Source organism: Labrus mixtus, chromosome 1, assembly GCF_963584025.1.
Source record: "Labrus mixtus chromosome 1, fLabMix1.1, whole genome shotgun sequence".
NCBI classification, from domain to species: domain Eukaryota; kingdom Metazoa; phylum Chordata; class Actinopteri; order Labriformes; family Labridae; genus Labrus; species Labrus mixtus.
In genome coordinates, this window is record NC_083612.1 from 14,752,145 (window position 1) to 14,859,997 (window position 107,853).

At 41.2% G+C, this 107,853-nt stretch overlaps 4 protein-coding genes across 8 annotated transcripts; 3 read left to right on the forward strand and 1 right to left on the reverse strand.

Annotated features, from left to right (window-relative positions):
- Window positions 1-18,175: 18,175 nt before the first annotated feature.
- dmxl2 (Dmx-like 2) lies at window positions 18,176-62,383 on the forward strand. Of its 5 annotated transcripts, none has more exons than XM_061034266.1 (55): window positions 18,176-18,531; window positions 25,943-26,068; window positions 26,332-26,403; window positions 26,514-26,592; window positions 26,866-27,010; window positions 27,943-28,009; window positions 28,133-28,305; window positions 29,424-29,604; window positions 29,723-29,903; window positions 30,314-30,532; window positions 30,628-30,899; window positions 32,435-32,704; window positions 32,991-33,220; window positions 33,431-33,636; window positions 33,914-34,035; window positions 34,575-34,664; window positions 34,791-34,899; window positions 34,989-35,108; window positions 35,264-35,491; window positions 35,779-36,065; window positions 38,424-38,596; window positions 38,680-39,331; window positions 39,457-39,786; window positions 39,887-40,006; window positions 40,838-40,973; window positions 41,960-42,070; window positions 42,237-42,406; window positions 43,590-43,687; window positions 43,814-43,979; window positions 44,466-44,730; window positions 44,856-45,058; window positions 45,221-45,619; window positions 45,938-46,120; window positions 46,232-46,528; window positions 46,629-46,820; window positions 46,937-47,013; window positions 47,255-47,385; window positions 47,897-48,142; window positions 49,587-49,769; window positions 51,386-51,576; window positions 51,711-51,844; window positions 51,931-52,016; window positions 52,189-52,390; window positions 53,227-53,344; window positions 54,505-54,570; window positions 55,384-55,470; window positions 55,745-55,866; window positions 56,402-56,540; window positions 57,305-57,365; window positions 57,554-57,681; window positions 57,795-57,872; window positions 58,005-58,096; window positions 58,417-58,469; window positions 58,577-58,794; window positions 60,474-62,383. In XM_061034266.1, exons 1-55 carry the CDS (start codon window positions 18,445-18,447, stop codon window positions 60,681-60,683), a joined length of 9,381 nt encoding a protein of 3,126 aa, XP_060890249.1. In that variant the 5' UTR covers window positions 18,176-18,444; the 3' UTR covers window positions 60,684-62,383. The 5 variants fall into 5 exon arrangements, with proteins under 5 accessions (XP_060890249.1, XP_060890257.1, XP_060890266.1 ...); XM_061034274.1 differs by having other exon boundaries at window positions 33,434-33,636; XM_061034283.1 differs by lacking the exon at window positions 54,505-54,570.
- On the reverse strand, window positions 62,383-67,474 carry gldn (gliomedin). The gene is made up of 10 exons (XM_061034317.1): window positions 66,740-67,474; window positions 65,762-65,813; window positions 65,663-65,680; window positions 65,426-65,524; window positions 64,844-64,927; window positions 64,561-64,677; window positions 64,108-64,191; window positions 63,887-64,012; window positions 63,463-63,613; window positions 62,383-63,376 (listed from the first exon to the last, which is right to left on the reverse strand). The coding sequence occupies exons 1-10, from the start codon at window positions 67,262-67,264 to the stop codon at window positions 62,911-62,913; spliced, it is 1,722 nt and encodes a 573-aa protein (XP_060890300.1). The 5' UTR covers window positions 67,265-67,474; the 3' UTR covers window positions 62,383-62,910.
- Window positions 67,475-71,735: 4,261 nt separating this feature from the next.
- Window positions 71,736-75,405, forward strand: LOC132969488 (aromatase). Its single transcript, XM_061034340.1, is given in 10 exon segments — window positions 71,736-71,948; window positions 72,039-72,189; window positions 72,293-72,447; window positions 72,564-72,728; window positions 72,832-72,950; window positions 73,048-73,110; window positions 73,112-73,156; window positions 73,329-73,491; window positions 73,788-74,029; window positions 74,484-75,405. Coding segments are annotated over 10 exon segments (1,557 nt in total). The 5' UTR covers window positions 71,736-71,752; the 3' UTR covers window positions 74,742-75,405.
- Window positions 75,406-82,536: 7,131 nt separating this feature from the next.
- On the forward strand, window positions 82,537-104,555 carry tnfaip8l3 (tumor necrosis factor, alpha-induced protein 8-like 3). Its single transcript, XM_061034329.1, has 2 exons — window positions 82,537-82,887; window positions 103,449-104,555. Exons 1-2 carry the CDS (start codon window positions 82,842-82,844, stop codon window positions 104,009-104,011), a joined length of 609 nt encoding a protein of 202 aa, XP_060890312.1. The 5' UTR covers window positions 82,537-82,841; the 3' UTR covers window positions 104,012-104,555.
- The last annotated feature ends 3,298 nt before the right edge of the window (window positions 104,556-107,853 follow it).

Here is a 107,853-nt window from a genome sequence, read left to right on the forward strand (position 1 = left end):
GATTATAAAGTAAGAGATAAACTACACTGAGGTACAATCAATCTGTGATAGAGAACCTCCTGTGGTATCTTTGTTAAGGTTTCCCCTCAAAGTATGATTTAAATCTGTGATTACTTTTTGGTCGAACTCAATTATCCTCTCAGAAAGACAAATAGAAATTTTCTGCAAAAGTTTTTCGATAAAGCGTTAGCATGAAACATGAGTCCAATAAAAAGCAATAACACCAGCACATCCTCATTAAAAAGTGCTTTGTCATATTTCAACTCCAAAGGCAGTGTGGGACCAGAAGACTTTTATTAACCCATTAGCATGCTAATTACTGCAGAAGAAAAGCGATACAAGGAGAGATGTATGTTGCTCAGGCCCGCCAGGTCACTTAAGCTGCAAGGAATGTGTTTAAAATTGTTTAGACATATTTTCATAGCACATTCTTCATTGAGACAAATGACAGGAAATGTGCACAACTCACGGCTGAAAAATGACATTGTCATCGTAATGAGGGAGACAATAAGCAATCCTGGCTTTACTGTTTGCAAACAAGCATCATTCATGATCAATATCCACAGCTATAAAAGGTGATCCTCTGAGCCTTTCTCAGAAGCTCGATTGATTTTTACTTTGTCTTATGTCTCAGTTTTATAAGTCGAGCTGAGTACCATGAAAGGTTTTTTCGTTTAAATGTTTCTGTGTGTTTTGCCCGGTCTCTGAAATAAAACATTGTCCGTTTTTTCTTAAACAAAAGGGGTATGTAACAATTTACAAATATGCTGTGTACCCATTCTCTCCCAATTTTTTGGCGACATTTCTCCCGAAGCGCCCTGTCTCTCACACACCCCTGAGACCGGGATCTCTCAGAGATCTTGAGAAACAAAAAGAAAAACAAAGACCGCTTAGTATGTTAAAACTTTTATCACATTCTTGAGTAGTTATTGAGCAGGCAAGGAAAGTAAAAACAAGATCTTCACAACAAGAAGCTCCCGTTTGAAGGATTTATTAAGTGACGTTTCGAGCCAACTGAGGAAGAGCATATTGGCACTATGGCGTCTTGGTGTGCGAAATCAGGACTTAAATGTTCAGAATTCTTTACATTTAATGCATGCAGGATCCGTTTACCATGTTTACTTTTGTCTGGACGAGACAGGAGACTGAAGACACATCCAGAGAGTAACAAACAGTCATCAAGGTCAGAAATCATTTTTGCAGTGAGTTGAGATTGAAAAATCATTAATCACTTTATGTTGAGTTCAGAACTGCCTCGTTAAAATCCATTAATGCATGTCCATAGATCCTGTTTGTGCATGTGTGTAGTTCGGTCCTATCTACACAGGGGGACTGATAGAGTATGTAAAAGTAAAAAAAAAACATTTGGGTGTAAGATTGTATTGTACTACAGTAGTACTTTTTTGAAACTCAGAGGGAAAAGATGCCCCATAAAGTCTCACTACAAGTCATGTAAATATTGACGTGCATTACCTCAGTGGAGATTTTGACCAGTGTGTGTCCACCTGGTACAAGCCGCTCCCATTCTCCTCCCTTGACACACCGTTGAGACAGACAGTGTTAGTATCCTCGTTGATGAGAAGCTCGACGTCGCCATTTCACGGAGCTAGATACATGGAAAGAATGTCTGTAAAGTAGTTAGCACAAGTGTCTAGGAAGGTGGTACAAAGGCAACTCAGCAGATGACATTTTTCCAAGAGGAGTATTTATTTACAGAGATTAAACCAACACGTGTTAACTTAACCAAACAACAAAAGTTCAATGTCAAAAAAGTAACTTCATTCGTAATGAAATCAGACTAAGAAACATGTTAAAGGCAGCACGTGCTCACCTCTCCTCATGCGAGAACAAATGTCTCCTGGCTTTATAGACGGTCCCATTAACAAAATGGCCGCCACTGGGAGCAGCACAACTCACAACTAAATAGTGGGTTTACACTTTTCTCTTAAAGCAAAAAAATCTAAATTAACCCTTAAATTCACCTCAGATCATTTACTCAACTAAATGAACATTAAATAATTAAATTACATTCTACCAGTAACTTAAACAGGAAATGAAACCCCTTTCAGATGGTCTGACCCGGTGATGTCGGCGATGACATCATCAATCTGTTAAATACACAGGAAGTGCTGTGCCAGCCCTTTTTACCTGCATGCAACCACATGGGAAACTGAACAAACAGAGTTAAGCATGGATAAGAGACAAACAATAATATTTAGCAATTCCAGAAACTAAATAAAAATGACTGAACGAAATCAAGACTGTGTGTTTGCTTTAAGTTAATTTATACTTTGATGTGAACCAAGTGTTTGTTCTGTCCTCTGAGTCTGCCTTCTCAACTGTACAATAGTGCATGGTGTGAGAAAGCCCGAGCCACACCAAGCCCTTCCAGAGAGGGGCTTGGTCAGACAGCTCATTTAACTTTAAAGCTAAAGACACAGGAACAGCCTGTTCCGATCAAATACAGGATCAGAGTGGATTTAAAACAAGAAACTTCCAGACATGTTTTTGGAGCTCTAAGACTTCTTTAAACTGGTTGAAAAGGAGGACAATGTGTGAACTTTAAAAAGAGAAAGTATTAAGACATCAGAATAAAGTTTTTTGGCCTTTATGTCCATATATTGTAATCATTTGTAGTAATTTACCAAAAAAAACTTAAAACACTGGAAATAAAGGGTTGGTGCTTTACCATTTGCAAGTATGTAGTCTATATGATATATACCCAATATAATAATAGGATTAACAATGTCTGAAATGTTAATATTCAATATGCCCATATGATAGACTATATCCTTATTAGAGAATGTAGGAATGTTATCAATCTTTAAAAGACAACCAGCTTTGGACATCAGACCAAAATATTATAACATATTAGCAATCAAAAAATAAATGTACCCAAACATTACATCAAGCGTTTTTGGGGCCGTTTTAACGTCCTCACACAGAGGGGTGTGGTAGAGGCTTGATGTGTTGCCAGGTTGGAAATCCTCTTTCTGTTATAATGTGGTTTAATGATATATTGCTGTAACGCTATATCTGTTGTGAGTAAAAGCACATTCCAAAATTATTTCGATGCCAGGTTCTCCTAAACTTAAAGAAATTTAAGCATTTAAAGATAATTCATATTCGCCATATTCGTATTCATATTTACCTAATAAAAGAATGCGTATTTTGTCTGCCTTAAAAAGCTGAAGGCTGTTTCTTACACAGTTGCATAATAAGAAATGTATTGAATAGATTGCTTCTTGTGAGGTGCATGTGAAGAGGTAAAGTGGCCAGAGGACAAACAATAGGGATGGAGCAATGCTGGTGAAGATTGTGCTTCCAACACAATTGTCCATGTGATGGGTTATCCTATAAAACGAGGTGGACTTCTGGTCATGTACGGGAAAACACCAGACACCCTTATGGAGTTGTAGGTGTGTGTGGTGTGTGTTCATGTAAGCCAGAGACAGAAAGACAAAGAGGGGGAGTTTAATGGAGTGTCCCAGGGCGAGGTTCCGTTGTTCCCCCTCATCAAGCACGCTGGCAGTGCTTTAGCCCTGTAATGGCTACCGTGTGCCCTGAGCCACTACATGCTCCACAGTTTCCTCTCACTCATTGCTCATTCTTATTGGCCAGGTGCAAACACATTGCATAGTGCGGGCGGGAAGGTGAGAGGATGCAACATTAACAGACAAGGGGCAAGTGGGTGGTGTGTTGGGGAAGAAAAGAGATGCAGGGGCTAAAAGGTGAAGAGGAGGAGGAGGGAGAGAGGAGATGGTTATGGAGGGAATCACTTAACAACACAGTGTAATCCCAGAAACAAATGGCTGCCAGTCTCTGATTACTCTTCTTAACATGCACATTAATAATGAAACACTTTCAAACACGAAGAACTCATATCACATATATTAGCACTTAAGACCAGCTCTGACAGCAGCCGTTTAGAGGAGTGATATTTGGCCGAGTGGAGAATAGTCCTGGGTAGCTGAATCCCTCCCTCATTTATCACTGGCAGAAACCATTACAGACAATCATAACAGTGTCATTCAATGCACAAGAGGAGGTCATAAACACAAAGCTGAAGGGGCTGCCAGCCTGTTCTCTCTGACACAGCCTGTCTGCCTCATTGTTTCTGTTTGTGGTCATTTTCTTTAACACATTCTTGGTTGCTTTTGTTATTAGTTGATGTCATGTGATTGAACGGTTAAAGAAATGTTTTTAAAATTGCAGAAACATGTCATATCTGTATTGATAGCATCAAATGTCTCATGAGATTTCAGGGAGGCCTATAGGAATAAATATTGACAATAAAATGACACTTTCAGGTATTCACAGCTGAGCTTTTTTCTTGGTCTCTACTGCCCCCTAGTGGTTGTTAATGGTAATACTCTGATAACAGTAATTGTAAACCAGAATGGAATATTGTCAACATAGCCTGCTCTCTACAAAAATCTGATAAATCAAATGTGATAAGTTATTTAGAAATATAAGTACAGTAGAAATACATAGTAAACAGTTTTTATAGAATACATGACTATAAAAGTGAATAAAATAGTGAGAGCTTACATGAAGCCTCTTTCTACCCATAAACTCCATGACATTTTAAAATAAAGCACTGTTAATAAGAAAAAGGGAAGTGCTTGTCCAAAGACATGTCGACAATGTGACAACCATTTCTCAGCGCTTCCATGTGACATGTATGAGTCAGCTGAATGGCAGGATGTGCAGCTATGTGCTGGCTGAGTGTCTTCATTGCATGTCACTCGTGCACCGTCAGGGGAAATGATCCGACTAAGCCGAGTGTTTTCAACTTATCAGCCATACCAATCCCAGAGTGTCATGCAAAGAGAATAAGGCGATAATAAAGGATGGTTGACACAGATGTTGTTTTTTTTTATCTACATGACAGTGACATTTAAAGCTCTTAACCTTCAGCCTTCCTGTTGTCTTCATTATACTCATCTTCTATAATGAAAATATGAATTGGTCTATTTTTGGGGAATTGAATCTTGTATGTCACTTACAAATTACTCCCCAAATATCATCTCACCGACCCTTAGCACGACTCTGTCAACATATTAATTGTTTAATTTGCTCTGACATTTACCTGTTAAAGGACTTTGATTACATTTCACAAAGTTTGATAGCTTCTTTTTTCTTCTTTTATTTCCTTTTATTAAGTAAATTTTCACATTTACATAGAGCACACAGACAAAACAAATAAACAAAGACAACAGAAACACTATGTGGGGGCAATTTAGTCTAAAGTCCATTATTTTCCAAAGAGTCACAAGAAGGTCCTCCTCCTCTGCAAAGAAGAAGGTCTAGCTCTCCCCCTTCTTTGCAAAGATTGCTCCATAAAGTCTGAGAGAGAAAATCATCTTTTACATTACAAAGATTTCTTCAACTACTTCCACCCATTCCCAGAGGACTGGGGGATACGATTTACACTTTTTCCTTGTAACTTTCTTTTTTTGCAAGCAGTGAACAGTATAGTACACGGACACCAGTCTTTTGTTTAGATTCATTTATAACTAGCCTCTTGTTAAACCAAGATACAGGACCTGAACATCATTAGGGATTCCATAACCCTAAATCTTCCTCATTGCTGATGTGAATGAGATTGCTGATTTTTAATGTGTGATGGGAAAAAAAAAAGAAAAAATATTCCAGCCAAATTCTCATCATTTTTTAATTTCTTTTCTTTTTTTCCTTCTTATTGGGTTTTGTCAGTCGTTTTCTGTCTGTGTAATGTTGTGAAATGTTTCATGATTACATGCCTTCTTTAGAGTAGTATGCAGAAGAAGATGTTTGTACTTTAGGATCTTACTGTAGGTCTACCTCTACCTCTGCACAGCTTTCCCATCTCTCTGCCTCGTCTTAACGGCTCTTGTTTGAACAGGTAAGGACTGGTGTTCTTTCCCATTTCTCCACCTCATAGACCTTTATTTGCTCCTCTCTCTTCACGGGCTTCATTGTCTCCTCTGCTCAGATAAGAAGTCTATTATGAGCTTCCTTTAAAATTTACAAGTGCTGCTGTATGACCATCATCAAACTCAAGGTCTTTTAAAGTGCTACGGCTTTACACGCTTTCTCTCTCTCTCTCTCTCTCTCTCTCTCTCTCTCTCTCTCTCTCTCTCTCTCACACATACCCATCAGTCAAAGAGTGATCTTTTAGTTTGTTCCCCCTCCCCCTTTAGAACCATCTTATCAGCTCTGATGGTTTAGATTAATGATCAGCCAGAACACGAAGACACAACAGACAGAACCATTTATAAGAGTCCACTTTTAAATCAGGCTCTATTCAAAAACAACATTTATTCTCCCAGTGCTTTTCGCCAACATCTAATCTCAATGGACAAATAACACCTTTTCAAAAAAGTCAATACAATTCAACCCCAAAGTAGTTTCTGTTAAATACTGTTGTCGACACAATGTGGACTATTGTATAACCATAGAGTGCGTATCCAAAAGACCAAATCTGTGCCATTTCTTCTCCTATTGTGGTTTAATTCTGGCAGGCGATGCTAATTTTTATTAAAACAACAAAAAAAAAAAAAAACGCAACTTTGAAATGTATTCTACTCTAAAGAAAGGCAGCATTGTTCATTCAAGGGTATTTATTTTCTTTTCTTAATCCTAAACCAATGAGCAAATATTTTCCTTTGTGGGTTTACTTTCCTAATCTTACACTCTGTTTGTCTTTTGTCTTTTTTTTCACCACATTGGCGTGAGTCCTGGTATAATCTTGATAATCGCACTGTAGGTTGTTGAACCAACAGATGTTAACGGGGGGGGGGGGGGGGGGGGGGGGGGCAGAGCTGACCAGCAGCAGCAGTGGCACCCTCTGGTATAATAATTTCCTTCTGCTCTATAGGCATCTACATTCCTGGGGTTTACCCATCTGCCTATGCCAGGTGCACGTATGTGAATCTATACTGCATGAATGAAAAAACATGCAAGCAGATGCACATCACATGCACACACACTCAGACAGATAGTAAAACCACACGCACATACACACACACACACACACACACACACACACACACACACACACACACACACACACACACACACACACATAGCTCTGCAGTTTATGTAGATTTGGAGCATGTCAGTAAGAATACATTTCACACTATTGCACACAGACATATTTCATTTTCTATGACTGCTACTCCTGATATGTCTCACAGCCAGTACCCACAAAGCAAGATAAGAAAAGAAACTCACAATCTTTGTATAGTTTGTTCATTAACCAAAAGTCACAGCGCAGACCCCAACCGGCTTTGTCTGCATCTCATTTACTGCTCTTTTCATTGCAGTCCCTGAGATAAGTTTTCCACCAGTCAACTGTGCCCTCTTCTGGCTGATTTATCACATTACGCCATCACCAGATTGTTTCTAGTACAAGCTGCAGCAACAAGCAAAAATATCTTCTATAAACATCACATTCCCTAAAACAAATTGGTATGATGTCCACAAATTTGAAATGTGATTGGAACAACAAGTATAAAACTAGTATTGGTTTTTGAATCGTCTAAAAGACTCACATTATTAGGTTGCTGGTGGTGCCCAGCAGTTAGGTCACACCTCATGTACAGAGACTGTAGTCCTCAAAGCGGGGAGCCCGGGTTTGAGTCCGTCTCCTTTCCCCACGTCATTCCACTCTCTTTCTCTCCCCGACAATACACTGTCCTTTCAAATAAAGACATAAAAGCCCCCCAATACATCTTTAAAAAATACTCATAAGTAATTAAATCTCGAACACATTAAGGACGTATGATGATGGTATACAGATTTCTGAGTAATACATGGCCATAGTAAAGGACATGATTTAAGCAAAAGAAAAGATTAAGACATGTTACAGACTGTGTGTCCCCGTGTTTTACATCACCAATCCTAAACTTCTACTGCATTAACAAAAGAAAACATAACTATTACTTGGATGTTAGATACAGAGCCCTCACATAGGGTTTGAATTCTGCTCCAAATTGTTTTAGTACAAGGGATTTACTTGCAAGATACATGAAAATGCAGTAAAAGTAATACATGGAACTTGATGACTAAACATGAAATGATGGAAACAAAATGAAGGGTCAATTCAGGGACATGTGAAATAGTCATCTACAAAAACAGCACAATGTGGTTTCTACTTGATAGAAGTACAACAGTTCAGTCATCAGACTGTATGGGATATAGCTTTTCTGTTTGAGAACATTAAAAAAACACATTATCCATTACAGTAACTTTTTTTATTTGAATAAAACGAATAAACTAAAAAGTTTCTAAAGCTTTTATTACTGTCATGTTCCCTCTTCTAGACAGCTGTCAGAGTAATAGGTTATATGGAGGGTAAAAAGAGGCTATTGACACTGGACAAAGGTCCTTTGTCACATTCAGTCTGAGACTTTGCTGCACCTTTGATCTCATTTTAGCGAGGGACCTCATGTGAGACATTTTTATTGACTCCCAGAAAAGAACAAGGAAACACAGTTGTTGGTGAAAGTGAGAAGAGAAGCCTTGTTTCTGTATGCTGCTTTCTACAACGTTGAAACAAAAGTGAAGATCCCTCTCCTGCCCTCTAGTGGATGACTGCAGAAGTAGTTGAAATGAAACGTATATTCTCTGCTTGAATACAGCCAACATTTGTTTTTTATTCCAGGTTAGAGTTGTACAGGTGAAGTGCCTGATGTTGTACTTCTGCAATGTCACAACATTGTTTCATAAGAGGGTAACTTTTTTATTAGCTTCGCAGAGAAATGTGTTTGCATAGTTCAATGACAGCAGCTCTTGTGAGAACACGCTGGCAGACAGGCAGCCAAACTTTTCTACATAGGCCTCAGTCTGACTCCAGCCTTTGACCCTGCAATGCAAACTCAGGGTGCATATCAATGTGGGATCTCACAGTCTCTTTGTTTTTATTATTGAGTCTATAAATGTCTGCCTATCCTTAAACAGTATGTTATTAACAACTCAAATATGGACTAACCATCTTGTAAACTACAATACTGGTCCAGTAAAATGACTTGAATTGTGTTTTGGAAAATACGGCCAATACGGTTTTGGTCCGAGTAGCTCATGTCTTCACTCGTACTCACTGTCCAGGGGGTGATTTTTTTTTTGCTTCTCACACGCTTCCATTATATTAAGGCTAAGACTTTTGTGTAATTTTGCATTATCAAGAGTGTGATTGATTTGACTGACAGGTGGGCGCAATCTAGCTGTTATCAGGCCTGCCGTAACTCCAACTCTTATTACCCTTATTAGATTGATTGAAAGTTAGGTGGACTTAACATTTCTTAAATGTCAACCACAATCTTTGGGCTTCAAAATGTTTCTTCAGAAACCAAAGGGTGACGTCAATGAGACTATGTCCATGTTTTATAGTCTAAGGTCAGGGCCCCAATTGTGCCTCCTCAGTCATAAAAAGTCTGGACACGCCACTGGTGCCAAAGATAACACAGTGAGGAAGTGCTGTCCATTGATGTTTCATGATGCATTATGACCTTCTCTCCATGCAAATGTTTGAGAATTTAGAGAAATAAATGAAATGCAAATTAGCACATTTGTCTGCTTCCGTGAATGCCAAAGTAGCGATGAGAGGTGTGCATGTATCTAAAGCCTTTCAATGTTATAAACAAAATGACCACACAACTCTTATTCTCTGTGTAACTGCCCTCTCTTCTCTTTTCCTTTTTTTCCCTCAAAAGCTCATCACTGTCTGTCACAGTGATTCAGTAACCTGTTGCATCTCAGCTGGGATTATAGGCTTTACCGGTGTGTTTGTAGGTTTGTGTGTGTTTGTGTGTGTCTGTGCTTGCATGTGTGTTTGTGTGCCAAGCCCTTGATCTTTTCTTCACACTTCAGAGCCGCTGCAGAAATCTGCTCCCGCCCCCCCATCTGCTCCTCTATCATACTCTGTAGTGTGCATAGAAGAACTCATATTTGGGTCTGACTAATTATACTGAACACAAGAATATATCACTCATATGCCCAGGTACAAAAAATAAAAAAAGATACATGCACACACACTGTCAGCACAGGCACCTGCCAGGAACAGAACAGCATGTGGCCCAAATATGAATGAGCCAGAGAAACGCAATAAAGCTCGATAATGTGGAGATGAAAAACAGATAATCCTGTTACAGCACAAAAGAGGCAGAGGAAACTTTGCAGCACAATTGCACTCATGTGAGAAAACCCACACACATGCACACAGAATATAATTATATTACTGCACACAGGGACAAAGCTGAAAAGGTCTCTGAACCCCTGAATAGGAAAAGAAATAACTCACACACACACATCAGCACTGGCAGTAAATAATCCCTGAAACAACTGACGGTGAGAGAGAGATTCATCAGCTTGCCCAAGGCTGGCTGGACAGGAAAGCCACAGAGACAGATGGACTGGTTAAAGCACGGTAAGCGAGCCTGACCTTCCTCAGAGCTGGGAGAAGCAGGGGAAAGTGACAGGAGTGTGCAGAGAGGGAAGGGGCGTTGTCAAAGACAACGACGGCACTCTGGAATAGCTGTCATCAATCTTTAGTATCTCTGCAGACAGAAATCTGTGAGAGTGCGAGCGGGATTGCAGCGTGTGCGAGACAGAGATAGAGGAGGAGAAGGAGAGAGAGAGAGAGAACTGATGAGACTGAGACTGTGTGAGAGCAGAGAAGGTGTATGAGGGGAATAACATCAACCTCAAAATCAAATACTGTAAAGTGAAGGAATAAATAACACAAAGAAGGAGGGGGATGAGGAGAGGTAATTACAGTGAAGCACTGCAAGAATACCTGCTGATAAAAGACCAAATAAACCTGTTATGAGAATCACAAATTGTTAGCGGCTGTAATTTTTCCTCGAGGAAAGATAAATGATTAACATCCATCCATTCACCGGGCCCTGCTGCCATCCAGAGCAGTTCTTCTCTTATTAGGTGATACCTTTTCCAAATACCAAAGCTAGAGAGGATGCAGAAAGGCATTTCAAGCTTTCTGAGATACTGTATGAGTTTTTTTTTGACAAAATATTATATATTACAGATGCTGTTTATTTATGCATTTTCTTGATTTAAACTTCGGATCTGCAGGAATGTTAACACTGAGATAAGAAAATCTCTTTCACAAGGGAGCCGTGGACAAAACAGTAGTTTCACGTAAGAGAAGGAAAAAAGGACTCAAGCAAAAATAAATCAAAAACGATGTATCTGTGTGTAATGTTAGGTAACATGAATTCATTGGTTAAATATTCCTTAATATAGAACATCATTTTCATCATATCATTTTAACAGTTCAAATATAGCACCCTTTATTAACACCAGGCTGATCAAAATTATGTTACTTTTTCTGTAGTTGCAAAAACACCCGATGTTTTGGTCTCTGCTTTGTGACATTTGTATTTCTACCTTCTTAAAAATGTGGTCTATATGTTTTCAAAGATTGTTTTGTTTAGCATCTTGCATGTATGTTACAGTCAGTGCAGCGAAGAAAAGGAAATATAGGTTAGGGTCAGATATGCTATAACAGTGCACTAGCCAGTCAGGAGTCGTACTATGGATAATAAGCCTATGGTATGCAGGATTAACCATAAGTCTAGTAGGGTTGTCCTGACCTAGTTGGTTTTAACTGGTAATGATGCAGGCGTGGGGATGTAATGGAGACTAGAATGGAAAACATAATGGCCTCTGTCTCACAGTTGGGATCTTACAGAAAGAATTGGATGGTTTTTTTGTACTCTGAGGTACATGCTGCCCCTGCTGTTTAAAGACAGTTTTTTTTCTTCAGTGAGTGAGCAATGAAAGGAGGCAAAAACTGTCTAGTGAAGAATAACATGACATCTTATGAAGAAGCTCAAACCTATCCATAGTTTGGATTTCCTTTCTGTTGGTTTTATTAGTATGAGTATAAGTATGATTTGACATTGTTTGCTCAAGGATCAGTATGTGTTAATCTAACAACAATAGGACTTAAAATGTGCCATCTAAGCATGAATGACTATCTTCTGTCCTATTGAAGTGGAGCTACTTATTTCATATTCTGTAAGAAAAAAAATGAATGCATGAATTTTCAAAGTTTAGAAAATGTCCAGAAAGTCTTCAAACACCTCAGAGGTAAACCGTACCCCTGACCACAGCCTTCATCCTGCATCTCCACTATACAAAGTGCTTAAGTGTCATTACAGGCTATAAAAAGGTCTGACCTTTCATTAAAGTTTAAGGGCAGTCTCTCCACATCAATAAAAGATTTATTGATGCTGCTATGAAATGTGTTACCGTCATGTAGCCTGCTCTATTTAACTAATGTTTTGAGGGCAAGTGATGTGTTTTACTGAATATAAGGGAGGCACATGATAATTCGATTTTTTCATCAACTGCTTCAATGAAAAATCAGATTATTTTTTTTAACCCTGTGTTGATGCATTTATACTGGTATAAACAAAACCTCTACCATCCACACTCTAACAACTTACACGTGATGGTGTAAGCCCATGATAGATGTGAATGTATTATCCGACATGTCAAAGAGTTTGATCAGGGTCAGCTGCTTTTAATTCCGTCTGTTCAATTCTTCTTAGTGCCTCTTTTTACATACGTCGTCATCAATCATTTCATTCATTGAGACTGATGAAAATGGCTCAGGTGTTCATCGTTTGTTTCAGTAATTCAGTTAACCACAGTCTGCTTTGTGAAACTTTACGGTAAGATGATAACTCAGGGGACATAGAGACTGCATGCAGCGTGATCTGAGGCTGGAGGCATGGAGCACACATCTGTTCATGAAAAGTGGGGGGATGGATGAACACTTGAGTGGCCTTTTCTAACCCTGCTTCCTCACATGAGTGGATGGATGAAAGTGGCCCACTCCTGCACAAGTGTCTTGCAGCTTTGCTTATCCGTATTCATACAATGACACATTCCATCTTCTTTCTGAGCAGATAATAAGAAATGATTAAACCACCAGTCAAATGGAAGTGCATGCAGTGGGTGGGAAAAAGTGCAGTCCTGGTGTACTAGTCATGCTAGTGGTACTCGGATTTCATTCCTGAGCTTTGAACTGTTCTAATTTGCAAATGTAACCTGATTTAATCACCTGGTTCCATACAAAGCAGTTGAAATATTTTGATGGTTTTTTTTCCCTCTAGTCATAGCTGCCATTAGGTTGTCTTTTTGCTGGGGCTGAGAGTTAATAACATGATTTAATAGCACTACTAAAAGCTACCTTGCTTTCTTCTCACATTCTCTCTCCATATTACATTTCAAAGCAACAATAATCAACATAATGGATATTCTGTGTTGCTCTTCTGGGCTCCATTAGCAGTGTGTGCAAACACCACAATGTGTACCTCTTCATTAACAAGACTCTATTGAAAACTACCACATTTCCAGAATGAATAATAATGTTTTTCTTTTTTTTTCTGAAACATTGACAATGGAATTGAGCATGCCAGTAATCACAAATAGCCAAAACGCACACACACAGAGCAGCATAAATGTTGTTTCTCTTGTAGGAACACGATTTTGTGTTGAATAATAGAAACCCTTTCTCCCATCTCAACTTAAGATACATTGTGTTCAAGCTGTTGCTTATGTCAGTATATATGCCCTCCTATGACGGGAAACTAAGGCCCTCACACAGTCAATAATGTTACTCTATGACAGCAGCATCTAAACAATATGCATTGATTTAATTATTTAGGATTGTGAAGAAACTCCATTACATTTTTTGTCCTAAGGCGCACAATGTCTCCTACCTCAGGGCCTGACCGGAGCTCCCTTCAGCCAGCAGCCATCCATGAAATGAGAAAATCTATAATGCATTTAATTCTGTTCTCTGTAGATCAGGACTGTGTCTCACAATGGCACCGTGGGGACCACAAACATTGCAGCAACCTTCCTCCAAAACCTGCAGCAAAATCCTCACATACAGTAACTACTACTCACAGTGTCCACCATCTCTTCTGTCTTTCTCTTACCCACACACCTGCTGTACGCACACTTGCAGGAGTCTCTAAATACTCTCTTCCTTAACAGCTTCTGTGGCACTATATTTCTCTGTTGGCTGTGTTCTTGCTGCAATGATCTCAGCACTCTTGGCCAGCACAATACCCAGAGTACTTAGAAGATAAATCCCCTGTGTCTTAATAATCTAAAGTGGATGCGGTCCATCCTATCAATAATAATCAGTATGGAAGGGCACACGTATATAAACTTTCAGCAAATCCAAATACACTTTTCTATACATTGTTTTTCCATTTGATGAAAAAGTGATACTGTTTGTAAAAATGAAACACATGAGCTATTTTTTTTCCAATCTGAGAGAAATGCTTCAAGGTAAAATCTTTAGAGCAGTCTGGTCGTAAAATCCAAATCCAAAGAAGCTGAATGAAGCAGATTTCTTGCACGATTTCTCTGACTTCTAATTTTGCGGATGGTTGTCTGTGTTACATAACACTACAGAGTCATGCAGGGATTTTGCTGCTGATTTACAATGGCTTAAAAGCATTGTATACACAACATGCACTGGTCTGATTTTCTTTGATAGCATTGACAAAGTCTAATGTGACCTTGAAGCTATCCATGTTAATATTGTTTAATCTCCATTACTAAGCTTTTAAGTCTGTTCTTGAAACACACTTGTATCAGAGGGCCATTCCTGTTTTTTCTTGATGTTTCTTTACTCTTTATTTTATCCTAATTCTTAAAATGTATTATTTCATATTTCATCCATCCATCCATTTTCTTCTGCTTATCCGAGGTCGGGTCGCGGTGGTAGCAGGCGCAGTAAGTCAACCCAGACTTCCCTCTCCTCAGCAATGTTTTCCAGCTAGCTCCTCCTGGGGGATTCCGAGGCGTTCCCAGGCAAAACGGGATATATAATCCCTCCAGCGCATTCTGGGTCTGCCCCGGGGTCTTTCTCCCAGTTGGTCGTGCCTGGAAAACCTCTAAAGGGAGGCATCCAGGAGGCATCCTTAACAAATGCCCAAACCACCTCAACTGGCTCCTTTCGATGCGGAGGAGCAGCGGCTCTACTCCGAGCTCCCCCCGAATGTCCGAGCTCCTTACCCTATCTCTAAGGCTGAGCCCAGCCACCCTCCGGAGGAAGCTCATTTCGGCCGCTTGTATCCGTGATCTCATTCTTTCGGTCGACCGGTAAATCGAGAGCTTTGCCTTTAGGCTCAGCTCCCTCTTCGCCACAACGGTCCAGCACAATGCCTGCATTACTGCTGACGCCAAGCCAATCCGTCTGTCAATCTCACGCTCCATCCTACCCTCACTCGTGAACAAGACCCTGAGATACTTGAACTCCTCGACTTGGGGCAAGGTCTCACTCCCCACCCAGAGAGAGCAATCCACCTTTTTCCGGCAGAGAACCATGGCCCCAATGCCTGCTGGAGGTCCCAGCTTGAGGAAGCCAAAAAAACCACGTCATCTGCAAAAAGCAGAGACGAGATTTTGAGGTCCCCAAACTGGAAACCCTCCTCCCCCCGGCTGCTCCTTGAGATCCTGTCCATGAAGATCACAAACAGGACCGGTGACAAGGGGCAGCCCTGGCGGAGGCCAACACGCACTGGGAACGTGTCTGACTTTGTGCCGAGGATGCGGACACAGCTCCTACTGTGGTCTAACAGGGACCGGATGGCTCGTACCAACGGCCCCGAGGCCCCATATTCCCGCAGTACCCCCCACATGATCCCCCGAAGGACACGGTCAAAAGCCTTCTCCAAATCCACAAAACACATGTAGACTGGATGAGCAAATTCCCATGCCCCCCCAAGAAGCCCTGCGAGGGTAAAGAGCTGGTCCACTGTCCCACGGCCGGGACGGAATCCACATTGTTCCTCCTGTATCAGAGGTTCGACAATTGGCCGGAACCTCCTTTCCAGCACCCCTAGAGTAAGCTTTCCCCGGAAGGCTGAGAAGTGTGATACCCCGATAATTGGAGCACACCCTCCAGTCCCCCTTTTTGAAAATGGGAACCACCACACCGGTCTGCCACGCCACAGGCACTGAAAAGCAACATTGAAAAGGCGTGTCAGCCAAGACAGCCCAACAATGTCCAGAGCCTTTAGCATCTCAGGGTGAATCTCATCCACACCTGGCGCCTTGCCACTGAGGAGCTTTCTAACTGTCTCAGTGACCTCTGCCAAGGTTAGTGGTAAGGCTTCCCCTGGATCTTCAGACTCTGCCTCCTCTTCAGAGGACGTGTTGTCTGGGTTCAGGAGTTCCTCAAAGTATTCCTTCCACCGCCCAACAATGTCCCCAGTTCGGGTCAGCAGTTCTCCACCCCTGCTAAGTTCATATTTTTTAACAAATTGTATCGATTGGTATTGATAGACCTGATATTTGTATGACTGGTGCATTTAATTTTTCTGCCTTTATGAAGTACTTTTGAATGAATTTTAAAAGCCATCTTTAAATGAAATACAGAATCAGAATCCAGTTTATCGCCAAGTAGGTTAACGCATATACACAAGGAATTTGTCCGAGCATTCTGGTGCACATAAAACGAACACAGAAGTGTAATCAGAGGTTATACGAAATGAGCTGCACAGTTGTGACAACAGGTAATCATCAGCCATTGTGTCCATATGATTACAGAAAAGTCTGATGCTCATGGCTTAAAAAAATGGGAGACACCAAATGCTAAATGGATGCACACAGGATTACACGTGCTACAAGATGAATGTTCCCCGCCATTGTTTTTGACACTGTTTATGTGTATGTGTCACATTCTCTCTGGGCTTCTGCCTCACAGTTTCTCTTCTGTTGTCCTATGTGCCATGGTGGCTGAAGGCAGGCCGGCCTTGACTGATGATGTCACTGTGGTTAAAATAAGTAGGTCAATACTATGATGGTTGGTTGTGTTGTTTGTGTATCCCCACCATGGATCCCTGCTGTCAGTCCTCTCATCATTTATGTAGAGACAATGAAGGACAGAGTGTGAGAGGGGGGACAAAAGGGAAGGGGATAAACAGTATAATGGTGATTTGCTCCATTAAATCTCATCAGTGAGATGAATGAGGGTAGATAGGAGGCTGAGGGACAGTTGCAGCTGCAGTCGACCTCAGCTTGGTGTAACGCATTCACTCTCTGTTCTCTGTAAAATGTCACACAGTAATGAACACCATTATAACAAGCATTTAATGTCATTAATGTCATAAGGTGTAGCTGAGACATTAGGGATGCATGTCATTATAATTTAATGTTAAATAAATTAACAAATTATTTTCAAAAATGTATTTGAACTATATGACAACTGGAAATAGAGGAAAATAGGAGCCATAGTTTTCCAGACGGCCAAGGAGACACCTTTAAATGTCTTGTCTGTTCTGGTATTTCATATCTGAAGAGATCTTTAATTTCTTCCAATGAAGAACAACAAAAACAGGACATCACAAAAAAACTGACTGATATTGATTGATTATAGCAGATAATTGAATTAATAAATGTTTATTTTCTTGGCCATATCTGATTTAAGTATTTAACTAATAGTTTAAGATTAGAGTTCCCTAATGTGGTATTTAATTCAGTTCAATTAGTAAAGTTGATGTATTAGGGAAACAGGTAGCCTAGTCTTTAGCTTATGTGCTTATTCAATATTAAGCAATGTGGCCTTATTAGTCTTGATTATTAAATGAGGATGGCAACTAGGCTACCAAAAACACATGCCTATCACAAAACTACACTTCTGCTAATTCAGGGAGATTTTCAAAGCTGCATTATAACACTGCTTTATGACTACAGTTTTTTTTTCTTATTTTCAGTCACTGGCAGAATTACTACCCCATCAGTTTTGACTATGGTTTATCCCAAAACCCTTACATTTATGATCAATGAACTGAAATCGTCGACAGAGGGCTGCTGGCTCTACAAACTGGAGCGCCGTAAACATAGATTTGCAATGCTAGATCGGCTCTACGGTGCCCCAGAAAGAAACACAGATAAACACTGAAATATATTTTCGAGTCCTTTGGAAGAATGGAAACGGCAGTGTAAAAAATGTGTCATTTAATTCAAGGAGTAACGTCAATAAAGAAATAAACGCTAGTTGCGAGTTGATGCATCCCTCTCTACATTACACTTATCTATGGTCATTCGGTCGTGCCTTGACAACGACGTGAACGCGCATGTCAGGTTCGCTGCAGAGATCCCACTGCCTTGGCTCTCTCTCTCACGATTAAACGTAGAGGGATGGTGCTGACAGCGAGGGGAGACAGACGGCCAATATTATACGTTTGAATGGATCACCGGGCCAGGTGAACTCCCAATCTTACACGGGGTGGAACACCAATTCTCCGTTCTTCTTTTTTTGGAGGAAGACGACGCTGCCAGGGCCGAGGACGACGTGAACATTACTGATGGAATTCCCAGTCGCTGCTCGATGGAGAAACCGAAAGGGTGGACTCGTTATTAATAATTAAAAACCCTCCCCTCATCTGCTGCTAAAAGAGAAGGAAAATGCATCTGCACCAGGTGCTGACGGGAGCAGTAAACCCTGGCGATTGCTGCTATTCAGTCGGGAGCGTGAATGACATTCCCTTCACGGTGAGCTTTTATTTTGATATTAGGTGCTCCTGATGACACCCATTGAAGCTAACCACTGACTAGCTAGTTGGATAGTGAGCTAGCTAGCATTGACTGAATTCTGGCTGGCTTGCGAGCTAAAGCATTGGCTAACCGGGTAGTAAGCTAGCCAAGCTGCCGCACTGACAAGCCGCACAAACAGTGAGTACCCGGGGCGTCCTTATTACGAGCCCCCTCTATCGTTTACCGTAAAGCAGTCATCTTGACACGTAAAGTTTGCTCCTCATTGGTTACGTTAATGTCCTGCTTCTTATTTCCACATGTTATATTATTTATTGCCCGCAAAGACATTTAACGCTAGCCACTCAAATGACCTTTAGCAGCATCTGGTAACGAGAGAATTACTGCAAGGGAATCCCTATTGCGCACCCATTACAAGTATTTGCAATGGGACACACTCGGGTAATAAATTGCAGTGCATGTGCTACTACAGGTAACTACGACAACATTTCCCAGGGTATAAAAAGCTGTGTTTTATATCTGTGCAGTTGCAGAACTAGTTAAGCTTGCTACCATTTGGCGTTAAATCCTCCTCACGGATCATTAGCTCGCTGTCATCCTCGCATCAGCTGCGCCAGTCATGACGTAGAGAGCCTTATATGGACACATGAGCTGGAGGGCTCGATGGCTGAGTGTTTTTTTTTTTTTTATTGTTGGTTGAAAATAATGTTAAAAAAAAAACGTGGTGCCATCTGTCTTCTTTTGAGCTACGTGAAATAGACTATACTTAGATTTATTTAACTGATGTGCACTGACCCAGCTCATTTGGGAGTTGATGTGTGGCCAGTCAAATATATTTGATGTATTTGTACGCCTGCTGATCAAATTCTGTTGAACTAAACCCTGTGTCTGTTATGTATTGACCTCTTTGGGCTATATACATGCATTGTCTGTCTTGAGGTCTGGCCCAAGTCCCAACATTTCTCTTTTGTGACTCAAGTTGACAGCACCAAGAAGCCCAGTCAATATTCCATTTAGTGCAGTGAAGCATGGGAAGAGCACTATTATATTACAGCCTCTTTTGTAATAGCGAATTGAAAAATTGTGCACAACAGTTCATAACGCCAAACAAATGTCGCAACATTTTTCTCTACAATGGATCGCTTGAGGTAGATGGTAGGATGTAGTAGAGAGCAAAACTGTTTCATCCTGCGTCAGCTCTTTTAGTGAGGCAGAAGATGAATGATAACTTTATTGGAAGCTGAATTAGCTGTCAATAGATTTAAAACAAGTAAAAGATAATAATGTGTTTTGTGTTGTCATCCTGAATTTTTTTTTTTATATATAAAGACAAATATAAAGTCTCCATGAGCATATAAGATCTTGCCACAAAGGTAATATAGGACTACTTTGTCATAGCCTTATACAAACAGATAGTCTTAATGATTGGGTAGGAGAAGATGGGTAATTATTTCATTGGTTTCTTCCTCCACAACGACTACATTGATTATCGCTGTTATAATAATAAACAGATGCAGCTTTCTTATCGCATGCAATATGACTGCATTAGTCCAATTCTGCCAATGCAGGCTCTCTTTCAATTCTTGAGCTGCTATGGTGCACGCTACCACTCCCTCAAGCTGAGAACACTGCCTAATGGCTGCCAAATGTGGACTTGTGTTCCTGCTGTCTATTAGTGAGGTGGTGCTTTGTTGTTATATTTATATATTTTGGACTTCTTTGAAGCACACACACACCCTCGCCTACATCCTTTTTGATTCCTCTTTGAATACAGCCAACTATATCTCGTTCCCTCTTCCCTCTGTTCCCCCTTTCACCTTTCCCCTTTCACTGACCCCAGTTCAAGGCTGTTTGAATGTAAAACAGGCAGGCTTCACACCCAGGGTCATATCGGCTCAACAACATAGGACAGAGCGGGTTTTGGGGCTAAAGCCTTCCACTTTGCCACAGGGCCTGAGTTTCTGATGCCTAGTGTTCTCTTTGTGTGTCTGAGAGGATATTTGAAGAACACTAGACATCATGTCCAAAGCAGTTACACTCACATTGACCCCTAGGGCTCCTAGGCCAGACCCTCACCCACACACACGACTAACCTACAGCTATACTATGAGTATAACAGCTCAAATTAGCTGGCATGAGCTTCATTGGATCTGGAATCTTTCCATCTCTCTGCTATTTCTTTCTGTGCTCTATTGTGCTCGACAATGTGGATTGACATATTGACAGCAATTGAAAGACATGATGTTTGTTCAAATGAGTTGAAATGATGAACAATACATCTTAGGTTCCCTGTCATCAGCAGTCCAATGGGGGGGGGGGGGGGGGGGGGGGGGGATAGTTTTAAGCTGAAAGCCTACTGTCAGAATACTGAGAACTGAGTAGGAGTGTGAAGGAACTAAGTGGCAACAATAGAAGGCATCTTTTCATTATTTAGGGAGAAGAAAATGGTGCTCCTTCTCACCATGAAAAAATAATGATGGTTGAAAACTCAGTACTGCAATGGTCATTACATAAACTGCTATTTTAAATAATTGAAAGAAGTACAAATGGTTAAATTCTGCTGTTAGTGAAGTGATAAAAATGTTGTGTATCTTTTTCAGCTCTTTAGTGTGATTTGTGTGTGTTGATTACATTTAAAAAACACTGATAATTTGATGACATTGTTCTGTCGAGAGCTTGTGTAAGTCTCAGTTTGAGATTCTGTTGGTGAACTCTTTTTTTCACCTGTGGTTGATGTACGATGAAGATAAAAAAGAGCCTGGTGGGTTTGATATGCAGAGCTGCAGATGTGTGATCCACTAAAAATAGAATACACGTGTAATCTACAAAGCACACAGAGAGAGTACATACGCCCACCAGGGTTGCATATTCCTCTCAATTTTGTTCTTATTCTGCATCTTGATCCTGATCTGTGTTACTGCCAAGATACTGTCACATATTAGACAGGTACAGATGGGATCTTTTTTGAGATAACTTAATTTCTGATTGTCAATAATAACCTTTTGATGTTGTACAAGTATACATTTAGCTTATTTTAAATGACCCCAGGTTCATAACAAGGGGCCCTTTTAATAAAACACATTGTTATTAATGCACCTTGAGACAGAGTGCCGTCTAATAGAGTGAAACTGCTGTTAGTAGGTGTTGCAATGTTCTTCAAAGGTTGGTTGCAATTGAATCAGGAATGACCTAGATTCTCTGATTTAATCAATTCACTACCAACCATCAAACTAACAGGAAACTAAGATGTTACGGCAAAATGGTTCTATGCTACAGTTTATGCATTTCAAGCAACAGCTAATATGTTTTATACCAATGATAAGGTTTGATTGTTGTGTTCCAAATCAGAGTGAGAAATGGTTCACTTGACCCATTGTGGAAATGTCAACCTAAACTAAAGATCCCCAAAGTTGCAGCAAAATAGTCGGACAGAAATCAGTCCTAATATCTGGATTTTGTTTTTAATGTTCCTTCTCAAAGTCAAATTATTTCAAATGACTAAAAAATATCAGTATATAAATACCAACCTTGTAGCCGATTAGTAAAGTGATAAATGAGACTAAAGAGTTAAAGGTCATTGGGGACATTAGTCATCATCCAGCCAAACACAGAGAAGTTGAAACCCAGTTGGGAAGTCATGGGACTGGGGCTAAGGTCATCGATCGCCTGACGGTAGTGTTTTACTTCTGGCTATTGCATTTACACTTAACACATTATAAAGGTGATTTTCAGTTGTGAAGATTTTCTTGCTGAATCATAGGGATGTAAAGATTAATCGATCGTGAGGCAGTTGAAAATTGATTCAAAGGAGTCACGGTTGACATCGGTACTCTGAAACAAAAATCGCAATAATATCGTGAGTGTAAGAAGCTGTAGAGCAGAAATTGGGGACGCACCACCGTCTTTTAAACCGGAGGTGTGGAGGACTTTTGGCTTCCCCAAGACAGAAAATGAAAGAGGTGAGAAGATAACAAGACAAGACAAAAACTGTGTGAAAATATTGTAAGAAGACATGGAACTACACAAACAGCACAACCAACATGATGCTGCATTTAATCGACACCAAGGCCAAATCCCACTGACGAGCGGGTTCTCAGCCCCACGCCCAAACGATTGCAAGAGCCAAGGAGATTACGAGGTGCATTGGTGTTTTCATGAAAAAATTAAAGGAATCTCTTTCAGTCATCTTATAATTTTGTAAAATAAATCGTGTGAGAATCGTATCGTCAACGCAGTATCGTGAATCGTATCGTGAGTTGAGTGAATCATTACATCCCTACTGAATCAACTTAACTGTCTTTTGTGTGTCATAAAGCTCCTGCAGTTAGTGCTGGGCAATTAATCAAGTTTCAATTTCAATTACAATGTCGTCTCCCCACAATCATGAAAACAAGATCATCGAGATGAAAGGATTACTGCGCTGCATGCCGTGTTGGTTTTGTCATGTTTTTGTTGTTCTGTTTTGGCCTCAAGAGTTCATCACCAATACCTCAAAAACATAGTTCATGTATTTATATTTATTATCATACATTATAATCATGTGTATAATCATGTACTGCTTTTTTGTGTGTTCAGAGTGTTTAAGTTCAAGAAGTACATGTGATCCAGATGTTGTAAATCAATTAGAGTAATGGTGTTTAATAAATGGATTACGATTTTTGCCATAACTGAGCAGCCCTACCAGCGGTTATTAGAAGGCAATAGAAGAATCCCACTGGCTCTTTTTTCGAGGTAACCAGGGTGATGCTCCCCTCTGTGTTGACATAATGAATACATCATCCCTTCAGCCCTTTATTGCAGCCGGTCCAAATTAAAAACATTGATCAGGTTCGTGTCTTCTTTTATGTCATTAACAAAAAACTATTGGAGATGGATTGAAGCGGGTCTTGGTGATATTTGGTTGTTAATGCCTGACGCTTCACTGCAGTCATGCTGAAAAAAACCACAGGGCCAATATGATCTAACTATAGACAGTGGGCTGGGTTCACATTACAGGTCTGAGCTGTAGTCTTTGCCAGGCATAACGTCTTAATACAGACTGACAGAGAGACATCAAGCTACTACAGGCCAGAGTTGATCCATTCATGCTTTTCAGTGCAGCTAAGGCTTTAGACTGCAACTCAAAAGTCATCTAGCTAACTAACATAACATTGGTACACATGGTAGCAGCTGTGGCTCATGCCCACGGGATTAGAAGAAGAAAAGGCAGAAGCAATCCCTCACTCGCTTCTTCATATCTACTTTCATTTCCGCAAAACATGATTATATTACTCTTTTCTTCTAAAACAAACATTATTAACCCTGAAAAGCAGTTTTCTACCTGCCTCACTGTGTATGTGCAGTATACTGACTTACTTAATGTAGTTCACTCTCCATGCCACCCAGTTAAATTGCAATTGTTACTGTGGCCACTGTGTAAGTGTAACTGCCTTGTCAATGTTAATGTGTTACAGAGAGGTGAAATGTATCCACAGGCAGCAACAGTCTAGATGTAAGCAGCTTTCATGACTGACGGGGAGGAAGTCTTGCTGCTTCAGGGCTGCGCTCATTAAGTCAGCAGCTTTATAAGCTTCAGATACTTGGAAGTTTAGCCGAGTACGTTCATAGACAGAATCAGTGGCTCCTTAATGCTGTGTTTTGCTGAGTCAAATATATATTATATATATATATATATCCCTCTCTCTGACTGCTAACTTAACATCATATTGATTAAAATGAGCATCCAGCAGACCTTCATGCTTTCATCTTACTTGCTTGAGGGGCTTTTTTTTTTTTTTTGCTGACAAATAGACGTAGATTTCTCATCTCTTATTTAACTTTCTTTTTAAAAACCTCGGCCTGTATCTGCAATATTATTGCCCCTTAGTAGATGAAAGTAGCCATGCAAGCAGAACTCTTAAAATCCGGTGCTTAGACCGAAGTGTACTTTTTTTTGTCAACATGATTAAAACACTGGTGATGGGAGATTTAATATTCTAGTAATGACTTTGAATACCCAATTCTATATTAAGAGACCCCCAAAACAAACATAAGAACAGTCCATCTCTAAATGGACCCAGAGTGTCCTGTCAATGAAGAAACATAGTGATATTTAAGTCCTAACTGTTTGCTTGTGCTGTGAAATCGCCCATTCTTGTTTTAAAAGTTGTCAATATTTACCACTATGCCATGTGTTATTGTTTATGCTGCTACTAATGGATCATCCTATTGGCCATCACTCTGTACTTAGTTGTTCTGTCCGCTCTGTGTGCATGTGGATCAAGAAGAACAAAGAAGAAGCAATAATGATGTTTGTCCTGTTTAAGGCAGATACTCTCCTGCTTACCAGCCTGAAACAAGGTCCTGTCAGGGTTCAAATTATTACCTTGCTGTCACTTAATGGACTGACACGTTTTCTTTAGTGTGTGTATGTGTGCGAAAGAGAGAGAGGGAGGTGCAGAGCAGTCCTAGACAGTGCGTGACGGTGACCGCTTTTTAATTCCAGCTGTAATGTGCAGGAAGGAGCGAGTGCCGCAGTAATAGTATAGCAAACGCAGCACCTCGTCTACTTCCCTTTCTCTTACATACAATGTTGTAATACGCCGAGTATAATCTTATCACAATCTTCACTGTACCTCTATCCCTGACTGTCACTTCAGATTATACCACTGGTTGTAATGTGTTCCTGTTTACTGACCCAGTGGTTCCCAGCCTCTCCTCCTGTTCTCCTGAATAATAAAAGACACAAGCCGTCATCCTGACTGCACTGTTACTTTGAGGCCAGCTTGCCTGTCTCCCAGGTGCTGCTTGTGCTGCTGCTGTTCTGCACGTGGCTCCAAACTGGCAGAGGCAGCCACTGTATAATTTTACCTCGCTGTCCATAATCCAAATCTTAACATATTTCTGCTCATTGAGCATTTGCAAGTCTGCTTTATACTACTATACTACACTTTGCACGATTAGATGATGCTTTTTAACACAATGGTTCTGAAAAACAGCATCTTCTGGTGCTTTCTAGTTTTGTGTTACAAGGTTTGTGTGCTCGTCTTACCAACACAACCTGCCAGTACCATGGTGGTTTAAGATAACTTGCATGCTGTGCTAATCCTCTTGTAATATCTCACCCTGCTAATGCAATATTCATGTAAGTGCCTTTGAGTCCTATGATGGTCTGCTATTAGTCATTTATACGACATTATATTTTATTTAAACCTAGAAAATAGAAATTCAAAGCGGTGAATACTCAGTGGGCAGAGCCGTAAAGCAGTAGAATGCATGAAATATAGTTTCAATAAAGTTTGTGCAGATCTAGGAATTTCCCAGACTTGCTTAAAATATGGGAGTGTTTTGCAGTTATATTTTCCAATTTCAGGGGATTTGTCTTTGTTGCTTGATCTGATTTTCTACCTCCCTATCTGTCTGTCTTTTTCAGGCTTACGGCTCAGGGTGTGATGTGGTGATCTTGGCGAGCGATTTTGACAGTGTACAGATAATCCCTGGAGCTCAGAATGGGAACATACAGGTGGGCTGTGTGGAGTGTTCCCACCAGCTTGGCAGGGTAAGTGTTGACTGCACAGTCGGACACACTCCCACATGCAGTTTTCATTTTTCCATCCAGCCAGAAGACATTATGAATTAGCCTGAGCATTAAGAAGCACATTTAGCTCTGTGTTTGCTTCCGTTTTACTGCCCATCCTACACTCTCATTGCTATCCTCGCTCTCCTGTACCACTCCCCACCTACCCCTCTCCTTGGGGAAATGGCTGAAGCACTGATGGGGTGAGTAATGTTTTGATGATGAACACAGCTCTTTATTTTTAGATTGCTGCGTCCTATGGAAACACAGTCTGCATCTTTGAACCTCTTTCTACCAACCCAAACAAACGCCACAAGGTAAGCACAACTGTCTGACATGTTTCGTCTTTAAAATCAGTCTAAAGGTGTGATCCCACTTGTATGCCAATAACGTTGCATGGTGTGTGTTGATTTCCTGTCGCTAACAGAAGCTTAGCTATCAGTGGCAAAAGACAGGACAGTTCTTCCTTGATGCCATCACCTACAACCTGGCCTGGGACCCACAAGGTACACCAGTGCTTTCTGTATTTAACGGAGTAACTCACTGTGCAACAAAATGAATCCCCAATACTCACATATCCTTTTACAGCCCCCCCCCACACACACACACACACACACACACATACATACACACACACACACACATACATACACACACACACACTGTTTGTCTGGAACAAAGAGCCTTATGTAAGAGTCACAGTGTGCATGTGGTTCTGTGTTCTGTAGTAGTCAACGTGGGACGATAGGTGTGTAACATTGTGTTTTTTGTGTCCTCAGGGAACCGTATCCTAGCAGCAACCGAACGGCTCCAGCTGTGGGCTCCTCCGCTTACAGATGCCCTGATAGAAGAGGAGGATGGGCAGCTGACAGAGGACAAGCCCCACCCTGTCCTCAATGACTGGAACTGTGTCTGGCAGTGCAAGTACGTTTTTTTGCTTTTGTGCAAACTGTAAAAACATCCGGCATGATTAATCCGAAAAAACATTGCTGCTCCAAGGTTATGTACATTAGGTCAGCAGCAGAAATACAAACCAACTGCTTCCTTGATAAAGAGCCAAGAGATTTTATTCAAGGAAGCAGTGGGTAAGAAGTAAATTGCTTCATAGAGCAAATACGGAAATAGCCAGACAGCAAGCTAACCGGTAAATTGATTTGAAAGAGTGTCAAGCAGACCTGAGCGTTTTCCTCATTCTCTCCACGCTCAACCCTTGTTCTGTTGTCTTGTAAATGTCAATTGATTGGAAGTGAAAAAAAAAACTCTGCTTGTCTGTGAAAATACCAAAGTTTAAGGTCAATTTTCTCTTTAAAAATTTTGGTTGAATTGAACAGATGGGCACAGTTTTCCCTCTTTTTGTACATGGCCCTTAAAGAGTAACATGGAAGCAAAATGTTTCTGTCTCTTTCCATCAGCTGATGTTTACTTTTTCTCTTACACATTAAAGGGTCCTGAATTATTAACTTCAATTCGTTCCTTTGAAGGTTATATAATTACCCTCTCTTTGCTAATAAAAACCTATAGGCTGTTACTGATTTCCCAAACCCTGCACATCGTCTGTCTCCCATGAAAGGCTTTTATGCACTGTTGTAAGCCATTCTATTGAGTCTGTGGCATGTGCTGAAAGCTGTGTAAACAGACACAGAAATATAATACCATATTAGTAATTGCCATCTGATGACACATGTTGATGTCCAGGAAATTCACTATGAAGAGGAAGTGTAATCTCTGAAATGACTCTTGAACCTTGCGTACAAAGTAACCGCCCAAACACACTGACAGCTGACTTTCTGCAGGAGAATTTCCAGTGGAGAAGTGAATTTAGCTGATACCGTTGTTTATGCTTGTGTCTCTCTCAGGACTGCTGCGTCTGTTCACATTGCCAAGTGGTCTCCTGACGGGGAGTACTTTGCAACCGTTGGGAAGGTATACGACTCCTGTAAACACATAAAAATATAACAAATTGTAGAGTAGGTTTTTTTTAACTGAGAGATCAATAGTGATGATAGTGTATAATGTTTTTTTTTTTGCATTTGTTTGAATACACAGGATGACTGTTTACTCAAGGTGTGGTATCCCACCACGGGCTGGCGTTCTGCAGTGGTGGTCCAGGACCCTTATGATAAAAAGTCTCCCCTCGTCCACTTCTCCTTTGTTTATCTGGCTCACCCTCGCTCGGTCACTGGCATGTCCTGGAGGAAGACCAGCAAGTACATGCCAAAGTAAGAAACCACACACACAATGTGTCACAAAATCCGTTGCCAGAACGTGCTTGTCTTCTTCCCAGGTCTGACAGTTTTCTGTGACTGTAGCTTTAAATGTAAGTGAGCTGTGTCTGACCACGCCCCTCTAGAAGGGCCTGGGTGGCTTGGGGTTTGTCGCACCATGCCCAATTGTTTACAGTGAGAAGGCAGACATAAAAGGCAAAACCTAGCTGTGGGAGTGTCAGCCATCTGGGGGAGGGGTTACTGCCCTTTGTGATGTCACAAAGGGAAAATCTCCAAACGGACTGTTTGAGCACAAAATTTCTTCTTGTTTTTTTAAGTACCTTTCCTTGGAACCTGAACAACAGGAGTAGGCAATCTGCCAGATGTACATTATGTCTGTTGTTAAGTCCCTGTTTAGTGCTTGGTCACTGTGCATTGGTTTGACTTTTCTGTAGCTTTTCAGAAAGAAAACAATAATTTATAACCGTGTTGGAAGTAGCCACTGAGAAAGAGTGCTCTGTTGGCTGTTCCACAGACTGATTTCATTAATTTAATGCAGTCTCTCCTCATATTTCATTTTTGCCTTTCCTTTCTCCTCAAGAAAAAGATCTCAGGCTGAGCAAAGAGTATAATTCAGCTTCTGTTACAGTTGTGATCAAATCTATTCACTGTTCACATTCGAGCCTCCAACAAGACCCTATAAATATTTTTTGGTTTTGTTTATCAATGTGAAATGTTTTATGGATTTAGGCAGAAGGACCACTCTGCTTATTTCCTCTCATGCAGCCAAATCTTCAGATATGAAATTTGAGTCCTCCCACTTGCATGCCCACTATCGTATCTTTTTTTTCAATAGCATAATGAATCGTGTCCAAAGTGGGTGTTGTTAGATGCATTGGGTTTTTCAGAAAATACCTAAATGACTTTAGAGGTTATGAAGCTACATCCTCCTGCTGATTCCATCATGCGTTTATATGCAGAATTCTGTTTTGTCTGGACGCTGAACTGAACTCTTTATTTCCTAATATTCTGCATTGCATTTAGGTTTACCATTTAACAGTTATAAACCTTGGAAACACAGATCAACCGTAAAGTCATTACAGATTGTGTAACATTCTCCTGTTCTTATCTAGGGGTTCAGTGTGCAATGTCCTGCTGACATCCTGCGAGGATGGTGTGTGTAGGCTGTGGTCTGAGACCCTGCTACCAGAAGACAGCCAGCTTGGGGGACAGATATCTGAGAACACACACTCCTTCAGCTCCAGCCTGCCAGGCCTGGCAGGAAACAAGGACAAGATCCAGCATGCTTTGGAGGTACACTCACTTAAACTGTCAGATCTGCCAGGGAAGAATCATAAAAGAGTATAAAAGATGCTGTTTTTGATGAAGGAATAACATCAAACTGTCTTATTCCTGTGCTTTGTTTGATTAGTCAATCCACCACCTGAAGCATCTGCGTCGTGGTCGTCGACGGTCCTCTGCTCTGGTGGCTCACAGTGAGCTGCTGCCCTCCCAGCTTGGCACACAGGACGCACACACTCACCGCCACATCGCACACCATGCCAACGCCCTGTGTCACTTCCATATCTCGGCCAGTATTAACCCCAACACAGGTAGAGTGTCTTTGGTTGGACTGACTCACAAGCTTTCTATATTTCTTCACTGTTGAATTTGCTAAATTTCATTTCATTGAGTTGCTTGCAAACTGTGTCTGCAAGACACAGAGGCTGGGTAAAAGCTTTTACATTGTTATTGTGTCCTTGTTAAAAAAAAAACGAGTTAGTAAATAAATTATTAACTATTGCAATAACAGAATTTGTTATGGATAAGACACGAGTTATGCAATGGAGTGATACAGCAGAAATGTCTGGTGACTGGAAACAAGTGAATCACATCATCGAGCATGACATTTAATGCAGCTGTGAGCCTACTCTAAGCTTGAGTAATTTATTATTTAACCTTTTCCACAGTTTTTTCATCCATATATCCCTTTCTCTGTCTACTTCGTATTTTTCCTTTTCAGATATCCCATCAATTCTTGCTGATTCTGCAGTGTTCAACCCAGACGATGGCTCTGGTGGTGGAGGCTTTGTGGTCCACTGGCTTAACAACAAGGACCTCAGTTTCACTTCCTCCATGGACCTCTTCATGCTGCAGCTCCGTAAGTTCTCTGAACAGCAGCTGGACCAGACTACTGAGGACCCCCTGGACCCCGAGGGATCACAGATGAAGTTTGACTTTGGTATGACCCTCAACAGTTCAACACACATTCCTCACATCACATCAGCTTAAAAGCGGCTTCTTTTTGTAACAGCATGTTGTTTTCTGTCATTCTAGACCTGGACGAGATGTCTGACAAAGCGTCTTCAGAGCAGGGGGAAGAGGGGGAGCCAGGGGAGCAGGGAAGCACCAAGGCATCCTCCCCTGGATCCAGCTCCAGCATGCCTCTGCCCTCCATGCTGCTGGAGAGGAAGATGGAGACCCTGATCACAGAGTGGAACAAGAGCCCTGACATGATGTTCACAATCCACCCTGCTGATGGATCCTTCCTGGTGTGGCATGTGAAGTACCTGGACGAATTCAACCAGGGAATCTTTAGACAGGTCCAGGTGAGCAGAACAATAAGAACATTAAGAATTGATCCTGCTTATATTTTCCCCAAGCAATTGAGCAATAGTTTTCCAAACTTTTAATGTTACAATCTGATAGTGAAACATTTTCTCACGCAGGCACTCACACACACACACAGTAGCAGCTGGGTGGCTGTGGTTAAACTTTGGGGGAGTGATGAGTCACTTTACATTTGACACAGTGTTATGTAAGATTTTATTCTGTCGGAGGAGGCGCACTCCTCTGTGCATGTGGGCTTTTCAGTCTCTGTCGTGTCATGGTTCATGAAACTACTTTTTCTAAAGTTGGGATCTTTTCTTTTCTGAATTTTTGTTGGGAATGTGTGTGTGTGTTGTAATAAGATATGACTCTTTAAACTTTATTTAAAAGTAATCACACACATAAAAACGTTCTTGTGTGCAAATTGTCAAGTCCTTTATAATGTTATTGCAATTACAGAATCTGATCTAATCCCTAATCTATGATACTGTGTTTATAATTTGAAATTATTGATCAGATATAAACTCAAGTTTAACAGAGGTTTATGATTTCTGATAATGACGTAACACAATTTGCATGTTTAAACAACAGACACACTCAGTCCACTCATGGTTGTACTGTAAGTTATGTTTCAGTTAGTATTGTTCAGCACATCAGCCAGGCAGAACTCCAATGTAATTTCCCATATAATCACAGAATGAATGATGACTACTGACAGCTGTTATGACCTGTGGCCATTCCAATGTGTCATTTAAACCAGTGAAGGTGTTGACTGGCACCGGTTAAAAGTAGTTCACTTGATGTTTTAGAAGAAGACGAGATAAAAGATCCTTTAGGAGTCTGACTTTAGTGGATTAATCTATTTTTCCAGCCTCAGTCTGAAATTAGAGTCACTCTCTGGTGCACCCAAATTCAAATTTTCACGTTCACATAGTCTAATTCTCACCTTGATATGCAGCTAGATGCTCACACTGCACCCGGCTGTCTTAGAGGAGGGCAGCTCTGCAGCACAAGCAGGCGTGAGAAGAACAAAACACATTACCACAGCGCTGCTACTTGTCGCTGATGCTGATCCTTTAAAATATGCTCGGATTGGCCCAGATAAGATCTGCTGCGGGGAATTTAACCAAAAAAAGTTCACGCAGCGTTTCACATGTCTTTGCTCCGATGTGATGACTTTACATTTATTGCAGCTATACATAACCATGTTTGATTCCCATACCTGAAGATCTGTGATTTTATTACCAGATTACAATAAAATAACAAAGTTTTTGCAATGTGAACTGAGAACTTGAAGTGTTATGTAAACTATTAATGTGCATAATCCAATGTAGAAAGTGGAGGTGTGCGCATGAATTATGTATTAATATAATAAAGATAATGGCATTTAGCATTTTCTTCATTGTTGTTGTAACTGATGAACTATAAAGCACATTGTATACCTTGCTAATTAGGTCTCTACAGAGCTGAGGGACCACAGAGGATATTTACCTGTGATAATGTTTTTTACATTTTTAATTAATTCCCACTCCAGGTGTCCTTCTCCTCCCGTATTCCTGTTGCTTTTCCTACCGGCGATGCCAACTCTCTGAGTAAGAACATTCTGATGTACGCCTGCACTTTGACCGAGACTGACAGTTCGAGCTCAGGGGAGCAGGGGAGGATGGCCGCACGTGTGTCCCACTCTGCTTCGCTCTCAGTAGGCCTGGGTTCACCCGCCCTAGCATCGTCTCCCAGCCCTCACCCTGGCATCACTCCTGCTGTCATGATGGTCTCCAAGCATGTAGATGGATCTCTAAACCAGGTAAAAGATTGTTAGGAAGAGTCGTTTATGCATGCTTTCATAGATAGATAGATAGATAGATAGATAGATAGATAGATAGATAGATACTTTATTGATCCCGAGGGAAATTCAAATAATAGGAAATAATAGCCACTGCTGAAGGTGTTCCTTCTACCATCTAAAAAGAATCACACCAACACCTTGATATCTTTTCCTTCCTAAATAACTAAATTCAATTATATTTTAATTTCTTGGTGCAAATCAACTTTTTAAGTCCTCGCTATTATTTTGTCCCCTCTGTCTGCAGTGGGCGGTGACATTTGCTGAGCGTTCTGCCTTCTCCAATGTACTGACCGTGTCTCACAAGTTCCGGTACTGTGGCCACCGCTTCCATCTGAACGACCAAGCCTGTCACACAGTGCTGCCTCTGCTGCTAACGTCCTCTCACCATAATGCCCTGCTCACCCCGCCCTCAGCCCCAGGCAGCCTGGAAGGAGAGCAGCCTCAAACCTTTCCCCTCCCAAAAGGTCTACCAAGGTATGAAACACAGGAACAGTGGAGGAAGAGAAGGGAGACAGTAATTACTTATAACATGATCATACAACAAAAGACAGGGGTAAGGGCACATGGTTTGAAATGCCACAGATGCTGCTTAGTGTAACACATCGTGACACGCTTTCATAACTGATGGTCTCATTCTGCTCTGCATGAAACATGAGTGCTAACACAACATTCCTTTTTCATTAGCAGGAAGCAGCTCCGTAATGCAGCTACAAGGACCTTCCACGATCCCAATGCTATCTACAGTGAGCTCATCTTGTGGAGGGTGGACCACATCGGGCCCCTGTCCTGCACTGGAGGGGTCTCTGAACTGGCCCGTATCAATTCTCTGCACACCTCTGCCTTCAGCAATGTTGCTTGGCTGCCGACACTCATACCCAGCTCTGTGCTTGGTAAACACACCATACATTTTAAATATGGATGTGCAGTTTAACTTTAGGCGATAAATGACAGTGCAGAATCATCCTTGTGATGCGTGAATAATGATCAGGAACTTTAAGGTCAAAGTGCATAATCTGACCATCTGCCATTGCTCACAGAGCCGTTTAATGATGGGTTCACTTGTCAGGACAAAACTGTACTAAAGTAAAGCACGTTATATAATGTCATTGCATACCTCTGATGATGTTTGCAGTCCAGTCTTACAAACTTTTTGGTTTTGTCCATCAGGAACTTACTGTAACAGTGCCAGCGCCTGCTTCGTGGCATCAGATGGTAAAAACCTGCGTCTCTATCAAGCTGTGGTGGATGCCAGAAAGCTACTGGATGAGCTGTCAGATCCTGAAACGTCTGTGAGTGGACAAACACAATCATAACTGCACAAAAAATAAGGTTATTGCTCATTGGGGTTTGATAATCTCTGTTTAAAGACCCTGTTCCGGATCTCCTACTGTTAGTCTATGGAGTTTTTGTCACAGTGGACCAGGCACAAAGTCTTGCCTGGGCTTGTGGGCTGCAATATTCTGGGCCAAAAATGTGCATATAACTTGAAGGATTAATTATCTGATATCATAAACCACCACATCATTCACTCATTTTGAATTACTGTTGTAGACATGATTTTCAGCTATTTTTATTCTCAAATGTTACAAATACACAACAACAAAACCTCTTCTACGTCATGCATACAGATATCTTTTTAAAAAAATTTTATGTAGCTTCAGTTCCTTTATTGAAGCAAGTTTTTCTATCACTTGCTTCTTAACAACATCAAGGCAACATTTTCTGTAATTCAAATCCGTATTTCCGTTATTTCTTCAGCACACTGGTCATTCCAAATGCAGTACACTAAGTGGATGGTTTACCATTTTATGTGTGTGTCTGTGTTTAGAAACTAGTGGGCGAAGTGTTCAACATCGTCAGCCAGCAGTCCACTGCCAGACCTGGATGTATCATAGAGTTGGACGTCATTACAAACCAGGTTAGGAGCTCCTCTTTTCCGTTTTTCACACCCACTACAAGTCGGTGAGGTTCAGCGCCTGAAATTCTAAAAGGTTCTAATCAGTAGACATAGTAAGTGTTTGATGGTATCTCCATATGCATCCAGTGTGGCGCCACCACCCAGCTGCTGCACGTCTTCCAAGAGGACTTTATCCTTGGCTACAAGCCTCACAATGAACCAGAGGCATACACTCCGGCCTTCCCATGTGGTGAAGGTAAAGCACATTGTCTTTTTTTTTTTCATTTACTTTTACAAACCTATTTGTTTTGAAAGACAATAATGATGTGATTTCACTACATCCAGATATCCAGCCGGCCCCATTTTCTGAGAAGTTCTTCCTGGTGGTGATAGAAAAGGATCTGAACAGGAATTCTGTCTTGCAGATGTGGCATCTGCACCTAAAATCTGTGCAGGCTTGTGTTGGTAAGTGTAGAGTTCACATAACCTCATTTCCATAAATGGAAATTTTTCAGATATTTAAAGGCATGCAAGCATGAATTTTTAATGTGAAGCCTACCAGTTTATCTACATCAAAGTGCCTCCACCAAGCTAACATATTCCTGTATCTCTGTGCCCAGATGAGCCCAGCCCAGATTTTAGCTTCCAGAGCCAGCTCATGGTTCCAAATCAGGCTGTGAATCCTGACTCGTCTCCAGAGACGTCACCGGTGAGACCCCTGCCACGGTCATCCTCCACAGCCAACCTGCAATCAGCCAGCAAACTCATCCTCAGCTCCAAGCTGGTGTACAGCAAGCGTCTAGACCTGCCCCACGGGGTGGAGGTTACCAGGGCAACCCCCTCTGCAGGTTCGGATTGGTTCACAGTTTTCACACATATGACTCATGTAATCGTGTTCTTGTCAGTTTAGAAATAATATTTATAACCTCCATGTTTCTCCCTGAAGTTGATTATCTGACAATAAATTTACATTTTGAGGGTATATTTACACTTGGTTTAGAATTAGGAAATTTGCTTCTATTTGCATTGTTTTCATCTTTAAGTTAGGCCAAATAAAAACAATACAGGAAAGTGGGCACTACAAACATGTGTACATGCTCTGCTCAGTTTTCCTTCTGCCTTCTCTTCCTGTTAGGTCATCTGAGTTCCTCCTCTATCTACCCCGTGTGCCTGGCTCCATACCTGATTGTTACTACCTGCTCTGACTCTCGCGTGCGGTTCTGGCGCTGTGCTGTGGAGGGTGATGAAGGTTTTAGTGAGGATGACAGAGACAACCGTGCGTACCGCTGGGAGCCATGGGTCCTGATGAATGAGGAGGAGGACAACAACAGCGCTGTTAGCGTGTCAGGCCGGCCTGTAGCCGTTTCCTGCTCCTACATCGGCAGGCTAGCTGTGGCCTTTAAAAAGCCACGACAAGGACAGGTAGGAAGTTATATTTTGTATTCATAAGGTGTCTTAAGTGTTATGAATCAAATCTATAGCAATTTGAGAATTTGTTTCCACTGGTGCTATGACCTTGTGATGGAATATACAATGAAAATGTAAATGCAGTGAATACGTCTGTTTCGCTCTAGAGTCTCAATCCTCCAAGAATAGATAACGATACCAAACATCTGCACATGAATACATATTTATGGGAAGTGGAGAATGGTAAGGAAGGAGCTAGATGTGATAAACATAAACATTAAGCATTATATGATGCAGTGCGTGAAAATTTGTACTGACAATCACAAAGTATGAGTTTATGTTGTGTTTTTTAAATAATCATTTTTAGCTCTTTTGCCCTTAGTGAAGAGAGGACAGTGGATAGATTAGGAAACCAAGATGAGAGAGTGGGGGAATGATGTGCGGTTAATTACTGAGCGTTGGAGTCGAACCAGGACTAACCCGCTTCAAGGACTTTAGCCTCTGTACATAGGGCTTGCAATATATCTACTGGGAGGGGGTGCACAACCATGCTCTTTGAAATAGTTATTTAATAATATAAGTTACTCATCTGAAAATATTCTAATTGTTAAATATGTGTAAAATAAAACCTGAATGAAAAATGTAAACTTTACTAGCTAGGTTATCCACCTTTGAACATGTGACCCAAACGACTCAGAGATGACCGGGTTGATAACGACTCTTTAAGAAACTAAGTCAACAACTCAGCTAACAGCTCTCATGTGAGTCTTCCTTTGATCATTAACATGCTAATGATCCACAGAGGCTTTCTATTTCTAGCTCTGTGAAAAAAATCTTCAACTAAGTTCAGTTGTCTTTGGATCAAGTTTCAAATTACAAGCCAGGCTTCTTAGAGGCTTGATAATAACTAGAACAGGTGCTCAGATCTCTGAGATCAACAGCATTCTCTTAAGACAGGAGAGCAACTTTTACCACAATACACCAAAAGCTACCCAAACCATTAAGCATTTCTGCCTACTTATTTGTCATCCCACATCATAGAATATGTAATGCAGCCATTACAGTCCTTATTAAAAACAGGTGTACCTCAATACTGAGATGAGTGGAAGCAGGCATCCATTTATCACAATCTTTGTCGAATTTGATCTTTTTCCTCTTGATAAGGTGTTACGGTTGGAAATTTGACTCCCAGGTCTCTCTGTTCATAAAAAAAAAAGTCATCACTTTTTGTAAAAGGGATTTCAAAGTAGGAAAGTCGGCTTCAGATACCGAACTCCAGAAGTGGCCAACACCTGCTCTGAATTCAACTCTGAATTTGTCTGAAACTTAACTTATTTCACTGTCCAGAGCAGCATTACAGCATAAGGACTATATGGACAGCATTATCTGATAATGAAAGAAAGAGCAGATACATCCACTTAGAAGTGGTTTTCAGTGAAGTTGAAAACCTCCACATCTTTTGATTTTTAATTGGAAAACCTGCCGTTTGCTCCCCAGATTGTTCTTCAGTGTCTTTGTGTTGATTGTCCTTTGCTGCATGCTCTGAGTCTTTATTTACCTCATTCATCACACCAGTTGTGTCTGCCCATCTGGCTTGTGCCTTTGTCTGATTAGAAATCGATCCATTTTGATTGCCTGTGCACATCACACTAGCTAGCATTAGATGAAAGGCCAAGCTATGTTGTTGCTATGCTAGTATGCAGTGTTGCCAGGTTGTGCAGATTCCTCCCTTTTATTAGCATATATTTATTAGTAAAACAGCGATATGATGGAAACTTTTAAATGCTTATAATAAAGTATACTGTGTACATATATATAACACATTTAATTTAACGTATTGGCTGCATTATCATATGATTAGAATCTACCATGGCACCAACTAGGCGAGCCCCTCACTGAATAACACTGTCTTAAGACCACAGACTCAAAGTAAACCTTAATGTGCCACTTTTAACCCAAATGTGTGCAGAGGTGTTCATGAAACTCAGCATTTATGAACTCCAGATAGATTCTATTCATGACCTCTGCCAGCTGTCTCCTTTGGAGAAAAGCCAACAACGATCCTTCCTCATGCGTGTGATCATGTTTTGACTCAGAGTGTGCACAGAGAAAGGGCTGTTCACAGATGGGTCCGTGGTCTTTGTGTTTGTGAGAGAGAACAGGGCAAAGAGGGGCTGAGTGAATCAATGTGCTGTGTGCAGCTATACAATGAAACAAGATTGTACCTATTTTAAATCGCAAAAAAAAAGCATAAAATCAATATGTGGCGTCAATGCTGATATTGTGGCGGGCCGCCACAAACAAATCAATGAATGGGAAACACTGGGTTCAAAGTGCCTACAGTTTTTTTCAGATTTGTTCTCTTGTTCTCAGCTGCAGGGCTCTGGAGAGGATTTCTCCATGCATGTCTCCATCTATGAGTGTGAGTCGACTGGTGGATCTGAGTGGGTTTTAGAGCAGACTCTCCATCTAGATGACTTTACCAGACCCACTTCAACGCTGGATCCCAGAGTCAGTGTGGACTCCAACCTCTTTGTCTACAGCAGGTCAGGAGGGCTCGCCTTGTGTGTTTGTATCATGTTCTGTCAAAGTATGAATGTGTCATTAGTAATCATTTTCTCCTTGTCAGGTCTGACCTGTACATGACCAGAGACCACAGCTCCCCCAACATAAAGCACTACGTCCACCTAGACTGGCTGTCCAAGGAGGACGGCTCTCACATCCTCACTGTGGGAGTGGGATCCAACATTCTCATGTACGGCCGCATCTCGGGCATGGTCAATGAGCAGACGAGCAGCAAGGAGGGGGTGGCTGTCATCACCCTCCCTCTAGGGGGCAGCATCAAACAGGGCATCCGCTCACGCTGGATCCTGCTGCGGTCCGTGGACCTCCTGTCCTCTGTGGACGGCACACCATCTCTGCCGGTCTCCCTCTCCTGGGTGAGGGACGGCATCCTGGTGGTGGGCATGGACTGTGAGATGCACGTGTACGCTCAGTGGCATCAGGACAAGAAGCCTGGAGAGGGAGATGAGGGCAACCTATCATGTGGGGACATTGCTGGAGGACAAACCACAGGTTCCTCCTCAGTTTTTGAGGGGAGGGCAAGGTCCAAGAGTGTGTTTGAAGGGAATACTGCAGTGGATGAGGCCCTTCGAGCCCCGACAGGACTTCAGGAAGGGGGACTGTTTGAGGCAGCTCATTCCCTGTCCCCGACTCTTCCCCAGTACCATCCCACCCAGCTGCTGGAACTCATGGACCTGGGCAAGGTTCGCCGGGCCAAGGTGAGTCTCTACCTTATTTAGCTACTTCAAAATATGCAAATTTATAGTCAAATAGATTTACAGGTTTATGTCCACAGCATTAAAATGCCTTTAGCACTTTCACCCATTGCTTTTCTCTTTATCAGGCCATCCTAGCTCACCTGGTGAAGTGCATTGCTGGTGAAGTTGCAGTGGTGAGAGATGTGGAGGCAGGTGAGGGCGGTTCCAGGAGACATCTGTCCAGGACCATCAGTGTGACTGGAAGCACAGCAAAGGACACCATTGTAGCAGGCCGTGACGGAGGCAGAGACTACACAGAGATCAACTCTATCCCTCCCCTGCCCCTCTATTCTCTCATGTTGGCTGACCTGGACACCTCATATAAGGGAGCGGAGGAGGGGGGCAAGGGAGCAAAGGTGTCTGATGGTGATGGAGCCAAGAAGTCTGGAGAGGACCAGTATTCTGATCTTTTCCAGGTTGGTACAGTTAGAGAGCTGTGTCTTTGTAACTGAAGGTGTAATCCACTGACCCCGTTTACTCATCTGTTATCATCTGTTACCTCCTCATTTGTTAAAGGTGCCAACGGTTACCACCGATGACTTTGTGAACTTTGCCACTGACAAACCAGAGAAGAAGTCTCGAGTTATCAACCTCTCTCAGTATGGACCGACCTACTTCGGACCCGAGCATGCTCAGGTATGGCTGAAAATTTTAGAATGGGATCTAGCTTTTATAAACACATTTTCAATCTTTTAACTTAGAAACGTTATGATACAATCCAATATAGTTCTGTTTTGATTTCCCAATTGTAAAGAAGACAGTGGTTTTTGAAGAGGTAATATATAATTAATACGAGATTAATGGCGGCGTATATGGTTATAACAGCACAATAACAATGTCATATTCTTTCACAACCCCAAACTATGACGATGAGTTGACTTCTAAAATGGTAGTGAGGCTTAAGTTAAAAAAAGGCTGATGTAAACAAAAACAAATCCGGTTTTAAAAGACATATATTATCCCAGCAAATTTTGAGCATTGACATTTAAAGGTCACACTGTCAGTCAGAACATCTGAACATCAGCATGATTGCATTCTTTTAAAGATTTAAGTTTCAGACTATTTTAATTACATTTTAATTACACCAAAAGGGCAATTCAGTTTTACAGCATACCAATAAAAACACAACATGTCGTTCTGGTGTCCTTGTTGCTCTTGTTATTTTTTTTTTTACTTTTTAATTTAACCAGGTAATTAAACCATTGAGATCAAGATCTCTTTTACAAGGGTGACCTGGCCAAGAGGGCAGCAGCACATGTCATAATAAATATTACATGGTTAAGAAACACTTCCCAGTCGTGATCACAGATTACAATTCAATAACACAGGCACTGTCCAAAGGTCTCACGTTTTTTGTCTTTTAAGATCGAGTGAAAGGCTTCAAGTGAAATGAGATCTGCCAGTTTCAAGTCATTTTGCAGAAAGTAAAGTAAAACTAAATGGTTCCTTTTTTTTTTTTTTGCCCAGGTTTTGTCCAGTCACCTCATGCACTCCAGCCTGCCAGGACTGACCAGACTCGAGCAGATGTTCTTGGTGGCCTTGGCTGATACAGTAGCAACCACCAGTGCTGAGGTCGCCAGCTCCACTGATCAGAAGTACACAGGTCGGTATACATGCATGCTCAGATAGACTACTGTCATATCTGTGACATGTACAGTAAAATGTACCAAGGTATAGTTGGATCACAGCCTGTCATGTCTGTATATGGGTAAGTATTTCATTAGTTGGCCAAACAAAATACCTCTTTGATTCTTCCAAATTTTATTTAGCTACATTCTGCCCTGTGTGAGTATTGTTTTGTATGCTCAAATCCATGTGGCCGTCACCTGTGCAACCCAAGCTCTTCTGTCTGAAATAGTAACCTTGATTATTCAAGTTCTTCAAAGTGAAAGGCACGATCTGATTGAAGTGTCCTTGAGCAAGAGACTGACCAGCGCCATGGTCTTTATTTCTATTCTGTGCCTACACTCTGATCAGAGCAGGGAAGGACAAGTCAAAAGAGAAGAAGTAATGTCTTGTTTTGTTGCACTCACCTTGTATTTAAATTCATGATGCACATACATACATACATACCTGTTAATAGACTTGTTTAGTAATTTAGCGTTTCAGCTCGCCTCACCATCCAGCAGTCTGTTATCCTTGTTAAGAGATAGTCCTGTATTAAAGTCGACTAAAGGTTGTAGACATTAAAGCTAAGAATAATTTTTTCTTGATTGTGTGTTCCTGGATATGTATCTCCAGCCATCAAATCTTAACATAAACAGCAGTGCTTCAACTCTTATAACTCGACATAAACAAACACTGCACTTATTCCATTATCTTTATATTTTTTTCTCCAAAATGTCCATCATATTTATTTAGTCTTTTGAAAAGGAAGACATTAGCAGGTTGTTCCAGGGCAAAGTAAGCATGGGGACGGTAAGAAGGTTCAGGGACAGAGATATGCTCTCTGTCATCATTTGCATGAACTCAAGTGATACTTGAGTTTTAAAGGGCTTTGCTCTCTGTCAAAGGGCGGCCATATTAATAAAGTTGTCATTGGAATAACTGTGACAAAGCTGACAGCTCCCTGCTGTTGTGTTTGTGCAGGTGCTGAGGCTCTCGATGAGTGTGGATTGAGGTATCTGCTGGCCATGCGGCTTCACACCTGCCTGCTCACCTCTCTGCCCCCCCTCTACCGCATGCAGCTGCTCCATCAGGGTAAAACACACTGCACATTATACATTGTAAATTACATTATAAAACTACCACTATATTATCAGGCGTTGTGCTCATGAAATGTATTTCCCTGCCTTCCATCTTGGGAATGAATTCAGACATTTTGCTTACATCATTCCCCCTCTCCCTCGATCTCTCTCCATGGCAGGTCTATCAACATGCCATTTTGCGTGGGCCTTCCATTCGGAGGCAGAAGAAGAGCTGCTGAACATGATCCCTGCCATGCAGAGAGGCGACCCGCAGTGGTCTGAGCTCAGAGCGGTGGGAGTGGGATGGTGGATACGTAACATCAACACTTTGCGGAAAATTGTTGAAAAGGTACCAGGACAAATTCAGAGAACTAAATACATTAATTACAATAACTTTTTTGATAACTAACACCCACTTATGCAGGTATGATAATGAAATGAACAATGAAACATGAGGAAATAAAACAATAGCCAGGATTAAAAACCATAAACAGAATAATTATAACAGAGAAGCAGTACAATAAAAATAGGAAGTAAATAAATAAGAGAAGTCAGGGACAACTAATTAGAATCGAATATCATCGAGAAGAGATACATCTTCAGCAGTGATCTAACAATGCCGAATGACTGAGCAGTTCTTATGGGGATAGGACGACTGTTTCAAAGTTTCGATCCCCTCTGTTTTCTATGTTTTGATCTCTGGACTTCCAAGAGCAGTTGATTTGTTGACCTAAGTGGTCTAACTGTAATACGAAAGTGCAAGAGGTCGACAAGATGGAGGAGGGAGGCGCTAATCTATTTAAAACCTTAAAATCATCTCGGTAGCAGACAGGAAGCCAATGAAAAGAGAATAAAAATGAGTGTAATTCTGTCATATTTCTTTTTCTCAGTTAGCAGCAGTTTTGTGTGAGTTGGAGACGTCACAGGGATGATTATTCTAAACCCACATACAAAGAATTACTGTAATCCAGCCTAGATGTGTTGAAGGCGTGGATAACTCTCTCAGAGTCATTTTGACCGAGATAGGGTTTAACTGTATCCAACAGTCTCGGCTGGAAAAATCTGTTTTTGACAGCTGAGGTGATCTGCTGGAGTGGCTTTGTAAGAAGCTCTGCACATTACAAATAACTTATATAGCTACCTTCTAGGAATATCTTATCATTTTGAATCATTTTCAACAAAACGAAGACATTTATGATATTTGGAAATGGAGAATTCAAGTTCTATGTTCCATTAAAGCTATCAAACCTTTAATTTCTTCTGATTTTTACAGGCAGTGATGTTTTTTGTATCTGTAGTCCTGCATTCGTCTCTGTACTAACCAGCTGGAATGCATTTCCTTCAGGAATAATTCATAAAGACTAATGAGCACTCAGTATCAAAATGAAGGGTACATTTTTACAAGCATGTCTGACAATATTCAGTTCAAGTTTTGAAATGTGGATTATTGTGTTTTTGAAGTTTCCTTAATATAAACAAATAAACGGAAACTGTGATCCTGATTTGGTAACTTGAATATTTTGTGTCATCAGATCGGTAAAGCTGCGTTCCAGAGACACAACGACCCGTTAGATGCTGCTCTGTTCTTCTTGGCCATGAAGAAGAAAGCTGTCTTGTGGGGCTTGTTCAGGTAAGGCACGCTTTCTGAACACATAATTATTTTTGAAATGATCAACTGTTAAATTTTAATTCAGTTTCACATAAAAAAAAAAAAAAACTTTATGGGACACTGAGCTGTGTGTTATTCTCCTCTCAGGTCTCAGCACGATGATAAGATGACTCAGTTCTTTAAGAATAACTTCAGTGAGGACCGCTGGAGGAAGGCAGCTCTGAAAAATGCTTTCTCCCTGCTGGGGAAACAACGCTTTGAACAGTCGGCCGCTTTTTTCCTGCTGGCTGGATCGCTCAAAGACGCCATAGAGGTGTGGACGTCACACACTCAACAACACTGAGAATACACAGACGTGGCTTATTACTGTTTATTCTGTTCCAACACTCCATTTTCATTTTCCTAGCTGTGTAAACTTGGCATAGGCTTGTTTTATGGAAATACAACCTACTGTAGTGTGAAGGTGTCTCTGTACAAGAGTGAAATGACTACATCCTCAACAGTGTAACTGTGTGCAGATGAGAGGCCTGGATATTCTACAGCCTTTAAATCACATGAGAGAAGTCTAAATTACACTGATAAGATGCATAAAACGCCTGCTCAGTTTCCCTTGGCCTGTGTTTCCATACAACACAGTCATAATATGCAGATAGCCTTAAAAGGCATAGAAACATGAGCTTTATTACCTCAGCTCCACATACTGTGTTTTTTATAGTGGAAACTCCTACAATGTCCTCACATTACTGTATTTTAATTTGTATTGACTCTCACCTGTCCTCTGCTGTTCTGTGTTGTGTAGGTGTTGCTGGAGAAGATGGAGGATCTCCAGCTCGCCATGATAGTAGCCAGGCTGTATGAAGCTGACTTTGAGAACTCATCCACCTGCCAAGGCCTCCTTTACGAGAAGGTCCTCGGCTGTAACAAGGATGGAAGTGGTTACCACTGTTCGAGACTGCACCCTGACCCTTTCCTCCGCAGCATAGCTTACTGGATCATGAAGGATTACACCCAAGCCCTCGACACGCTGTTGGAGCGAATCCCCAAAGAGGATGATGAGAAACCTGGTCAGTTGTTTGCAGGAGGTTTCAGTCAGAATTACACAGCGAGATCCACTAAAGCATCTTTTACCTTGTTGTCTGTGATTAAAGACCTTTTTCCCTCTCCCCTTTTCTCCATCCTTCTGTGGTAGATATAATGGTGAAATCATGCAACCCTGTGGTATTTAGTTTCTATAACTACCTGAGGACACACCCACTGATCATCCGTCGCCACTTTGCAAATCCAGAGGGCACAGCCGCTACAGTGGGCCTCACTGCTGAGAAGAGCAGTGCAGATGAGATAAACCTTATAGAGCGCAAATTGTTTTTCACCACAGCGAATGCACATTTCAAGGTGTGTTCATGAGTAATAATATAATAACTCTCTCTAGTACAATACAAATCTTCTGATGTAACACCTGTTCTACTAGAGTTGTTTTAAAGTGTGTGTAAATGTAAATTTTAAAGGAAATGTGACGTTTGGACAATATGTTAAGAGTGTCTCAATCTTCTGTAGGTGGGCTGTCCTGTTCTAGCTCTTGAAGTACTCTCCAAAATTCCCAAAGTTACCAAGAAATCCAGCTCGTCACCTACCAGTAAAGCTTCATCAAAAGCAAACTTGACCTCCAGCCAACCTGTGGAAAATGGCACCCAGGGAAGTGTGGACTGGGGCTTCCCATCAGCCCCTGCCCCGGCATGGGGAGGGAATGACAGTGCAGGAGGGTTAGACTGGAGCCAGCCTTTGGTCAAGGTGGAAGATGATGGACTGAAGCTGGACTGGGAGGATGACAAAGATGAGGACTCAGAGGAGGAGGAGGATGATGATGGTGGTCTGACCATGAAGAAACCAGAGGCTGAGACCAAAGACGGAGGCACAGAGAGCGGGGGCGACAAACTGCAGAGAGAGAACTCACAGGTAGGATTAGATGATTTAGATGGCTTAAATGGCTTCCGTAGGACACACATTAAACCCTTAGATGAAAACCTGATGACCCTGTAATCCATGTTTGAGTATTTTTCTAAATGTCTTTTTGTTCCCTCACAAAAAAAATCACAATTTAATTTTGCAAGAAAAGAACTGAGCCTTTATTTTTTGTTATCTATAAATGTATCTTTTGGTGAAGTCTAAACCCAGAACAGACTCCGCTTGAGACCAATGAAGACATGCTGCTTAAAGGTCATGGAGACTGCAAAGCGTGGGCCTTTTCTTTTAACTCAATCTTCTGTATTTCAGTGCGAGTCAGAGGTGGATGTGATAGCGGAGCAGCTGAAGTTCCGTGCCTGTCTGAAGATCCTGATGACAGAGCTGCGTACGCTGGCTACAGGCTTTGAGGTGGATGGAGGGAAGCTCCGCTTTCAACTCTACAGTTGGCTGGAGAAGGAGATAGCAGCCATGCATACGATCTGCAACTATACGGTACACCCTAGTTATACTTGATCATTTGGTCTCTAATATTTTTTTCCACTTGTGAAATATTAGGTTTAAGTGAGTGAGGTGGAGTTATTTATCATATTTCTGAACCCAAAGGTGGAGGGGAAGGAGGAAGATTCAGAGATCGAGCGTTGGGGAGAGCGCGCAGCGTCAGTTGACATATCAGATGACGCCTTTGAGCGTACAGACGCCGGGGCCTACGAACGTCACCAGATGGAGCGACGCCGTCTTCAGGCCAAGCAGCAGCACTCTGAGAGGCGCAAGGCGTGGCTGAGGAAGAACCAGGCCCTGCTCAGGGTTTTTCTGTCCTACTGCAGCCTTCATGGAGCCAAGGGAGGAGGAGTCACGTCTGTCCGTATGGAGCTGCTGTTCCTTCTGCAGGAGAGCCAGCAGGTAACTGATAACATTCATGTATGATATATATTTCTACTTGATAAGTGCTGAACAATCTTTAGTAAAAAGCAAAGATAAATCTCTCTTTCTTGTCTTGTAGGAGACCACAGTGAAGCAGCTGCAGTCTCCTCTCCCTCTGCCCACTACACTGCCTCTGCTATCAGCTTGCATTGCCACCACCAAGACAGTCATAGCTAATCCTGTCCTCCACCTCAGCAACCACATTCACGACATCCTCCACACAGTCATGCTCATGGAGGTTCCACCACATCCCGAACTCATGGATGATCGGGTCAGAATCTTCACTTTGTTTGGACTATGTATAGAGTCTCCAGGCTGTCTCACCGTCATCTGCAGCCTTTCATTTTGCTGTTGAATAATTGAAAGGTTTCTGTCTTTCACTCTCAGGTCAATACTCTGCACACACTAGCAGCATCTCTATCTGCTTGTGTCTATCAAGCACTGTGTGACAGCCACAGCTACAGGTAACCCTGCCTTCCCAGTGCAGTGCTGAAGGTCCAAATATTCATCTGTTTGGAATTTGTGTTCATGTCACTATTCATTCCCAAAAGTACACTCCCACTGCTGTTTGTTTCCCCCCAACACTGCATCATTCTGAGTCAGAGCAGTAGTTAAACATGTTAGAGATGTTATATTTTTAAAAAGCAATTAAAATGTGTTGCATGGTTTGGACTCACAGTTTATTTTTATGCTAATGGCTTGCAGCAGCCAGACAGAGGCCAACCAGTTTACAGGGATGGTGTACCAGGGCCTATTGCTCAGTGAAAGAAAACGACTCCGTACAGAAAGCATCGAAGAACATATCACTCCCAACTCTGCTCCAGCACAGTGGCCAGGTAACAAAATAACTACTTTTTTGAACGCTGTCATTTTTTGTTTATGCTTGAGTTACTTTTTTTTAATTTAATCAGAGGCCAATTCTTCATAAACATCCCATCAGAGTACTCCTTAAATAGTTTAAAAAAATATTCAACCTGAGCTGGCTCATCCTCCAGAATCCTTACATAATGCATACAAAAGTTAAGTGGCATATGTGTGAGCATCAAAGACATGGTCGAGCGAGTACTTGAAGAGCAGAGGGGAGAGAAAGAGTGGAGCAAAGCAGGCAGTCTGTGTTTATACAGAGAAGCAGATGGTGTTCTATAATAGGAGCTTCATGGCCTCTGGGAAGGAAACAGAAAGACAGAGACTGATCACGCTATCATAAAAATGTTTCATAAATGTATTTTATCATGAAAATTTGTTTTTTTTTGTTCTGCAATAGAAGTTTTTGTATTGTTGTATATCAATCCTTAGACTTGTGCATACATATCATGTTGTTAATGCGTGGGTGTCCTCTCGCTGCAGGTGTGTCATCCCTGATTTCTCTGTTGACGTCTGCGAGAGAGGAGGACCAGCCAAGGCTCAACGTGTTGCTGTGTGAAGCAGTCGTTGCTGTTTACCTTGCACTCCTCATCCACGGCCTGGGCACTCACAGCTGCAATGAACTCTTCCGGCTGGCAGCACATCCCCTCAACAACCGCGTGTGGGCCGCTGTCTTTGGGGGAGGGGCCAAAGTCATTATCAAGCCAAAGAGGCCCGAGGCCCCACCAGGTAGAATGACGAGATTTTCTAGCATATTCCCTTTACCTTAATTTCCATGATCATCATCTTCATTATCAATGTCGTAAGTCTTCCTCACCTGTCCTCCTAATCTGTCCCGGTCTCTCTATGCTATTTTCATGTCATCCTTATCTCTCCATCTGTTGACTTTTTTCTCCCTGACCTTCCTGTGATCTCAGGCATCTGATAATATTTCGCACTGCAGCCAATTTCCACTGACATCACGGACAGGAAGCCTGTGCTTTAGGTTAAAGGACATATTGTCAGCATTTCACTGATTTTGCATTAATAAGCAGCTAAATGACAACAGATATTTAAAATCCAATAACAGCTTATGTTAGCATACCAACACTTTCTAGCATACATCACTGTTTGATGGTGCTACACCGAACTAGAGGACAGGTGTGAATTACAATAAGTGAACTTATATTTGCAGAGGTTGCTCACATTCCTAACTCAAATAGAAGAACAGACACAGACTCTGGTAAAAGAAGTACTAATTAAACTACTCTGCTGAAAGAGAACTGAAGCAAAAACAGGCTTTAAATTAACTCAGTATAATAGTAAAGTAAGTTCCTACCTGCTTTTTCCTTGCACAAACAATCTGAACCTTATTGATGTCGGCATTTTGTGCACAGTTGGATATTTTTTCTGGTGTAAATTTACAATTTGGCAGTCTTTACCATCTTTGCTGTGCTCCAGTTGTGTTTGAAAATAATGAAAGGCCCGTCTCTGGATTTGAATTGAAGTTTTACGGTATTTGTCTTCAAAGGTAGTAATAAAATTTAGACGTTGTCAACAAAGTAGAAGCTCAACTTAAGTAGAGATACCTTTTTTTTTTTTTTTTTTTTAACATATCTCTTTATTGTCTTTCATAAGAAAACAAATACAATATAGGACATTACAGTTAACACAATACATGTGAAAAGGAAAACACAGCAGCCCTACTAACATTCAGATCTGTTCATCAGTCCCTACCTCCTTTTGTGTCACAATGCTTCAAGAATTAAGAAGATAAAATCTGTGTTTGCCAAAACGTGTCTTTTCTTGTAATAGCTTGTCTGTTTTTAGGAGCAAGATAGAAATGAATTCCTTTCCACCACTGGGAAACTCCACCGATTGTTTGCCAACTCCACGAGCAGGCAATGCATCGTTTACAAAAATGACAAAATCATCAGGGTAGATATAAAGAATAAGATTTATGTAGCGATACCTGAAAACCCCATTAACCCTGTTGGAATGTGCCACGATCATGCCCGATCATGGAGATGATTTATGCCATGTGATGAAGTTAATGTTCTCTCTCATTAGGCCTGTCTACATAGCTGCATACACATTCACACATCTAGCCAAGTCCTGTCCTGTTATTGCTCCTAAGATGCTGCTGCTGCTGTGTGGTGTCTTGTGTGAGTGTACCCTCTGCCCTGTGTCTCAGTGCCAGCTGATTTTGAGGCAGCCAGGCCAGACGAGTCTCAGGACACAGGAAGACCTGAGCAGAGCAGCCTCACCCAAAACCCCACCCCCATCCCCACTGAAACCCAACGCCCCAAACGACCCCCTCCTCCCATTTCAAGGGGAGAGGGGTCTGGCACTGTGGCCCAAGCAACTCAGGCCAGCTGTGAGTAACTGGGCTGGTGGATTGCAGTGCTGGTTTGCAGGATTGCAGTGCATGGTAACTGTGCAGGTTTGCATTGTTGCAGATGCTTGACTTGACTTACTCCTCTTTCTCTATCGTGCAGCTACCACTGAATGCCCATAACAAAACAACAAAGCTAACTGGTGCTATCTGTGTACAGTGTTATGATAACCAAAGGCTGTATGAGCGTGTGTGTGTGTGTGTGTGTGTGTGTGTGGTCTGCATTGCATGTATCTGTTGTAACGTCCTCTCTGCTCATCTCATTGTATCATCCCTGTTGTGCTACTGAAGCAACAGCTGGGCCTACTAAGGAGGGTTCAGAAGCCAAGACTGAGACTGTATCTGAATCTGAGACCAAACCAGGTACACCGAGAGGTCATTAGGAGTAATGAAATACTTTCTGTATGTAGACCTGGAAGTGTATACCTAGTTCTGTTGTCCTATTTGTGAATGGTCCAGACTCCAGAGTTAGTTTTTGTAGTAGAAGTAGAGCTCCATCAGAGAACTGTATCAGCTCCCTTATGACAGGATTCAGTCGTTTGTTTGCATCCAAATTTCCGATTTGTAGAAATGAAACCATTTCCTGAGTAGCTGTGCGGTGTAAATCTGTTGACAGAACTCGACACGGTTCATCCATAATCATTAGACCAAAGTAATCTCTGCTCACATTGTATTTGTGGGGGAGGAAGATATGGGCTGGCATTTAGGCTCCACATCACTGTAGAGCCTGATAAAGCTCTCAGGAAAGTCAGGAGCCTTTCGAAGAGCTGGTTAGGAAGATCGTAAATGCCAGCCTTTTGATAGGAACCACTCTGTAAAATGTCAAAACCTTTTGCCCTTTTGTCAATGCTGCAAACTAACATGCGTGTCACAAACACACAGCCATATTCAAATGTTACACGCTGATTGATGCCTCCCCATCATGATGTAATAAGCACTTATTTAACCAAAGTGACAGTCACACATCTCATGGTTTGCCTCCCTATAGTGCCTTGAAAAAAAAGAAAAGAAAAAAGATAACCCACAAAACCCACCATCGTTGTCCGATGTGTTTTCTGTGTGTGTATTCTTTGCCCTGTACTACATCAAATATTGACTTAGCTAATTGGCCTGTGTAGTATCTGTGTGTCTAACCGCACTGTCTACTCTGGTTTGTGTCTTGTCTTGTTTTGTCTGGTGCGTTGCCAGAGCTAGTCGCCCAGGATAACGGGGCAGGTTTGTGCACATCCTAGTATGTCTTTCCCTTGTGCCTCCATCCTAAACGTCCGTATTTGTGTCTCCCTTTTCTATCGATTCCTTTTGTGTGCTATGACCCATCAAAGTGATTGAACTCAATTTATGCATAGAAGAGAAATACATTTTACAAAACATTCTGGTTTGATGTCAAAGGTTTGCTGTGCCCTGTGTAGGTGTGTGGATGCAGTTTGCTTCCTCCTGCTCTGTTTCTTGACCTTCTTCTTGCTTTGAAATGACGCTGAGTCCCTGCTCATCTTCATCACGTGAACAAAACTGAGGCACACTGCAGCCTGCTGCAAACTGGCCTTATCAGAGTCCATTGTGTTTGAAAGATACTGTCTCCCCTTTCCCCCCCCCAACAGTTACCCCCCCTCAGCCTGCAGCAGAGGATTCAGACCGATACAGACGGAGGTTTAACATGAGGATGTTGGTTCCGGGACGCCCTGTTAAGGAGACGCCAGTCACGCCGCCTCCTGTTCCAGTCGAGAGACCCGCATACAGAGAGAAATTCATCCCCCCAGAACTGAGCATGTGGGACTACTTTGTGGCCAAAGTAAGGCTTTGAATTACACATGAGGGGACTGGTCTAATGAGATCAGTGATTCATAGCCTTCAGGTTATTAAAAAGTTATCGCTCAATCTTTTTCATGCGCTTGTTTTCCTCTGCCATTATTTCCTCCCTCTCAGCCCTTCCTGCCACTGTCAGACAGCAGCGCTCTGTATGACTCAGACGAGAGCGGCACAGAGGAAGATGAAGATGATGATGACGCCTTCCTTTCTGATACACAGATAACGGAGCACCTTGATCCCAACTCCTACAGGTAGGGCTGACTCCTGCTGTGTTTGTGCATTTGGAACCTGATTCAGATTCTAAACATCTTTTGTGTCTGTTTATGCCGGTGTGCAGCTGGGCTCTGATCCGCCTGGTGATGGTGAAACTGGCTCATCACAACGTCAAGAACTTCCTCCCTCTCACTGGCCTTGACTTCACAGGTACACACACACACACGCACACACACCCATACGATCACTGATTCTTCACATTTTCTGAAATCTAGTGTTCAAGTGTTGAATTTATTCATCGTGGAGAAACACCAAAATGTTTCTGCATAATTTTAAATAAACCCAAAAATAAACTTTTTTATCTGTGTTTTTGTTGTCACAGACCTGCCAGTCACCTCCCCTCTCAGCAATGCCGTGTTGAAGACTTTAGAGAACTGGGAGCAGCTTCTGCTGGAGCGAATGAACAAGTTCGATGGCCCGCCTCCCAACTACATCAACACTTTCCCCACTGACCTCAGCGCAGGAGGCGGCCCTGCTATACTCCGACACAAAGCCATGCTGGAGCCAGACAACACGCCCTTCAAGTGAGTATCAAATCATCTACAGTTTACAAAAACACAATTTTTCTCTCTACACCTGGGGAATTAGAAGCACTTTATATTGAAAATATTGAAAATTAATTAATTAATTATAATTATTAAACTCAGAATAGATGATAGAAAAGTCTAAGGTATGACATTAGTGCCCACAGAGTCATTCAGATTGGTCTATGTTTGGTCGTATAAAACTGTTAGAGATGGTAAATGCAGTGAATGCATCCATTCAATCAATCAATCATTCAGTTACTTTTGCATAGTGCCAATTCATGACAAATGTTTTCTACAAAAAGAAACGGCTCTTATCTAATTAAAAGCATTTATTAAAGATGAGCAGAAAACTTGGCAAACTAGTAAACTAGTCTGTTACCTCACTAAGCAAAGAGTACTTTCTATTGGTGGAGGAGTCAGTGACATCATCAGTGTGCTTAGTACTTAGTGCTTACACGACTCCTATTCAAAATAGAAAGGAATTATTCTCAATTAACTACAGAAAGAGTCATAGTAGACAATTCACCTAAGAACAAAACATAACAAAGGATTTGAAACACTACCTTCAAAATGATGGATTACATCCAGAGATCAGAGAAAACGTGTCACAGTCAATTTAAATGTTGTTTTCTTGCTGTTCTAAAGAGCTCTATCCTTATTATATAAAAACATAAGCAGTATTTGATTTTAACTTTGGGACTCCTATCTTGACCATACTACATCTTGGTGCAGTAGGAGTGAGCACTAATGATGATGTACGTCGCTTTGGATAAAAGCGTCTGCTAAGTGAACTGTAGTAATGAGCTGTGTTTTTTTCTTCTTCTTTCTTTAAGGACAAAGAACCATCAGTCCTTCCCAGCCCGACGTCTCTGGCATTTCCTGGTCAAACAGGAAGTTCTTCAGGAGACTTTAATACGTTACATCTTTACTAAGAAGAGGAAGCAGAGTGAGGTCAGCAGGCGACTTCTAATATTTTACTGCATCTCTGTATTTCTACAGCTGAGTGTTCATAAGCTCCCTTGTTTTTTTAACAAGTCATTTTAATTCGTGTGAATTTTTCATTTTTTCTGTTGTTCACTTCCCCTACCTTATTGACTCTCTTAGCCACGATATACAAGAATTTGTCTTGGGTATAAATAGAGTGATCTCACATTGAATTTCCAGCATAAAAGACAAATGTTCAACAAAATAGTGACTGGCTAGAGTTACTGCCTCTACATTACATTATGACAGATGGAGAGACATTTTGGCTGTGTTGAAAAAGTAGCTTAAAGTAGGCCACGTGTCAGCCACAATGATGGAGATTGATGGGATTCGTTATAGTCATCAAACAACTGTCATGCAGCCAATGAACGCAGTGTCAAGATGTCATGTTAGGCGGCAGCAGAAGCCTAAAATAGAAGTCTGCGGAAATCTTCCTCCTTCTAAGAACTTGAAGATGAGTGTGACTAAAAGAAGGAATGAACAAAGTAATGTGTACTATAGAAGGTTCTATTTGTTTCATCATTGATTCTTAAACCTCACAGAGTGATTTTACCCTACACATTTTTTCAATGTTGAGTCAGGGAAATTACACGGGCCAATTACCTATCATTTAAATCGTTTTTTTCAAATGTGAATAACCGGTGAAAATGTTCAACTCAATGCATATAGTGTCCAGATAGTGTTTGGAACTTGTGATGAATCTCTGTAGTTGATGTTCTTATTGTTATCACTGCTTTGACATCTTTAATCAAGCACACAGTGATGTCTGAAAATAGTTCTAGTTATGTTGGCACTGTCATGACAGCTCCTGAAGCTGCCAGTCCAAAATTAGACAAATCCCATACCCTTAGTTTCTTAATATTACAACGTAGGTATCAGCCCTTTCTAACTGGAATAACTTCAAATGAATCGGTATCTGCCGGGCTCCGCTCTGTCGTATCGTCTCCATTCATGACCTCAGCTCCATGCTAACGACGTTTATTTTTTACATTATGTATCAAAGATCCTGTCAACCTTTTACATTTTCTTTTCATCCCATGTTTTACTTTCCTGTGTTTGTGCATGTGTTTTTTGTTGTGCCGTGTTTGTTGTGTTGTGTGTCTATGTTGCCTGTGTGTGTTGTGTAGTCTGTAGAGAACCATATGGACCATATAAGCCCAAACTGCATAGCTGGAGCTAGCAGTCATAATAAGGTAGTATTATTTACTGTACCAGCTCAGGCCCTGGCTCTATCTTACCTGTCTGTTTGTCAGCCTTTCTGTCTGTATGGGGGAGTCACTGCAAAGCCAAGCGTGAAGGAGAAAGTCCCTTTAAGTAAAAGAAACAAAGATAATGTGTATTGTGCACCCCTGCACAGCACAGGGTTTTGGTTTGCAGCTTTTGTAAACACCAAAGAGGGTGAAGCTCTTTTGTCTCCTGCTCCAGCTTGGCCTGACAGTGAATTCTCTGGCAACTTTTACTGGACTACTCTACTCAATGCTCTAAGGCTTAGATCTAACGTTTAATCCTTCCTTTTCATTGGAACATCCACTCACATAACCTCACACCCGATCCCTCCCAATAACACTTCTCCTTATGTTTCTCACTCCTTTCTCCTCTCTAGCTGGACTGATTCTGCTGGACCCAAATGCAAAAAAAACAAACAAAAAACAACCCCCCCCTTACCATTCAGTAGACTTACTAACTGCATGCTCACTTTCAGGGCTGTGTGAGGCTTGCTAATCATGCAGGGTGTTGTCACCAGAGAATCCCAAATCAACTGTCAAAGCTTTCAGTATCCTGTCTGAATGTACATGTGATAACATCTTATGATTATCCTTGTCCCCTTTTAAATGTGGCTGTAATTTGTGCTTCTTTCACATGCAGTGGGAATATTTTTCTCAGCTTGATAGAACAAAGCGGGGGATTCGGACATTAACTGGCTTCTGTACATTAATCTTTCACATTTCACTCACCTTAGTGTATCCTAAACCCAGATGTATCACTTTTCTTTGCCTTTTGTTCAGGTGGAGGCAGATCTGGGCTACCCAGGAGGAAAGGCTAAAATCATTCATAAGGAGTCTGATATCATCATGGCGTTTGCCATCAACAGGGTAAGTGGAGTGTGTTTGAGAGAGAGAGGATATTACTGGAAGCACTTTCCCTTTCCAAGACCATCATTTCATAGTCATTTACTGGAACATTTCCTGGATGTGTTACTGTGTAGCACACAGTAAGGGCTGAATGCATAGTCCAGGATCCTTCTCTGATTTTACAAATAAATATCACTTCCTTTCTAGGAAATAGGAGGAATCTTTCCAGATGTCCACCTTTCATATTGTTGTTTTTTTACCTTGTTCTTCTCTTCCCATGTCTCCTATCTGCCAGGCCAACTCCAATGAGATCGTTTTGGCCTCCACTCATGATGTGCAGGAGGTGGATGTGTCCAGTCTGGTGGCTGTCCAGCCCTTCACCTGGATCGGGGATGACTTTGATAAGGAGTCGCGCAGGTGAGATCCAGTGGAGATCATTCAAAAGAATTCACTCAGCAAAAGAATAAGTAGAAGATTGTTATTTGTATTCCTGCATGATGGCGAATATTTGATCCTCAACATGTATTATTCATAATGTTACCTACTGTACGCACGCTTTAGGGGAAATGACACACCTGTTGTGTTAAATTTAGGTCACTCTTTGTTGGGCTCAGGTTTAGTCAGCTCCATCAAACATACATCACTACTGATAGCTAGTTAACAAAGATGTCAACTAATTATTTTAACAGGACATTTTTATAATAATATACAGCTGGGAAGTATGAGAATAAATATAATAATTTTGGGCCCTATCTTCCTCCTCTTTGCTTTCATAGTTTGGCTGATATATGTCATTTGTATTAAATTGCATCGTGTGTGTTTCTATAAAGCTCTTTAAAAAGGTTTGCATTTATCTGGGTGATCTCTGCAGAAACCCTGTCATAATGTGACTGACTTGAATGTTTTTTTTTTTAATTGGTTAGATTGATTGGATGATTTATTTTCTGTACAGCTCTGACGACATAGACCATCGTTCTTCTCAGACCAACATCGCCCAGACGAGCTCCGTCCCCTTTGCACCACCGCAGATGCAGGTCTCTGCGTCCATGCCGTGGCTCGGCAGTGGGCAAACCAGCATGGGAGCAAGTGTGGTAAGAGCCTGTGTGGTACATAAACACAGATCAACATAAACATGGCAAAACCAGGCAGGAGTGTTTATGCAGTTGTTGTTAAACACCAGTAGGGGGAATCTAAGATATGTTTTGGAGCTTGCAGACAATAAATAACAGAACATGATTTTCTGTATTTATTTTGTTTCATTACAACTTTTGCTGATAAAATAAACACATATGTACATTTTCTGTTCGCTTGACTCAATTAGTTAAAAATAAGAAACACTGTCACTTTGACAGTTCTGCAGTCTGTTGCCCGTGCACATTTTTAGAAGTTTGTATATTTAATCTGTATCAATGCAGAGCCAAACTGAGCCCTGTCGACTAAACAGCTGTTCTGCTGAGTCTATGTAGGCTGATACAAAGAGGGTGTGTGTTTGCAGAGATGGACACATATAAACACAGATAGCAGCCGCTCTCACAGCCGGATAGCCAAGGGTACAGATTTGCGTCACACCTAAACACAGCCAGGGTTCTCCATGTCCCAGCCATGTTGATAAAATGTTTGAGTGTGATACACTGAGCGAGACAGGACAGGTTCAGATTGTTGGTTGAGATTGCAGCATTTTAACCGGGAACGATAGTCAGGGGATCCCCAGAGTCAGCAGCACATCATATGACAGAGAAGCAGTGTGCACTAACAGAAATCTCAAAGATGTTTACTCGTCAATTTGACAGCACAAACATTGTTCTCTTCAACAAACCTTCTCTTTGTGTGTTTTGTGCTTCATTTAATTTTTCAGATCATGAAGAGGAATCTGAACAATGTGAAGAGGATGACATCCCATCCCATATATCAGTATTGTAAGTACCTCAGAGGAGGTTATCACCAGATTACATTTTAAATCTTTAAATCTTTTATCTCTCCATTAATATATCTTCAACTCCCATCATCTGCTTTGTATCTTTCCCTTCCCCCCTATTCCTCTCTTTCTTTGCGTATGTGTGCGTGTGTGTGTGTGTGTGTGTGTGTGTGTGTGTGTGTTCATCAGACATGACAGGCGCTCAGGACGGCAGTGTGAGAATGTTTGAATGGAACAGACCTCAGCAGCTCATTTGCTTCAGACAAGCAGGCAATGCCAGAGTAACCCGGCTTTATTTCAACTCCCAAGGCAATAAGGTACACACACACACACACACACACACACACACACACACACACACACACATCATACATGCCTTTGTTTAGTCTATCTGGTACGATTGTTCTGATTGCGTGTACCCTTCTTGTAGTGTGGAGTTGCTGACGGCGAGGGCTTCCTCAGTCTCTGGCAGGTCAACCAGACGTCCTCCAACCCCAAACCCTACCTGGTGAGGTCACCTTGCACCTCCATCATCTCCTAAATCTCCGCCTCAGCACTTTGATACTACACGTCTTTACAAACATGAGTCACTAAAATGGACATGCGCTTCTTGTTTTCATTGCCTTGCTTGTGTCGACAGAGCTGGCAGTGCCACACTAAGACCTGCGGTGACTTTGCCTTCGTCACCTCCTCCAGCCTCATCGCTACAGCCGGACAGTCCAACGATAACAGGTCAGCATCTGCACTCACAAACTATAGATACAATATTACACCAATATAGAATAAAAAAAAATCATTTAAATCAAAAATATTTCTGAAATATAAACATAATTTAGAGGGAGTGAGCAGTGTGGATGAGCTAGATAGATACTTTATTGATCCCGAGGGAAATTCAAAGCATCCAGTAGCAGGTTACAAAGACGTACATGACATGAAACATTAGCACAGTGTTCAGGGTGGCTGATGTGTAATTAACATCACTGTTAAACCAATGCTGATCCTTCTCTGTTGTGATGGGCTCACTCATTTTATTCTTGTTTCATTTTTCAAAGAAACGTTTGCCTATGGGATACTCTGATTTCCCCGAGCAATACCATGGTTCACGGTAAGAAACATCAGCTGCATCACACAGCCTATTTGAATGATTTGTCCTCACTTATTATGTTTCTTCTGTGAACGTATTTCACATGTCCTCTCCCCCACTCCCCACAGCGTTCCCCTGCCATGAGAACGGGGCCACAGTGCTGCAGTATGCTCCTAAACAGCAGCTGCTGATCACTGGAGGCCGGAAGGGCTTTGTGTGCGTGTTCGACATCCGCCAGAGGCAGCTGCTGCACACTTTCCAGGCCCATGACTCAGCCATCAAAGCCCTCGCACTGGATGCCTTCGAGGACTTCTTCGTCACCGGCTCTGCAGAGGGCAACATGAAGGTGAGTGACGCTCCATCACTCACTCACCAACCTGCCAAAACACACTTACCCCCTCTGTCACTCTGTGATTTTGTTCTGAGGAATTAATTTCTTATTGTTGTTACAAAGGGGGTGCTTGATAAAATCAGAAAATCCTCCCTTATACCTACAGATAATCTAGCAGGGGCAGGCTCATCTCTCTGGAGTCACATTTGACTTCAACACAGTCCCAACAGAGTAGACCAGTCAAACAGCCTGCTCTGACACTCATTGCTCCCTCTTTAGATTTGTTGTGAGGAAGTCTGGACTTAAAAAGCAGTCATAACGCAGAATATAAATGAGCCCCTCTGTATTGAAAGCAGAATACAGTCTACCGCTCTGATTCATGTTGAGGCCAGTGTTTCTATTTTGTAACAGCAGCCAGGTCTCATTTACACATATTTTTTAATCAAAGTAAGACAAAGCAAATGACCATGTACAGATGAAGCCACCAAAAACGTCCCCTTTTTCCGTGGTGGGACCTCAGTTGTACCGTGCTGGGTCAGTGCTAGGACCTTGCAGAGTCTGAGACTGTAACGAGATCCCCCATGGTGATGTAGTCAACACGGGGGGACTAACTGTAACCTGTATAACAGCACTAAGCTCTGGTGTAAAACCTCTCAGACAGAGGTCTTTCTGCCTTGATCAAAGGGGATAAAAGAAACTGCAGGAAATGTTTTTTTTCATTCAAAGCAGCTGTGGAGAACAGATTCTATAATAATCCCTTTTATTCATTTATAGATCAATGCAGACTAGTTCACACGTGTCACCATATTAAATGTCATTACTGATGATGATTTCAGTGCATCTTAAAGGATTTCTCTGATTGTGTTGATTTTGGTTCCCCTCCGTGGTCACTGTTTCACCTCATCCTGCCGTCTTTAAGCAGTCAAACACATCAGTCATCAAGAATCTCTGAATTCAAAAATGTTGAAGAAAAGGCCTTTTTCTGCAGAGTGCTGTTAATTACTTTATCTGACACCTCCCTGCTGGTTTCTGTTTCAAGGACAAAAATAACTTTGTAGAAATAATCAATCTTTTTTTACTGATGACCCGCTTTGCTTTTCTCACTCATTCAGAGACATCAGTATTTAAACAAAACTCCTTACAGGGGCTTTAAAGCATATTGTAAGGAACCTCGCCGTATTTCTGAGCATTCTGCTGAATGTTGTTATTTCTCCTCTTTTTTTTATAAAACCATGCATCAAAGTGTCAGAGGTCATTCATCAAACATCTGTTCTCAGTGCAAATTCTAAGACACTCGTTAAAACACAAGATTCAAGATTCAAAAACTTTATTGTCTATCACATAGTGACAGAAAATTACCTTTTGTTGAGGCTCAACATGAAAACATTCATACTAAGACTCACATTAAGTCATAAAATGTATTCATATTGTCAGCCTGTTTTTAGCCCCACCTTTGGGTTCTACTCATGGTACCATGCAGGTTATTGTGAAATATGTGTCAGCTTGATAAGCAGTTAATTGAACAAAGTGACCCACAAAGTGTCACAGCACTTAAATCTAATTTAGCGCTTGACTTTGCAGCGGCGGGCTCCCCTCAAAGACAGTTTTTTTTTGTTTGTTTGTTTTTTGTTTTTAAGAGACAGCACACTTAACAGTTTCTTCTTCCTCTCCCCCTCTGCTCTGTTTGTCTCCAGGTGTGGAAGTTAGCTGGACACGGGCTCATGCACTCTTTTAGCACCGAGCATGCCAAGCAGTCCATCTTCCGCAATATTGGCGCGGGTGTGATGCAGGTGGAGACGCGACCCGGTAACCGCATCTTCACCTGCGGAGCAGACGGCACCCTGAAGATGAGGGTCCTCCCCGACCGCTACAACATCCCAAGCAGCTTGGTCGACATTCTGTAACGCCCATTTCCACTTCTGAGCGTCCAAAGAAAGAGACGGAAAGAAAACACATAAAATGCTTATGTAACACTCGCTAGGCATTTATAGTTTAACTGATGGGGGAAGAGTTAGTCAAAAGATCGCCACTCTTTGGGCGTCTTTCAGAGTGTGCAGTGTTACCGGGTTTACTGTTGACGTAAATCAAATCAAGAATGAAAAAACAGAGCTGCAAATCTTTTTTGTCCCAAAGGCTGAAAGCGAAGTTACAAGCAAAAGGTATCATACTTGATTTTAAAGCTAGATTTATTGTCATTTTATTGAAGAATCTCTACTCTTAGAGTGTGTCCATAGGGAAGCTATGCATGTCCTGTTCTCGTTCCGCGGTGCAATCACAGGTCTATTGATAGTGCTCTGTAAAAGTGCTCAAGCAAAAATTTTAAAAAAGTGTGTAACTGTCGTCATTTTGTGCCCACTGCAGAAATCTCTTAGCATCTACTGTAACCAGCACTGTGGTTTGTTCTTAAGTCAGTGGTTTCCGGTGTGAATCGAAGTTGTTGGAATCTGCATTTTGTTTCAATGGTTTTGCCCCGACCCCTGCCTTTTTGCCCGGCTTTTCTCAGCCCCTATGGAAGAGTTGATGGTGCATTGCTCCTGTAGTGAAACCCCTCCCAACCCCCCTCTCACTGGCTGCCCGTCACTCACTCCAGCCTCTCCTGGTTTGGGCTCGACCCAGCCCGGTTCTGGTCCTGGAGTGCGTGCTCACTCTGCTGTGTCTGCCATCTGTACGCCTGCCCTCAAATGCCTGTTTGTGCGGCAGACTCACTGCTAGAACATTCCTGTTTGGAAGATGACGTGTTTTATTCCTGTGGCTGTGATTTCAATGTTTCCATCTGTCTGGTCCGAACCCGAACACCCACCCACCCACCCAGAGCAGAAACACAAAGGTTCACTTCTGGTTTTGCACAAGATACCCTTGAATTTGTGTTATTTTTTTAAAATTGATTTTATTATTCATTTGATTTCTATGTTTGTGTTTGTTTGGTTGACCATTCCTTTGTAAAACTATTTAACGTATTGCCTTTTATTTTTAGGAATGTAAGGGGTTTTACTGTATCTGATTGGGAGATGTGCAACACAGTCTACTGTATGTACGTGTGTGTTACCTCGCTAGTCGTTTTTACTGTTTCATCCATAAGGAATAGATAATTGCACTCAAATTCTGGAGACACTAAAAGTTTATTTCAAATAAATAGAATATGGAAGAAGAAACTGTTCTATACAAATGAATGTCTGGCTTTATTTGGCCTAGTAGTAAAACGTTTGAAATAGTTTTAATATATAAATGATATAAATATATATATATATATATGAAATACCACAACAGCTTGTACAAACATGAAAGCGTTTCTTTATTTTTTGGTTTGTATCATACCAGCTGGATTAGTTGTAACTTTTGTTAGGTGTATGTATGGTATTTATTAAAGAGATTTGTGTTTCTCTCCCTCTTTCTGCCCACTATGTGTATTGTATGTAACTTAAGTGTTTTACCGATGGTCCTACTGGTGTCTGGTGCGTATGTGTGTGTGCATGTAATAATGCAAAAGAAGCCAATATCATGGGTAGACGCTTCCTTGGGCACTTGAGCCTGGAGGTGTGTGAGAGAACAGGTCATGGTCAGAGTTTTACCTTTGTAAAGTGAATAAATTCTTTTTATTTCATCAGCTGGATTTGGCACTGTTGTTTTTTTTGTTGGTTTTTTTTTTCTTTTCTGTCAGGAAGACGGAGTAACAAAGGGACCGTGCTGCTGCATTAAAAAGTCAGGTGGACACTCTATATGTACAAAATAATTAGGAGAACAACATGTTCATCTATATAAAAAAAATACATAAACAAAATGTCATGCAAATACACTTGATAATGTAAAAACTTTGAACTCAGGCGTAGAAATTCAAATCAATTTGATAGAAAATTATAAGAGGTTTAAACACGGTTAGAAACTCTGAAATCCTCCATGAACATAGCAAATAGAATATACATACAGCAAACTTATTTTTGACTAGATATGAGAATTATTGGAGAGAGAAAAAGACTAAATAGTGAATTCAACAAGAGAATACACTGAAACTGAACAATCTGAAGGATGGTATAGATGAGACTTTTTCTCCTGAAACCCTAAAAATGAACCATTTTCCTAAGAGACACTCGTCATGTCTGCATATTTGACTGTATCTCGTGTTATTGTAGTATTTCACTCATCAGAGATAAAGTGGACCACATACAGCCTGACGTGGCCGTTGTCCCACACGTACAGGTGTCTGTCCTTCGGGCTGTAGGAGAGCATGGCCAGCACTCCGACCGGAGGCCTCAGGTCAAAGGTCATATTCACCGGCTTCCCCTTCAGCAGGTCAAACGCGAAAGTGATTCTGGTGTCTTTGGTATCAGTGACGTACAGGACACCGCAGGCAATGAAGGCGTTGCCCGCTTTGGTGCGGGGGTAGGTGGTGTTCATGTAAGACGTGACAGAGAAGGTCTTTTGGTCCAGCTGGGCCACCATGATGCTCTCGTCCAGGCTGGAGGCGAAAATCAGCCACAAGCCGTTCTCATCTGCTGCCAGTTTGAAGTACGTTTTGGAGTTGTGGAGCAGGTAGGCCAGGCTGTGGTGCAGAGCGTTTTCTATAGTCAAGGTGTGGAGCTTCTTAGTGTGAAAGTCGAACCTGAGAAGAAAGAAGCAAAGACGTACCATTAACCAAACGGAACCGAACAAATAGAAAACATAGCAATCAAATGTCTTTCTTCATACCTGCCAATGCTGGAGGTACCAGCGATGTGATAATAGAAGGAGCCGTTGTGAACAGTGTGGCCGCAGCCTTGGTAAAACTTCCTCAAATCTACAACATTGCTGCTGCCGTTCTGGAAAGAGCCAATGCTCTGATACTCCTTCACCACACGACCTGAAGAAGAACAAGCAACAGGACACGTATTATGGCGTACTGTCCAAAAGGTACGTAGAGATGTTGTGTTTTTAGGATTGTTTCATTTTATAGCTGAAGAGAGAGAGAGAGGAAACACTGGGAGAGAGAGTGGGAGATACAGCCTCTGTATATGGGCCCATTTTCTGACCTCTTAACAATTCAGATATAGTCAATATTTGAAACACGACATTGCACATTAAAAGCCTTGACACAAAGATTCATACAGTATACATTCAATCATTATCAACCTACCAGAGAAGTGTTCCGCCACCCATATTCTCTCATCGTTCAGTCGAGCCGTGTCCTTCATCCATGTCCCAAACGTGCTCTCCATCTTTGCCACATTCCTGGGGTTGATCAGAGACTTGATCAGGCAGTCTGGAGGGGAAACAGCGTGACAGCAAGCTTCATGTTTACATCTTTACAACAACACAAATATTGATTATGAAGGCAAACTTGAAGGGGAAACACACCATTCTTTTTAGAAGGCTTCTCGTGCATTTTCAAAGCCTCTTTAACAGGTGAGGTATCGTCGTTAGGAACTGCGTGTAAAAGTCCTGTTGGAAATAATCACAGTTTTTATTATTCAGCGCTCACACATCGTGTGGACTTAAATAAGTGCATGGTGTCCCTTTTCTCCAGCTTTAAGTCTCACTATCTTCCCCATCATGGGGAGTTTTTTTTCTGGACTTCTGACTTCTCATTTAAAAAAGACCTCATAGTGCTCAGAATAATTTAGATTTAAACGTCCCATGACAACTGGTCTAACTCTGTCTGCAAAGAAAGATCAAGTGATATGACTGAAATCTCCAAAAACAAACTCTACATGAACTTTGGGTTGACGCTTGTTTATTTCAAAGTCAAGAGTAGACTTTAATTTTCAGGGGTAAAATGCATGTGTGCTATAGTCGATAGCAGCTGTTTACCCAGAGTCTGAGCAGCCTGAAGGTTGGCTCTCTGGTGCCTGATTCTGGGCGGCCCCTGAGGGCCCGGAGGTCCTGGATGGCCCATGAGACCTGGAGGACCTGGAGGACCAGGAGGACCTATATGAAGAAGAAAGGACAACATATAAAACCTCTGGATGTTTTCATAAAATCACATTTTATTCTGAAGACTTCCCACATTTGGGCATTCAGGGAGACATCCTTTAAAGTTAGGGTTGTCAAGTAGTACAAGCGATAGCAGTCATGACCAAGATGCTCTACTTGCCCTCAATGATGACGTCATTGGATGGTTGACCCTTCTCTCCAGGGGGACCAGACTCTCCTGGCTCTCCTTTTTCACCTGGTGGCCCTTTGAAAGAAAATCATGGAAAACATCTCTGAGTCTGCATTCAGTAACTCACAATACTTTGCCCTATTGTGAAAAAAAAAGCATGAATTACTCCATTGACTTGCTCTGCTGATTCATGCCGTCCACTTAGTAGGAGAACAGAGTGAAGTGGGAGAATAATGGGAGATTTAGCTTCAGTTCAAAACCACATGAATAATATTACAACCTCTTCAGCCAAATATGAACTACAGGAAAATCCCATGAATAGAGTCTGATGTCATTGTAAAAAAAAAAAAAGGATGCTTTGTTTGAGTTTGTACCATTCTGAGTTGGTGTCTTTGTGAGCGTGCATGATTTAAAGTGATGTGCATGCTGCATATTTTGGTATTTTACCCCTCAGGTTACACTCAACCCTTTGCCTGTTACATTGTCCCAGCAGCCCTGCACTGAAAAGGCCAGCATCGCCTCAGGTAATATTAAAAAAGGATGGTGAGTAAAATAAGAATAGAGCCTCCTTACCTTTCTTCCCTCTTTTGCCATCAGCCCCGGGCACTCCATTCAGTCCTGGGATGCCATCAGTCCCATTGTATCCGGGCATACCGTCTGCACCGGGCAAACCTACAGTGACACAAATAAGTCTTCACCATGGGCTGATTGTGAAACAGTTTCACTCAAGATATGGGTCACTGAACCACAAAAAGGATGTACAGTAGTGCTGGATTTTAAATTTGGACGCAGAGTGAAGGCTTCACTCACCAGGCGGTCCTGGAGGTCCTGCAACAGAAGATTTGAACACGTCAGACGATGATAATTTACTTTTTGGACTTCTTTATGAACTGCATGAATAAGACATACCGGCTATGCAGACTCCCTTGGTGCTGTTGCAAATGTCGATCAACAATTTGATCTGAAGAAGACAAGAAAATCAACATTTCATTAACACAAATGTTTTGGATGTATTTTACTAAAGCAACAGGAACAACAAAGTATTGGTTCTAGAGGAAGAAAATGAGCCATGGCCCCCACTGACCAGCGCTGGAAGAAGTGTCCAGATTATATTATATGTTTATTAATTTAACCTTAATATAACTTGGAAATCTCTTGGGATTAAAAATGTCCTTTCTAGGATTTTATATCTCAAAACGCAACATCACTAAGTTTAAAAACGATATATTGTAATGTATTAATCCATTACAACAAATAGTTTAAAGTATTACCTGCAACATGTTTTTATCTACTCATGCAAAAGGATTCTACATTTTATATTAAACGGTTGTTGTTATTTTTGTAACCCTTATCTTGTTGTAGCTGGTCAGGCTTATTCACCGACTTTAAATGCTTTTTGTGACATGCGTCGTATAATATGAACTGATTATGAAAAGTAACTTTAACTGTCATTTAAATGTAAAGTAAGTTTAACATTTTCCTCTGACTTGTAGTGGAAGTATCACATAAAAAAGAAGCACTTGATCTACAACTAATATGTGAGAACATATGTACTCACTGGTCTAAAGGTTAGAAAATAAAGCAGCTTTTGCCAGAAGCCCTCTTTTATTTTAGTTTATATTGTGCCGATTGTGCACATAGTATTACCCAAACACATTTTCTGTTTTTAATGATAATAAATAATCTGAAACCTGGAACTGTACATGACAGCATCGACCACCCTGATGTGTACAGGCCTTAACCTTTGCCTGTTTTAACCAGCCTGTAGTCAATTGTTAGCCACTCAGGACCAAATAGTAAACATTTCTAAAGACCTAGTTCAGTCTAACTACATCGGTTAGCCTGCACACCCTCACTCTGTATCCACCAGCTGGTGTTTAATCTCACCGGCACCATGGAGTAGGTCATCATCATCATCATGTCATCCTGCACGTGGGCCTTGTGGTAGCTCTGACTGTGATGGTGCTTATGTTTCTTCATCTTCTTCTCTGATTCCTCTCCCACCTCCTGGCTGACCTCCTGCTCCAGGACCTCCTCCTGGAGAAGCTCCTGCTGTAGCTCCTTCTGCTTCTCCAGCTCCTCGCTCCTCTTATTCCTGGAGAACTGGTACTGGTACTGAGGCTGGTCCCCGACGCTTGCCCTCAACCCTGCTGCTCCTCTGGGGACCTCCTGGATGAACTCCACCACCGAGCTCTGCTGCACCTCCGTCAGCCTCTCCCCTGTCTGCTCCAGCCACACACGCTGCTGGTTCAGCTGGACTAGGAGCACCAGGAGGCCCACGGAGTTCATCAGAGCCACCACACACGTCCCGTACAGCACCACCCGCTGAGGGAGAGTCATGCTGGGGGTTGGGATCCACATGGTTACCACTTCACCTCCTCGTTTCTGAGGGTCACCCACCAACCCCAGCATTCACAAGGGAATAAAGGTCCAGTTCAGCCGTAGATATAAAAAATAAAAATGTACAAAAAGAGGCTGATTCACTAAAACAAAACTAATCCAAGAGTAAAGATGTCCAGTCTAGATGACTTGACAGCTCCAAATAGAGTCCAGTCAGCTTCAAAGTCTCTACTCCAGCAGAGTGGTCTATCTGAGGGCTGACTGGTAAATGCACTGCTTGTTGTGTGGAGAAGTGGTTGTGTGTGTGTGTGTGTGTGTGTGTGTGTGTGTGTGTGTGTGTGTGTGTGTGTGTGTGTGTGTGTGTGTGTGTGTGTGTGTGTGTGTGTGTGTGTGTGCGTGCACATGCAAACCAGTAATGTAGGAGTGGGCATTACACAATCTACTGGGCTTGTCTGGGAAGAAACCCCCGCCTGTTCAGTCACCTGATTTATATTCAGCACGACCCATTCTACTTCGCCGCCGTGGGCAGACTGACATCACACACACACACACACACACACACACACACACACACACACACACACACATATATGATGCACGCACAAGAGCACTCACATAAATAAGAAATGAAAGCATGCATAAAATCAGACAACCTTACAAATCATTTACATTGTTTTACACTTTTTAATAAATCTTGTTTTTATGACAAAATAAGCAAAGTTGGATTCAAAGAAAAAATGACAACTTCACATTTCATTAACATCAATTCAGTTTCCATCGAGTTGCTTCATGGCCTCTCTCTCCCCCATAGTTTCCTCCCTTACGTCAGTCTTGCAGTTTCTATTCACCAAGTGAAACTTTGACCCATTTCAACTACTTTGATTTAGGCCTCTAAAGGGACATTTAAAAAAATGTAGCTTAGCATAAAAACTATCAGCTCCTCGTTTTCCACTCATTCTCTATTGATAGAGGGAGGTGATGCCGTCTCGCTTACATGACATACTGTACTACAATTATTATCATGAATGGCCACTTTTAAAAATGTTTTTACATAAATATATATCTCACTGATTTAAAAAAAAAAAAATCCAAGAATATTTTTATTGAGTTTTCAACAATAGTACAAGGAAATAATCATAGTTACACATAAAAAAAAAAAACAGCAGAAGAGAGAAATAAATGAACAAATAAAAGTGACAGAATAGCTTTGTTGTGCATATGTTGATTTCATTTTTTTTTTAACCTACAACCCTTTTTATAACACTGACATTTGGGTTAATTCGACCATTTTATTATGTTTGTATTGCCTTGTGTAAGTCTTTGGGTGTGATTTTTTAAACATGCTCTATACAGGTTTCTTGAATTCCCACACATCTGTTTTTATTCCTGTCATTATTACGTTTGCATGTTTATAAAAAAAAAATGCAGTTAATTGGTCTCTCTGGTGAAATGCATCTGGCCTATCATACATGCTCTGCAGCCATGCTATGTCCTATATTACTTCTCTGCATGCACAATAACACTCTCACACACAGGGTGAGTTACCAGCGTGGTAGTGTTGTGTGGGTTCCTCCCTGAGGCTGTGGGTCACTCATTGACCGTTAGTCGTTGTACAGCTCGGATTGCTGCAGCAGATGTTCAGATGTGTGTACGAGTGAAGTCTAAAGAGGTCTGAGATCATCCCATTGTTGTCTCTTATTCACCGTACTCTGGATCCACTGACATGAACTGTTTGGTGAAAATATGTCAACATGCAAAACTCTTCAGGTGTCAAATTGACCTCTGTTTAATTTTGCTTTTTTTTTGCCAGGTGCAGCTGGAGGGAAAGCAGGATTCTCTTTCTTCTTGATGCATGAGGCTGAGAGGTCCAAGGACAGCCAGATGACTGAAATGGTTTTCCAACAAGTTTCCTCCTCCCATGCATCTCATCTCTTATTCAAAGGACTGGAAATCTTAGGAAAAGATTCTTTCTCTCTCTTTTTTTTTTTTTGGCTCCACAATTTGGAATTTCTGAGTATGAAATAAGAGAATACTTCACATTAAAAAAAAGACACCAAAACAAAGATGGAGAATGATTACTATGAAATTGAACTCTCATAACAGCCTGATTAAAGTTCAATAAGAAATAAGGAAAGTCTCAGATTTTCATTTTTTTTTTAAATGTATGGGAAGCTATAGATGTGTACTGATGGAATACATAATGAAAACTCTCAATGGTGTTTGATTGATGCGTTTTGAGAAAAGTGAGGAAACTCTGGCGTATCACTTCATACATGAATTTTGAGATCACTTCTTAAAGGTTTTCCCGTCAGGTCACTTAGGATCAAATGTATTGCTTGATCGTCTGCCTTCCAAAACATGTCAACTATTTCTGCTACTGAGCAATATCCTGAAGAACAAAAGTATAATTACAGACACTAACGTAGAATTAAAGTGTAAAAACAAGACTCAGTGAATTCTGTTCAGACGTCTTGCATGTTTTGACATTTCACAAATCGTCTTTATCTTTCTGCTATCAATTGCGAGACAAAGATGTGGTTGACCACAACACAGAGCTCAGAGACGAGGTTACATTAACGTCTGTTTTCGGGGAGAAACAGTGGGGGGTGGGGGCTGGTGGTCTCTGCTTAATCATGCAGAACAATCTAGGTCTGAGGCATCATACAGGCCAGCGTTATCCGGACAGGGCCTCAGCACACAGTCGGCTGTTTGAGCGACGCACATTCTTGGACTCCAATGTGGGCGTTGGGTGAATTCACAGAGTCCTTTATACCGAAAGAGCGAACGGAACAAAGACAGAGATATGGACACACAGCATGGGCTTTGTCACAGACGCAGAATAACATGAAGTACAAAACGTAATAAGTAGTTTAGTGACACAGGTCAATGAGTTAAAAGTTAACATCAAGTCATTTGTTACGAAGGGCAGGCTTATAAAACTGTACTGTTTATACATTTCACAAGAGTAAACATGAGGACATAAATGTTTTATTCATGAGACCTACTTTGTGATCAAATAATACACGTTAGTATCTTCTGCATCGACTAATAACACAGAATAAGTAAAACAGATACATTTGTAGAGAAAGACATAGTGAGTTTCAGATTTTCAAAACAAGTATGATGACTTGGAAGTGGAAGTAATAATAATAAGAAGAATACTATTATTATTATGAATAATAATAATCAATAATAAGAGGCGAAATGGTAGTGCTGTAGTCAAGACCACGCTAACTGAGACCAAGACATACCCAGACAAGATCAAGAAAGTAAATATCTCTGAAAAATCATCATCTTGTGTGCAGGGGGCGTTTCACTCACTTAGACCGTAACGTGGGGAAAAAAATAAAATTCTGAATAAATTTAAGTTATTTGTTGTTTAAGAAATTACATTTTCCTTCTAATCACAGACGTGAAAATAGCCTTCAGTGGTGGTCTTGATCGGTCTTGATTTGAAATTCGGAGTCCGCCCAGAAACCGAGACCTCCAAAAAGTGGTCTCGAGACGGACTTCAGAACCGAATCCAAGTACTACAACCCTACTAAATGGTTTCTGATCTCAGCAGAAACCTGATGAAAAAACTTTGGATTTCCTTTTTTTACACACATTAAAGCCATAGAAGACCTAGAATGATTTAAAATCTTTTTAAGATGAGAGGTTTCCCCAAATCTGGTGCAGAGTAAAGGAATGCAATGATGTTTCTATCTGAATCTTTACCTGTTTAAAAAAAGTCAAACATAATTGTCTTAATCAGTATTTAAAAAGTATGACTTAAAATGACAGAATGTAAACGTGCGTATCTTCTTTGTTACACAAACACATTCAGATCCTCCAGTCTTCAGAGGTGGTTTGAGCTCAGAGTGAGTGAGATATAAAACACGTTCCAAAGATCATATAATGCTCATTTTCTGTTATCATACCGTTCATTACATCTCTGCTCTCCCATCTCTGGGGGTCTCATGCAGGAACGTGACAATTCAAAAATACTGCTAGTTCTCCAACATGATATCAACTGATCATGCAAAAAAACAAAGTGAAGTTGATCAGACTGTTTGCAGAGCTACAGTGTATTTTATAAGTACATATATTTTATAGTAGAATTGCATTTCACCTTTTGCTTGAATTCACTTCTTTGACAGAAAAAGGAAGGAAAGCTGGTGTATGAATTCTTCTTGAAAAGGCTGAAAAAGTAATAAAGCGGGACAGGCCTGGCTGTACACATAAAAACAATAATAACACACATTCTCATGTATTCTCACAGGCTTTTTGTGCTCTTTTGAAGGATTTCCAGACAGATTCTTTTGATGTTCAAAGACCAAGAAACACTAGTTTCCTATCACCGAAATGTCAAACACAACCCGGGATTGTGTACGCTCAAGGGCACATGCTGGCACAGATCCAATGCCTCAAGGTTCAAACTGTGTTGTTTACACTTCTCCTCCTATGTTGAGACTTTGCATCACCCTGACCTGACTGGTCACCAGCTCACATCACATATAAAGACAGAGACACGACTAATGAAGCAGCTTTCATCTCTCAGGGCTGTAAATCTGCCTCCTCATGGATCTGATCGCTGCTTGTGAACGGGCCATGAGTCCTGTTGGTTTGGATGCTGAAGTAGCCGACCTGGTCTACATGTCCCTGAATGTAACTGTAGTGGGATCACATGGAATCTCAATGGCAACCAGAACCCTGATACTGGTTTTCTGTCTGCTGCTTGCAGCCTGGAGCCACACGGACAAGACATCTGTACCAGGTAGGTTCAAATTCCAAGCTTCCTTCTTCATTTTAAACCCAGTGAGCTGGATCTGGTATAGGTTGAAATCTATTGATTGTACTCCAACAGGTCCTTCTTTCTGTCTTGGTTTTGGGCCTTTTCTGTCATACATGAGATTCATTTGGACTGGTATTGGGACAGCGAGTCACTACTACAACAACAAGTATGGAGACATTGTCAGAGTCTGGATCAATGGAGAGGAGACGCTCATACTCAGCAGGTTTGTTTTCTTGGTTAAAATTGATATATTCGATCCTCAAACAGTTCGTTTAGGCTTAAATTGTAAATATTCATTTTTTTAATTTTTTGTTCTTCACCACAAGGGCATCAGCTGTTCACCATGTCCTGAAACATAGTCTTTATACTTCACGTTTTGGGAGCAAGCAGGGCCTCAGCTGCATTGGCATGAATGAAAGAGGGATCATATTTAACAGCAATGTAACCCTGTGGAAAAAAATACGCACCTATTTCACCAAAGGTAACATTTAATCTCTCAGTTAGCTTTGCAAACTTTCTGATTTCAGTCGTTTTTCAGTACTTTCAGAAAATGCAAAATATTCCACTACCTGCACAGACCTTGATGTTCTGTGTCAGCGCTGACAGGTCCGGGCCTGCAGCAGACCGTGGAGGTTTGCGTCTCATCCACTCAGAGTCACCTGGACGAGCTGGACAGTTTGGATCATGTGGACGTGATCAGTTTGCTGCGCTGCACTGTGGTCGACATCTCCAACCGACTCTTCCTGGATGTTCCTGTGAATGGTGAGCAGGCATGCTTTATGTTAATGGAGGTTTGTACATTGAGGAGTCTGTGTGAGGATTAAACACATGGCAACTGTTAACCCCTTTGTGTTTTCATGTGCAGAGAAAGAACTGATGCTGAAGATTCAGAGGTATTTTGACACATGGCAGACTGTGCTCATAAAACCAGATATATACTTCAAGTTTGACTGTATTCACCAGAGGCACAAAACAGCAGCGTGAGTCACTCCAGCTCTCTCTCATTTGTAATGTCATACAAAAGCCCACTTCAAAGTTTTTTTTTTTTTTGTGCAACACAGTGTAATATATTCTTTTACAGCCAGGAGCTACAAGATGCTATAGAGGACCTTGTGGAGCAGAAAAGAAGACAAATGGAACAGGCAGATAAACTGGACATCAACTTCACTGCAGAGCTCATATTCGCTCAGGTAAGATTCAGAATGAGTTTGTTTTCAGCCCTGTCCTCTTCCCTCCTATGAGTCGTTTACAGCACTTTCTTCAACCCATCTGTCAGAAATCCTTTTTTGTTAAACCCAAATAACAGAACTGTACGTGTGTGTGTGTGTGTGTGTGTGTGTGTGTGTGTTTGTATGTATTTAGAACTATGGCGAGCTGTCTGCAGAGAATGTGAGGCAGTGTGTGTTGGAGATGGTGATCGCAGCACCCGACACGCTGTCCATCAGCCTCTTCTTCATGCTGCTGCTCCTCAAGCAGCATCCAGATGTGGAGCTGCAGCTGCTGCAGGAGATTGACACTGTTGTAGGCAAGTAGCTGCAAGAACCATTGCATTTCATACGTAGGCATATTCAGCTATTCATATCTAATTCTATGAACATTGAATAGAAAACATAGTGAGGAATAATAGTGTGATGTGCATCAAAGCAAATTTAAAATTGCATCCAGATTCAGCAGATTATATCCCAATTTGCCATTTATCTGAGGTACACTTAGCAAACTATGATGTCGTCCATCAGCTGTCCTTTAGTGAATCTTGTGATCTTCAAATATTGTTCAAAGAGTTGAAAAGAAGAATATCTGTAATGAGATCTCGTTCTGTAGGTGAGAGACAGCTTCAGAATGGGGATCTTCAGAAGTTGCCGTTGTTAGAGAGCTTCATCAACGAATGCTTACGCTTCCACCCTGTGGTGGACTTCACCATGCGTCGGGCCTTGTCTGATGACATCATAGAAGGCTACAGGGTGCCCAAGGGGACTAATATTATTCTTAACACTGGTCGAATGCACCGCACAGAGTTTTTCATCAGACCAAATGAATTCAGTCTGGAGAACTTTCAGAAAAATGTAAGTAGAAGAACTTCATTTACTGCATTTTTATCTTTCTACAACAGAGAGAGGAAGTAAAGCAAAAAAAAAAAAAAGTAAAATCCTAATCAAAATTCAGTTTCTTACTATGAGCAATGGGACCTAAAATTTATAACACATTTGGATTTTTTTAGTTGAGGGTTTTTTGTGATTCTTTCTTTAATCTTGAAATTCTCGCTGGGTTTTGATGGACGGTGCTTTGATGAAAAATGATGTCAAATATTTCCATGCAATTATTAGGATTCAATCTGAACTTTAAAAGTGAAACTCATCATAAATGGTAGTAATTTCACGTAAGAAAATAAGAGCAGGTACACAGTATTTTGTGTTTTTCTTTTTGTTTGTGAAAGCTTATGTCTTAGACAAAGTTTTTCAGTTGCCATAGTTACCTCACTAACCTGTCCTCTGCCTTGAAATCTTTGTCCTCCTCCAGGCTCCTCGCCGATTCTTCCAGCCATTTGGTTCGGGTCCCCGCGCCTGCGTTGGAAAGCACATCGCCATGGTGATGATGAAATCCATCCTGGTTACGTTGCTCTCTCGGTACTCTGTTTGCCCCCACGAGGGTTTAACCCTGGACTGCCTCCCACAGACCAACAACCTGTCCCAGCAGCCTGTGGAGCATCATCAGGAGAGCGAGCAGCTCAGCATGAGGTTCTTACCGAGACAGAGAGGAAGCTGGAAAACTGTCTGAGACCCCAGACCCAAATCGTTCATGAAGTTTGTATCTATACGTGTATATCATTACGTTATTATTATTGTTTTAACACTGTAAAAAGCTGAGTTTCATATTTTGTGATGTAGGCCAATTAAAATCCCATAATGCATTGTGTGACATATATTATATATAAAAGCTTATGGTAATTGTACATTTTTGAAAAAAAAATTGTGTTGCTTTTCTTCGTGGGGTATTACTTTACTTACTGCCAATATATTTAATAAACTTTAAGCACATTAGTGTGTTGGCAATAACTACTTATTGATTAACCCTTCTCTCTTTCTTTAAATTCATGAACATGTTCAGTTTTCATTAAGTTTAATTTAACACTACTTGTTGCAGTATGTTTACTTTAATTATCAGAACATTATTATTTTTACGGCTTACATGCTTTCATTCTTACATTGGATTGTTGTCTACAGGTGGTTTATTGTTTGCTTAAAGTATCTTGTTGTTTTGTTGCGTTTATTTATTGTTGTTGTATTTTCTAAATTATGATACCTAATTTGTTCCTTAAATGTATAGCAGGTCCCTCTGATATTCATGTGGCTGTTGACCTCTCCCAACACGTCTCTAATCTTTGCATTTACTGGGTTATGCAGTTTAATTTCTGCACAAATAAATAAAAGACATGTCTTTTGATGAGTATTGTTGAATTAGTGTGCTTCAATGATGAAAACCAACTTTGAGAAGCTGCAGACAAAAGTGGATAAAATAATGTATGTCTGACTATCGTCATTTTCTATTTTTGTATCTGCAAACATTGGCCAGCAGAGGGCAGTGTTACACAAAGATTTGGTGTTCACTGCCAAATTGCTCATTATGTTCAATGACTGCCGCTGGGCAAGCAAGAAAATAAATTTCACACACAGATGTCTCAGCTAGTGTTGTCTTTATTCTCCAAACAAAGAGATACATAATGCTGGAAGACAAATAAGGGAGCTGCCTACAAACAGGTTTGTGTGTTTTAAAGATAAGACAGACAGGGAGGCATTGAGGAGAAAGCAACGAGAAAACACATGTTGATAAGGTTTTCAGCTGTGTGGTGCAGTTCCTCCTGAGCTGTCACCCATCAGCTGTCTATAAGTGATGCAACAGTGCGAAACACCTCAAATAAGAGTCTCAGTCTCCATTTCACTGACACACAGCCACCTGGGAGCTGCTTGTGCTGATTCCAGTGAGAGAAACACACATCCAAGTGCTATACGCTAATCAATACCTCTATATCTTCAACAGACAGTTTCACCATTTCAGCAACACGTTTGTGTGTGCACTCTGTCTACATCTTTCTGGTTATTTATTTTTACTCTATTAAATGTCTTTTTTAAGATCATGCATACATATGTATCAATTTAGCTTTTTTTTTTTTCTTGTTTCTGTTTCATATTCTTGGCAGGAAATAACGAATGAATCACTGCATCTCATTAACCTCAGTCTCATTCCTGTTCTTCTAAATATAAATAATCTGAGACATGTTAAAGAGGCTCTGACTGCACTTTGGTAAATATATGTTAAATTCACTCTGAAAACATCCTTTTCACAATAATCTCTGTTGAGTTTTGAAGTCACCGTCGAGAGTTAAAATTAGGGGAGTGTTTGGTTGTGTTACGGGTTGGATGTCACACTTTCTACTAAACTATAAGGAACTGTTGTATCATGATAATATAAAATGTTCGGCTCTGCGATGCTCATTTCTATCTAGGATTTATTAACGCAAACATAAAACATTAAGGTGAGAAGCCATTTTTAATGGGCCGGTGTAATTTTTTAAGTAGATGTTGTTTTTGTGTTAAAAGTTTCCAGGTGATTAGTCATTTCACAATCAAACATTTACTAAAAAAGTGGAAGGTAATAGCTTTCATTTGAGCCAAATGTCAGCTAGCTAGCTTAAGCCATGTGTTGTGCTAGTGTAAAACTTTGTCAAGAGGTCAGGTGGGGATGGTTGTGTCACTCACTTACATAAACATGTTGGACATAATGTGTATCCTACTTTTAAAGCTGTCTATTTTTTCAAATATTTTTGTGTCATCCACTCACCTACACACAAATTTAAATATGTAACATTTTACATGATGATGGCTAGTGAAAATTTGGCGGGGCATCGAGTAGTATTTTAAGTTAAAATAACAGTCTAATTGATCATTCAAAAGCTAAGGTTAGACAGCAGCTTATGTTAGTATTCAACCACTTTTTAGTTAACATTGTTAGTTAATATTAAATTATATAAGAAATGCTTGAACTCTGAGCTTACGGTTATGTTTGTTAGCTTGCAGTAATGTTAGCTAGTTTAGTTGAATGCTAATATTAGCTGTTTTTTCTTAGCTGTTGGTAGCTAATGGTTTATTATGTTTTCCTTCGACATATCAGCCACTGTCAGTCAGGACTTTGACTTTCTGTAATCTTCTCACCTGCTCATCAATCAAAAAGTGATAAATTGATAATTTAGTTTCTGTTTCCAAATATAACATGTTTTCAAAGCTAGCCGACAGCAGTACAACTTCATAACAGCATAAAGATCACCTCGAGCATCTCAATATAATAACTAGAAATAAATCCTGAATACTAATACTAAAAGTTTCTTGTGTGTCTTTGTGCAATTTTATCCAGTACTTTACAACCTCCCTACGAAATGTGGAAAGCTCCGGTCTACAGGGCAAACACTGAGCTAATGCAATTCCTCTGGCTCCAAAGTGTGGGATATCAGACATCTGCTAAATAGATCTGTGGTCAATTTCACTTCAAGTCTACTACTTGGGACTACGGTGTGTGTCTGTGTGGGTATAGGAAATATTCTTTAAGTAGAATTGAAAGATACTTGTGGTTTCAAACTGTGTAACCTTGTCAGTTTTTGGCAGAGAGGTTGCCCATGTGTCTGTCACTGGGGTGCGGTATTTTCATGCCAGCGTCTTCTGAAGTGACAGTTTTAGCACTTGCTAAGGTGGGGCTCCTCAAAGAAAACATTCATATTTCAAATCTTTAACTCAGAACTGCAGTAAAATTGGACAAGGATGAAACGTTACCGCTAAGTTTCAAGGAATCACAACAGCCTGCCTTGCAGCATCTGATGAAAATGCCAAGTCTGGTCTTCCTGTTAAGAAAGTCCATGGTTCTTCATTTGTGGTTTCTGTTAGTCTCATGATATATTTTTTCCTTTTTCATTCCATTTATTGCTACTGCTGCATGACAGATTTACAGAGGCAGGATGCCAGACAGCTTTTAAAATAACTCAGACATCAGAGCCTCGCAGCGGAAACTTTACACTGTCCTGCCTCATGGTCTGATTGACGAGCTGATTGATCACATGCTGTCAACCACCCACAAAAAAACACACACATTTTGTTGTGCTAAAATTCTCAAATGCCAGTGGCCATATTGTCTCTCTGTTTCAGTCCCCTGCTGGATTACCGCTTCATTAAAACAGAGCCTTGGTTGCTATGGAAACATCCAACAGAAAGGGTCAACATGGAAATATACAGATCTCTGCACGTTGTCAACATGAATTTTACCTCCTACAGTCTGATATAACACTTCTGTTCGTTTGAATGTTTGTCAGACTTTCAGGTACTGTTCTTAAATAAACTGAACATTTCAGTGTTTCGATAACCTAAAGAAAGAGAGAAGGCCATAGAAAAAAAAAATATCTGGGCTCTCCGTGAAACAGGAGTAAATCTCTCTGTCATCATGTCTGTCTGAAGTATGCTCTCTGCCAGTACAGTCACAGGATCAAACTCTCACTACATGGCCTTCTCATTCAACACTTTGCAGAGTCAAGTGTACGTCAAACATCTTCCTCTCCTGGGTCGCTGGTGGAGCAGTGGTTAGTGCGCGCGCCCCATGTATAGAGGCTGTCGTCTCAAGCGCGTGGCCCGGGTTCACCTCCCACCTGTGGCCTCCTTCCCGCATGTCATTCCCCACTCTCTCTGCCTGATTTCCGACTCTATCCACTATCCTATCTCTCCATTAAAAGGCACATAAAGCCCAAAAATAAATCTTTAAAAAAAAAAAAAAAAAACATCTTCCTCTCCTTTTTCTTATTCCTCCTTTAAAATGAACTGCACATCCCATTCACACATTGATGGCTATGCCTTCTCGGGTCATTTGGTGTTCAGTGTCTTGTCCTGACAGACATGAAGACTGCAGGCGCTGGGGATCAAACTGCCAACATTTCGATCAAGATGCAACGGACTCTACGTCTGAGCTACAGACGCCCCTGGTATACTGTTCTCTGCCTTCGTAAAAGTTTGATGCTGCATCTATAGTCTCAAAAGCTGTTGTTTTTATTTTATCACCAGTTTTTAACTGTAAATATTTTCACAATTACAATTATATCTAAGTGGCAGAAACCAACTACGCATCATTACTGAAACCTTTAACTCAAGCCTAGTTTAAGATATTATTCTTCAACAGTCCACATGTTTTATTTTATATTTGTATTCCTAGTTTGTCATTAATACTTTATTGAAGAAGCATTTTTGGTTATGTGATTCACGAAGCAGTCCACACTGACTTGAGCACCAAAAACTCAATAGGAGAAGTGAAATCACATTCATCATAAAATAAAACTTCAGAATTAAACTGCAACTACAGACCGTTGTCTCCCTTCACAAGTTCCTCAAATAAAATGTGCAACGAAAGAGTTTCAATTCCCCTACACTTACACTCTCACCATCATACTTGTTGCTATTTTAAACCACATTTTGTTTCTATTTTACATTTCAGTGGGAGATATTGATCTTTAACTGAACTTTGTACATATATAACATCGTGTAGGAAAATGTCTAATACATATTTTATGGATTAAAGTGCTGAACGGAGCTGTCCCCTGGTAAGGAGGAGTGATGCCCACAGCTGTTTTTAACTTCAGATGGTTGTCTGTATATAGCCTGTGCCACCTCAGTGAACTGTTGAGAGTGTAGCCTGCCTCCAGCCCAGTGTGAGCTCAGACATTCTTCTGACCCTTGTGACCCTGCATGAGATAGATTCAGACAGATAGATAAAACTACCCAACAAAAGACGATGCACTTTAAATTGCCTCATCCTAACCATCAGCAACATTAGAAATCTTGGCTATCACTTCATCAAACACAACACAAATCTTATCCTAAATACTAGAATCATTCAGCACTTTGCATCTTTTACATTTTAGAAGGAAATCTTTTGCGAATAATACTCCTATACTGAATGCTTATACGCTAATGTACATTTCTGAAATGTCTGAATTTCTTTGTAATAAAAGTTTTTTGTACATTGAAAAACCAGATTTGAATTTTTCTCTGTCTAGTGTTCATTATCTCTCATCAGTGTATTGTGGTTGCTTTGTCCTATCACACAGTCACAGTAGATTTGACAGTAGCTTTTAGTTATACAAGCAAAAAGAACTTGTAAAGTAAATAGCCCCTCATTACTGAGCTTGCAGAGATGCCCATGATTATATCAGAGACTGGATGACTAGGGCTAAGTCGAGAGCTCATAAGCAGAGGCTAGAGGGACTGGGTTGAGTATTATTGTTCATATAGTTGTTCTGGTAACTTTAAAATAAGGGAAAGGGAAGTGCTGAAGATTCACTTGTTTGCTTTTCTAATTCGATGTTTCTATTCACTCTCATGCCGCCTACTCACACTCACCTCTCAGGTTAAAGCGATCCACAGCTTCATTGTTTGGATAAAGTGGCTCAGCTTGTTTGTGATTACTGACATATCTTTTTGTCGGTGTAATATTGCAGAGGAGAGTACACACAAACACAAACACCCACACAAATAAGCACACAGTGTGGATGATAAGTGAGCCTCGGGCAGTGGGCAGGCAGGCTAATGCCATCTGGTGCCCAGTGTTCATGCTGAGCGACAGTCAGCTCCACACCTGGGAGATGCATCGCCTGCAACCGTTGTCTGACCACCGACAGCTCGCCCACCTGCCCCCCTACTCCTCAGAGAAAAGGTCATTTAAGTTGATTAAAAGAGAAACTCTCCCTGAGATGCCTTTTTTTTTTTTTTTACGTCATCAGTCTTTCATGTTGGGCGTTGGAAATGTTTTGTGATTAAGTGTAACTGCATAAAATAGTTCCCATAATTCCTGTAATTATGTTTTTTGTGTTCAGCTGTGGGAGAAAGAGTTAGATGGTTTTGTAGTTTATTGTAACTCAAAACGCGATCTCTTGATGCATTGAGTGGACGGAGGAACTGAGGCAGTATATCTTCAACTCTAGAGTAAACGTCCCTCTGCATGTTGCTGTTTATTGTGTAAAAGTAGGTGGCCAAAACTAAATCTGTTGTGTTTTGGTTCAACGTTATAACCCTGGAATATTTTATGCAACTGTGAAAATCCCTTTGAGACATAGCTTGTGTATGCAAGTTATTCATGAGAGTAATTTAACGCAATACGATTTATATAACTAAATAGCTGTATTTATTTACCGCAGATTATTTGGCCACTTGGGGGCAGTAGAACGACATGCAAACATATTAACATGTTGCTTTTTTAAGGTTTTCAGGTGAAGGTGTTGGAAAACTTTTAAACACACCAGGTAGCATCAACTTTAATTTGGAGTCATATTTTTGGCCACCCAACAATCTCAAGTCTCCTGAGGGAAGTATCCTGCTCTCTAGCTGCTAAATGCTCCGCTATGTTGAGTCATTAACTTTCTCTGTCTGCCATGTGGTGCATGTGGTTAGGCAAGCCTTGGATTAATCACAGTTTACACTTTCACACCGGATACTGCTGCTGGAAATAAGCAGGGAAAAACCAAAACAATGAGCTGAAAGATGCCAAAATGCTCTGTAGAGCTACAGGGAAGGGTCAGGTAAAGCAGTCATTAGATGTTAGTAAAAAGAACGTTTTTTCAAAGTTTAAAAACAACACTTGATAGCGAAGAAGATATGTAAAGTTTGCGAAAAGGTTGAATATTTTTCTGTTTATGCACATATCTCTATAGGCTCTGACCTTCATGTTGCCAAACGTTCCATTGTTTGGACTTAAATGAGCCTAGAACCAGATCAATTACATCTTACAGTCGTATAGAATGACATTTCTTAAGTTACAGTACGTGTTTGTCTAATGGTGTTGTATTGTAAGGAGAGTGTTCGCTGAAGATTTTAGTGTTCAAGGACACTTAAGACACCCATCCTTTTATCATGAACTTGATTACTTTGCTTGGCTGCTTTGTTACCCCACTTTGAAATATCATGCACAAGCATCCTTGAAAATCAAACACAAGAAACCTGGCTGTATCAGATTCAAAGAAGGGACTTCTGTTAGAAAACAACTACCTGATTGTTAAAGGCTTGACTTTTATTAAACTAGGACACTAAACAAACTTTTTTATGACCCAAAGCATACAGAGTCATGTCAATAGTAAAACAGTAACCTTTAGCATGTCATCCTGTGACCACAACAGACCAGATTTTGTAACAGGCAGTAACAAGGGGTCATGGGATTTTTACTGCTGGAGATGAATTTCAAGTTGCCATGAATGAGACTCTCTCACTTCTCTGCTAAAACACAGGCAGCTCTCTTACCAAGAGACAGAGGGAGGGAGGGAGGGAGAGAGAGAGAGAGAGAGAGAGAGAGAGAGGAAGAGACAGCACTTACAGCATACAGAAAGAGGTAGAGAAAGAGTTTGAGAGGAGAGAGCGTGAAGAGGCTGAGTGTGACAGCGCCGAATGAGAGGAGGAGGAGGAGGAGGAGGAGGAGGAGGAGGAGGAGGAGGGACCGAGTGGAAGGGACAAGGGAGGGAGAAACAGAGAAGGGGACGGGCCGAAAGTGAGCGAGGGGAGGGAAAGTAGATGAGAGGGAGATGGAAAGAGGGGAACTGAGAGAGTCAGGAGAGGAGAAGGGAGCTAAAGGAAAAGGAGGACAGCTCAGCAAATCAGTCTAGTAGCATTCCTCTCACAGCTGCAGTGATTCAGGCTGGGAGGGGAAGTTTACCTCAGCCACCAGGAGGAAGAAAAAAATAACATTGCGTTAATTTGTTTTTTCTCTGGGATAAGAAGTCAGAGGACTCTCTGAAGAGGGAAGGGAAGAAAAAGAGAGAGGAATAAGAGAGAGCGTCTGCAGCCTCTGAGCGTCCTGCAGGGGAAGATGGATTCAGACTCCGGAGAGCAGAGTGACGGAGACCTCTCTCCAGGTAAGACTCAAAAGGAACATGAATACTTGGATAAAAAAAAGCTTAAAGCTTAAAGCTTAAAGCACAACACACAAACACATTCTACAGTGCTGTATTTTAGTTTACCTCAAGGATCAGCAAGTTTTTGCTTTCTTTTTTTTAGCACTTTTATGACTCAACAGACACATCCTTTGTCTACAGTAATTATCTCACTGCAGGTTTCTTGCACTGATCTTTTGATTAAATCTCTAAATATTTCTTTAATGCAACAAGAAATAGCTGCTGCAGAAAACTCAACTGATTTCCAACTTTAAGAGTCACTTTATCTAGTATCTATCTGTGGAATTGATCACTTCTGAGATGTAGCGAAGACATGTAATGTGTGCACTGTGGTGCACGTTCACGCTGATGCTGGTGACTGGTGGAGCCTCGCTGTGTGTGCGGATGAAAGCCGACTCAGTCACCACCAGGAACAGACAAGCTCCGACACGTGCAGACAGTTAGTTCATCAACACGTCCAGCGTGAACACAGAGACAGCGCAGCCTCTGCAAATGAGCAAAGTCCCCTTCTTTTTTCTCCGTGCAGGCATCAAACACTCAGGCCTGAATATGAAAATGTTTGGATTCGGTGACCTCAAAGTTCTGTGTGCCTGTTTCTTATATAAATTCTGCTGGAGATATTTTATGGTGTCAGAGTAAAGGGCAAAGATTTATTGCAATGACGAGGGTGAACAGTTGGACTCTTGCAGAAACACTCACCCTCTTAAAGTTCTCTTTTGGGATTTTTTTTTCATGCATTCCTCTCATGTGGGCGATTCATTGAACTGTGATCCTGTGGAAAATGCGAGCCAGGAGATGAAACAGCCTTCTGGAGACAGAGTTGAGTCCAAAGATCATGAATCAAATGTGTCAAGAGGATTTTAACTTGTTGCAGCAAATCAACTTTTGGGGTTCAAAAGATACCCCAAATAATGCTATAAGCGTCATAGGTAAGAAGTAAGGAAGCTGTGTCACTGTGATGCAGATTGGCAGGGAGATCTTTCTAGAACGCCATCATTTATTTCATTAGAATAACAATATTTTCAATGATTGTATCATACCGGTCAGGATGATGATATGTTAGACGTTCTTACCCACCCCTTGTGTATATCTTTAGTAAATGTATGCATGTGTAAACTGCTTTAGGTGTCAAATAATGGAGGCTATATTTAATGAGTCTATTGTTGCCCCAGTTGGAGGCGGTCCCGTGTTTGTGACGGTGTGGCTGTGTTTCTGTTCATTTGAAGTTGTAGAGCCTAGTATGTTAATGATGCTCTGATGAACTCCAACCATCTGTCTGTCCATCTGGCCCATTGTCTGTCTGTCTTTTGGTCCATTTGGAAAGAGAGAGGAACCTTAATAGAAGAGCCAGAAAGCTTTAAGTGCATTCTCAGTGGACGATGACATATCTGCAGCCATTACTGATTTCAGACAGGCACTGCAAGGTTAAGACTTCCTTTTCTTATGTGGGTATCTAACCGTATTAAGAACTTGTGCTGCACTTTTAGCATCTCGTGGGAGCAGCAGTATTTTGTTAAGACAATGAAGATAAAAAAGCATGTATGTCAGGTTTAAGTTTCGCATAAGGACCAGTTACAATTTGTAACTACATTTAGAACAAGAACGTTAACATGCCAGGAGAAACGAAGGCTGGCGGAGCTTGTACTGCTAACGTTAGCTACGCTCGGCAAACCAAGTTGCTTATTAACCCGCAGACAATTATAAACACATTATGCTTAATTTTGTCTGTTTTATGAGTTTTTCTTACCTTTTCGACTATAGTCGCTCAAATGGATTTTTATTAGTCGCCTAATCGACTTGTCTAGGAACATCCCTACAGCTTCAAATTTAGATTTTTTTAAAGAAGTCCCCCTCCCCAAAGGTTTTTGGACACCACAAGAGTTCAAGCTTAAAGAATCTAGACTTTCATACTCAGTAAGAAAAGATCTTACAAAGATCCAGGATCTAAAAATGTACTTCGTTCAACGGCTAAATTGAATCAAAGTCAGATATTTGTAACCTTTTGATGAAACCTAACAATTGCTTTAGCATAGTGGGCAATTAGTTTATTATGCCCCACAGCTGACCTGTTTTGCCCACAGGGTTGACCTACAGAGCTGAAAACAAACATCATATGACTGCCTTGTGTTATGGTTAGTGAAGCCAGATAACAGAAAGATATCTTGGTATGTTGAACTCACTTGGGTCTTATATTTTAAGAAGACGTGGTCAGTGGACCTAGCTAATCTGCAGGGACAGAGGCTTTATACATTACACATGCATGTGAGGGGATGCACAATGTTTTCCGTGGAGTTGGCCTGAGCAGAATCCTGGAAACATTTGTCATCTTATTGTTGATGCTGTGATCTGTCAAAGCGCTCATGTATGTATAGTGGGCCTTTGTAGTCCAAGAGGAATTAACTCTTTCAAGCTTGTATTATTTAGGGATAAAAATCTATGTGGCACATGTTGAAGAGTAAGGGTGATGTGAGGAGAAAAGCAGAATCCCATTTACCCAGAGCCTGAGTCCCACTCAACATGCATCCTGCTTTGTGTCTGTGCTGCAGTGTCTACTCTCCTGTCACCAGAAAAAAAAAAAAAGCAGGTTTGGCTCCCTAAATGAGGGCAACCGTCTTTAACAAAACATGTACGGAAGTATTTTGAAAGTGTTGCTGTACACAAACATGACCCTTAACTCTAGATGTGTGGATGGGGGATGGTTGATTGATCCGTGCTTTAAATTTGTTCTCTGGCACAAAACTGGAGCAGTGTAAATATTGTGGTGTTTTGTTTTTTAGTGGTTTTGACCCTTCAGCCTTCTCCTCTGCCCTTGAGCTGTTAGTGGTTGTAGTAAAGAGAACAACTAAGATCTCTGTGTTCTCTTCGCTCCAACCTCAGCTACTCTCTTTATTATTAATTAATGATCTTTGGTCCATTCCTGAATATCCCTCGCTGTTGTTTTGTTCTTCACTTCTACTCTTCCCACATTGCTTTCTGAAAACCCCTTGGAGATCCTTCCTGACCTCAGCACATTCAGCTGCAGGCTACGCTGTCTTCAAGTCAAACTCGGGAGGTTGAGTTTTCAACATGGAAAGCCAAGAAAACGCATAATGTGTTGAAATGGTTTTAATCATGAGAATATTGTTGCTAGGATACTAAAAATACATAGATAGATGCATGACTTTATAATTACCCGAGCTGACACCAAAATGTGATCGCTCCTGCTGATGTACCTCAAATGAAAGTTTTGCTTCTTGAAACGTTTTAACCGCAGAGGGAATTATTCAGTGTGACTTCACATTTATCTGATTATTTCACAATAAAAATGCAAGAACATTGACACAAACACTGTTTGAAGTGAAACGCGTGCTTTTAAGTGTGAAACGTGTGCTTTTTGAGTTTTTTTTATTAGGTTATCATTGATAGAAAGAACTTCGACTGTGGAGTAAAAGAGAGAGAATCAAAAGCGAGAGTCACAATGTTTCCTATCTTTTCTCCACCTTTTCCTGTCTGTATTTGTATGGAACGAGTGCCAGTCACAATCATCGGAAATGTAGTTAAAAGCGAAAGAAATACCCTGTGGAATTCACACAGAAGATATAAAACACTTACATTTTTCCCGATAATTATCCAGTCATGCAGTGAGCATTTCAATGAGCATAACAATACCTTCAAGCTGATTCATCCAGCAGCCCTGCCTTTCCTTCCTGTGGAGGTCAGTAGCTGAATGAACCAAAGTGAGTCAAAGTGAAGCTGACTGTCAACACACCTGCTTTGCTTCAGGACTGGTGGAGTCCGCGTTTCACTTAATTGGTGAACAACAAAGACTACATATTTGCATTTTACTGAATATTGAACATTTCCTTTTAATAGTCTGACATTATGTTGGTGAATTATCAGCCCACAGTCTACTTTTGGCTGATTCATCATGGCGATGCGGCTCACTGTAACAACCAAAACCCAATCTGCCATCTGCAGAGCTATTTCCATCCGTCCGCGGCTCCTTCAGACTTTCTATGGAAAGCAGAAACTGTGTTGCTGTTGTAATAACAGCTGTAAGGTTCATGAGTGCACGAGGGCTGTCGCTGTGGTTCCATTAGAAACAAAAACAAACTGCAGATGTTTGATGACAAAACTGAAATGTAATCTTCAGCCAGGTCCTCAATTTCCATATTCAAACTAACAAACACTTCAGCTCTACATGCTGCGTTAATCGCCACTGATCCACACTTCCACAAACACTTCAAAGATCTTTGATAAAAATGGCTGCTGAATGAGGCCAAACCAGGAGTACCCGGCAATCAGAGGAGAGCTTCTGCCTCATGATTGCTATGTTGGCAGACAGACCACATGCCTCACACATGAGAGACAGGCAGAGTGTAACACTCCCATCTACAGATGCGCACACACGCTAAAAAAATGCCCGCATTGCTCCTTGCTCCTTCCCTCGGCTTTTCTAACACATGCATCTCTGATTTTTTTTTCCCTCCTCCTCCGCCTTTAATCTGGCTCGCAGATGGAAAATGTGCACCAGCCATCTACACACACACACACACACACACACACACACACACACACACACACACACACACACACACACACACACACACACACACACACACACAAGGAGCTGCTTCTGGAAAACTGTAACAGGAACTTAGAGAAAAAAGAGTCAGGAGTGAAGCTGTAAGTGGAAAAGACGACTCAGGAAAAAGCTTTTTTCCCTCTTATAGCTGCAGCTTCAAACTAAAACTCCAGGTTTTCTGACCGCTGTGCGAGTGTGTATTCCCCTTTATGCACATGCATGTGCTAACGCAATAATTCTGCGGCATTTCATAGTGTTTGTGGGACATTTGGAAAGGCAATTGTTTCCCCACGACTGAGCCATTACTGAAACATGGAATTAGACCGCAGAGGCATTTTGACGAGGCCTCATAGACACACACGCAGGAGGAGGAGGAGGCGGCTGTGGTTTCGCTGGAGGGCCAGTCGGAGCAAAGCAAACAGTCACCAGTGGCGCCTAGAGTGAGAGGAGAGGGCTGTCTGAGGGAGGGCAGTGTGTGTTAAGAGAAGGCTGGAGTGGCGTCAGAGGAGCGTTGAGCGTGTTCAGGTATATAGAAACCGTCACGTACGAGCTATGACGCAGGTGCTTGTATGTTGGTTAATTTTTTTTTTTTTTTAATCTGTGTGGACATTTTTAGGAAAGTTATCAGTTTTCTTAGGTATGGTTTCCTGTTTCAACTTAGTCCAAGTCTGACGTCTTTGTGGAGGCCGCGGCAGTCTGCGCTTGTCTTGCCAACTTCCTCCTAATATAACCTTACATGCAGATTACATCAAGTTAAATGGAGGCTTTTCCTCTTCCACTCGCCTATTACGGCTGCAAAAAAGTTACCAGCAAGTGAGGTTGAGTAGGAGGCAATTACACACAAAGCATTTCACACTTAACTCTGGCACAAGTCAACTGAACAGTGCTCATAATAGCATTACCGAGGTTGGGGTAGGAAAATGCACAACACCCACCTTCAGCATAATAATATGACAATAACTAATGTAGCAGTAAAAAGCAAAGCGAGGGGATTTTATAGTACCTTTAAAGCTTTTTGCTCCTCGGAGGTACGAGACAGCGAAACAGGAGGAGAACATTACGCAATTACATTTGTGGACTGAAACGTTTCATTGGTACTAATGGCAGCAGAGAGAGACAAAAACCTCTGCACACACTGTTATCCTTAAAGGCTGGGATTTTAATTAACTCACGGAGGGATTAGATTTAGTGGAGAGGGTTAGGTTAAGAGAAGGAATGTAGACACTGAAAGTCAGAAACAAATCTACAAATGTGTGTGTGTCTTTATGCGAGGGAACCACAGTTATTTCCTGGTCATTAGTTAGTGGTGGGTTGGCAGCGAAGAGAGCAGCAGCACTCTGGCTTCCCCTTTAGGGTGTTATACACAGTGAAGGCCTTTCAGGGCCAAAGTTCAAAGTTGATCCATTTTTAACACTTCAATCAAAGAAAAGAAACCTTTTAATAGAGACAGCATCGACAGTTTAAACCCCGCCCCTTTTCTGGGTCAACCATTGTACCCCCAAACATTTATAACTCCCTGTTATTTACTCACTGTGGGTTTAAGTCTGCTTACTTCTTCAAAGCTGTAACATCTGCTACTATACTAACAACTTAAATGTAAACATCTCGCCATGTATAATTAAAACAACAACTTATGATACTTGCAATTAGGACATTGTGTTTGCATAATCTGTGGAAGCTGTAGATGTTTAATGCTAAATGTTGTTAATTCCCAGAATATCATACAGGCCAGCCAATGTTCAGCCAGCTCCTCTATTCCTATCATTTATTTTCTTCATTTTTTTGTGTCATCAGTCTCATAGAAAAGGTAAAAATTTGGGTTCAGAAACCATTTTCAAATGTAGTTCAGCTTCAAATTAGATTTCTAACTTCTGTCTGTTGTTACCCACTTTAAAGCGTTTTTTTTTTTTTTTTTTTTAAATGGCTCCTACTCCCTGAATTACAAACATCATGGACCCCTTGATCTATAAAGGATCTGCTGTGTGGCTCTGGTTTACGGGTTGAACTAACCTACTCCCTACTTTTTAGAGAGTTACCCCACCTCTCTGCGTGGCCAGAAAATTCGTATTGGTTGGGGCTGTACACCTGCTGCCCATAAGTTTAAACCAAGCGTCAACCTGCTAGATGTAAAAGGCGCAGAAGTAAGTTACATACACATCCATGCCCAAAATGACAGCAGGCATAAACACGTTTACAGCCCTTAACGGTTAAAAATATGATTTTAGTCTGAATAGTTCATATCTTTATCGGCACACACTACAGTTTTTAAAACCCACCTATTTTGATTTCATGAAGGATAGGAGTTTTGTATAATTAAGGACATAACTGATCCAACTTCAAGCCAAGAGGCTTAAGGCCCACCTCACCTCCACCTCTTTTCCTTTTACAAGTTTGACCGGAGGTTAGGTTGAGACAGCATTGCCAATATGGCGGCTGCCATCATTGGGCATTAAAACTCCCCTTTAGTAACCAATGTGTGACATCACTGAGACTACGTCCATGTTTAAAACAGTTTATGGTTTCAACCCAAAAGGTCAGAGCTGTATTCATTGCTAACAGAACCATTGTGTCACTTTTGTCTAACTGACCAGGTCTTAAATATCACCATACAGCCATACAGAGAAGTTAACCCTTATGAGATTCATTAAAGGAAATAGTTTCAGTCTCTGATGACCCTGGATGAGAAAGTCCACTGAGTTTTGGATGCTCGGGTAGGGAGTCAGTTCCATAAGGGCATTAACAGACTGTGGTTCTAGTCATTTGTAGCTTCCAAGTTCCTCTCTTCAACGTTAACCCAGTTAAAGCGGGTGAACTTGTAAACAAACCAGGAGGCCAAAGTTATGGGGAAAGCTGGCAGGGCCCAGATGATCGTGCATGTGTGTGCAGGGATTTGTGTGTGTGTGTGTGTGTGTGCGCGCATGTTTTTGAGTCTTTGTAAATGATGCCACAGCGTGCTGAGACTTGGCAGAGGTCTATGAGAGGAGCCACTCACCCCGGGCCGGAAAACCCTTGCTTCCTTGCCACTCACGCTCGGCTCAGTGTTGTAGATCTGGTGAGAAATGGACAGAGAAGAAAAAGATAAGACAAAAAGACGAGAGATTCCTGTTTGACAAAAGAAACAATACAGCAGGTTCCTCATACAGCTACAGATGATATAAAAAGAATTGATGGTGGGAAGATGCTTTCCATGCTGTGTGGGTCTCCGTCTGATGGAAAGAGACTTTGACAGGAGCATCACGATCACAACGTGGACACATCTCTCTTTCTTTAACACCCCCACCTCCTCCATCCCCCCTTCCATCACTCCTCCATGCTTTTTTTTAAGTGGAGTGGCACATCTGGAGACTCCCAGTACAACTGGAACATGTTTGTGTATACATTTTGAACAAAGAAAAAGACAGCTCTCGTTTATAAAATTTCAAGGCACTTTTCAAGCAAAGAGCCCGTCTTTCATACCCAATGTTCTTGCTCACTTGACTGAATGGTGTGAAATGAAAATGTACACACTGCAGCTCTGCCGCCTTCCATCTTTCATTCTCTGTAGATAGCGTATAGTTTACAGCTTTATTTCTTTTGGGAATAAAAAGTTAATAAAACCTTCAAGTTCGGTGCGGGCCTGATAAAGTAAGCAGAAAAAGCCACAATATTTTATCCTTCTCTGTTTTCTATTAGGCCTCCGTCTGACAGTCTATCATTACAGTCTGCACATAAGCACACACAGCCTCATTTGTACCCAGCCTTCTAAAAAAGGAGTGCCACTTTGTTATGAATAAAATCTCTTATATCACTCTTTGAGGTAGTTATCTCCAGGATCTTTTCTTCTGAGCTGCATCTCTCACTGATCACATCAATCAAACGCCATTTTTGTTGCTTTCTCACACTCCTTTGCAGCTTTAGTGTGTGAAGATCGCTGGACATTAACGCTGGTGTTTAAAAAGTCACTGGGTTTATTGGTGAACTTTAAGTATTATGGTTTATATTCAGTGAATTATAGATAAACAGAGGTTGTTGCTGTGCAAATAAATCAAAGACCCTGTGAGGAGAAAGACATGGTGTGAAAGGATTATGCTTCCTTAACGGCAGCATAAATCCAATTTTTACAATTACCAATTTACATGTCAACGCATGTAGAGAAAACCAGAGTGCAGGCTACAGAACACACCCCATCTGTATCAATAATATTCTCTATTTTAAGACCCCCTTGGAAATGAGATGCTGCATCTCAGGGGGCTATCCTTTAATCAATTCAATTAAGTTCAAAGAATTTACCAGAGACCAAAATCCCATCTCTTTCACATTACTGTGAAGTACAAAGTAGCTAACGAGCTTATTATTTGATTTTATGGATTTTGTCAGTCCTCATGATTGTAAGCTTTTAACATAATTAAGGCCACCAAATTTACTTTTTTAAGTTTTTACCAGACGGTGAGTGTTTCAACTTCCCAGGAACAGAGACAGCTTAGGAATTTATCTGTAAATGCCAAACCTGGATATAGTTTGAATCCTTAATGTGTTGAAGAAACGCAATATTAGCACATCTATAATACATTTGTAGAAATGCAGTATTTCTGCCCTTAACCAACACCAACCTGACAGGATTTGTATGTCAGCGATCGCTGCTTAGTAGTTTTCCAGAGAAGCTCCCAGAGGAGGGGTTCAGGGAGGGGAGACAGCCTCCAGCTAGTTCCCATGCCCATTTAACCAGCTAACTGTGGCCTGGCTCCTCACCAGCTAAACAATAGCAGACATCAGCAGACCACAGCTGGTGAAGACATTAGCTTTAAAGCAGAGGAGAGGTTAGAGGTTAGGGATCTCACAGGGCCTTACAGTCCACACTGCAACCTAACAGGATGTCCTGGATACCACTTCTCATCCTCTGAGGACCAGCCACGACTGTGGTCTTCATAACGAGGAGGGAACGTAATGAAAGTCAAGGGCAGGGCTAAAGGTGGAGGTCAAATCCCAGGCATCTCTCTCACCTACTTTTCCACCCTCTCGTTACATGTGACAGGCGATCAAAACCAGTGAAACATAACTCAATCAGACGTTTCCCGCCACTGCTTCCATTTTGCTCGTCTCTCTGGTTCGGCTCTACGGGGACACGTCCATTAAAACTCTTGAGTAGAGACAAAGAACGAGATGAGGCACAGAGCATTAAATAAAGCTGTGCCGAGGCCAAACTCAATCTGTTCCCGAGTCCCTCCTGACTCAGAGCGCCTCCTAAGTGCCTCTCTGTGGACTGTTAGTCACAGCAGAGACACTCAGACCATAGTCCCAGGATAAACACACTTAAGGATTAAACAAACTGTACATCAGACCTCTTCATTACAGCAACATTAGCATGCATCATTCTACTATTAATGAGAAACAGTCATACCAGGTTTTCTTTAAGTGATTTGTATCCATTATGCATTTTCCAGTAATGCGGACTCAACCTTGTGCTGCATTTTGACCTGAATTCTGACCGTGCAGAGAATATCATTAAGTCTAGTGACGGCCAAGTTACCTTTTTTCCATCTTCACCAGACTGCCTGGTGAGTCTTTTTCAGGGGCCGTTCCTTTCAGATTCATTCATTTTTCTTTGACTTACAAGTCGACTAGACGGAGAGATGTTAGAGGGTTTCTTTTAGGTTTTTAAAGATCATAAATCAAAATGGTTATATCTTATCCAGGACCAAATGTATCGAAAAAATAAGTACACCAGTTTTTATTAGGTATTATACCACCAAACATGTTGAAAACTCGCAGTCTATCTCTTGTGATTTAAGCACGCTCATAAAATGAGTCACACATGTCTTACTGTGTTTATAGACAGACCCGGTCATTGAGAGGTCTGAGATGTGAAACTGTTCAAATATGGGAACGACGGTATTGTTGCATAAGTCACAAGGCATTCATAGTTCTGCTCCCCATTGTTCACATGAATACTGCTAAATGTTTATTTTTATAGACCTGGAGAGAAGGGTTCAAATATTACCCAAGCAAACTCTGAAACAGATTAAGAAGGCAGGTTGTAAGATTTATATACACACATATACAGTATATATTTACACATGCACCAAACGGTTTAACAGCAAAGTCAGCTGACCAAAGAATGTGTGGAGAAAACATAAAATGCTTTAATTTTTAGTTCAGGAACAATAAAACCATTACATGCAGCCATTGTACCATGTTGTTTGTAATGTAACCAGATTATATTCACTTTACTGAGTAGTTTTATATGTGACATCAACATTTAACACGTGTACATACTGTAGCTGGTATGAATAGAGCTTTATGATAATGCATTGTTAAGGCTATCCACCAATGGGAGCTCAGATAATATTTTAAACTGTAGCATAAACAAATAACACCGACAGTTTATATACAAACCCCAATTATTGTCTTTAACTTTTATGCTGAGGATGTTTTCAGATATAAAGCAAACGTATCTGTGCTTATTTGGTAGAAGAAATTAAAAAAAAGGAATGATAATTAACATACTTATAAGCATATCTTTGGCATTTATGTGTAACGTCTTCTGTTTATTGGCAGAAGTACACACTGATACAAATCTATCTGCCATCAGCAAATATTGGCAGTAAAATCAGACCAACAGATTTATCAAGTCAAGTACAAATCTGTTGATTTCTATTGGCCAGACTTCAAATGAAGGCATTTGGATAGAATTCACACTGTCCTCCCACAAACAGCCTTAAAAGGCAATTCATGGGATACAGCCTTAATATAACCAGTGTAGTTTTAAGAGCAAATTTAATGAGAAACTTGATCAACATCATTATTACTTGCACATCAATTCTCTTGCTCATTTAAAATGTTCTCTTTTTTATTACTGGTTAAGCGATCTTTATCGAATGCAACGATTTGTGCCTGACCCCGGTTAAGGAGGAACAAAATCTAGTTTTAAGCAGGGACAGGAAACACCTGCACAAACCAAAGAAAATTACTTAAACACAGAAAACTCAATTGTAAAAGCAGAAAAAGGTTGTTTTATTGATGTGATCACTGATATACATCATAGCATACGAAATCTTGTTGACATAAAAAGATTACCGTAAGAATAAAAAACCTGCATTTCCCTCCTTTACTTTCTTCCAGTACAGTACGAGGAAGCTGTAAGCAGTCTACTTTTCAGCCAGACACACTAAATGATCCTCCTCTACAAAAGAGGATGAACTTTACGCTCTAAAGCCCCACTTCACAGAAACGAGAGTCATTACAGTATTAAAATGGAGTTATTTATTAACCCTAAAGGTCTGGGTGCCGCTCTACATCCTGAGCAGCTGGTAATGGCACGGTGAAGGACCTCTTTTAACGTCACAGTGCCCTTTGGAAACTGGCTCAGAGTCCGTTTCTAGTTGTCATGAATAATGCACAACATGCACCACGCTGAACTCTGTCGCTTTCCTCGAATAGAAACCACATCTTTCTCAATCTTTATTACTTTCAGCTAGATACAAAAATACACGGGCATTCAGTAGAAGAGAGTGTGAGCAGGGGAGGTATGTTTGAGTCATCGTCTGATTAGAGCTGTGGGAGTCCAAAATTCTGCAGCATGGAGCCTGGGCAGATCAAGAGTCTCCATGTTTTTCACTGCCTGGATGCTTCTGCAGCTTTTTCCTTGTGTAGAACAGTATGGTGACGATTATTAGCACACTCTGTTTACTATATGTCTGTGTGCATGTGTGTGGGGGCCTACAGGTAAACACAAAACCTAGATATATCCTTCCTCCATATCCGCCTGTCAAGCTCTGGCACCAGCTGGCACACAACACCATCCCCTGCTCCCCACTCCAGTCCACTGGCCTCTCTCTTGCTTAACACAAACCCTGCAGGCTATTAAAAACCCCTTTTACTATAGCTGAAGGACCCACTCCATTGTTCCTCTTTAGCCCTGCATAGGCAGCCAGAGAGAGAGTCTACAGCGACTCCTTATTGGAAACCAAAAGCACACTAAAGGGCCACAGCAAAAAGAAGAGGAAGTCAAGCTGTCACTTCTGTTTGGCAGAAAGAACTTTTTTTCCCAATTTTTTTTTTTAGTGTTGATACAGTGTAAAAGCTGAGTTTTCACTCTGTAAAAAGACAGTGATGATGGGGGAAAGACTTTATCGTGAAGGACTTTTCTTGGACTTTTTTTTGCCAATAAAGCTGCAAGATTTAAGGTCTGTCTTGTATGTGCAGTAGACCTTTTAATGTCCGGCTTTACACGTGAGGCCAAAGGGGATTTACACTGTTACTACTGTTCCCCTTGTAAAAAGGAAAATGTGTGTTTTAGCATTTACAGGGTGCAAAGAATGGCTTGGCCTGTTTTGACTATTCAGTTATATAATGGAAACTAGCTTACACGTGGAAATTAAATGTAAAGCAGGGGAATTTGGTAGAACTCAGCTACACGGAAGCTTTGCACAGCTCAAAAGGCTTTTTGTTTGTCACACACCAAAAACACAAACACACCTTTCTGAATCTCTGAGCTCGGTTGTCCGTCAGCAACTTGTACGGTTTGGCTGTTTGAAGTAATAATGTTTAGAGGGAGGGTTGTATGAGCTAAGCAGTATGTTTATTTTTTTTTTTCGTCTTTCACTCTTACACCTTCATCACATGCAACCCTGATAATGTCAGAGCACCTGTGTGTGTTGTGTATGCACCTGTGATGAACATGTAACCTGAGTCTCTCAGGAAATAAAGCAAAACACAACCCATGCACCTGTGCAGGGAGTGTGACCTTGTTAGTCCATGCTAAACATGTTGTCAGTAGCAACCTCAGACAGGAAGGCATGGTCAAGCATTGTGTTTCTCGTGTGTGTGTGTGTGTGTGTGTGTGTGTGTGTGTGTGTGTGTGTGTGTGTGTGTGTCCACCTGAGTTAGGATCGAGTCTTGCAGAAGCTCCGAATGGTGGAAAAAAGAAAATAAAAAACATTTCCATCACAGCATCTCACAGCTTTCAGGGGGAAATCAGTATGAGAACATGACATTTGATTTTTTTTCAGGGTCTTTTAGTTTTGCATGCTAATTTTTTTTTTTTTTAATCTTTAGATGCATTTATTTTCCACATTTTTGTTGTTGTCATCATTAGCTGATTTTTTATTTTACCTTTTCATGTGCTTGAGTTTTAAGTGTAGTACATTAATTTGGTATTCATAACTTAATTTCATATAGATACCCATCCAGTTATACACAGAGAGGTTTCCCAATCACCTGATGTAAGGTCCTACTGGTCTGAGAGCATTCAGATTGATGTATTTAATGTGGTAGGACCTTTATTGCCTGTTATCTTACCTTGTTTGTTTTGTGTACACAGATCCATTCAGTCATCACCATCAATAGAAGTGATTGTTGTTGTTAACAAGCTTTCCTCTAAATTGTGATGATGACTAATCTTAAATGTGTTTATTCTATCAAGACCAGAATAAAAACAGATAAACCCTAAAGGACACTCTCACACACAGTTGCCGCCCTCAGCCATGCGTGCGTGTTCTGCAGCATTCCGGCCGAGAAGCCCGCAATTGCCTCCAGCATTGACTCAGTAAAGGCCAGTCGGACCTTGTCAGTGTGAGCTGCTGGTCCCGCTAATGGTTCATTCCTCTGGTTGCTTTGGAACGAGACCAAAACAAACCTCAGGGCCCCGTCTCACATCCCAGCTGCCCCGTACGTTGAGAAAAATGACCAGATTAGAAAGTCAATAAGTCTCGTGTTGAATTTACTAGTGGATATGTTCCCTTAAAGAGCCCATATTATGCCCTTTTAGGGGTTCATATATTTAATCTATGTACCTACTAAAGTATGTTCACAATAGCTAAACTTCGAAAAAAGTGTCTGTTTTCATGAACTGCTGCTCCATGCACCGGCTCGCTTCTGACTCTCTCTCTAAGGCTCTGAAGTGCCCACGTTCAGAGTTCCCACCTGTGCCAAGTCTGATCTGATTTGTCGGCCTGTCGGCTCTGCCGTAATTGGTCAGTCGCTCAGCACGGTTCTCGGAAATGTCCCGCCTCTTTTACCATATTGGGAATGCAGCCACTGGCTCCGTCCGAGGGGAGCATAAACATTAGCACCTTAGCACTACTGTGCTACCGCAGGCTACGGCATATCGTGGGCGTGCTACAGAAGTTAACAGGCGTGCAACATGAGCTGCAGGGCTTGCCACAACGAGCCAATGGGCTTAGATCAGTGATCTCACACTGACAATGACGTCGGACTGACAAATTTTTATTGAGGGGGGCTAGAACCGAGCGTTACGTGCAGCTAATGCTACAGCTAACAGGAGGACGTAGGAGAAGCCGCGTTTCCGCGGACTTCGAATTTTTGCAAATAGATGTGCCTAAACATGCACAGGACACTTGGAAAACACAAGCAAGAGCAAATAAAAACAGAAAAAGCATAATATGGGACCTTTAAAGGATATTTTTTAATAAGACTGTGGAGTATCTGTCAGAGGTAAAGGTCCATGTTGTTAAGCTGAGTTAAACATCTCCTCTCTGTAGCCTTTTATTAGCCAGGTAGGAAGCTTAATGTTGTTGTAATGTTGTATTCCAGAGCTGTGTGTCATTTCAGTCTTCATAGCCTGCATAGACCACTCAGGCTGAAAAGAACTGGTCTGGTTTACAGACAATTGCCCATTTTCTTCACCAGCGTCCCCACCCTTAACCTTCCACGTCAACAGCTGTACCAGAACTGGCTTACATAATTTACGTCACATAACCTAGAAATTGAAGTTTCAAGGCCTCTTTTGTATTGGTAGCCTTTCGATTGAGTTGAAAAAAACGAGGCTAATAAAATTTAAAATTGTATGACTCCACAGCTTTAGAGTTTGCCAGCTGGTTTTACTTGGTGCACCATGAATCTTGGGATATGTTTGGCCACTTAGGATGCAATGGATGGTTCCTTTGTTGGCCAGGGAAATTAAGACGCATTTGTCGGCGGCAGTAGACCCTTTAAAATGGAACAGCTTTTGACGCTCCACTGTGATACAATTGGTCTTCAAATGCAATTGGGGCATAGCTTTGGTTTCAAAATCATATACAATCTGACTTTTTTCCCAATTTCCCCAAAAACAGACACTATAGAAATAAGGTCATGTTTCATAGTAAAATATAACACATTTGATTAACAATTACCTAATGGCATAATGAGTCAAAGTAGCTGACATTGGCATTCAATCAATTCCTAGCTAACAATTACTGTTAGCCAGCTAACATTACCATTATCAAGCTAACACTATGGTTAGATGGAATTTACGTCTTTAATACCACACCTTGTCACACTATCAAACAGCAATGTTAGCTATAAGGGGTGGAACAACATTAGCTGTTGTCAGTAGCTAAATACTAAAGTTATTTCATCCTTAATTGGGAAGAACATCCCACAAGATTTTGACTTTACATTGTCTATTTTGTAACTGATAGACTGGGAAGCCAAGAAATGGCAGAAGTACATCATTGTAACAGCTTGTAGATACCTTTAGGGTGACATCAGAACACTGTGAATATGTTGAATGCTACTTTTGCTGGCAGGGGATCACTTAGTTTCAGAGATTGACAAGTGTGTTTATAACAATCCTGTTGGCTGAATCGACAATTTGTTATTTCACCAAACAAATATATTTATCACTGATCCCCACACAAAATCAATTTTAACACCTTGTTCCACCATCATTCATTTATTGGCTGCACCAAAAAAAAGCTTGTGAAAGCTACTGTCAAAGTTGTCATTACTGAACTTTTGGTGCCAAACAACATGGTCATCGGTGCACAGCTGTTACAACACACAGCATAGTCAATGTTGGGCAGGATGATGAGAAGCTGTCATTTTGTATGCAAATGCTAATATGCCATAAATCTCCCTTGGGAAGAACATAAGCATATTAACCCAAATGTCCCTTCCTTCATACAAGTGTTTCTGACTGAAAGGAATATAAATCAGTCCAGATGTTTGTTTTTTTTGCAGACCGCCACCTTTAGCAGAGCAAGTTTGGCTGCTCTCCATGTTCCACACTGGATGTATGTTCTGATGCAGCGCAGCAGAAACTGTTGACTCAGCACTCTAAAAACATCAGCCGGAACAAAGAGAGACTGTCTGGTCAACAGCCACTGCCAGAGAGCAGCAAGCACCTTACTAATCCTGATGTTTAAAGTAAACTCCACCAACTCCCAAAAACACTCTGCTTATGTAACCAATGTGATGGGCCGATGGCTGTAGCCACGTGGGAATAGGTTTTCGGTAACCTTTTCCCACTCACAGTACAAAATACCCACTTTATTTTGTGAAAACTTCACACTTGAGGACAAGTGAGGCAGAGAAAATAATGAGCAGGCAGCAGAGAAAGTGTGAAAACAGGAGAGGGATAAGTAACAGTATTCTGGCCATCTCTCCCCTGACAGCTTTGACTCTTCTTTAACTCAATATGACACCCTGGTTTATGCATGTCACTCATCTCAGCCTCTGGGCGACGGCTCTGTGTAACAGAGCTCGGACTTTTTCAAGCCTCCATGTGCACACTCATAACCATCTAGCCTCGCTTACTGTATGTGCTAAATTCTCCAGCCAGACTCTGAATCAGCCTCCACCTCCCCCAGCACTCTGACTCACACCTCAAGCAGCCTCATGTCCATTCTTCACAGTATTTTTTTAACCCCCACACGCCGGCATTTTTGCTTACATTTTTCATCACTCAGAAATGTGCAAACAGACTTGAGACAAGGGTCAAGGCAAGTGAGGCGATAGCCACCTGCTGGTCCTCGGAAACAGGCTCCAGGCTGTGTGGAGGGGGGGGGGGGGGAATAATTAGTCCACTTTTAGATCTGCATTAAAAACAGAAAAAGGTCAAACCAGATGCTTTCATGCAGCACTCTTGTCACTTATACGTTAAACTCTTCTTTACATGCAGATGTCTGTTCATCTGCTTGTAGGATAAATTCATCTAGAAAGTGATCGCTGATCCAAATCCAAATGGAGTGCCCGACCACTGGTCTGACAAGGCTGGCTTTATGGAGGAAGCTGTCACCTTTATCAGTGTGCCAGGGTTTCAGAAATCTATCCAGTCGGGTTTGTGAATATCAGAGGCTCCCTGGGACAAAGAGCTGCTTCAGAGAAACAGGAAATAACAGTGACAAAGAGAGCCTGTTTATGAAAGACACTGATCTGCCTAATGAGAGCCACAGTCATGTCCTGGAGTTGCTTTTCAAATATCAGGGAAACCACCATATTGCTGCCTTTATTCATGCTGTCACCTCAGGCCGTATGAGTTTCATTTGATGTCTTTAAGAGCGGTCTCTTAAGAGCAGCCTACAAGGATGAGACACTTGTTTCTGTCAGAGTGATGGTGACTGTAGATAGTCTTTGAGTCAGCTAGTTTATGTTGTTGCGGAAAGTGTTAACCTTAACTTTTTATCTTTAATCGTTCTACACAAGACCCAATTTTTTGGGGGGCTTTTTGTGCCTTTATTGTAGAGATATGATAGTGGATAGAGTCGGAAATCAGGGAAAGAAGTCATTTAAGGATACCGTTCCGATAGAAAAGGACAGCTGTCATTAAAAGTAACCCATGAACACCAAGATTCCTTCAAGTGTTTGTGTCGGCGTGTCGGCGTGTGACCCCCCCCCCCCCCCCCCCCCCCACCCCTCCAAGGCTGTAAACCTAGGGGAAACACTGAGTTAGTGGTTTGCAGACATTAATGGAACTGAATAACTTTGAAGTTTAACTCTGCAGGGTGCCTCAACTGAGAGCATTTTGGATTCAAAAGGCACTAGTTAGTGAGTGTGTTAATGTGGATGCAAAAATGTTTCAATGAAGCTACTCTCACATATTTATTTATAAAAGTAATCTTACTCATTAAAATTGAGTCATCATTTATTTAGAGATGCTTTTTTTGTTTGTTAGGTATGACATCTTCATTCTCATCCTCTCCACTTCAATAGACAACACCACCACTTCCATAAAGCTGCACAAGGAGCAGTGCACCAGATTTACTGTTACTGTGACATGACTGTAGACAAAGCTATTTGCCTACAGTCATGCCTAAAGTGCATGTGCACGAAATGTCATTCAGCTTTAGACCAACACATGAAATGTCAGTTCTGCACACTCGCATGAAATGCCAGGGATAAGATTTCCCACAACTATCTGCAACGTTCAACCTCTTGTGTAACCGGAAATAAAGCATATAAAGACACACACAGATGATGTGGTACAGATGTGAAGTCTGTGTGGTTACTGTTACTAAAAGAATTCTAATGAAAACATAGCAGGTGATATGCTGAAAATTTGGGCTTATCCGCTGTTTTTTTTTGTTGGGCATGACGCCCCCATCCTCTCGCTGTCTCTCTGTCTCTCTCTCTCCCTCTTCCTGTCTGTCTCTCTCTCTCTCTCTTTCTCTCGCACATTTGGATGAGGAGGAGGAGGAGGCTGACAGTGTGCCCAGGAAACAGCAGGAAAAAAGTGAGGAGTCCTTCCTGAGCTTTAATCATAAAAGGAGTTATCTGGTGTGTAATTTGTAGCTGGGTGGCACCTAAATAAAAACCCTTTTCAGTCCTCCCACTCCTCACATTCAGACATACAAATGTTAAACTGCTGTCATGGCTGTATAAGGAGGCAGGCAGCCTTTGATATCCCCCCTCTATAATAAATTGTGACAACAGTGGGACACAGCTTTGAACTGCAATCAATCTGGACCCCTTACATTTACAGTGCACAGAGACTAAGTGCAGAGAGGTTCCTATCGTTGAACAGCTGTTTGATGTTATCCAGCAGATTATAATTCCTCCCATAGTCAGCCAACCACAGCGCAGGCAACTCCAGGAAGGACGCCGCCCTGCTTTGAATGAGGCTGTACCGCTTTTCATGTACTCCCCAGCGTAAGCTTGCTCTGGCTGTGATCCCTGCTAAGCTACTTCTGTTACTATTAAAAACTTCTGTTACTATTAAAAACCATTCAAACTCTCTTAAGGTAGAGTCTTTTTGTTTTGTCCAAAAAGATTATTTCAGTTGGCAGAATGTCTGTACACCCAAGTTTAGAAGTAGAGTTGGTTCATGCCAAAAACTGAATCATCCGAGTGCACTTTTTATTAGTGCGTGTCTTCATTTTTACTCACATCACATAAATGCTGCTACAAATGACCTGTTACACAACAGTTAGTTGTGTAACAAAGGCAAAAAAATCTGTGTCTTCCTCTGACAAAGTGAGAAATCGTAACTTTAGACCAGGCTCATTTTTAGCACTCACGGATCCTAAAGCAAGGACACAGTGTTTTCAGTGAAAACTGGGGAAAGGAAGGGCTCATATTTATATAACAAAGGGTCAACAGAGTTGGAAAAGCCTGTTAGACTTGATGGAAGTCAGCTGTTACATGTAAACATACTGTACTGAAATTTAAGGGCAGTGGATAAAGAGCACAATAACATGAACAGAGAAGTTCTTTAGAAATGTTCTGTCTTTATCCAATATACAGTATACTGTACAGTGTTTCCCCTAGGTTTACAGTGTTGGGGTAAATCCATTTAATGTGTCTTAAAGGCACAGCACATGGTCTGTTTCTTCTTTTTATTGACCTCATTCACCAGCCTTAGTTCCAGTTCAACTTAAAAACAGGGTTTACGTCTTCTACAGGATCGGTTTACCAGATCACTAATAATGTACTCAACACCTGGATTGGTTTGTACAAATGGACTAAAACTAGTCAATTTGAATACGCCAATGTTCTCGTCTGGCAGGAGTAACTACACTTAGCATCAACAACAAAAACATCAAACAAAGTCAGCAATTGGCTGTAGGAAATATTGGAAAATGTATCTCCTGAATTGATGGAGGCCAAAACAAAGCCAAACTGAAAAATGATCAGGTCGATATTTTTAAAGTTCTAATATGTCAGTGTGTATGTTGAGCTTCCCCCAAGTGCCCAAAAACGATGTCTAACTTTTGTGACTAACCCAATGCTCCTGGTCTTTGTCTTTCTTTTCTCCCCACAGGACAGGAGAGCTTTAACTCTCGCTCCCTGGCACTGCAGGCCCAGAAAAAGATCCTGAGCAAGATGGCGACCATGGTGGTGGCCAACATGCTGACAGACGACACCAGCAGCGAGATCTTGGACGAGCTCTACAAGACGAGCCGAGAGTTCACCAAGAGCAAGAAGGAGGCTCACAAGATCATCAAGGACGTCATCAAGATCGCCCTGAAGATCGGCATCTTGTACCGTAACCACCAGTTCAGCTCAGACGAGCTGGACACGGTGGAGCGCTTCAAGAAGAAGATGAACCAGGCGGCCATGACTGCAGTGTCGTTCTATGAGGTGGAGTACACCTTCGACAGGAATATTCTGTCAGAGCTCCTGCTGGAGTGCAGGGACCTGCTTCACGCCCTGGTCGAGCAGCATCTGACCGCGAGATCACACGCACGCATCGACCACGTTTTCAACCATTTTGCCCATGGTGAGTTCCTAGCTGATCTGTACGGGGACGGAGAGGACTATAGACTCTCTCTAAGAAAGATCTGCAATGGCATCAACAAACTGCTGGATGAAGGAACGCTTTAACCTCCCACCGCTGACCTCTTTCACCTCAAGATCTTTCTCATCTAGCCAGTCTCTCCTGTTGCCTACATCTATTTCCTTTTCACTTGCTCACCCGTGACTGTTCATATCCTCTACCTTCTTTCTGCTCTTGTCTTCCTGTTTCTTTTTCATCCATGAAGCAAGTTGTAATATCCTGCTGCTGTGGTTCAGTGTGGGAATCTTTCAGACTGTCTTTCCACTCAGTAGATCATTGCAGCACACTTGGACAGCCTGTATCATATCGTATACATTAAAGCATTCCAAGTCATCCTCTTTGTGTGCAAAAGTGTACTGTACCATTGGCCAAAAAGCATTTGTAAAGTATATTTGGTAATGAAAGATAATCAGTAGTAGTGATCAGCATCTTTGTCTGTATGTGTCTGTGCACTTGTTTGTATGGGAATCGCTTGAATATGTGCGTGTTTGTATATAAGAACAACAATGACATGGTGTGTATTATGTATCTGTGTCAATCTTCTCTACAAGGGTGTAACAGTTGTCTTTTATTAAAGATTTCTTGAAGACAGATGTTTGCAGTTCTTTCGACAAAGGCTCCATGAAAAGTACGTTGGGGTTATGCCTTCTTCTTGGTAGTCATAGTGATCATTTTAAAAATTATGCCTCACACTAATATAAACGGACATAAGATTCTGCTTCAGTTTTTCAAGGGGGGAAAAAAAACATGATTGAGAATGAACGGGTGAATCCGATCAGGTAAATTGACCACAAATGGTGCATGAAGCTACTGCTTTCCTGTCCATTGACCCACATGCACACCGAACATACATTTACGAATGATAATGTGGACATGAGCAGTAAAATCAGATATCGGTCATTTCTGGTTGATTTGGTAGACTCTGGTCTCTTCTGCTCTCCATCCCTGGAAAACATAGAACCAGTGGCTTGGTGGGACTCCAGATAGATTATTTTGGCAGCAAGGGGAGAAGAAGTCCAGTTTTAAAAGCTCTGTCTCCATGCAGACGGACCACCCACCCAATGAGCCTCAGTTTGCACTCATGTATTTGCTGCCAGGCAGAGAAACTTGAATCAAGTTATTCAGTTCTCGACTTAAATGCAACTGGACATTTAGAGAAATGTGTTATTAATAACATTTACCATTTCCTTCAATTAACTTTGATTCTAAAAATAGCAGGGGCCATATTTAATTTAAAATGTAGATAGGTGTGGTTACAGACACACATTGACTGTAATGGGAATTTAAAAGGCAATAAGACATGATGCTATCTGACCTACAGAGGCCTTTATACAGAAAAACTTAACATTTTAGTTTAGTGCAACTCATGCAGCATCAACACAAGCACATTGAGAAATAGTAATCAGTCAATGATGTGGTTTTGGTGATGGAGTATGGGACTATTATGTAAATTTGGCAGATTATAGCCAACTTCTGTTCTAGAATTATTAAATTATTAATGCATGAATATCACAAGCTGTTTAACATTTAGGTACTTTACATTTTATTCCAGTTAATTTATAAGGGACTTTTTAGGCACCCTGATATATATAAAGATGAACAGAGACAGGAAATGTGGCATAGAGAGAGGGGATGACTTGCTCTACAGGACAAGATTTGGAGATGAACCCTGGCGACGGCAGTGACAGCTTAGCTTCAGGACATGCAACTCCAACAGATGAACCAGATGAATGCGTTAGGCTTTTCTTGCTGAAAGTAAAATAAGAAAATGTAATTAACTCTCATGTCTACACTGTAAGTATGAAGTTAGTTTAATGTAGCACCAAGACTGAAAACAATTAAGTTAAGAAAAAAGTGTCTGTGGTAGCCTCAAATCTCACTTATCAACATGTTATCTCTTATTTGCTATGGTGGTGGTTTTACCAATGATCTCATCTATCCATTGACAAGTCACAGAAATCTGTGCTTTCACCCTAAATTATTTCTTATCCCACCTGATAAGCTAATCTTAAAGGGGAAGTTCACCAACTAAGTATTGCATTTAATTATTGGGACTTACAGATGTCAGTTATACAAAATTGGAGGACTTCATTCCCATAATTCAACCAATAGCTTGTTTTCTTTAAACCTAACTGTCTGTTATAAAGGTCAGAATTAGATACATTTTGTCAGGTCTTGACTCAGAATATAAAATACTTTGCTTTGGTGGTTTAGTGAATAAAAAAAACAAATATTTTAAACTCCTTCCCCCAAGCAGACAATCTCTAAACGCCAAAGCAAACATCATTAGGGGTCATTTTCTCAGACTCTCAAATTTCTCCGAGGCCACAGATGACTTATACAACCATTTTTTTTCAGATGTGCAGCTACGCAAGACTACCCACACAACAACACACATACAAACAAAACCAAAAAGTACACGTATTTAACTGCAAATGCTGCCACCTAAAGCAACAGAGGACAAGGAAGAAATCAGCCGCATCATCAGCTGGTGAAGGAGATGCTGAGACTGTCGACATCACCTGGAGGTCCCATGGTTGATCCCTACAGGAGGATGTGCAACCTTTAAAAAATATCCTGGAGGAACAGTCCTGGATCATTCCCTGTGACTGCCTGAAGGAGGTCAAGTGTGAATGAAAGTGCAGTTAGGTAATGACAAAGGAAGAAAAATGTAAATCAGTATTGGCATCAGCATTTTACCAGTTATATTTAAATTAACCAAACTGCAAAACTGTTGCTTCTGGTTCCTTAGATCCTGTGTTTAAGAGGAGAGCATGGCCCTCTAGTGGTGAAGCGAGTCATGATGAAAGGTTCACTGAGATTGATTCCCTAACAAGGTGTCAGTCACAGAAACTGATTAACTACAGTAATTAGATATAGGTGGCTTGTAAAAAGGTTTAGGAAAGACATTTCACTTTTTCACAATGAGTCATAACTACTGTTCAAAACAAGAACAAAGACACCACTTCACATGTGACGTATTTACACAAGCCTGGGGAGGGCCGATCACAATCTGAACCAAAGAATGGAGCAACCTGTCCTCACAAGGCTTGTTTGTCCTAAAACAAAAACAAAGGTTTCCTTGTAAAACACTGAGCAAATAAACCGTCTGCTTCATAGAGTTAGGAAGGCTGTAAATAGATGAAATATCACGGACCCCCTCTCCCTTCATTTTCCTCTGAGATAAATCCTGCAGTCACTGCGAGCATCTTTGAAGTACTGCAAACAGTTTGCCTTTGGGCGTGTTATAAACAGAAAAGTCATGTCCTTCCATCTCTGCCGTGTTCTCTGGAGACGGCTTGTGTTTAGAACTTCCCAAAAGAGAGACAGACGACTACAGAAAAACACAAATAAATACCATTTCAGCAGCACAACACACCGAAATGTTCCCCAGGCACAAACAATGACTCGCGTATCTCTGTGTTCGTTGCACGTCAGGCCTAGTACATATCTCAAACTTTGAAATACTTCAATTGACAACCTTCAATAAGAATTGTTCTAAATAATACGCTCGAAAATATTCTGTGGGAAACATAGAACATTTTTAGAAAAACTCTGCTTACAGGTCTCAGGGAGTATATAAGAAGAAGTTTCATTAAGGTTGTTAAGTTATTAATTGCCTCTAGTGATGTCTCTGGAGTCCGCATATGATGGAGATGGAAACTACAACTTTGTAACAAACAAAAAAAACTGTTGATATGGAAAGAAACAAGGGAGCTTTCCAGACCTCCGTAGCCTAATCCTTATCTTTGCCTCAGGCCAGCAGGTGAGGCTTCAAGTTAACCGTCGCTACAGCCACATATTGAACCCTTGACCCCGCTGTCAAGTTAGCTACAAGGTGATTTGTGGGTAATGAAGGTGCCAGGATACAACAAGGAAGAAGAACGAA

Bases quoted from the DNA above. Each gene is read 5' to 3' on its own strand.
- dmxl2 (XM_061034266.1), top strand. From the start codon at position 18,445: ATGCATCTGCACCAGGTGCTGACGGGAGCAGTAAACCCTGGCGATTGC. The intron at 27,011-27,942 runs GTACGTTTTTTT...TGTCTCTCTCAG, and splicing joins AACTGTGTCTGGCAGTGCAA to GACTGCTGCGTCTGTTCACA. The intron at 46,529-46,628 runs GTAACTGATAAC...CTTGTCTTGTAG, and splicing joins TTCTGCAGGAGAGCCAGCAG to GAGACCACAGTGAAGCAGCT.
- tnfaip8l3 (XM_061034329.1), top strand. From the start codon at position 82,842: ATGGATTCAGACTCCGGAGAGCAGAGTGACGGAGACCTCTCTCCAG. The intron at 82,888-103,448 runs GTAAGACTCAAA...TTCTCCCCACAG, and splicing joins TGACGGAGACCTCTCTCCAG to GACAGGAGAGCTTTAACTCT.
- gldn (XM_061034317.1), bottom strand. From the start codon at position 67,264: ATGCTGGGGTTGGTGGGTGACCCTCAGAAACGAGGAGGTGAAGTGGTA. The intron at 64,678-64,843 runs GCAAGTAGAGCA...TTCTTCATATAG, and splicing joins CAATGACGTCATCATTGAGG to GTCCTCCTGGTCCTCCAGGT. The intron at 64,013-64,107 runs GTGTGTTTCCCC...TTTCCCCTCCAG, and splicing joins GAAGCCTTCTAAAAAGAATG to ACTGCCTGATCAAGTCTCTG.